Here is a 144,179-nt window from a genome sequence, read left to right on the forward strand (position 1 = left end):
CAGTATATCCCTAGCCCCTATCAAGATATAGAACATTATCGTCCCCTGGAAATCTCCCTAATGTCCTTTTCCAAATTATCCTCTACACCAGTCCTTAGAGGCAGTCACTGTTTTGACTTTTTCCAGCATAAATTAGTTTCCCCTGCTCTGAACCTTCATATCAATGGACTCATGGAACATACATTCTTTTCTGTGGGGTTTCTTTCACCCAGCATGACATTTTCAAGCTTTGTACATGTTGTTGTGCGTATCAATACTGTGTTCCTTTTTACTTTGGAGTAGAATTCCATTATATGAACATATGTGTGTTTACCCATTCTTTAAGGCTGTGGCTCCCTTTTGAATAAAGCTTGTATGAAGAAGTCGTGGTATGGCATAGTTTTTTATTTTTCCTTAATGAATGCCTAGGAGGGGAATTGTCAGGTCAGAGGCTAGGTGTATGTTTAGTTTTATAAGACAATGCCAAAACTTTTTCCAAAATGGATATGCCATTTTACCTTCCCATCAAAAATGCATACGAGTTCTGGTTGCTCCACACCCTTGCCGATATTCAACGGTGTCAGATTTAATCTTGGGCATTCTGGTAGGTAATCAGTGGTAACTCATTGCAGTTTTAAAATGCATTTCTTTAAAAGTAAGTAAGGTTGAGCGTGATTTCATGCATTTATTGACCACTGTTTGTCTTTTATGAGGTATCTGTTTAAATACTTAGTTCATTTTTAATTGGGTTTTTCATCCTTTTATTACTGAATTCTCCACACTAATCTTTTGTGAGATGTATGTTTTATATCTGTTCTTTTCCAGTCTGTGACTTGTCTTTGTTTTCTTAGTGGTTTCTCTTGATGATCAGAAATTTATCATTTTGATGACTGTAAATGCTCACAGTTTCCTTTTATGGTTATTGCTTGTGGTACTCTATCAAGGAAACTGCCTATCTTCAGTTTGTAAAAGACATTCTATGTTTCCCTCTAAAAGTTTTATGATTTCTGTTTGAATATTTAAGTCTATGATCCACTTTGAATCATTTTTGTGTATGGTGTGAGGTAGGAACTGAGGTTTTTTTATTTTTTCCATATGAATAGCCAGTTATTCAAGTGATATTTGTTGAGAAGACTTCCCTTTCCCCATCATATTGTTTTGACAGCAGTTCCAAAAATCAAATGACTGTATAAGTGTGAATCCATCTCTGAGTTTGCCCTCTTTTTCCAAAAAAGTGTTTATTTCCTTTTATTCCTATTCTCTGCACCCATTTCGTTCCCCTAGATATGAGATTTCATTGTAATGCATTCAAAGTATACATTTCATTTGTAAATGTTCTTGTAAAATATGTGCTTTTATTTTGTGTGTAGGCATTTTTAATTTATTCAAGTAGCATTGAGCTCTATATCATAATTGTGTTTACTGTTTCCCTTTTAAAATAAGATATGATATACATGTATTATATGTATATTTTTAATGAACTACTGACATTATTGTGAGTGCATCTAATTCCCAGCTTAAGTATAACACTTTATTTTGTGTATTATGGTCCTTCACCTCTCTCCTCTCTCAGTGATGGACATCTGCTCACCTCCAACTTTCTACCACCCAAATCCATGCTACAGTGACATTCCCAGGCAGCTTCTGTGGATGTGAATGAGAATTCCCTTGTGGCCAAGAAGATTGCGTTTTCTGAAAATGACCACCGCAATACATCCTATCCACACACTTTTCTACCATATCATATCATGTTGACACTCCTCCCATTGAGAGGTGAGGTCACTGTCTTCTTCCCTTGATCCTGGATAGACCTTTCTAACTTCTTCAAGCACCAGCACGGAGTGGAAATGAAGCTATGTGCCTGCTAAGGCTAAGCCAGAGAAGTGTCCTGCATTTCTTCTTGACCCTGCAGTCACTGGCTCTTGAGAACCAGCTACCATGCTAAGTCAGAGCCAAGTAACCTCATGGAGAGGTTGCATGTAGAAATTCTGCCCAACATCCTCAATGAGGATTCTAGCTGATGACCAGGAACAAGTGCCAGGGAAGGGAGTAGTTTAATGACAGTTCCAGCCCACAACTATCAAGTCACTCCCAGCCTTTGAGCCACCCCAGCTAATGCCACAAAATTCAGCTTTTTCCACCACGACCTGCCCAAATTGAAGACTGGCGAGCAAAATAATGATTGTGTTTTTTTTTTTTAAGTTACTAAGGTATGCAATGGCTTGTTATGCAGTCAAAGATAGCTGGAACATATGGACTCAGTTTATGTATCTTGAGTAAATCTTACAGATCACACTCACAGAGGACTGTGATGCTTACTCTCCCATTGTCAGTGCACAAGGCCCCTCTGTCCTCACATTCCAGCTCCTACATGGCATTGCTTGCAACTAATTTTTGCCTAATAGTTGCCGAGTGATAGCTCATTAATTTAATTTGTATTTATCTGATTACTGATGATTATGAGCATTTTTTCATATGCTGATTAGCTTTTGGGTTTCCCCTTCTATAAACTGCCTGTTCATATGCTTTCTTCATTTTTCTTTTAGGTTGCTATCTTTCTGTTTGATTTGTAGTCTTGATACAAGTCCTTTATCAACTTTAGACATTGCATTCAGTCATCTGTCTCTTAGATTTGACAGCAGTCTTCCAGATTTAGCAGACAGATGACAGAGAGAGAGAGTCCATGAAGGCGGAACCCCTTCTATGCCTTAATTTCCCTAAGCACCTTAAAGCAGTTCTCAGTAACACTTTCCTACATTTCTGCATAATGTTTTCCAGTTTGAAAAATAAGTGCATATGTATGTGTTTATTTAGATGTTAAAATCACCCTGAAAGGTCGTTATTATCACTCTCTTTTTCCATTGTATTGCTTGGTAAAGGAAGGTCTAGCTATTGTAAGTGACCTGTCCAAGGTCACACAGCTCTTACATGTCATTAGAAAACACATGGGTGCCATTTTCCAGGGGTCCAACGGAATAGGACTGAGGGCAGGGGAAGGAGTTCCACTGAGTCAGGTGCTGAGCTAGGACCCTAGGAGAGAAGGTGGCTGCTGGGTGCAGGGTGACTCAGCCTGACAGCCAGAGCATCTGGGGACAAGCCTTATCTTTATGACCAGCTCCATGCCTTGGGTTAGTAATATCTTCCCTTTAGGCTTCAATTTCCTCACCTGTAACATGAATTCAATAATAAAAATGAAGTTGACCTCTGAAATGAATCACGAAGGTTAAAAGAGGTAATTGATGTAAACTGGGAAGTATTCTTACCCTAAAACTGTAAGGATTCAATTCAACTGGGGAAAGATCTTGGTTATGTTAGGATTTCAAGCTCAGCTCAAGTCCGTGAAAGGCTGTGTGGCCTTAGGAAAACCCCTTCACCTCTCTGGGTCTCTGGTGGCTCTCTAAAGGCCCTTCCAGCTTAAGGATCATGTTGAACTTGAGAAAGGGCCAGAAATTGCTCAGGTGTGTGTTTGTGTGTGTGCACATGCGTGGACATACATCCATGAGTGCATGTGCTTGTGTGTGCATGTATGTTTTTGAACATGTACGTGTGTATGTGTGTGAAGAGGGTGTTACATGGGCGGCAAAATACTATTTCTGAGAATTAATACATGTATGTCCTTCCCCTGAATTTCCCTGTTTATACTCTAAAGCCCTTCCCTCCCAGCCTGGACGCCCTCCTTCACTGTGCTGGGAGTTGGAGGGAGGAGGGTGCAGAAAGCATTCAGTAGGGGCCAATGCAGTGGAAGCAGCATGGGCAGAATGGCAGGATTGGGCTACATTCTTGCAATCTTGTGCTTTTAAGCCCCTCGAATCAAAAATGAAGAACCTGAGGTTGTGCTTGCAGGAGAAGGAGGATCCAGGGCAACAGAAGCAAACAGAGACCAGAGCACAAGTGCCTGAACTTCGCGCATCAAGCTGAGGGCTGCCTGTGGTCTCTTGTCACCCCCTGGTGAGCACTGCCCTAGTGGTAGCTCTCAAGTCGCCCACTGCATGTCCAGCCTCAGAGGTCACCTAGGGGGTTGCTGGGGTTGTGTGCGTGTGCGCGCGCGCGCGCACGCGCGCGCGTGTGTGTGTGTGTTGCTAGGCATGCGGGGCTGGGCACAACTGTCTTTGCTGCACAGGAGAGAGTAAGGATGGAGAGCTGTTCCCCACCCTCCCCCACGCCCCGGTCTAGCCGAATCCAGGCTCTAATGGACAGGAGACCATCCCTCTGGCCTCCTCTGGCCCTCCCCACAGCCCAGGGCTCTGCCACTGGCCTATTCCTGCTGCAACACAACTTCCTGGGCAACCTGGGCCTGGCAGTTTGTCACCACTAAAAGCCTCCCATTCTGGCTCCCCCTGCACTATTAATCTCAGGAACACGAGTTGTCAAACCTAATGAAACAGGGGAAGCCACCAAGGAGAAGGTGTCCACACCTCAGGCTGACAGTCATCAGGCAGGCGGCCGCGGCCTCCTGCTGGGGACAGAGCTGGAGGAAGAGAGCGGTGGGAGGGGCCCGGGGAGGTGGGCAGCAGGAACTCAGGACCTGGGGCACCGGGTGAGCCCACACCTGCTGAGAGCAGGAGGCCCCGTTGTGTGGCAGAAAGGAGGACGGAGGACAGGAGCCTCCGGGCCTGGAGGGGACACTTTCAGGGACAGGAAGTGGCAGGACACTCCCAAGGTGAAGTGCCTCCTGACCAGGGTGTCTCCCTGTGCCTGAAACATCCTGGAAATGGAAGCCTCTGGCACCTGTCCAGTTGCACTTCTGAGCCTGCCCCCACCTCTGGTCCCTCTGAGATCATGCTGAGGGGACAGGACAGCTCTGATCAGGGACCACCCGCCGGCTGGCTTCAGGCCTCACCTACTCTGAAGCTTTCACTTGGTCTAGAGAATGTTGATTTTTTTTTTTTTGAATGAGTTATATAGTTTGAAATTGGGACAGACTACGTAAAGAGTCAGATTTGTAATTTCTCTCGAAAAGGTTAAGAACTCTGGCCATTTGGGGTAGATCCCCCCCTGGGGAGCCATCAGCCACAGCTGCAAGGGCCAGGCTGGTGGGCAGCAGGTCACCTATGACCCCGGGCCCCAGCACTTCCCGACACCCAACCACTGGCCACATTGGCTGCCACTCTCTGGTGCTGCCTGCAGCTTGGGTTTTGTTATCATGAAAATCTAATGGAATCTTCCCATCATAGCACTTTCTCCTGCCCCCTTCTCACCCTGGGGCTAGTTCTCTCGTCTTCAGCCCACATGGCTGTCCCCAGGCCTCCCTCTAAAGGTTCCAATGAGCCCAAAGATCACAAGTTAATCTCCTGCCCCCTCACCATCCCCCTTGTAAATTGCCCAGGCAGGAGACTAAGGGCTCAGAGCATGTAGAACAGTCAGTTGTTTAATCCCATTGGCAAATGAGTCTTGAATATCCCTCCCACACCCAGATATGTGCCCAGATGTGGCCACAAGGAGGAAGGGAGTACCCAAGGCCACCAATGAGGCAGGCCCAAGACCACAAGAGAGTGGTCAAGCCCAGAGAAGTACAGAGGAATGAGGGGGGAGGTGCAATCAGGAAGGCTTCCTGTAGGAGGAAGAGCTTGTGGTATAGAGTTTAAGAGCATAGGTGTTATGGATTTGATCTTTCAGTTGCCAGCTATATGACCTTGGGCATGTCATTTAGACTCTCTAGACCTCAGTGTCCTCATTGGAAAGGAGGCTAATGATAGTGTCTACACTCTTCCCAGCCCCTAGCCAGCCACACCCGCTACAGTTCACAACTGCTCCATCTTTCCTCCCTTTATAGTCCTGACTTGCTAAAATGATTCCTTCCCAGGACTTCTTAGGGCTGATCCTCTCTGCTCCACGTGCAGTTTTCAGCCTTTGGAATTCAACACGAGCCACATAGGCAGTGAGCAAGAAATACTTTTTGTTCAGCTGAAAACGAGGGAGGCACTGTAGGAATCAGTGTGGAGGCCAAGGCTATTTCTAAGCCAGTGAGATGAAGGAAGGAATCAACAAGTTATTAGCTGCAAGCTGAAAAGCAAAATGCTCAGTCTAAGGAGTTTTATAATATTCCTTGTACTTCTCTATGCCCCAAGGCTCTTCCCCTGTATTGGGAAGGGAGGCCTGCAATAGTTGGGAAATAAGAACTAGACAGAGGTTTTCCTAGCCATAAATCAAGCAAAAGAATACCCCAGACCAAGGGAAGCTGGGCAGCAGAAAGTGAGCTAAGGGTCCGAGTGGTCTCCAAGCTGAATAAGAAACATCAAAGCGGCTCCGTAATTCAAAAAGTATGTATATCATGTAAAAGTGTGTGTTCGCTTCATTGTTAGTCTCACATCTTTTTTGGCATCTGGAGAGGATGATGTCCTCCCCCTCCACTCCTGTGCCCTTCCCCATCACCAGGAGGAGTAGCTACAATAATGCGCAGAGAGGGCACCCCGTAGTGCATGGGGTCATGGCTGGGGTTGCTGTCTTTGGGTCTTCCTTATGGCTGGGTGGGGCCTTTTACCCACAGAGGAATGAGGGAAAAGACACTATTTAGTCCCTGGCTAGATTCTGTGACAGCATCAACCAGACAGCATCCTCTGAAGGTCTGAGCAGTCCTCGGGCACAGCACGTGCATTTTTACATCCAGAGGCGAACTCACTGGTGTCATTTCCCCAGCTTCTCTGAGTCTGCCCTTTCCACGGGCGCAGAGGAATTTTCCATTTCAGTGACCTTCTCCACCCATATTTCATGACTCGTGGGTGGAGTTTTGGGCTATGGCCACATCTCCACTCCCAACATCCAACCTCTACTCCAGGATCTTTGCACCTGTCAAGTGAGTGCAGGTGGCAGGGGTGGGGTTGATGGTCAGAAAGAAGAGGCTGTGATACAGTGAATCACTTTCTTTTCATCACTGGGAGGATGCTAAGGGAAGCCCCTCCCTGAGATCCCAGCTCTGTGAGATTTCTTCTACTGGGTGAATTTCCCCCAAGAGCCAGGAGCACCAACACTTCACTTCTCCCTCTTAAGGAATTTCTTGCAAAGCGCCTGGTGGTCTCATTGTTTGGTGCTGATCCACACTTGAGGCCTGGCCATGTCCTATCCACATGTACACCCCCCCCCAGAGCGCTGGGACAGCGCTGGCACAGAAAAGGGGTTCAGTGACTGCTTGCTAGAAGGATGCATGAGTTGGAGAAATACCCCTAGACCCATACGGCACGTGTGTATGGAGACTGTGCATTTGCACGGAGGTCATGGTTGGGAGCAGGTGGCAGTGTGACCCGCAGAGAATGCCCTTGAGTCTCCACACTGGATTCATCGGGGCTGTAATTTACCCACTTGAGTGCTTCAGTCCCTGTACCAGGGCCAGGAGGTATAAGGAGGAAAGGAAGGGAGGGAAAGAGGGAGGGAGGAAGAAATAAGATTTCTTTTTAATTAATTAATTTAATTTTTTTTTCTTGTTGAAATATAGTTGGTATACAACATTATGTCAGTTGCAGGTGTAAAGACTTCTTTTGAATAATAGAGAGCCAGGTGGAATGTAAAATCCAAATATGTATTTTAGAAAAACACAAGAAGGAAAACAATCACAGGTTTGCAGGCAAGTTGGCTGTTTCATTAGAATTCCATCCCTAATGAGCATCGCCCTGGAGTAGAGATGCCCCACCTGGGAGTGACATGGGGAAACCTACACCTGCATCAGTTACCATGAGAGCCTTGAGACGTGCATTGGCAGAAATCATACTTTCAAGCCCTGTTTTCTGCAGCAGAGGAGCATGGACCCCTCCGGCCAACCCTGGGATGTGAATTGTGCACCCAGCTCGCAGAATCTCTCGCTCTTCCTTGCCTATGTTGCCTCGCGGTTAACAATCCCTCTGGATGGCTCCACCGAAGTGGGATGTGACCGTCTGTCATTTTTATGGGTTTCACACTTTGTTGTCCTCAGCTGTTCTGGGGAGCCCCTTGTCTCATGAGCCCAACTCTGGAGAGTGGCATGTGGTGGGTGTAGACAAAGGCACAGAGTGATTTCCTTAGTAACCTGAGCCCGGGAGATGGTCAAGCCGGGAGGGCAGGGCTCTCATGGAGGGCCTGAGGATGCCTCTGCACCTTGGTGCTGGGCTGGGCACTGGCCTGATCATGCCCAGGAAAATCTCACAGAGCAGGGAATTCCAGTGACACCAACACCATCTCTGTGGAGAGCAGGACAGCTTCACCCTGCATCTGCAGCTACGCGGATTGTCGGGCTTTCCAGTCAATTCAGAGGAAAACAACCCATCAGTCTGTTCTCAACCCATCAGTCTGCTCAACCACTGACCACCGTTTAAACAACTCGAACCTCAAACACCATATCCTCTCAATGTGTGCCCCACACCTGCTCTATCCAAGGACACAGGCCCCCAGACCTTCATTAGACCCTGGTGTCTGCCCAGAGCAGTGGCTCTCAAACTGGAGGAGGGTGTATCAACATTCCTTGGAGGGCTGGCCCCTCCTCTAGGGCTTTAGATTTAAGAGGTCGAGGGGAAGCCTGAGAATTTGCATTTCTAGCATGGGCCCAAGTGATGCTGACGCTGATGGTCTGGGACCACAATCTCCAGGGTCTGAGATATCTGGCCTTGGGGAAAGCAGTGACTTCTGGGCCAGGCCAGACATTCCCATGCTCTTCCTTCTCCCCTTGCTTTCCCCTCTCCCAGAGTCCTTCTGGAAGGAAAGCCCTGCACACGCTTCCCTTGTTCTCTGTCTGCTCCTCCTCTCTCTTCCATGATCTCAGAGCTCACTCTCTGGCTCTTCCCTTCCCTTTGGGTCCTTTGTCTCTCTTTGAACCAATGCGCCCATTTTCAAGATGCCATGTACTTTCCACAAACATCTTCTACTGTCTCCCCTGTCTAAAGAAGTCCCGAAAAGGCTGAATGGAAAAGATTTGGATGATTCCAAAGAAGGCAATTGAGTGACTCATCCTGGTCACTTGGAGTGAGCGGGTAACAGGGAAAGACTGCGGGGAGGGACTCTAAGATGCAGAGCAACATGCAGGAACATGCAGGGCAAGAGAGAGGGGCGGATGTAGGAGCGAGAGCAAGAGACACAAGCAAAGGATGTAGACGGGGAGGAGGGTATAGCTCAAGCGGTAGAGCATATGCTTAGCATGCATGAGGTCATGGGTTCAGTCCTCAGTACCTCCTCTAAGAGTGAATAAATAGATAAACCAAATTACCTCCCCCTACCAAAGGAAAAAAAAGGGACGTAGAGTTCAAAGTTACATATGAAAGGAAACTCAACAAAGTCAAGATTACCACCCAGTCCTCTCTTAGGAACGTGGCCACTTTGAGATTTAAGGACACTTCACAATCACCATCTCCTCATCACAGGCATAGACCCCACCACCTGAACAGCGGGCAGTGCCAGCCACTCTGCTGAATTCTAAGTTCTTGCTTTTCATTTTTTTAAATTTATTTTCTTTCACGGAAGTTGGACGGACCGTTAAATTCTCCTAATTTCTTCTTGCACAGGATACAGCTCCACTAAATTCACCTTTGGGGAGATGATCAATCATATAATGTATCGTGCAAAGCTGGCACTTTCCAGAGTGAAAGGGAGAGCAGTTAGTAATTTATGCGACAACAGGCAAGACCAGGTCTGTGCCGGGTCAGCCAAGAATTTTGGTTACTCCACTCCAGGAGGTGACGGTGATCAGAGATGCTGTGGGAAATACCACCCAGGTCCTCCAAAAGGATGACAAAGAAGTGGGGGAAGAGGGGGTGCCCACCACTGGTGAGGGCCATCCTGGGTGGGTCACATGGTGCAGAGCAAGACCCCAGACCCCCAACCACCAGACTGAGAAGGTCCCAAGGCTACAGTGCATAGACCAATTTTGTAACTAAGGCAAGGAACGCTCCCAGAAAGGTGGGGTGCTCCTGGATTTCTTGCCATCTCTGCTAGGAGCTCTTCTATGACTTTGGGAACTCACTTCACCTCTCTGGGGTCCTTTCCTCATCCATAAAATGGGAGTGCTGGTTTTCTGGTATCCTGGAGGGGTTAGAGCCTTAAGCTTGTGTGCTGTAATCCAAGAGCATGGCATTGGTTTGGTTTAGTTTAGAAAGGGGTTGGCAAATTGCCCTGTGGTTAGTGTGGCTCACCACTTGCTTTTGTAAATAAAGTTTTATTGGAACACAGCCATGCTCATTAGTTTATGTATTGTCTATGGCTGCTTTGGGGCTTATAATGGTAGAGTTGAGTAGCTACGACAGAGACTTATGTCATGTAATGCCTAAAATATTTACTGTCTGGCCCTTCGCAGAAAAGGTCTGCCAACTCTTGCTGTAGAAGGACAGACAATGATAAATCAGGCTGCAAAGAATTTAAGACTCAAGAAGGTCCGTGTTGAAATGTGATTCTGACTCAGTCCTCATGACCCTATCTGGCATTTCCCAATGATTAAAAAAATACATTTTTTGGAAAAATTTTGAAACTTTCCCGTTAACTTTATTAGGGAAAAATAGAAGTATCTGCAAGTTTGCCATCCACAGGTTTCCACTTTCCACAATTTGAAATATTTTTATCCAGGCTTCATTCTATGGAATTTTTTTTTTTTTTTTTGCAAAATTGAAATCACAAAATTTTGTACCTTGCTTTTGACATGTTATATAACATAAAAGTCTTCCTTCTGATTGAAACACCTCCTTTACTGGCAAGGTTGATGCCTGTATAATATTTCATTTTAAGGATGTATCATGATTTATTTATTCATTCCCTTGTACAGCATTACGTTTTTTGTCTTTCTGCTTGTTGCTGTTGTTTTTATATATGGAGAACATTGTTGTGCTCATTAGGAGAATGTTTGTTTCCTTAGGAAATAGGTTGTTTCCTTAGGAGAAATTGCTGGAAAAGGCATCACTAGGTTAATGATACTAATGTCTTTTAACCCCAAAGAGGGTTAACTTTATTCCTCAACTCATCGAAGAAGAAAAATCAAGAATGATGATGAGACTGGGCCCCGCCGACTTCTCACCCTGGGAACCTCCAGCCAAGATCACAGCAAGTCCCAGGGGAGGGGGGCCCTGTCTCCTGTTCATCATGACGGCCTCTTCCCTGCGAGCTGGACAGAAAATGCTCAGTCCTCCAAAACAAAATCAAAAAACTGACCAGAAACCAACAACATCTATGCGTTCAAACAGCAAGGCAGCCTTCTGAGCCCACACGCTGAGAGGTCCGGGCGCCCACACCGACTCTGATGCCCCGTGGTAGAGGATGTGGGTCTCCTGCCTGCTTTCCGAGTCAGGAGGTACACATCCTTAAGCCTAACAGGGCAAGCGCTTATTACACTCCAAGCTCATTTGTAGCAGAAGGCACCTACTACAGTCCCACTCCTCATGCAAAATTGCCAATTTATGGCAATATTCCTTGTTTGGAAAACAAGACTATCCAAACACTATAATTACAATGTGCACCAGCAGCCGAGAGTTCCTGCATTAATGCCCAGGCTCCAGATACATTCGTCAAATAGAGTTTTTTTTGTTTTTTTTTTTTTTCCTCTTTGCCTTCTTCTCTGAGTACTTTTAAGTTCAGGGACAGAGAACATGTCTTCATTAGAAACATTAACATTCACAGGCTGTAGTAAATTTTGACAGTGAAAAGGTCTCTGTAACCTTTAGTTGTGCAGAAATTTACTTCCCAAGAAAATTACATCTGGCACTGTCTTAATTAATGCTAGCTTTCTTTTCTGAAAATTGTGGGCTTGTCAGTAAAAAAGGCAGAAAAACCTGAATTTAAAAGGCTGGACACAAAAGACGCCAAGAAATAAAGCTCTGTGAGATTTCATAATATTGCTCTGTTTTTGTTCTACAGTAAGGAGATGAAAAGATCTCATTTGATTTTGCCAAATGCAGCAACATACATGTAATGTAGAATTGATTTGCATTTTCTCTCTTTTGTCTCTGAGTTTTATCATGTAAAGCGTGCTTGGGGAGGTATTCTATTTTAAAAGCAATAGGTCAAATAAAATCTATACCGACGAGGAAGAAAAAATAATGTATGACTTCATTTTTTTTTTTTTTTTTTTGCCTTTCTCTAACTGCTCGTATTAATCGCAGCTAACAGGAAGAACTGAGGCTGTGTTTTCGCATGTGAATTTTGATTACCTGACATCCCCTTTTCCTGGTTTGAAGTGGGTTCTAAATAGGGCGGGAGAGTGTGGCTTCGTGTTTGGATATTTCTCTTTTTCGTGGCTCAGACTTCGATGTTGACAGCAAGATGCTTTTGCTTTCCTTGGAATTTGGGGATTTGCTTAGGTTCACGTCCCTCCCTCCCTTATCTGGCTTTGCATTTTGATAATCCAACATTTCCTTTCTCCAGTTCGAGGAAGCAGTCTCACACACACAGTCCCAGGTAGCTCTTTCCCACAACATATGCTTTGCATCACAGGGACATGAAAAGTACTTTTTATGTCTTAGTTTTGCTGCGTGCAGAGGTGGTAAGTGCAAAACTGGGAGAAGGCAGACAGCTCAGAGAAGCTCTGTCGCCATCCAGACCACTCTGGACTCTGACGACGGGAGAGAGGTGACTTGCCCCAGGTCGCACAGCACAGCCTGGCTCAGATCCCAGCCTCCTGGGCTGTGTCCTCACCACTGCACAAAACCCTCTTGGTCAACATTCCTGAAGGATTCTCACCTGCTCACCTGTGGTGCAAAGCCTCAGGGAATAATGATGTCATCACTATTGATTTTGGTCCCCTGCCTCCAAAAAGATGGTACAGAACCACTGTGGTAACGTGAGGAGGCGTCAGTGGTACCCAGCCGGCAACTGATCACGACGAATTGCCCGGGAAGGAAGGGGTTCTGTGGATGCTTTCAGTCCATCCCAGGTCAGGGAGGGAGGCTCTCTCTGGCTCCAGCACATCTTGCATGCCTCTGTGACACAGGAAAATCTCCCCTTTTAACAGAGAGAGCCGGCCTCAGGCTTCATCAAACCTTCATATTGAGCTGGAATTTAATTACATGGTTTTGTTTCCATTATAGGTTTTTTTTTTATGGTTATTTCATATTTATGGTAAGTGCTATTAGTTTTCTATTCATGGTAATGATATAAAGCTTTCTTTAAAAATTAAATCTATTTAAGTAAAAAAAAAAAAGAATGAATATAAATTAAATAAAAATATTACATAAAAATAGAGTCGCAGCAGTTCCCGGGTGTGGCCAAAAATGATGAGGGATGAGCGTCTGAAGTTCAAGTCCGGCTGAAGTTGCTTTGGTAGCCAGAGAGGAGCAGAACAGGCAGGTTTGAAGTTCTGCTCAGCTGTCCAGGACTCTTTACGTGAAGGTACCCATTATACACAACGTACTTGTGTTTATCAGATGATTAGCTGGCGCCTCTCCTTCCTTTAATAATTCACCGTAGAGTGGGTGGGAGAGCTGTCCCCCTCTCCACGCCGAACAGATTCCCCTGCTGCTCCGTGACAGCCTGATAGGAGGCAATATTTTAAGATAAAAGGAGTATTAAAATAGTGCCCGTGCTGGAGGAACACTCCAACGTGCTGCTTCATCTGAGCTGTTGTCGAGTGCCTTCTAATTTAATCAATTATCATGTATTTATAAATAACCCCTCGGGTTCATGTCCTCACACGTGTTTTGCAACTTAGCATCAGAGACTGAGTGAGTGGGCCAGTCAGGGGAGAAGCGGTCTGAACCACAGTGGAAGAAGGTTGGGTGTTCAGGAGTAGGGGAGTGGGGAGCGAGTTGTCCTGGGAGAGACAGCAGCTTCTCGGGAGCTGTCCTTGTGCAGTGGAGGAAGGTGGGGTGTGAGGTGGCTAGGGGACCCAGAAGGGGGTGGTGGGGGTATACGGGCACCATGGAGGAGCTCTGGAGGCTGTGGGCATCATGGAGTCCAGGTGGCCAATGAGGGGAGCAGGAGAGCTCCACGGTGCATCAGTGGGGCCAGCAGGCTCCATGGTGGCCAGTGGGGGTCCCTGTGGGGCCACAGAGTCGTAGGTCTGTGGGAAGCAGTGGGAGATTGTTAGGAACTGGAGGGGTATACAGGGGCCATGGGGGGCTATGGGCGGCCATCGGGGTCGTCATGGGGGCCCCCGGCTGAGGCCAAGGGTAGACTGTGTGGGGTTCTGGCAGACGCCATCCAAACTACCTGCAGCTGACCTGCCGAAAGCATCCAGAAGCCTCGTGTGCCCTCCAGGCTGCCAGTTTGCCGTCTGTCTCTTCATGCCCGACATGCCATGCTGGTAACCACAGAGGAAACAAAACACTGTCAGTTTGAAAAATTAGAGATCAAAGCAGAAGAGAGAAAATCTCAAGATCTGAGATGCACCAACAACTGATGTGAGACTTGGCTGTGAGCGTTCTGGAAGCGGGGAACTTGAGGCCAGCACTTCTCAGACTGGAGTGTGCCTGTGAGGTCTCCAGGGGCTTGTGGACAGACACAGCAGGGTTTGCGGGGGCTGGCAGGGCCCCGAGATGCTGCACTTTCTTTGTGAGAAGCAACCTTAGGCGTCTTGGTGCTCAGAGCTTGTCAGAGGGCGCTGGCAGCACACAGACAGAGACGAGCTTTGTCCTGGGAGTAAAGAAACTGAACCCCGGGCTGTGGACCTCAGCAGGACGGGACCTAAGTGCTGATCTCACTCAAGGTGGGGGCTCAGCAGGTGCCAGGCCACATGGAGAGATGCTACAAAACCCCATCCTCACCTCCTCCCCGACCCTGGGGCCTCAATTTCCCCAGATAGGCAAGAGGCTCATGATTCTGGTCTCCCATAATAGACATGACCTTTAGCAATTGGCTTTAATATGTTCAGATGTCTCAGGCTCAGTATGGACTGAAGGAATTCCTGTCCCCAGATACCTTCCTCACTTCCTGCCAAGTTGCCAGGAAAGCCACCGTTAGCATGGCATACCTCTGGAGACAAAGTGGCTCCCTAACAAAGTGAACCCCTGCAGCAGGCCTAAAGATCTCACCTCGGCCTGTCTGGGCTCACAGCAGGGCAGGTGGGGAGTGAGGCTGCGGGGAGAGCGGTCAGAGGCACATGCTGCCGTCTCACCCAGGCCATCGCAGCGAGCCTTGCCCTGAAAAGATGAAGGCTTCCAGCTCTCTGGGGTCCCTGACCACACTGCTCCTCCAGGTGAGGAAGACCTGTGTGCAGCCTCAGACTCAGATCCCTGCACTTGGAGTCTGAGGGATGTGAAGCCTTGTTGGGTGGTCAGAGCCACAGATCCGGGAGTCCCAGGGCCCACTGGCAGATGTCCCCTGGTTCCTTTGCAAATACTGCCATTTCTCTGTGGTGATGCAAAGAGTGCCGTCCAGTGGCTCCCTGGATCCTCTGAACCTTCCCAGCTTCTGCTCCGTCCAGCCACCGGGTGCAGAGAGGGTCCTAGGAGTCATGGGTACCCACCAAGGGGCCATGCCTGCAAGCCTTGATCAGGAGCACTCCCTCCTTCTCTGCATTCCCTGAGGGCTGCTGAGCCAGTGGCTCTACGGAACCCAGGCCAGGCACTGCATCGCACAAAGGGCTCAAAGGATGCTCCCGGCAGCTGGGGACGCCTGAGATCCAGGACCTGGAAAGCTCCCTTTAGATCACATGGACCAAAGGCTTTTAACTTGGGATCTGTGGACTTGCAGGGGCTGGTGGATGAATCTTGAGGGGCGTTGTGGGCCCACAACCCTGACATGAAATATTGTGAGCACCTGTGCGTGTCCACTTTTGACATTCTCAAAAGGGCTTTTGATGCTCAAACAAATAAAATCAAACCAAACCCCTCTATTTGCAGATGCCTAAGTTGAAGTCTCTTTGGAAACTTCCTCCACACCAGCCTCACCCTTAAACCCCTTTTCGGAGGCACACCGTTGTCTGGGAAGAGGGAAGTCAGCTCCCTCCTTGGGAATCAGAGCTCCGAGTGGGGCAGGAATCCCAGCACATGAAGCAGATCTGCCTTCCGGCTCCCCATCCTTACTCAGCAGCCGCTGATGAGAAGGGGACCAGGGGCTCCTCCAAACTCAGCCTGGCCCCACGCTGCCTTTCCCGCTCTGCTGCTCCGTCCATCCCGGGCTCCACTGCTTTCTGGGAGGCCAGTACTGGGGTGGCCCCCGGCCCCCACACCCTGCGCCAGCACGCTCCGGCTGCACGCCACACACAGAGCACATCATTTCTGCCCTGTGCTGAGCTGCTTGGAGGGCCGGAGGGGAACAATATATTACTGCGTTCTTTGCCTAACAATTGGTAACACATGACACTTGTATTTGCCCCAAGATAATGTACAAATATGTTTTACAGGGTTTCCTAATGATAATCATGATATTTCATTCTTCTTGCCCTTCTAATAACGATAACAGTCTAGCATTATTATTTTTTTTTTAACTGTTCTCGGCAAGTGTGACATTCAGTTCAGAGAATCGAATGTCAGCAAGAAATCCATATGCACTCCCCGAAGCTGGGAGAGGCCCCTTCCATTTATTTTTAGGTTGCAAGAGAATGAAGCGATCTCACCTTATTATTTTTTTTTTCTCCCCTCCTGAGAAAGGTGTTTGGCATTCCACGCTTCTCTGATGTTTATGTAATCGGGCCTGAGGTTTAGTCAATCAAGACCTTTTTGCAAGCCATCCTAATCAGAGGGTGGCAGCTTGCTAGAGGAAGGGCAGCTCGCCTATCTGGGTGGGGGCAGTGGAGTTGGGGATAGAATTTCCACCTTGGGAGAAAGGCTTATTTCAAAATGGACTTTATAGGCTGGATGAGGAATGGCCGGGACTCTCAGCAAAAGAATCAACCCATCAATTAAAGAGAACATTTTAAGTTTCTACATAGATACTAGGTAGAAACCCATCTTGTTTTGTTTTGTTTTGTTTTCCCCTCGTGCCAATGTGTTTGTTCATCTGTATCCTCCACCATTAGGGAGCCTTATCTTCAGGGATAAATACCCAAGAAACAGTGTATACATTCTGTTATAAGTAAATAGCCATTGCAGGCGTGTTAAATACTGCATTTGAGCTGTTCCCCAGAAACTATGCATAAGAAATGAGGATTGATCAAAACCCAGGAAAGGAAAATAGAGACACAACCATGATAAAACTGGACAGGAGAGAAGCTGAAGTTAGGAGAGCATTCCTTATCTCCATCCTTACATTTCTTAAACTAAAGCATAATTGTTCAAAATAAGCTATTTTGATATATTGATTTCTTTTTTTTTTTCTTTTTTTCTTTTCTTTTTGAGTGGCCAACTCTGGTGAGGTTCTAGCCCACACTGAGGTCTGCCACGGACGCCCGGCAGCCTGGCAGTGGTGGTTGTTGGCAGCTCTCCTGGCCCAGACCGAAGCCCGGGTTCCGATTATTTAGGGAGCCAGATATTTTTCTTGATGAGCAAAATGAAATCCTCCGAGAATGAAATCAGTCAATCTGGGGTTTTGCAGAGACTCCAGAGCATTGATCCTCGTGCACAATGACAGGCTCGGGCTGTTTAGCTCTTGGGAAGGACCGCACAAAATGAGCAAGTTGTTACAGTTTCAGAGTTTTGGTATTTATTGGCAACCCCTGCACTCCTATGATTAATCACACATTCGAAATGTGCGTGCCGTGGAAATTGACTGCAACGCAGCAGAAACAAAGTTTTCAGTTACACTCGTATAATAAATTGAAGCTATATCCCTAAGCAGAATTGTCTTCAGGATTCCAATTTGCCTTGTTAAAAGTGTTGTTTATACAGTAGTTAGCAAAAACGCAAGTAATTACGTACAGAATTCGTTCTAAGCAATTCTTTACCCCCCCCACCCCCCATTCTTTATTGGTTTTCCATCTTCATTACCCGATATTTTAGTCGATCTCAGCAGAAACCTGACTGGTGAGATGTGGCCAGGACATGAGGCTTGGTGACTTTCGAGATGCGCCGGGAGCATCTGGTCAAGGAGATGAGGCCAGCGGGACTCCCGCAGACCGGCTGGAGGCCTTCTGCCAGCTACGGGGCTGCGTTGACAAGGACGAGGCAGGAACAGCGTATGCGTGCTATTTCATTTCATAAAATAATATTTACCTCCGGAGAAGATATCCGTGTATTTATTTATTTATTTTCGAGCAGGAGCGCGGTTTTGTGTACACGTCGTGGGGTAGCCAGCCACATCTGTTTTGGTTGCTGTAACCAGCGGGACTTTCTTTCACAAATATCATCTGAGTCGGGAATTCAGCTATCGGAATGCAAATTGCATTTAAGTGAGTAAACATTTTAGTGGCTGTGAGCCCCGAGCACAGGAGGGACAGCCGGGATGTGGGTAGGGGGAGTGTGCAGCCCGTCCGCAGGAGGCTGACCCAGGTCCAGGTGGAGGGTGGGCCGGCTGGAAGGTTCCAGCTGGAGAAGAAACAGTATGAGAGTAGGGTCGAGGGGAAGCCCTCTCGGCAAAGCCCCAGCTTCCCAGAGGCTCCTGCTCACTCTCCCCAGAACAGAGCCCTCATCCATATCTATCAGGAGAGGCCTAATTATAGAGCTCGGAGATTTTAATGGCACAGGGAAATTTAAATGCAGTGGAAAATATGAATATTCCTAAGCCAGCAGTCAAAATACAAAATGATTGGCTTCAGAATCAATGAATTATAATTTCAGAGCGCGTCCTCAAAGGTAGGTCCTCTCCTTCCCAGGAAGAGTTTCGTGCATGCGGGCGTGTTTTAATGAACTCCACTTCTAGGCTTTTTGCTTCCCCTGGTGCTGCTGCCTCTGCCGGTGCCCAGGCGCTCTGAGCAGATCGCAGGGGACAATAGAGATGATCTCGGGGTCCTGATGGGTGAGCAGACGACCAGCACACGGCAGGTGTCTTTGGATCCCTGCCCCTGCTTCCCTGGGGACTGTGGGGGCATGGCATCAAATCCTGGGGTGCTGGGGGAGCAAGCTGCCTGCACCCTCCCCTCAAAAAGATTCCTCCTTCTCATGCATCTGAACCCACATCTCAAAGCCACACTGTCCTCTTAACTGACACCTTTTCCAGCAGGTGTGGCCACTGGGTCCTTTAGGGGACTTGCCCTCTCCAGCCTCAGGCACCCCACCCACTAGGCTTCTTCTGCTCCTGAGAGCATCCCTATATCTTTACCTGTGGAGGAGGTAAGGATGTGCCCCAGCTGCTGTCCATGCAGCCCTCAAACTGGAGAGTCATCTCATAAATCCTGTTTTATTTTATGGACAAATAAATGCTGAGGTAAAATATTCCAGGACCGTAGCTTGAATACTTGCCATAGCAGCGGTGCTGTAATAACCACTGTGACATTAATTTACTGCATTGTGCCGTGGGAAGAAGGAAGAAGGAGGGAGAGGGGCATTAAAAGAGAAAAATGACTTTCCTTCGAATTTATTGGGATTGGCCTCCCTCATTTTCAGCCATCATTAGTTGATTAGGCCCTGATGACAGTGTGGACAATTGTGCTGGAATAGTTGGCGGAGAGACGCCCTAAAGGTACACTGTTAATTGAGATGATGTTCATCTTGTAGTTACTGAACAGGATTGCAGATGGTGAAATTGGTGGTTAGTGTGGTGAAACAGAGCCAGGGCTGCTCGGTGGCCAGGGGCCATGGGCGGGGGCAGGAGGGCCTGTGTCACCCCGCCCACGAGACCACGGCAGCCGGAGCTCTGGTCACTTCCTCTTTCCTGAGCACTGCAGATGGAGCTGTCAAGAGGGGATAAAGTGAGCTTCCTTTTTATCCCAGGAGTGCTTTCCAGCTGCCGCCAAGCAGCCACCACCCGGAAGGTCCCTGCTAATCCTGGGCTTTGAAGATTGAGGCTTCTCCCTCCTCCTCCTTCTCCTCACCCCGGCCTCTGCTTCATCAGTGGATGAAGCCTGGAGGGTGTAATCCCAGAGGGCTCCCAAAGCAGGACCCCCAGGCTTCCCAGGCAGCCTGACCCTGCTACTGTCGATGCCGTGGGCAGTGTCTCCTTACTGAAACAGAGGGGAATTCCATCAGCATCCCTGTCCACCCAGTGGTCCCAGCCAGGGCAGTGAGAGCCTTTAAATCCCATGGTGGAGGCTGAACTTCATATTCAGAAGCTCCACTGGCAGCGGCCTTGGCCATTTCTAGCCAGCAGGAAGCACAGCTCCAGCTATTCAGCCTTTGCCTGAATGTTTTTAGAGACCCACAGTGCCTATCTCCAGGGCTGGAGAATTGCCTACCTAGGGTATATAGGAATGGATGAGATTCGACATTTTTTGAGTGATTTGGTAAGGGCCACATACTTTCCAATGCACTTGGCATCCATTATCACAGTTAATCTCCTTTATTCCTTAATTTAGCTCCATTTAGGGTAGAGGAAATGGAAGCTCAGAAAAATGAACCTGCCCAGTGCCCGGCAGCTTGTGGGAGGCAGTGGCTGCAGGGGTTTCTGGGTCAGATTGCCTGGCCTGGAATCTGGCCGTGCCTCTTAATTCCCGGTGATCATGGATGGTACCTCACGTGTCTCAGCGTCAGTTTATTCGTCAAAGACAGAAATCAGTACAGGAGACCATGCTGCGAGCTCAGGATTTGTTAGCAATTCTTAATTGCCATAGTTGGTGTGATTGCTAAGGAGCTGTCAGCTATCTTTCTTCAAGTCCAGGTCCCAAGGAGCAGGAGGGAACCTTAAGACCACTCCAGCTCCCGATCAGATGAAGAGGAAGTGCTTTCTCACTCACTCACCCCCACCCACCATGCCTGTCATGTCTGGACAACCAGACAGATGTTCAGGTCTGAAAGGTGACAAATCCACTCACAAGATACAGCTTGCTAAGTGGCAGTGGCCTTTTATTCCCTGACATCTTTCCAGACCCTTGAAGGGATTAGAACTGGATTAGTTTGAGATGAGCCTGGCTCTGCCGTTATCACCTGTTTATAGAATAATGACATTATCTGGTTTGGCCCATGAGGGCCTCCTTACATAGGAGCTTTGTTCTCTTTGATCTTGAGGGTTGCAGGCAACATATCTTTAAATCTAAACAAACCCACTGAAGCCTCAAGATAAGTGGTCAAAACATGCAGTGGGAAGAAAGGAGAGTCCCTCTTCCCATCCTGCCCAATGCCAACAGTAATTTTTAAATTGTATGCAATGACTTCAAACATGAAGTTCAACTTACCATCTTCAACGCTGACCTCCCATTTCTCCTTTCACACATGCACAGTATGTTAAAGTTTGCAGAGCTATTTTGCCACTTATTAACCCAGCTGATTGACACAACAGTTTGTGAGGTAGGCAGGGTGGGTCCAATGCCCATTGTGCAGGAGGAAGGATGCAAAACACAGGCTCAGAAAAGCCCAGGTGCTTGCCAGCACTCATGCCATTTCTAAGACCAGTGCCAAGGTCAAACCCAGCTCATCTTGAGGAATCCAGCATTCGTTCCATTGCCTGAAGCCATCGAAGACCTGCCCTCTCTGCCCGGACAGCTTTCCTTAAAGCTGATCTCTTCACAGCAAACATCTGTTTAGGTAGAGGTTCCAGGAAGTCCTTGGCCCATGTCTCCTTCTAAAGCTCTCTTAACATCTGCTATACTTAAAAAAAAAAAAAATCATCTTCATCGAGATGTAATTCACATGCAGTAAGACCAGTTTTAAGTGTGCTAACCATAGGTTGAGTTTTGGAAAATGCATGCAGTTGTGTAACCACCACCACAACCAGAATTTAGAACATTTCCATCACTCCCCAAGTTCCTTCATGCTCCCTTGCATTCAATTTCCTTATCCTGTCTGCAGCCTCTGACAACCACTGATCCTTCTGTCACCATAGTTTTGCCTTTTCTAGAATTTCATGTAAAAGGAATCACCCAGTGTGTAGTCTTTGATATCTGGCTCCCATTACTTAGCACAGAGATTTGAGATTTATTCACTGGTTATGTGTTTGATTTGTCTGTTCCTTCTGTTGCAGAGTGGTGTCCATGGTGGGGCTATATCACAGTTCTTCTATTCCCCAATTGTAGACAATGTAAGTCCTTTCTAGTCTGAGGCGATTATGAATCAAGCTGCTATAAACATTTAGGTACAAGTCTTTGTGTTACTTTATCTTTTCATTTAACTGGGGTAACTATCTAGTAATAGGATTGCTGGATCATCTGATCAGTGTATACTAACTTTATAAGAAAATGCCTGTTTTCCAAAATGACTGTATTCCCACCAGGAATGTATGAGACGTTGCAGTTCCTCCACATCCACACCGCCATTTGGCATTGCCAGTCTTTGTAATTTTGCCTTTCTTCTGTGTATATGGTAGTTTCTCATTGTGGTTGTATTTGCATTTCTCTGAAGAACAATGATGTTGCCCCTGTGTCAAATATTTGACATCCATATAACTTCTTTGGCGAGATGTCTGTTTGACTCTTTTGCCCATTTTTAAATTGAGTTGCTTGTCTTTTGATATTTGACTGATACCAGCTTTTTATGTAGTCTGGATACAAGTCCTTTTCCAGATATACTTGGCAAATATTTCCCCGTAGTCTATGTGGCTTGTCTTAAACTGTGTCTTTCATTTTCTTAAACTGTGTCTTCTGAGGAATTAAGTTTTTAATTTGGATAAATTCAGGCTTATCTGGCTTTTTCCCTCTTATGATTTGTGCTTTTTTGTGTTTTATCTAAGAACTTATAGTCTATCCCAAATTCACAGAGATTTTCTTCTCTGTTTTCTTCCAGAAGTGTTAACTCTTGTGTAGAGTTTGAGGTAAGAGATGAGATTTGTATTTTCCATATGGATATACAGTTTTTTTCCAGCAAGATTTATTGTAAAGATTCTTTTTCCCATTGAACAACCCTGGTAACTTTGTGAAAATGCAGTTGACTATATATGTATGATTCCATTTCTGAATTTTCTATTATATTCTACTGATATTTATGTACCAAAACTATCTTGTCTTGATTACTGTGGCTTTACAAGATTCTTAAAACATAGTAATTTATGTTCTCTAACTTCTTTTAGAGCTTTTTTTATTTTACAGAGTTTTTGCATTTCCATATAAATTTTAGACTCGTTAATTTTTTAAGCTTTAAATTAAACCTAAGGAATTGATTGGAATTCTATTGAATCTATAGATCAATTTGAGGAAGAATGGGTTATTAATAATATTGAATTTTCCAATCTGTAAACATGGTATATCCCTCAATTTATGTATGTCTTTTTTACTTTATCTCAGCAATAAATTGTAGTTTTCACTGTACGAATCTTGCACAGTGTTCATTTTATCCTGAATGAATATTGTTAATACTATTATAAGTGATATTCTAAAAATCTTACTTTACATTTGTTTTACATTTTTACATATGGGCCTTATTTCCTGCTTATTGCTAACCTCATTTATTAATTATATTTTATTTTGTTGATTCTTTGGATTTTCTTCATAGATTATCATGTTTTCTATATGCCTTTTATTTCTTTTTCTTAACTTAGTGTACTGGCACAAATCTGAATAAAATGGTGAAAGGAGACATCCTTGCTGTCTTCCTAATCTCCTAAATTTGATGTTAGTTGTAGACTTTTCATAGATGCCCTTAATCGAATTGAGGAAGTCATGCATGGATGCTGAATTGGGTGGAATACTTTTTTTTTTTTTTTTTTTTGCATCTGTTGAGATGATTGCAGTCAATTCTACTACCACACAAGTTTCTCTAAAAGGCTATTCAAAATCTTGCAAGGAAAACCACAGTAGCTATGGGAAAACTGGGGGGTAAACACTCAAATTTTATCAGAGATATACACAAAAAATAGGAACTTAATGAAAATGGTAGCAGTGTTTTCACCATGTTAAATGGTCAAGAAATGCATAGACACTCCAATAAATATAGCACTTTACCTTGGAACAGATGTAAGGTTTGCTTGTGGAGGTGGGCATCTTCTGAGTTACTGGGAAATGACTGAAGGCAGGATGACCCCAGTTGAACGGGGGAGGACGAGTGTGACTCACAACGCACGAGGTAAACGGCAGTAATTGGTAGATGTTTGAGGTGTGTGCCTGGTGCTTTTTGCGTATTCCCACAATGCTCACTTCCACTGGGTGCACTATTCTACAATCACCAGTTGTTCCTCATGAGCAAGATTATACATAGACAAACACAAAATTCACCTTATGCTCAAATTGTTCCCTGAAATATCAGTTGTGTTGAAATAAATTGAAATTTCAAAACAAGTGTTACCACAGAACTGACTATATTATTGCTTTTTCTTTTTTAGTTTTTTAAAAAGGTGAATTGTGTTCATTCATTTTTGAGTTTTAAACTAGTCTACAATTCCTTGGACAAACCCCACTTAATCATGATGCATTATTATATTCATATTTTGCTGGATTTAATTTGCTAAAATTTTGTTAAGGATTTCTGCATGCATATTTATTATGAGGTGTATTAATGTATAGTTCTCTTTTGTGGTAACGTCTTTGTCTGGGTTTGATATCAGATTAATGCTGGCCACATAAAACAAGTTCGAACATTGTTCCTTCTGTATTTTCTGGAGTGTTTGTGCAGAATTGATGTTGCTTATTCCGAAAATAGATGATAGAGTTCATCATTGAAGACACCTTTGGATCTAAGATTTTCTTTGTCACAAGTATTTAAATTAAGAATTCAAGTACTTTAATGGATATAAGGCTATTCAGGTTATCTATTTCTTCTTGAATGTGCTTTGGTAGTTTGAATCTTTCAAGGAATTTGTCAATTTCACACACGTTGTTGCATTTACTGACACAAAATTATTTATAATCTCTTTTGTCTTCCTTTAATGTCTGTAGGATATGTAGTAATGTCTCTTCCTTAACTCTTGATATTGGTAACTTATGTGTATCTTTTTTTTTTTTTTTTTTTTTGATCAGTCTGTCTAAGAGCTTTATCAATTTCATTGATCCTTTAAAACAGCAGATTTGTCTTCATAGATTTCCTCAATTGTTTGTCTATTTCTATTCTGTTATTGGCTAATCTTTTTTGTCTCCTTTATTTCTGCTTACTTTGGGTTTCAGTTGCTCTTCTTTTTCTAATTTCTTTAAATAAAGATTAAATTATCAATTTGAGTCCTTTCTTCTTTTCAAACACAAGCATTCAATGTCATAAATTTCCCTTAATCCCTGTCTTAGCTTTAACCCACCTATTTGAATATGCTTTCGTCAGTTCGTCAGTTTATAATATTTTCAGGTCATAATATTTTCTTATTCCTCTTGTGATTTCTTCTTTGATTCATGTGTTATTCAGAAATATGTTGTTTAATTTCCAAGTGTTTGTGGATTTTATGTTATTGATTTCTAGCTTAGTTCCACTGCAGTCAGAGAACACACTCCTTATGATTTTGATTCTTTTACATTTATTGAAACTCATTTTATGACCCAGAATATGGGGTATCTTGGTGACTCTCTCATAAGCACTTGGGAAAACGAGTGTATTCTACTATGTTGTTGGGTGTTCTCTAAATGGCTCTACCATTTAGTTTTGATTGATTGATGCTAGAAAATGTTTAACTGGATCCCTTGAGGGAAAAGGCCTTGGTCGGTTGCACTTGATGACTTCTGGTGGTTTACATATTCCCATCGTGGCCAATTTAATCTACCAATGTGGTGTCATTGATTGTGGACTTGGGAGGAGGTGCACACAGGTCACTTTCGCTAGTCAGCACAAGTTAGTGCAAGCGCTGTGATAACGTTGTTGTAATCTTCTACATTTTACTGATTTTCTCTCATTTACTGACAGATGAGTATTGAAGTCTTCAAAAATAATTGTCAGTCTTTTCGTTTCTCTTTTCAGTTCTCTCTGTTTTTGTTACGATATATTTTCAAACTTTATTAAGTTCACGCACGTTATAAAATGTACTCCTTTAACCCTGGTGATATTTCTTATTTTAAAATCTAGTTGGTCTGATATGAAATGTAGCTACTCAGCTTTTCTTTGGATTAGTGGTCACATGGTATAGCATTTTTCATCCTTTAATTTTTTTAAAAAAAAATCTTTAGAATAATTTTAGATTTACAAAAGAATTGGAAGGATAGTACTGAAATTTCCTGTACACACTTCCCTCATCTTTTCCTATGTTAATATCTCACAGAACTATGTTACATTTTTCAAAGTTAAGAAATTAACACTGACCTATTATCATTAAACTGCAGACTTTATTGACTTTTCCCAGATTTTCCACTCAGACACTTTTCTGTTCCAGGACCAAATCCAAGAGTTCACGTTTGTCTCCTTCGTTTCCTTTGATCTGTGATATTTTCTGTCTCTTTTTGTTTGTCATCACCTTCATACTTTTGAAGAGTACTGGTCAGATACTTTATAAACTGTTTCTCAGTTTTGGGTTTGTCTGATCCATGCTCATTATTATACTGGGATTAGAGAAGGTGATTTGCCTTTCTTATTGCATCATATCAGGGCTAAATGACATCAAGTGACATTACTGGTGATGTTAGCTTGGATCACTCTGTTAAGATAATTTCTGTCAGGTCTCTTCACTGTATCCTCCCCTTTCCACACTCTGTTCCTTGGAAGTGAGTCACCCAGTCCTCCCTTCCCAGGGGAGACAGACAAAGTCTGAAGCTTAGTTAATGTGTGTTTGTATATACATATGTGGATATACAATTTTATGTATATATAATTTTTAAACTTAGAATTTAGAACGTTTGTCCCTTCTCACCATCCACCCTCTTGCTCATTTGCAACTTCTTTCTCTGACAGTGAGAAACCTAGCTCCCATCATCCGTTGCAACACCAAGTAGTCTCACCCACCCTAAACATTTCCTGTGCATCCCTTGGGAGTCAGACCCTCCCCACCCCCCAGCCCCTGGCAGCCAGTGATCTGTTTTCTGTCCTCAAAGTTCTGTCCTTTCTATAATTTCATGAGAATGGATTCATGCAATATATATCCTTTAGGTCTGGCTTCTTTTATTTAGCAAAGTGCATTTAAGATTTATCTGTGTTGTGTAAATCAACATTTCATTCTCTCTTATTGTTGAGTAGGGTCCTTCCACTGTACAGCTGTACCACAGTTTTGTTTTATCCATTCATCTGAAAAGGCCACCTTGGCATCCTTTTACTTTTGCCCTCTCTGTGCCCTATATTTAATATGTAGTTCTTTGAGACAATACAAATAGATGGGTCTTGTTTTATATCTAATCTGACAATATTTGTTTTTAATTTAACTCAACTTAAATTAATTTAATTGCAATGCTTAGGCCATTTACATTTATTGTACTTATCAACATGGTTAAGCCAAAGTTTTTTATCTTGCTATTTGTGTTTTATTTGTCCCCTTTATTTTTTTCCCTCCTTCCCTATCTCCTTTTTGGGTTAGTTTTATTTTTTCCCTATCTCTGTTTTATCTCCACTACTTCTTTGTCTTATTTTTTGTGATGGTTCTATGATTTACAACATACATCTTTAACTTACCACTGTTAACGTTTACATAATTTCATGCCACTTCCCAGATTTTAGGACACTTAGAACAGTACACTTACATTTCTTCCTTTCTTTTTTGCTATTGTTGTCATACATTTTATTACCTTCATGATTAACTTTTTATGTGAAGGTTCTGGGCTAAGAAAATGCCTCTCTTCAGACAGTCCATGATTAAATCTTGGCTCTATTATTTACTCACTGTGAGGCCTTAGATAAATCATATATAACAGGTGTGATGTGAGGAATACATGAAATAAGACATGATGTACACGACCCACCACAGCTGGCATAAATGGTGCTGGTGGACATAGCTTCCCTTGGGGGCCAAACACAAAAAGGCCCTCAGAGCTGAAAGTGAACAGTTTCCCAGCTCTGGGCACATCCCATTGATTGGTCCTCAGGATCTGACCCTCTGTGACCCCAGGAGACAACAGCAGATGCCAAAATGAACCTTAGTGTCAAACAGAGGGAGCCCATCTGTGTTGGCACCAGCAGACATAGCTGATTTTTTTTTTCCCCAAGAAATAAATTAAATTAAAAATCAATCCTACTTCATGTGGACTCCTCGAATCACTTGGACTAGGTTACTTAGAAAACTTGCTTCTGCAAACCCCAGATGTTGAGCTTTGGGGAGCTTCTGTCTACAGACACCAAGTAGGATGCCTGCTAGAGAGTGGAGGCTATGAGCTTACCTGACTTTCCTTCCACCTGGCCCTGCTGGCTGCCTCTTTCCCTGAGCTGTTATGTTTCACCTGGACAGATGGGCTAATGCACTGTGAGAAGGTAAGTTCTAAGGTGAGACCGACCTAGGTGTGAATTATGGTCTCTTACTAACTGGGACCCTCAGGAGGTCATTTAGCCCCATTAATCCCCAGTTTCCTGATCTATAAAGATGAAACTTGTCTCAAGGCAATTTTTTTAAATTTATTTATTTTATTGAAGTCACTTTCACTAGTCAGCACAATGTGTCAGTTTCTGATGTACAGCACAATGTCCCAGTCATGCATATACATACATATATTCGTTTTCATATTCTTTTTCATTAAAGGTTATTATAAGATATTGAATATAGTTCCCTGGGCTATACAGAAGAATTTTTAAATCTATTTTTATATATAGTGGCTAGCATTTGCAAATCCAAACTCCCAGATTTATCCCTTCCTATTCCCTTTCCCCCAATAACTGTAAGATTGTTTACTATGTCTGCGAGTCTGTTTCTCTTTTGTAAATGATTTCATTAGTGTCCTCTTTTTTTCCTTTTTTTTAGATTCCACATATGAGTGATATCATATAGTATTTTTCTTTCTCTTTCTGGCTTACTTCACTTAGAATGAGGATCTTTAGGTCCATTCATGTTGCTGCAAATGGCATTTTATTCTTTTTTATGGCCAAGTAGTATTCCATTGCATAAATATACCATAGCTTCCTTATCCAGTCATTTGTCAACGGACATTTAGGTTGCCTCCATGTCTTGGCTATTGTATATAGTGCTGCTATGAACATTGAGGTGCATGTGTCTTTTGGAATTAGATTTCTCTCTGGATATATACCCAGAAGTGGGATTGCTGGATTATATGGTAAGTTTGTTTTTAGTTTTTTGAGGAATCTCCATATTGTTTTCCGTAATAGCTCTACCAAACTACATTCCCACCAACAGTGTAGGAGGGTTCCCTTTTCTCCACACCCTCTCTAGCATTTATCGTTTGTGGTGGCCATTCTGACTGGTGTGAGGTGATACATCATTGTAGTTTTGATTTGCATTTTTCTGATAATTAGCAATATTGAGTATTTTTTCATGTACCTATTGGCCATTTGTTAGTCTTCATTGGAGAATTGCTTGTTTAAGTCTTCTGCCCATTTTTGGACTGGGTTTGTTTTTTTTTTTTTTTTTTGTCATTAAGTTGTATGAATTGTTTATATATTCTGGAAATTAAACTTTTGTCAGTTGCATCATTTGCAAATATTTTCTCCCATTCCGTAGGTTGTCTCAAGGCAGTTTTGAGCAACTAAACAAGACTGTATCTTAGCTAAGGAGAATAGTGGGATAATATTCTGAAATGTTACCTAATAATCTTCCTCTCTCTCCCTCTCTTTCATATTATCCCTCTGTCCAACTCGCTCTTGTCAGTCAGGCCCAGGGCAGAAATAAAATAGCAGAAAGCAGACAAAGGAATTTTTTTCTGACCTCAGATTCCCAGAAATCTAGGCCAGAAGGTATGGGCAAGACTCAAAGTATAGATCTGGGAGAGGATGGGAGGCCAAAGAGCAAGGTGTGCTGCCAGAGTGGAAAGCACTCTCTGAGCTAGAACAGTGAGGAGCGAAGGACGGGGAACCAGAGTGTGAGGGCTCCCAAGGACCCTGAGAAATGGGTCCTCTTTCCAGCCACCCAAGGGCTTTTGGGATCCATCAATGGCAGGGGACTGAGCCCCATGACCTGGGGCAAACTCGGAGGAGGGCTGGTGCTGCTGTGTCCATGGAGACAGGCTCTGGGCTGCCTCAGGATGTCCAGGAGGGTCAGGACCACCAGCATGGTCCTCACACACCTAGAAGTTCAGAGTGTCAAGCTGGAAGGAGCTTGTGGACAGGAAGGGAGCCAGCCCACCCTGTGTGGACCAACCTCCAGGGACCAGACAGGGCATGTGGCATTTAGCAGGGCGTGCCAGCAGTGGAGGAAAGGTGGGATGTGAAAGTTTCTCTCTGCCCTCTTCCCTCTGCACCTGCATTTTTTGAATGTGTGCAGGTTAGATGAGCCTCTAATTCTACCATGTCATTTGACTGTAATAATGACACCATAACGGTGCACACCCAAGGCCCCAGGTTTGCACAGTGATTTAAGCTGCCCAGAGCTCTGTCATGCTCATGGCTGCATTTAACTCCCTGACAGTGCACCAGGCGCTCAGGACCTGGCTATTGAGGACCAGCCCCTGCAAATCAAAGCCCTTTCCTGTACTCAGCATCCTCCTAAGACCTATGGAAAGGAGGCATCATCTTTTAAAAACAGTGAGACTTATGCCCCAAGAGCGTGTTGAGCCTCTGCTGTGTGTGTACCGAGACCTGGGGAGGTGAACAAGGCACAGAGGGGGCCGTACTCCCAGAGCCAACAGTCCAGAGGAGTTAGCGGTTAAACATGATTAACATTTATAGCAGTCAGTTCTAGTGAGTGAGCAGAGACTTAGACTCAGGACTTACTCAAAAGGCCTGTTTCTCCCCAGTGCCTCTTGCAACTGTTTATAATTAATCAGTCAGTCAGTCAGTCAGTCAGTCCATTCATAGCTGTTCACTGTGCACAGCTTGGGTGCCCAGGGATCCTCCGGCCAATACGATCCCTTAGGGAGATGCGGACCCCGAGACCCAATCCCAACACCGCAAGAGGAGTGAGAACAGTTGACAAACACTAAAGGGCTGCGACCGGGCACAGTCATCTCTGCTGTCACGGTCATGAGTGTTGCTCAGCTGTTGCTGTCATCACCATCAGTCACAAAAGCCACCCCTGCTTTGGAGGAGGTTGCTGCCTGATTGTAATTCAGGACCCCGATGCACACAGGAATCAGGGGTTGGTGACCCCGCCCCCATCTCGGGCCCCTGAGCAGGACCCACAGGCAGAGTGCAGGGTCCTGGGTCCTGCCTCTGGCATCCCTGGGTCTCCTTCACGACATCCGCCACCTCCCTGGCCTTCCCTTCCACTCTTCACTCACATTTTCATTACATCCACTTAACCTCTTTCACATAAACAAGGGGTTTTTGGAAGAAACTTTCTATGATTGTCATCAGTGGGAAACTCATATCATTTGACATAAATAGGGGATAACAGTACACAAAAAACAATGACACAGAGCAATATTTGTACACCATGGCTTAATCCAGTTCCCTGCCCCAGCTCCAGCCCGAGGCGGCTCTCAGCTGACAGAGAGCCCCAGGACTAAATGAAGGACATAAAGGAAATAGAGTTCCCATCGTGGGAATTTGATGCCGTCTGCCAGCTCGCTGGTGCCTCACCCTCACCCCTCTGGCCCACCCTCACTCCAGCTTCAAGCAGGTTGATCTAAAAGTCCCACCTGGACCACCCCTCACATTCCTGCTTCCTGTCCGGGGCATCTCGCCACACTTCTGGATGGGAACGGCGTCCCCCCTCTCTGCTGTTTTACCTTCCCCTGGTCCCCTCCCCCTGGTCCCTGGGATCACTTCCCAGGTAAAGCACCTGCACACAAGCCCTGGTCCCAGGCTCTGCTTTCAGGAAAGCCCAGGGTGAAAGGGAGTGTCATTGGGGCCCCTAAAGTCACCCCGTGCACCCCCAAAGGCACAAGTTCCAGAACACTGGCTCCATTACCTGTTGGCTGTGACACCTGCAGCCGGCCAATGAGCACTTCCTGGCTGTTTCCTCACGTAAAACGGTGGCAACTGTGCTTACCTTCCCAGGTGGGTAGGAGGATTAAACGGCTCAATGGCTGAAGGAAAAGGCGGTGGTTGCTATAAGTTTGAACCCCAGTAGCCCACCCAGATGCCTGGAGACTGGCCTTTGTCCCAAGGCAGTGGCGGGGTGTGCAAGGGTGAGACTCCACTCACATTTGCAGGTGTATAAGCCTTGAGCAGGTGCTCAGCTGGTGTGTCCAGGGTGCTGGTCCTGCTGTCTGTGCTGTTAGAGATGTTGGACTGGCCTGTCTCTGGGTGGAAGGTCCAGCCCCAGGGGGTCTGTATCCAGCTGTCTTGTCTGATGAAGTCTCCTGGGGGCACCCTGCCTGGCTGCCCCTAAAACCGCTGGCTCTTCTCACGCAGAGTTCAGTGGCTCTGGCTTGAGTCCTCCCACTTTTCCCTTTCTCTGTCTTACGGATACGACCCCCTCCTGGCCTCTTCTCCCACCTGCAGCCCCTCCACGCGTGTCCAGTTTGTGGTCCAGCCACACCCGACAGCCCTCTGTCTGTAAAAATGCAGTCCTCACCCTCTGCTCCTTATGGCAAAGTCCACTTCTTCTTTAAAGACCCAACTTAAACCCCATGTCCACAAAGCCTCCCCTGGCTCCCTGTGGGAGGTGTCTCTCCTAAGAGACCCTATCCTGTGCACTGCCCTGCAGGCTTGTACAGGCAGCTGCATGTGTGGGGACCTCTCTAGCTCCCTGTCTAGCTGGCCTGCTGTGCTCTGGGTGGGGAGGGGTTGGAGGGGCCTCAAGTTTTCCTTCAAATGGATGAGGCTCATCTCTAGACACACTGGACAAATCGATGTTCCCCAACTGTGTTAGACTCATTCTGGCCTCAGGACCTTTGCACTTGCTCTTTATCCTCCCAGGAATGCCCTCCGTCAGGCCCTTGTGGTCCTCTTGCCATTCAGGTCTCAGCTCGCATGTCACCTCTTTAGAGAACTTCCCTGATCACCCACTCTAATAATGTTCCTCTCCCTCCATCTGAAGTTATTTGATGTATTTTACTCTTAACACTACGTCCTCTGCCCCGACTCCAGAATATAAGCTTCATGAGGGCAAGGACCTTGCTTATCCCCAGACCCCCAGGTGCTGGCACAGAGTTTGGCCCCTGGGAGATGTCTGTATGTACATTGTTGAATGAATTAATGAAACAATCAGTGGCCTCACTTACCAGCCAACAGCCTCAGAACAGAGTAAGGCAGGGGAGGACAGGGCAGTTTCCTGTAATAGACGAAGCATAGAATCAAAGAGGGACAGCCTGGAAGGAGGGAGAGAATGACAGCCTGGAGCCAATAACAGTGGACGCCTCACTCTGGGCTACTTCCCTGGCACTCTGTACTCACCCCACCCACCAGACTGGGACCCACGGGGCACCCAGGAAATGGTGTCCCCTCCCCACTGCTACCATCATTCTCATCAGGATGCTGCCGGTCTTGCTCTCTGAGTCATAATTCAGCCATTCGCTCCTCTAATCCTTCACCATGTCCCAGGGCACCTGCTGCCCAGTCCTAGGATGCAGCACAGGGCTTGGTACAAAGACGAGTGAGCCACAGATCCTGCACTTCATAGTCTGGATTTCTGCGTGTATAGACAAACTATTAGAGAACTAGAATTTATCAGGAAGAAAACAAGTCAGCTCACTGTTTCATGATTTTTTTTCTTTCTTCTTTCTCCAAGATCTGAGGCTGAGGGTCTTCTGGGAAAACAATAGGTACTATAGATGGACCTCACCACAAAACCAACTTGGCAGGAAAATACCAAGTGAACCAATATGACATTTTCAGACCGATTATTTCAAACAACAACTCGTTCAAGGATTGATAAAGGCCCTCGTGTGATTTTGAGGGATTTTTTTTTTAATATGGTGACTAGATAACTATTTCTTCCTTATTCCGAACCCAGAGCTTCTAATTTGGGGTTCTTGGCCTTGGAATTGAAACTGACCTCCTGTCCATGCTGGAATCCACAAAAAATCCACTTCTCTTATTGCAGCTCAGGGAAGAACAGTGCTTTCCGAAATGTTCCACAATTTGCAGCAAGCTCCCTCCAGAAGGAGGGAGCCTGGGTCTCAGTGGACCGTGTAGTTTAGGTGCAGTGGTGAATAGTTACATCACAGTCCAGCCAGCGCCTGGCTCTGGCTTTCTATTTGGGTCATGTTCTTTCCATTATTCCTGTGTTTAACGATATAGATTTCTTATTGTTTTACATCAGAACCTTATATTTATGTTTGAAAGTTAGGACATGGGGCGTGCTGGGATCTATTGTTTCCAATGGGAGCTGAACAGTGCTGTTCCCCCGACATGGATTTCCAAGTCGCGCTTCCTCCAGTCCCCACCTGCCCTGCTTTGCCAAGAGGCACCTGAGTCTATGACCCTTGTTTACAGCAACCATGCTTCTCCAACTTTCTTCCAGAAATACCCACTACCCCTTCACAGTCTAGCAGCTCTGGGACACGGTCAAGTTTCTTTCATCAGCATTTTTATTCAAAGGCTTAAATCTTACCTTGAACAAACTGTGCATTTTCCATTTGACTATATAATATGTCCATGTGTGTTTTAAATAAACTGTGGTTTTTCTTCCCAAAATGTGGACTCGACGAGTCCCTCCAGGATGATGCACGGGGCTGTCCTGAGGCTTTGCCTGTCCTGAAAACTCTCCCAGGTGGGCTCTCCAGTTTGAGACATGCAGGACTTGCTCAATCTTGTTGTCCGTCAGAACTTTTGTTCCTTTTCTGGAATCTTCCAGCTTAATAACTCATGATCACTTTTTATCATCAGAAATTAAATACCCTTCTTTCAAGTGCCATTAATTTTGGTGTGTTGGTCTGGCCCTTGGGGGCACAAGGCCCGTTGAGCTTTTCCATAGTGTGTGCAGGAAGGGGCCGTGCCCCCTGCCCACATGGGGCCTGGCTGGCCAGCGGCAGGAGCTCCGGGCATCCCACACTTGGCTGGTACAGCGCTGCCCTCAGAAACTTTCATGGGTTACGGCTCATGAAGGGTTCCGGAGAGTTCAGGCACAATCAATAGCGTGCATTATAGGAGAGCGTGAGCTAACAAAGGTGCCGGTGGGTCATGCATCTTAAAACCGCTTCTTGGGGACTTTAATTGTCGGGATGTTCAGGAGAAGAATATGACCTTCTGGGGCATTTTCCAGAACAGAATGGTCTATATATTAAAAGGCAGCAAATGATTCATAACTGGTTGGCGGCTGGGCCTATGGGCCCCTGTTTCCCATGTGGATTTTTTTCCTCTGCATTGCAAACTCTTACATTAAATTGTGATAAATGAAGAGTGGGGGCTACTCATACAAATCAATGACTCTAGTGTGTGTGTCATTAGCCTGAGAGATGCAGGCAGCGGTCAGTCCCATAAATCATGTGATGATCTGCTGTCTGCAACACGATGCGAGCAAGCAGGCGCATTAGGGAGGTTAAGGAATGAAATTAATCTGCGCGTTTTCCTCTCCCCCTTCCGCCTTCCCCATCACCTGGTCACACGGAAAGAATTAAAATCACATGATCCGAACTAAACCCGCTCCAGAACAGTAAATTGGTTAAGTTTGACTTCACCTTTCAACTTCGAGTTAATTATGTATTAGGGGATTAATTTATTCACAGACACTGGGAAGGCAAATGGAGAATGGGGGGAACTTGCCAGGGCCTCTCATCCAGGTGCCAAGGTTATTAATTGCTCTGGCTGTGCCACGGGCTCTACATGGGCAGACCCCGGGGTGGGGGCGGCAGGACCTGCCACGTTCGCGTTTGCATCTGTCCTGCTCTGGGGCTGCAGCCGCAGAGAGTCCGCCAGCCCACGGGGGACGCTGCTGCCTGTTTGGGTCTCAGAGGAAGCCCAGCCCTTGAGATACACAGGGCTGCCTGTCACACTTGGTCACTGGAGCATCCTAGATGCCTGGACTGGGAGAAGCCTTTACACAGGACACATAGTACGATCTCGCCCCTGATGGGAAGTCACATTCCTCCAAGAGCCACCAGCCTTGGTGTGAGCACCTCGAAGGAGCAGAAGCTCCCTGTTTGCAAAGCTGCCCATTTCACATGGCAGAAGTCTGATTTGGATTACTCAAGGGTCATCCCCCTCCACCCATGTGCTCTCCAGACACCTGAGGTCAGTGACGGTTTTCTCCCCGGAAGTTCTCCGGCATGCCTCTCCAGGAACATCATTTCCAGACCCCTCACGGTGGCAGGCTCTTTCTGCCTTGTACGTCAGCCAGGCGAGAGCAGCTGTAAGCAGAGCACTGGTAGGTGGAACAGGGCTACTGGAAAGGAGAACCGGGGCAGAGAGCAGGGTGGCAGGGGAGCTCCTTTCTCAGTGCAGCTGCCTGTTGACGGCCCTGGAGCAAGACCAGAATTGTGGTTCCCATCTGCACGAGGGCCATGTCTGATCGCACACAGAAGCAGCCTCTCAGAAGAGTCCATTGCCTGCACTGAGCCATGTGAAAGGAATTCCTAGGAACATTCATCTGTTTGGTGTTAAAACATGAGGATGCTGAATGGATTCAACACTGACCTTTTGCTTATAAAAACTCAATGCCCAACGTGGACAGTAGCACTGATGTTTTGTGTGTGTCCAGCACTTCGCAGCTTCCTGAATGTGCCTTCCCATGCTTATGTGATGTTGTTTAATCTTCCCAGCTGCCCAGGAGTGGGGGCCAAGGACTCCCATTCAACTCCTAAGGAAACTGCGACTCGGAGCGTTTGGAGGACTTGGCCGAGCTCAGGTGGCTGGCCAGTGAGTGGCTCAGGGCAGGAAGGATGGGGCTGTCTAGGGGTTCTCTTGAGGCATTTCATGCTCAAAACCACCGGTGGAAGGTTCTCCAAGTCTGAGTCTCCTTGCCCGTCTCTGGAGGCCTGATGCAACCCACGGATGTATGCACTGAGTTCCAAATATAGTTTAAAAAAACAGAAGTTAAGCAAACATCTGAAAACTAAGAGGTTTCATACAAAGAAGGAACTGCAGTTTCTCCTGATACCTGGGAGAACCTGGTCACCGGCTGCCATCCCATTGTGGTGGTGTTGGGCTGGAGACAGTCAGTGGCTCCTGCGCAGAGGGACAGAAGCTCTCAGAGGTGCGTGAGACTTATCCTCGTGGGTAGACAACGTGGAGATCGTGACCAAGTAATGAATGCCTCGTCTTGCTGTCCGATAACCTGCTGACCCACTGCTGACCCTGTCAGACTCTCCCCATACCCGGTCTTACGCTGCTTCCTCTTCCAGGAAGCACACTCACCATTGCCATACACACCCACCCCCCTCTACCCTGTCCAAGTCCCTCTTGGCCTTCAAGCCCAGCTCAGGGTGAACCACCTGGTCAGCCCTCTTTGGCCTTCTTCTTCCTAAGCTCAGACAAAACTTCTCAGGTGATTGACACAGGGAACACGTCAGAGCCAGAGGGGCCCCAGCTGGTATTTGAATGCACCCTCCCCCCTCCGTCTACAGGAATAAGATCAAAGCCAGCCGGGACCCTGGCCTGACCACGTCGACAACGCCACACCCACCCCTCCCCCCGGCCGGTGAGGCCTCTCCCTGATGACACTGCTACCCAAGTGCTCTCCTCATTTGCCCTTCATTTTTGGTTCTTCTGGAAAAACAATTTTTTTTTAAAGTACAGAGACTAACCAAAGGCCTAATTCCTCAACATCCAGAATTAGCAACTATTAACACTTGTCATATTTGTTTCATATATTAAGAACAGCGACAATTCTGGGCCCTGTCCCGCGGGTCTCTGCTGCTTGGCACCATCCCAATCCCATCCCATTGTCTCTTCCCGGAGGGAGCGTCTTGGCTGCGCATCTTTCCCATCCATGTTTATATGTGTGCTCTTACACACGCATGCACACGCAACACAGAGCACCTGTCACGCACACGCACCTGCGCAGACACATACCCCTCACACGCACGTGCGCACGTGTGGATGTGCACACAGTCTAAAGTTTTATATATGGTGTGGTTACATGCAAGTAACTAAATCTACATGAATCTCCTTTGCTTTTTATCCGTCAATCGTTGCATTTTTGAGGTCCGCGCACCCAACCCGGGAATCTAGCCTGGCCGCGAGGCATTCTGGGAGGGATGTACCAACTCTCTCGCGTCCCTACTCCCCTTTGGATGGGCGTTTACATTGTTTCCGATTTCTAGCTGTCACCAAGGATGAAGCTCGGCAGCCCTGCGCATCTCTTCCGGGACTCATTAAGGAGGCTTGTTCTAGAGTTTCATCTGTTTTCCGCTGTGTCCTGGGTCTCTCTCCCTAGGGGGGGCTGAGGCGTTCGGGGGCCTGCAGGGACTGTGTGAAGGTGCCCAGCAGAGCCCTCAGCCTGTGCCGGGCATTTTTCGTGAATGCGCTCCCATCTGCCCCAGTTCCCCAGTGAGGCTGGCACAGCCTGGGCACACCGTGCGCCCCCAGCTGGTGGGGTCTGCACTTGCAAGCCCCAGGCAGCCCCAGCCCACGGCCCGCTCCTCCCAGGCCCATTAAACCTCTCACTTCGCATTTCCTAATTCCTTTAAGAAATCCCAAACCTGTCTCCTTGGATAGAAATAAAAATAAATGCAATATCTATTGCTATCGCTTAAACACAAATTATAGTATTTTTTATTAAATACTGTGTTGTCAAATGCTTGACATTCCTCATAATAGATAAAAAAGCAACTAAAACTAGTTATTTTCTGTTACCTTAGAGGCTTGCAACATAGTTTGTAGTGTATTTACTTGTTATGTTCTGCTTGTCGCATTTCATTATAAGCATGTGAATTATTTTCCCTATTAAATTAAAATGCCATCTCCCCTCCCCCAGCTACCCTTGAGCTTTTATAAAAGGTGAGGGTCTGGAGAAGGGGGAGCTGGGAGGCGCCACCTGGAGATCAGGGCAGAGCTGACCCTGGAAGAGGCCGGCCCCACCCCTGTGCTTGGAGCTGGGGCCCTGGGAACCTCCCCTCTCCCCATGGACCCCTGGCTGTGGGCAAAGGCCACTTGCGTCACCACTCTGGCCTTACGTTCACCAAAGCCCATTTCCACACACTGTCTCTTGCCACCTTCATAGCAGCCTTGTAAGGCAGGCAGGCTGGTTCCGCTGTACCCATTTTACAGATAAAGAAATAGTTCTGAGAGAAGGAGCTTGCAAGCTGAGGTCAAGTTCGGCTACAGCCCTGTCTCTCACCCCTCCCCCACCAGTGCCACACTCTCACATTGACTGGGGGTCTCTGGGCACCAGGTACCTGGCTAGTCGTTCCACAGGCAATGTCTTGTTCCATCCAAAGCGTTCCATCCCTCTTTCCGTTTGTATGATGCTGCGGTTCGCAGAACAGAGAGAACTCACCCGTGGTTGTGTCACCAGTAAGTGCAAGGCCAGGGTTCGAGCTGAGTCTGTCTGACTTCAGAGCCCAGTTCAGACACAATAGTGGGGAGACCCCGAACCTCTTTGGGCTCACAGCCCCATTTTAGAATTTGATGAAACCTATCACGGGGGAGGGTGTGCATAGTTCTCATATAAACATTTTACATATAATTTCACGGGCTTCCCAGATTCTCTGTAGCTATCTCCGGAGGGCCCACACAGGTCCCCGCGTAGCAGGTCAGAAAGCGCCCTCTTGAGAGGAGGGAAGTCCGCCCTTTGGTGGTGTCCAGCCTAAACAAACCAAAACCTAACGAGATGCTGGACTCCCCGCCCCTGCCCTTCCTACATCCACTCTTCCCAGCAGCTGGGTGTCACTAGAATTTGAAATGGGCCCACATGGAACTCGAGAGAGTGGCATTTCTCCCAGTGCTGGGACAGGACCTGGTTTCCTCTGTGTCCGCGAGGGCTGGGAGGGCAGCTCAGTTACTACTGCCCCCCACCCACCCACCTGGCCGCTCCCCTCCCGCCCACCATGGCACTTCTTGAGAAGAGTTAAAGCCTTCAGGTCACCCGCAAGCCTCCAGGCCTATCCCTTCAAGAGCCCAGGTGGGTGCAGAACCTGGTGGAAATGTGTGGACACCTGGTTTGCTCACCTGTAAAATGAGAAGACCCTTTCTGAGGACTGCCATACCAACGATAGGGCTCTGACTCCTTGATAACTAAGGACGTCACCTGTTGCTACTCCTCTACCTACAGGTTTAGCTTGTGGGTCCCTGGCTTGACCTGTTCTTGCTGTTTAATCATACTGAGAACATCCTCAGGATTCCTGCTATCTTGATGTGTCTTTCGGCACCAGCCCCTCCATCATCTGAAAGCTTTGTAACAACACAGCACCTCTCATCTGAGGCTGCTCCCTTAACACAAATGCTTCCTAGAGCTGTGCTGATAACACTCAGCCATGCAGGGAGAGAGGGAGCTGATAAGGCTACCGGAACATCAGAAAATTATGCTTCTTGCATGCCACAGTAAAATCAAAGCACTAGGAACCATCTACAGGTGCCTACGGAGGGGAGATAAAAGAAAAAGGACCTGGAAAGTCTTTGGATGGAAAAGAGGGACTTAGATGAGAAGAATGTGGGCTTCGTGCATGGACTTTGTTGGGGTCCCAACATTGCTGCCAAGGTCATAGTGATGGAAGCAGTACCTTATTCATAGGCCAACGTTTGGAGTGGGTGTGCGTGGGGAAAGATGAGGCCAAGGGGAGGGATCAGCCTTGGGGGTGGGCAGACTCCACACTTGACATCTGCCTTGCTCATTTGGATACACTGTTAGCTTAGGTTTTGCTTGTTTCCTTTGGGGCTTCCCTCACCACCACTCCTCAAATCTCCTACAGCCCTTGAGAGGTAATTAAAAATCCACCAGAAATGAAAATGATCAGGACTGGTCATGGCACAAGAGCGATGAAGCAGTGAGGAGGTGACAAGGAGGGAAGACAAAGGCAGAGGGAAGAATATATGAAGAAGCCGAGATGGGGATGGAGGACAGGAGGGAGGCAGGGGTCCAGGAAACAGGGCATCCTTCCAAGTCCTTCTTGAAGACACTGGGAGAGTTTTGGACCCACAAGAGGGAGAAAGTGTGTCCCAGCCCCAGACAGAGGGATGGAGTGTTGGGCAAATGTTCTAACTTATCCAGGGGCCAAGCCATACATGCTGGAATCTCATATCTCATCTCCTCCCTCATTCTTAGCAACCCCAGTCCCAGATTTTTCAGTCTGAAAAGGCATTATGGCTTTCCTCAAAGCCAGCATCCCCATGATAGATATTTTGGTCAAACGTCATTGCCATCCTCCTAGATTTTTCATGACTTTTCTGTTTCAACCCCAGGTCTATCTCCCACATGCTCATCCTTCACTGGAATTATCCAGAGCCCCTCTCAAGACTACAGCTGGTTGGCAGCTCCTGCCAGTGCACTGGGGAGCTCAGCCCCGTTCAAGTTCTCCTTCTCATGCAAGAAACCCTAGCCAGCTGGCAAGGTCTCCCACACAGAAGATGAAGTCGAGACCGCTCACTCCAGAGGTGCCCTCTTCTCCCCACGGCCGGCTCCGTTCTCCCCTGGGATGTGGTGCTCTCTTGGAGAACATCTTGATGTAGATGAAGGGTGCTCCACAAATCAATATATCATAAGTCAGCTGGACAGCACTCAGGTAGGTAAATGCATGTGTGTTATTCACTCAGCGAACCCTCCTAAAAAAGATAATACACTCAGTATCTCACCGCGCTGACATATTTCAACTCAATTGATAATGGGCCAGGATTGAGCACAGCTTAGAGAGTGAATTACCTTTTAGCCATCCCTTCAAGTTTAGGGTTGCAGTCACCAACAAAATCAATGTCGAAGGATTCTTGTTGTCTCGGGCAATACCTACAGTGACTCCTAATGAAATAAACCATCGAAGGCTTTTAATCAGAGCACCTGCCTGAAAGGAGGAAGCCATCCGGGAGGAGGCTGGGGCTCTAGGGACCTGTTTTCCCCTCACCGGTCAACGCATGAGTGATTCTTTAATTGTAGTAATGATGCGCTTACCCTGGACCCAGACGCTCAGGCAGCAGGAGGCAGCAATTCTCTGGGGCACAGAGCTGGCGTGACCTCAGCTGGGGCTACCCAGGTCCCCAAGCAGGGCTGTATCACCAGGGGCCATGGCAGCGCCTCCAGGTTAAGGGCCTGTTTTACTCCCAGACATGTGATAAATCTCTATCGAAAGAAAGCCCTGCAATAAAGGGGGCCTTGCTCTGTGTCTGAATCCCAGGGTCAGTGGGATGAAAGTCGGAGGCACTGCTGCCCGGCTTCTACCCCCCCCTCCACCGCCCCCGCTCTTCCCCTCCCTGCATCCCTCTCAAAAGTCAGTTAACATCACTGTTAATAAATTAAAATATTAGGAAGCTCAGAGAAATTCAGAAACAATCACGGTTGATCTAGAAGCTGTCTGCAAAGGCTTGCTTTCGTGGCCACTTGTCCCCTCCCGGGCATGTGTGTGGCTTGCGTCTCTAACACATTCATTCCTCCTTCTCTCAGGCTCCTTCCCCAATTTTCTTTGGAAATCCATCTTCTCTCACTCCTGTGGCTGAGAGCGCTCTCCCTGCAGCCCGTCCATCTGTCTGTCCTTCCTTCCCTTTCCTTCCTTCCTTCCTTCCTTCCTTTCCGTTTTCTTTCTTTCTGTTACAGGCGACCAAGGAATCCTCATGGAATTCTCCCACCTACAAGGACATAAGCCATGAAGTTTGGGAGACACGACTTCTGCTATCTGGGGAGGAAGCCCTTCCAGGGAATCCAACGGGAGAGGCCCCAGAGTGACCGTGACATCAGTCCAAGAGGCTGCTGGCTTCTGAGCACTCAAACATAAATTTTACCAAGAGCCTTTAAACAAGCCCTAGGAAAGTGTGATGGGCACAGATGGGGAAGGAGACTGCTTTTCTTGGAAGGCAGTATGGAAAGAGAGTCACCGGTGGAGCTGGTCATACTTAGAGGCCCCTGGTCTCTTGAAGTCCCGTTTTCCTGATCTTTGGTGATGGTGGATACAAAGAGGAGTTTCCGCTATGGATAGCTTTGCTGAAGCCCTGGTGTGCCTAGAATGGCCAAGGACGAGTCTCCGACCAGCCGGTAACCCCTAACTCTTCCCGTGAGAGGCTCTTCAAGTCCCCAGAGCAAAAGTGCTCATATTCACCCAGGATTGGACCGATAGAGATGACAAATAAGGTAAGGCAGGCAAGACAGTAGGCTGCACTGAGCCAAAGTCAGCCCAACAGTGTCCAAATTCTCTCTCTTCCCTTGGGTCTGTGTGGAGGTCCCCTCGATGTCTAAGGACCCAGACCCTGGGAACCCCCACCCAGGCCCTCTCTTTTGGGGCCAATGCCAACAGGAACATTGAGTGAAACGGACGCACAGCCGCAGACCACATGCTTCCCACACGGTCCCCGAGCAGGATGCTGGTAGAGCGCCCACCGCCCTTTGTCTACCCTGGTGATGAACGGTTGTTGACACGACTAAGCAAAGGCATTATTAGTAGATTACATCTGAGAGGCTGGACTCGTGCAGAAAGAGGCCAGCAAGAGCCCTGGGCCTCACTCGACTCCCAATTACGCCACAAAAGCCTAAACCACCAGGTCAGGGATAAAAGTGAATAAATGTTTCTAAATTCTTATCTTAAACACACTTAGGCTTAAAGCTATTTAACTGGGGCTTTAAAAGCATGTGAGCCTGGCGGAGCCCAGCTACCTGCCTCATTCTCTCGCTCTTATTTTTGCTTTTATCCTTTTAGTCTTGAAGAAGCCTAATTAGAAGCTTGAACAGGGCTCTCTCTCCCTGCCCTTAAATCAGTAATTGGCTTCAGTGCAGAGACTGTCAGGAAATTAACACATCACAACATGACAGCTGTTAATTTTTTCTCCTTATTTGTCATATGAATCACCGCTGATTTGCCGGAGTGCATAACAAATTAGTGGGCTGTAATCAGCGGCCTCTCTTCTGTGAGCTGTACCTTCTCTCTTTTTTTTTCCTTTTCTTCTCCCCCCTCTCTTTTTCTCTCTCCCCCTAAAGTCCATTACTTCACTGCCTCAGCCGAGACGACTGTTCCTAGGTGTGTCATTGTCAATAAATCAGAATAAGCAAATGCTAAAAGCGCAAGAAGCTCTTTAAACTTTGATGAAGGCTTTTAGTTACATTTTTAAACTTACACTCATAACTGGAATCTTTTTTTTTTTTTAAATTGTCACTCCCTGGTAGTGATAGACTGTCAGGTTTCCAGTCATTTCCTCATCCAACGTGCCAGGGAAGGTGCAACTCCAAGTGTCACTGGTGCAGGTTCTGGCTGCTGATGGAGAGAGGGTGTGGGGGAGGTGTTAGGAAAGGTGGGAGCTGGGGACGGTATCAGAGATTCCGACAGGGTCAGACCAGAGGTCTTTCCTTTCTGAGTGAGGGATTTGGAGGAGAGAGACAAATTGGAGGAAGGGGAGGTGAGCAGACAGGGCAGGAGGAAGAGAAATGGACATGGAAACTTATCATCCCTGACTCTTGTAACTTGACTCATGGTCCACCAGGAATTGGACACCTGAGAAGGTATGTGAGCTTCGTTGTACACCTCTGTAATGGCGGCCAGGACCACTGAACAGGGTCACAGGATCCGGGACGTTATTCTTCGCTCAGCCCCTTTGGTACACCTTACACCTGATATTTGTGGCATCCAGGGAAGAAAAAAGGGGTGATAGGAAGGGTGATAGCTACGAGGTGGCTTCACAACATGGGATTCTGCTCCAGGCTCCGAGATTTGGCAAACACGTCTGTGTTCTTTGCATCTACACTGTGGATGGGGAAGGAAGAGGAGCTTCTCTCTTCTCGGCCTGGACTTTTCTGGACTGAAGAGTCCTTGTCTTTCTAACCAGAATCCATCAGGTAGTTAGTGGGAGCTTCATGTGGGGGCTCAGCTTCTCAGGGCTCTGTCAGCATGTTCTCTTGGATACTGTAGACTGATGATGGACCTGAGGTGAGAAGATTTTAGAGATGAATTTCTCCTTTTTTTCTTTTCTCACTTATCCATCCACCAATCCATCCATCCATCCATCTGTCCATCCATCCATCCATCCATTCACCCATCCATCAGCCCATCCATCTATCCATCCATCCACCCACCCATCCATCCATTTATCCATCCATCCATCCATTCACTCATCCATCCATCCACCCATCCATCCATCATCCAACCTTCTTTCCTTCTAGCCTGCTTTCCTTCCTTCTTTTCTTCTTTTATTTTCCTTCCCTCCTTCATTTATTCCTCCCTTCCATCCATCCATCCATCCATCCATCCATCCAGGGTGCTTTGCATGGAGCCGCAGGGCATGAGCCCAGCAGGTGAACAAGTGGAAAAGAGGGAGGGAGTAGAGGATGGGTCTATCTCAAGACAGAACACAGGGAGGAAAATCATAGCCTTAGAGAAACAAAACCATTAGACCCAAACCCCCGTCTGCTATCTCAGGATGCCTTCTCAGGTGGGATGTGGCGGAAGACTGGAAGGGCTTCGCGCCCTCAGTCATCACCATCAGCAGATGGGCTATTCTGTCTACCATATTGGTCTTGCTTACGTTTTTCCCAGGAATTAGTCTAAAGACTTTCTTGTGTTGAATTCTAATTTTCCCACTTGAAAATTGGCTTTAGTTCAGTTTATCAAACACTTGTCCAAGACTCTCAGGCACTAAACTCTAGTTTAGGAACCAGGAATTCAATAAATGAGGATCTATTATCTTGGAATATCTGCACTTCTTAGCAAAACTGTAGAAATTTTAAAAGCATTAAGAAAAACTCAACACCTGGGACTTGGAACATACATCCTACCCACTGTTCTTTTCCTGTCCTGAGGGCTAAGATGCCCTATTCTGAGAGACACAAAGCTGCCCTCCAAACATCAGCCATTGGAGGTGATGGGCCATGAGGTCTGGCTGGGTGAATGCCATCGAAATTTTTTGGAAATAAAACAATTGTCCTTTTCCCCCATGTTTTACTAGTGATACCTGATACACATTCAACATGTTTAAACACAGTTTAAGATGCTACATCTTATAAAAATCTCTGCTGAGAAAGTTTCTCTCTAATGTCATTATATAAGCTCAAAGAAAGGGTTTTTAAGTAAAATGCCAATTTGACAATTACTCTGTCATATACCAATTTAAGGGAAAAAAATCACTTATCCATTATACGATGTGGAACGAGTTTCCTGATAGAGACTTGGATTGACAGTCGGAAAGTAGGAGCTTCACAGAAGCAGCAGTTGGGGGAGTTTGGAGATTCCATGACAAAGCAGTCCACCTGCTTTGGGGCACAGAGTTCCTGGCTGGTCAGAAGCCCTGAAGGAGTAGGACTCCTGGGCACTGGGCTCCACTGGGTGGATGCCTCTGGAAACAATGGACCCTGATCCACTGTTTCCAACACTCAGTGAGAATCCAAAATAGAGATGAATCTTTCTGCTCACTGACTGGCTCTCTAGGACTCAATAGAGGAGGAAGCGTTCTCTTCCCTGGCTCATGGATATCTCGGCCACATGCTGACGTCACTGCATCTCCATCCCTGACCTCCAGTCATCCAGCCTCCAGGTTCCTTCCAAATTGCTATATGGAGGGTCTGTTCCTTGATGAACAAACCTCCTTTCATCTCCCTTCTATCTTCAATTCCTTGTTCTACTGTGGGTGAAGCTCTGGTCTTGGCAATGCGCTCTAGGGACAGGCTTCCCCTGCAGTCCTCTGTGGTGGCAACTTTCCCTTCTTCCACACCCAGGGTACATCAGGAGAAAGAGCTGGGAACCATTCCTACTTCTACCCCTGGAGATAAGCACCATCTGCCTGTGCTATCCTTCACCTCTTGCAACCCCTAGCATTTACCAGGCTCCTGGGCACCTTTCTCATTCATCAGACACCATGGAAACTGGGTCAGCATCTCTCCCTACTCCCAACCCCTTGTCATCATTGAAGGGGACCTGAGCCTTAACCCACCACCCATCACTGTTGCCTTACAGATGGCTCGTCCACCTGTTAATTTCCAGAGACCTGCATCCATGCCACATTAGCCATCTAGGTCACTGGTCACCCCCAGGTGGACTATACCCTCTCCTGGAAACTATGACTCTCAAGTCTTAAAGGCCAGAGGCATCACATTCTCAGCCCAGGGTCCTGTCCTGGTTCCCTCAGAGATTTCCTTATTTTATACATTTTCTTCTATTTTACTGGGATTTCCAGGCCCTTGGTACCAATACTACCTTCCTGCCTAGCAATGCCTTCTGCGTTTGATTCTTCATCTTGTCTCTATGTCCTTTCGTTTCAACCATTCTCACATGAGGTTTCTCCACACCACCACTCTTTTCATTTTCCGTGCTCCGCCCTGGCAAACTCCCAGTCCCGAGTCAATCCTTTTTCCTCCTTTCTTTATACCCACTCTGAATGTACAAGCCACGCTGGAGGAAAAAAAAAAAAACACTCTTCTACAAATTGGTGACCCTAGAAACCCAAGGTCTCCAGGCTCAGCTGAGCCTTCTGCACTGTGTATCACTCCTCTGAGACTTCCCCATCCAACTCTCTCTCCAGAATTTCTCCAGAATAAGAAATCATCCCAAGAGATGCTTTCAGAACTTCTCTATGGTTTTTCATCTCCTACCCTTCTTCCATCCCTCCTCGTATGGGAGGTTAATCGTCTCACTTTGCCTCTGCTCCAAATTTCTTCCACTTCTGCTCCCTGCATGTCGTGGCTTATAAGATTCACTTTTCTCTCCTATATTTTCAAACATCTCCCACTGTCTTCTCTTTCTGTTCCTTCCTTAATAAAAAGTTAATAAAACTTAATTTTTAAAAATCCCCTACAGCCCTAAGCAGCTTCTTGCCATCACAACGAGCCAAGTTTCTGAAAGAGTGGTCTACAGTCGCTGTCCCCACACCCCCTGCAATGAACTCATCACAGATTGGCAGCTTCTCCTTCCATCTCATGGAAACTCATCGTACCAAGATTGCCGGTGTGCTTGTAGATAAGGATGCTTTTCAGTTCTCGGTTAACCTGATTTTTTCTGCAAGCATGAGGGAATAACTACTTCTTAAAAGTTTGACTTCCAAGATACAACATCCTGGATTTTTGCTACCTTTCTGAACATCCTTTTCTGGGCTCCTTAATAGATTTCTCATGATCTTTCCATTACAGATGCCATTTCCTTGGGATTTCTTTTTTCTCTCTTTTCACTTTACATACTCTGTGGGTGAATTCGACCTCTCCCTTTGGCTTCAAATATGACTTCAGATCTAAATTTTCTGGGCATCTACCCTTGGATATCTCACAAGTCCCTGCAAGGTGAACCTGCCACCTGTCTCCCTGTCCTCCTCTGCCTTGGATTCTTTGTCTAAAGATGAAGGACCAGAGGCCACCCTAGATTCTTCCTTCCCTAAACCATTGTCTACTCAGCCACCAAACTGTGTCCATTATCGCCATTACCACTGCCATGGCCGGGTCCTCACCACCACTCTCTCTCACTCGATCAATTCAACGGCCTCCATATTGCCTGCCTCCAATATGTCTAATATATCTTTCACACTGTAGCCAGAGTCGTCTTTCTCAATGCAAATCTGACCTTGCAACTTGCATGCTTAGTCTCTGTTGCAGACTCCCTCCATCTTTGACATGTTTTCAAAGACCTTCCTGATGGGACTCACCTGCCTTCCTAGGGTGGGTCATCGTTGGCCACCGAGACCACGTGTCCTACTCTGGAAACACTGAACTCACTCAGTTTCCTCAAAGTGCTCAGTTTTATCCTGTCCCCCAACCACACACCCCAGAGCCTGGGACTGCATTCCTTTCTCAAGCTAGCATAGCAGCCTGATGTGGTAGTTCCTGTCACATGGCCTTGCCGGGGTGTCTGTTGCCACACCAGGCCCCACTTCCGGGTAGACAGGATACCATGTCAGGGCAGAAAACCACATGCTCATTGCTGGATCCTGTCCCAAGCACAGTGCCCTGCACAGGCACGATCTGTGGGCACAGTGCCAGGCTTGGGTGGACCTTTCTATCCCCTGAAAGTCAGTCTATATCGTGGGCTCCATAGTTTGGAATTAAATTGATCATCTGAACATCTTTCAGTTTTTATCAAATTTTCTAAGACATCAGGGTAAATAGAAGCATTCCAAAGTAACAACTTGTAAGTACCTAGGGTTATTTCTCTCTGCCTGGAGCTAACCAGCTGGTGACTGCCATCTCTGAGCAGATGTCTGGCCCCGCCTCGACCCTGCAGGGCCCTGCCCAGGGCTACAGCCCTCACATATTTCTGAACCCACTCTGCGGTTCTGGAGGGGGCCGCTCAGTTAGGATTCTTTTCAGTTCAGCTGTTCCTGAAACCTCAGAGTCCACAGAGGGGGGGGGGGGGAAACCAACTGAGAAATGATTTCCAGACCCAGAGTGGAGCACAGTGAGCTGAGGCTGGGAGGAAGAAGAAAGAAAGTCAGTCTGGGGGCAGCATCCAAAGTCGGTCTGTGCTGTTAAGGCAAAAATAAACAGAGGCACGTAAAAACCAAACAAGGCAAAAATGCTCCTTAGCCAGGCCAACCCGGCCCAGGCCACCCACTTTGCCGGATTCACTAGGTCAGGGCAGATTCACTCCCCCTGGGGCCCCACCCTTCCCTGCGCTCCCTGCAGGGCAGGCAGGGCTACAAGGTGGAGGAGGAGAGACCAGCCCAGCCCAGTAGGCCCCTTCACAAGAGGCTCAGTGAGGGGCTTCGGCAGCAAATCCAGCCAGAGGGTGGGAGTGGGCGAGTTCTCTACCTGCTGCCTCAGTTTCCCCGTTGATAAGAGCAGCACCGTTTTCCTGGGTCCATTTACCCTAATGAATCTCAAATGGAGGTTAGGGTGGATCAGGAACTAGCAGAAGGGCCGAACTTTGGAAAAGGCGAATCCAGAGTCTATTATCCCTTTATAACGAAAAACAAATATTGCTTTCCCATGAAACTTTAGAGAAAGTGAAGTCCAATCAAGGCAGCTGGCCTCCTCGGGGAACATGGAGACGGAGTCCTCAGCAGCCCCTGCAGCCACTCCGAGGGCCAGCGATGGAGGACAGGGGAACTTCACTGTTGACTGACTTTTCTGTCTCTCCCACCAGAAGGGAAGGGGAGATTTCACCACTGTGCCCCCAGCACCTGGGCCTGGGCCTGGCACACAGAGGATCTTTGTTGAAAGCACTGATGAATGGGAGAGAGAATGAATGAGCATAAACCCCCCAGGGACAGGGACCATGACTGGACTTGACACAGGGTTCACGGACACTGAATATTGGTTGTGCTTTGTTTATCAGAACAGAGCATAAGTGAAAAGAAAAATAAGAACTTTATAAGGAAGCTTTTCTAGAGGGAGGTTTGTGTTCTCAAATCGAGACACCCAGGGAGGCAGGGAGGTTGGCCTGGAGCCTCTGAGCCTGACAGACACCAGGCTGTGGCCAAGCCGAGGTCTCTGAGCCGCAAGTACAGGCCCTGCCCAGGGTCTCCCCTGCGGTGGGCCTCAGGAAGGCTGCCCCCTGCCTCGGGAAGCTGGCCCGGAGTTCGAGTCCTAGGACCAGGCCTTCTGGGCCTCCCACCAGGAGGGCAGGGACCTTTCCTCTTGAAGGCCCTCCACCCTGCTGCTCCCTCTGCTCTCAGCGGCCACCCCACATTCACTCTCCTCTCTGGCTCCCAGAGTCCCCCTGTTCACATGTTTCTGGATTGTGGGCAAAATGGAGGGATAGGTGTCACGTGAATAATGGGGGTGCAGGCACCCAGTGAGATGCCTTGGTTTTCAGCCCTTGGAGGAGCCAAGGAAGCTTTTGGTAACTCAGGAAAGTAGTGAACTCCCAGAAAGTCAGCCTCTCCTTTCAAGACCCAGCTCAAGTGTCTCCTCTTCCAGGAAGCCTTCGCTGCTCCCCAGCATTTGTGAGGTACACCCCTCCCCCTGTCTCCAGACCTCGGTTCCGTCCCTCTGCAGTGCATTCATGTAGTCCCTCTGGGTGGGACCACACAGGCTTCCCCAAAAGGATGATGTCTGTTCTTCTTTGAAGTACACACGGTGCCTGGCTCTGAGAACCCAGGTCCTTGGGAAATTCTCAGGACAAGGGGGCAAGCTTCTCAGCACCTTTAGGACCAGAGATGCAAAAAGAGACCAAAGAGATGCTTTCCGTGAGGCTCAGGGCCCAGAGCATGAAGACAAGGACAAGGCCCCCTACAGGACTGAAGAATGCGGCCTTCCCCTTTCTGGGCCTCTGGACCTGGAGGCCCTTGCTCTGCCCTGCATCGTGTCCCCCTGAGGTCAGACCACATGTCCTGTGTTAGATAAAGAGGAGCTAAAGGAGCAGGTGCAAATAAGGTAAGAGGAACGCAAACCTTTGTTAAAAGTGCCCACCCCTGATACAGGGAATGTCTATTTAATCAATGCCCTGTTTGACCCAGAGTGCAGGACTTGTTCGTCTGGACCCAAGTGTGTAGACACGCCTGAAAAGCAGAACTCATGCCCAAAGGGCTGGCCTGAGTCAGTCAGGAGGGAGGGGTAGGGAGATAGGGCGAGGTTGTGGGCCTGCCTCAGGGTGTCTCTTCACATCTCCTCCCTCCTCTTCCCCATCTCTTCTCATCACAGGCCTTTTGGGGGGCGGTGGGGCACAGGTTGGGTTTCCTGGGGAGAGGGCTCTCTTGTTCATGAGCACACTTGGGATTGCCATGGAAGGCAAGGAAGGGGAGCAAGGGATGGGACTGGACAGAAGAGGATGCTGAGTGGTGAGGCCATCCCAGTGGAAGGCCTCCCAACATGGTGGAGGGTTCTGAGGATGGGAGGACCCTTCAGAGCTGTCCAGCAACAGGGCGACAGTACAAGGCCTTCACACTCCCACCCCCGGCTCAAGCAAGCCTGGGATAGCACTGAACCTTGGACAGGGCTGTGGTCTTCAGCCAAGGAAATCCTGTGTGGGGTCTACTCCAGCAACCGGGGAAATATGACCTCTCCTTATGAAGGGGGTCTGGGCAGTTCATCCGGGCATCCCCCACATAATGATTAAAGGGCATCAACCCACTCATCATGCCTGGCTTAGGGAGCAGGGGAGTCAGGTATCAAATTTAAGACTATTGAACTTGAATGAGTCACACCTGACAAACAAAGACTTCTGATCTGGAAGCTCTACCCCTTCATTGATCAGAAGGGAATCGAGGCCTGGACAGGGGAAGGGGGTGGCTCAGGTTCACATGTAAGTCACTGTGGGTCCAGGAGGAGAGCCCAGTGGTTCTGTCTCCTGTGCTAAGGTTGAGTTACTGTCTTTCTGATCTAAGCCTTGCAGAGGACGACGTCCCTCTGCACCCAACACCACACGTGAAGACCAAAGCTTCAGATCTTTTTGCACTTCCACAAAACAATGCAAACCAGTGAGGCTTCATGGAGTTCACAGTGGATGTTCAGTACTGTCCTCAGCCACAGGGAAGCAAGAGAAAGAGGACTCAGGTTGGTTGCCTTCAGTCTAGGAGACAAGAGGCGTGGTCAGCAAGCAATGCAACTGGCAAATCAGAAGAAAATTCCCAAGGGAATACACTCATACCCCAGGGTCAAGTCCAAGCAGCTCAGGGTGGGTCTGAAGCAGGGTTATGGATGAAGCTCGGGTATAGGCTTTTTGGCCCCAAAGTACTGGAAAGGTCTCAAGAAAGATGAACAGGACAGAAGTATCAGTCAGGGCAAGTGGTCCAGACACCTCGGCCCCTCACCTCTCCGCCGAGCTCGAGGTGGGCAGGGAAATCACGGTGAGTGGGGACAGAATTTGGCCAGATGGTCACTGGGGAGAAGCCCTTCCCTGCGAGTCCAATCAATGAGTGGTCAAACCGGAGGGCAGAGATTCCTTGATGCTCCCGTGGTACCCAGAGGCCTGCAGGGGCGCTCAGAGGTGGAGGTTGTGGTCCAGGAGGAAGCCATTCACCCAAGGGCAGGCCATGGTTGCAGGAAGGGACATCAGGGAGCCAGAGGGAAGCCCAGCTGGAGGGACGTCCACTCTGTAAATATCACCGGCTGAAGCCTGTGACTCCTGGGGAGTAGGAGCTACCCGTCTGTACTCAGGGATTTCCTCTGACTACTATCCAAAGAAGCCCAGTCATTCTCTGTCATATTTGCCTCTTTGTATTTTCTTCTGAGCATTTATTACTTTCTGAAATTACTTTGTCACCGTCTATGTTTGTCTTCCCTCCTGGAATATAAGACAGGAATGTTATCTGACGACGGTACCCAGCACAGGGCCTGGTACACAGCAAAAGTTCAGTAAAGATTTCATGAGTGAGTGAATGAACAGGCAAACCAGTGAAATTCATTGCCTTGTGGCTAAGGCCCAAGAGAGAAGCTAAATGAATAACATTCATTTTTACAAACGGATAACCACTCAGCCCAGAAATCCAGCAGAGCTAGCCCTACTCGGTTCCTGGCAGGGAGACTCAGATCCAATTTGGAGCAATGACTGTTTCCTCCCAGTTTCAGGCACTGGATTCACTGTGATGAATGGCCCAAGCTCCTCGCTGCATTTCATGGCAGACCCTGGTCCAGGTGGAACTGCAGCCAGGTGGCTCGTGGGAGCCCTGGAATATGACTTCTGGATAGACCACAAAACCTGGAGAAGCCAGCGCCGTTCCAGATACATTAACTTGGAATCCCCAGGAAGAGCACACTTCTGGTGAGGGAAGGGGAGGCTCTCCCCTCTCCACCAGCACGAATCGCCATGGTTAATCCTCATCCCAATGAAAGAGTCTTGCCTGTGCATCCAGAGAAGCTCCATCAAGGTTGGGGCCAGGGCCCAGTGCAGAGAGAGACAGCTCCCCAGAGCAGCTGTCTCAGGTTATGGATTGTGTGGGGTTGTCCTGGAGCCGCTGGGGGCTCGTGCAGCCCCTGTGGCCACCCAGCTTGGCTCACCTGCATCTCCAGCTCCAGTCTTTACTCTCAGTACAGACACAGGAGGCTGTGTCTCTGCCCCCAAAACAAATAGGATGGGGCTCCAGACAGTCCAAGATGCCCATTGAGCCAATGGACTTTTTACCTTTTCAAATGCATCCTCCCTCCCTCGAGCGCCTGTGTCCCCTCTCCACCGCCACCCTCCCTGCTCCTTTTGTCTCCTGCTCTCTTTATTCCTCAAGCCTTTGACTGAGAAAGTCCTCCGGGTCCTAGAAAAGTCTCTGCTTTTTTTTTTTTTTTTTTGCCTCTCTCTGTCTTAGCAGTGCTGGGGGTTTCCTCTGGACTCGCAAACTCACCATCTCCCTTCCTGTGACTGCTTCTAAATTCCCGTCTGAGTCTTTCCCTCTCTGCTACGTCTGAAGGGTCAGAGCAGTGGTCCTCAAACAGCAATCCATGGACTAGTGTCCATTCAGAGTAAAAAAGTTAAATAAATAAAAGCTAACAAATAACTTTTTTTTTAATTAAGCTACATTTATTGACTCTAACGGACTATCAAGACATAGGTTCCTATTTGGGAAGATTTTCTTTTTTTTTTTTCCTCAACAAAATTGAGATGGTTGCTGTTTACTTCCAGGCACTCACCCAACCAAATACAAAGCTGGGGACCTCAAAGTGGAGACAAATAGGTCTCACCATTTTTTATAATGTTTATGGTCCTGTGAAGCCCAAGAAACCCACAAACCTGCAGGCTACAGGGAATCCCTCCCTGACTGTTTCCCTTCTACCTGGAGTTCCTGATGCAGAAACCCTCATTGTCAACTTCCCCAGGTCCGACATCCCATAAATGAGTTCTCTCAGCAATCCTGTCCTCATCAAAGGCACCACTATCATCTTGAACCTGGAATCTCCAGCCTGGACACCTTGGGTTCGCCCCTCATTCGATGGACCACGTTCTTTTTCCTCTGCCTCTCTTGGCTCCATCTCTCAGACTGGAGGCAGTGGGGTGGTGCCCAACAAGACACAAACTGGGAATAGAAGAGTGGGGTTTTTTTCTTCTTTCTTAGGCCAACATTCACATAAGTGTGTCTCAAAAGATTTGACCACACTGATGCTGGATTTGCAGTCTTACATGCCAACGCTTCTCCAGAGCCAGGGAAGGCATCCCCTTCTGGCTGGCTGGTCCACTTGGGCTTTTCCTGGCCCCGCCCCTCCCTGCTGTGCACACCTGGCTGGCTCCACTCATGAGTGTTGCCTATCATTGTACCTACCTGTGTTGCAGCCCCTACATTAGTCCCATCACCCTTTTTTTCAAAGAATTTCAGCTCATGCATTCTGCACAGAACTGCAGGTAGACTAATAGCGAGAAAGTCGCAGCTCAGCTTCCTCTGGGCTTTAGGTCTTGCCTTCCCCGTCTGTGGAATGGGGCTATGATCTTTATCTCTGGAGCACGATGAAATAAAATGGAGACGTGCTTTTTTTTTTTTTTTTTAATGCTTTGAGCTCCTTGGAGAGCAGGTAACATCAAAATTCAAGGTGTCATTATTAGAGAGTAAGAAATTTCGTTCTGTGCTAATTAAACTCACACCTTACCACTTTACACACAGGGGAGAGGCAGCATGACAGGGTGACTTGCTACCGAGCAGGAAGGGTTCTGCCTGTGAGCACAAGACAGGCTGAGTCCTCCACCGCCGCTGCGCCCGGGCCGTGATGTGCGTGTGCATCTGCCTCCCGCTCCCCGCCTCGCATCCAGCCCGGACTCCGACATTTGCGGGAGAGGCTGATGGAGCGCTGGGCTCCACACAGAGCACTGACTGTTCTCTGCACGTGTGAGGAAGTTGTCAAGCTGAGGTCAGGCAGGTGAAGATTTAGGAAGGCAGGCAACAAAGTTTCCCCGCCACTGGGTTGCCACCGCGTACGGAAACGCCTGCAGGACGCAAGCGAGAAAACAGGTTATTTCTTTTGCGATGGCTTTAGCATCCCTCTGGGACGCAGACGCGGTCTTCCTCCAACACCCGGAGGCTGCCGGCAGGGCTGGCTCCGAGGACCCGGAGGGCCACCGAGGGAAAGTGGGCGCCAGCGCTATTGATCTGGTTGCCCTAGCGGAAGGGATGATTGCGGGAGAAACACTTTTTTTTTTTTTTTCCTGCTTTTTCCAGGGCCAAAGAAGAGCCTATCCATGGAAGGTAATGGAGCTGTCACCGAGGAGAGAGAAGTGGAAATTCACGGTTCTCTTGTGAGGCAAAGACATCTGTGTTATTGCGCCCTAAGCCAATAGTTTTTAAAACAAAGTCATAAAACAAGCTACTGTATGTAAGAGAGGTGCAGGCTAGGCAGGCTTCCCTCACTCTGTGTGGGCTTCTGAAAAGAAACAAACCTTAATGGGGGGGAAGGTGGTACAGGACACAGACCCCTGGAATGGAGGTTGGAGCTGAGAGACGGGGTCCCCTAGTGCCACGCTGCCCTCCGGAAGGAAGGGGCCTGTCTGCACCGCAGGGGAGAGAGGCACAGCCATGCCTGAGAGAAGGCACTAGGTGGCAGGGACAATGAGGGACAGGAAAGATGCAAGGCCTTGGGCCACCTTCGCCGCAAGCCCAGGAGAGGTCGCTCCTAGACGTACGTCATGAAGCCGTCACCGTGGCGCACACCTGTGCCGATCACCGACGCCCACAAACATCCCCCTGATCAATTTTCAAACCAGCATCCTTGTTTTCAGATGAAGAGAGAGTAGCTTGGAGGGACCCTTTGGTTGGCCAATGTCAGTGTGAGTCTTCTGACCTCAAATCCCATGTCATTTTTAAAATTTTTTTAAAACACCTTCTTTCTTCATCTTCTTTATCAAGATGAGTCTGTCTGCACATCCCTAAGGCCCACCCCACTCCAGTGCACAGCGAGGTACCCATGCCATGGAAAACATCAGATAACTGATGTGTGTTGTCTGTTAGCAGGGCCTGCTCAGATCCTGTCTACAGCCTGTGGCTTGACTAGGAAGACATGAGCAAATGGACCAACCAACCAGCTGGTGAGTTGTCCTCCTTATCTGTTTCTAAGGGATAAAATGTGGGCCTTAGGGTCACTGAATTCAGAGTTGGAAGGAGCCTTAATGCAACCACACATGAGCCTGAGGACCTGCCCCCCATGCAGGTGACAGGTGAGAGGTGACAGTCCAGGTTCTGTGCACTAGAGAGGGTGTGGACCCCGCCCTCACAGTTGCTGTGAAGGGCACTAGCTACCTTTTTGTACCAGGTTGTCCCTCCACGTGACCTGGGTCTGGATGAACATCAGAAGTGCAAAGATCCATAGACTGGCCAGTGACCCCTGACCCTGCATCAAAAGATGAGCTGAGCCAACATCCTTTCAGGAATGGGAGGAAGAAAACTATTGGTGGGCAGAGGCAGGAACTGGTTTTAGGTAGGTCTGATCAAAGCCAGAGCCATAGGGACAAGCCAGAAACCATTGCCAGCTGAAGTTTTGAGGAGTAGAAACTTTAAGAAGGAAAAGAAGCCAGTGGGATGCAGAGTGGAATGCAGTAGACCAAGGAGGTGGGCTGACCCAGGCTACAGGGGAGTTCCACCCCAGGGTCACTAAGGTGGTCAGATCCCAGCTCAGACCAGTATGAGTGGGGCCAGGATGGCTTCAGACAGTTGCTCAGACAATGATATGGGCTCCTTCACTGCTGGTGGTACCGAGGGATCCCTGCCTGATTCCCAGGACCTAGGGCTTCACGTAGGAATGCTGTGTTTGAGCCTCACCACTGCCTCTATAGCTGGGTAACTTTTGGGGAAGCCTGGCCTCTCTTATGGCTCAGTGTTCCCCATCTATGAAATGGAAGCACGATGCCAACCCCACCTACTTCAATGTGGTCGGGAAAGAAAGAGCAGATTGCAGGTGAGAAAAGGCTCTCAAAAAAATTTTTTAAACATGTAAATATAAGAGTTAGCATCCATTTTCTTAAAAAAAAAAATGATCTGTGATGATAGTTTAGACATGAAATGAGTCAAATGGGTCCCCTGGGACCAAGTGGACACAGTTCAGTGGAGACAAGCTTCTTCCATGGCATGAGGACAAGTGGTACGACAGACACCGTGGTGGCCCATCTGTTCCCCAGGAGCAGTGAGTGTGGGTAGCAGCTCTTAGTTGCCCCTTCTCTGGAGAACTGCTCTTTGCCATGGGAGCTACCCCTGAGAAACTGTGCCCCCGTCTCCCACCACTATGGCAACCACAACCAATGACTGACTGACAGAAAAGGCCAGGCATTGGTCTCCAGTTGTGGTTGGCCTCTCCCCACAGACCCAAGACTAGTCCACCCCTGAGACCCTGTCTTGTTGGGATCTTCCTCCTGCCCTGCCCTGCTCCCTCCATCTCCTCAGGCTCTGCTTCTGAAGAGCCCAGCTCAGAGCAGCAGTGGGCTGAGAACCGAATATGCGAACACAAAATCAAATCCTCGCACCATGAGCATATTTCTCACGGCTCAGCCACCATCCAGGGCTGGAGGGGAGGGGAGCCGGAAAGAAACTCTGGGCCCTAAATTTTCAGGCAGGAGGCTTATTCAACAGTATTCTCGGAGTCAACCAGTACTGCAGGGAGGAAAGCAGGACCGAGCAGAAGGAGAAGGTGAGCTGGGATGCCGTGACACCCAAGCCTTGGCCGACCCCACAGGGAGGCCTGGAGCTGGGATGGACCTTCGGAATTCCCTATCTTTGTACACCCACCTGACTTATCATTGGATGTGGGTTTCCCCCTGGGATGCTGTATGCCCTTGAGGAGGCAGCTCTTCATGGCAGAGGGCAATTCTTGGAGAGGAATTCAGCAGAGAGCCTGTCTACTGCTAACATTCCCAGCAGCTAGGGGAATGGGTTCCTCAGATCTGAAAGACTTGCATGCATCTCCACCATGTCCCCATCCTGGGGTGAGCACAGCCTTCCCCCAGAGTCAGGTTCTGCCAAGTATAAAGGATTCAGAGGGTTTTCAACAGTAGTTCCAGAGCATGGCTCAGGACCTAGTGTCACACAGGTGAATCAGGCGTGGAAAGGCTGCCTGCCACACGGGAGAGGGGCTGGCAGGGCAGGACCCATACCTTGGCCAAGCCGGCTGTAAGTCTGCACAATGTCCCGGTCATTCTGCACAGCCCCCACTCCAGCTCTGTGGACCCACCTGCCTGTACAGATGCAGAGGGGATATCAAGCAGTGAGTGACAACTTCCTCAGCTTCATGGCAGTAGACTTTTTTCCCCCAGTATTTTCCTCAGTTTCCACGTGCAGGATCTTCTCCTGTACACGCTCTTCAAGGGTATTCTGAAAAGAGTGTGAGAAAAAAAAAAAAGAAGAATCTTTGTAATGTATATTAGTAACATTTAATTAGCTTCGGATTACTTATTAAGTGACGATTATTCCTATTATGTCTGTCACAGATGAACGACTACATACTGTCTATGGTTTATGAGCTTAAAGTTCTCCACCGAGTGTCACAAATTCCCATTATGTCCCCAGCACTGGGCTTTGGATCTGGAGTTTGAGCAGAGGCAAAAGGTCCCCTCCACACAGCCGGATGCTTCCCTGTTGACCTGGCAAGGAAGCAGGGTTGGATGAGCCTTACTCCTGGCAACACAGAGAACTCACGAGTGACACCCTCTTGATGGGGTGCCCTGCCTGGTGGGAGGGATTCAATCCGATGAAGCATACAGAACCAGGCATCTTGTGAGTGTAGTCATTCCAGGTCTTGTGGGTGTCCCACTAGAAGGTCCGTCGAGATCACAGTCTTCAAATGTATCACTTGTTGCTGGGAAAATGGACTTCAGAGAGGAAATGGACGTGGCAACAGACCAGGGTTATAGCCTTGAAACCTCCCATCATGCAGGAGGCATGCCCTAGGTACAGAAGCCGGGAAAGGTCCTTCTCCCCAAACGCCCCTGAGGCCTCTTCCCCTCTTCCCACCCCTCTCCATAACGCCCTTTACACAAAAGCTGCAGAGCTCAGAAATCTCTTGCCTGCCCACTGTGCTGGGCTCAGCCCACCTCACTCATCACCATCCAAAGGTAAATGTGAGACACAGATAGGTGGGCGCCATATTCCTTAAGTTTTATGATGCCTGAAATGCCATTTTTAGACTTTTTTCTATTGAATTCATGATGTCATGATGCCCTTTTAAAAATGCATACCACCCCAACATAGGCCATGAACTGTTTAGCATAAAAAAGCTTTCCAATTCCCTTCATATAATGTGTTTTAAAACGCAAGGTCTACTAAAGGTCTGACATGAGTTGGGCAGTGGGATCCCAAGACTGTCCTGGAGGAGCAACTGGTCTCAGGAGAGAACTTGCAGACCACCAAGGAGGGAAGAGGGCAGGCAAGGAGAGGATGGGGAATGGGTGTCCCTGGAGGATGTGGCCAAGGACAAAGAGGAAGGTGACTGGAGGCTGGAGAAGCATCGTGGGCTGTTTCTATCGCTCTCATCATTTTGTGCAACTGAAACTCAGAGCTTTTGTACAGCTGAAAGACAAGCAAGACGGCAAATTAAATGTAAACAAAGCCACAACCAGAAAACTCATTATATGTAAATCGAAAATATTAAAAACCAACCAGAGATAAATCAACAATATGGATTTAGCATGATTGATTTGTCCTGCTTTAAAGCATAAGGCTACCCGTGGTGTCCAGGTGGCAGGAAGCGCCACTGAGTGTGCTGTATTGTGTTGGCAGGTCCACCCTGTGGGCCCTGGGATGGCTCCCCACCACCTGACACAGTGAAACTTTCACATGTACGGTGCCCTGTGTATCATATGACCTATCTCTGGAGAGAACAGATCCTTACAAATCAAGTCTGTCTCAGCTCTTGTGAGTCTGCCACAACTGAGATTGTACTCCTTTCTCAAGTTGATCAAACCATAAAATCAAACACGGGCTCTGACATCACAAGGTGGCACTCAGAACGGGCTTGCATGGTTTGGGTGAGCATGACTTACTACACAGTTCACAAATAATAGACGCTCATATTCGAGCAATTAACGGCTAAGACATAAGAGATCAGTCAGAAGCTTTCTTTGATCACCATCCTTAGCCTTAGCCCACCAGAACACCACATCTTCAGGACAGGAGGCAGAGGGTGGAGGGTTATATGCGTGGATCCCAGAGCCCAGTGATCTGGGGTTGAGCCCACACTCTGCTGTTTCTGCTGTGTGAGTTTGGGCCGGTGGCTTCACCTCTTTGTGCTTTAAAGTCCCCTTCTGTCAAATAAAGATCATAACGGTAACTGCCCCATGGAATTGTGAGTATTGTAGGCATGTTAGTATACGTAAACAATTTAAAACAGTGCCTGGCATGATGTTAGCACTGTATAATATTAACGAGCATATTCTTGGGTTGATGTGGCTCTTTCTAGATCATTTGTACACATTTATTCACGTGTAAATATATTCAGTATGTTTTGTTGGGTTAAAAAATTAAGACAAAAACATACTCTATGAATCATTTTGCAACTAGCTTTTACTCTAAATCATCCATGAGCTTCCATATTTCCTCCCCTGCACATCCCCTACACAGCAGCCAGCAGAATCCTAAGTGGCATTTACAGACCTTCTGAATCGAGGGTAACAGCATCACCTGCTCCCAGATGCTCTGTTGGTCCCCTCCAGTCCAGCCTCAGAGCATGATGCTGGGGATGTCCTGTATGCTGATACAGCCCTGCTCGGGCCGCCAGATGCCCATTACAGCACAAAATGGCCCTGGTGCCACAGGCAGTGAACTTTCCTAAACCGAAGTTCATTTCAAACGCACTAAGGCACAGAACAATTCGGAGGAGACATAGCCCATCACTCTGTGTGTGTGTGCACATATATGTCCACGTGTGTGTGTGCACACAGGGGTGCAAAGAACCACACTAGAGCTGCTCTACCTCCTGCATCAGGGCACGTGTGGACTGCGGATGTGGGAGCAGGGCCACCTACCGTGGTGAGCGCTCAATGTTTTGATGTAAAAATAACCCTAGCTATTGGGAAACAGCCACCATCTCCGCCATTTCCCGCCTCTTGCCCTCGAGTCCTCACCTTACCTGATGACGTGGCAAGTCCACAGACGAAATGTTTGGGGAACGGCAGGATGGAAGAGATCTCGGATGGAGCACCGGTCAGTGGCTCAGCGCTGCGCCAAAGAAGATGGAGCGGAAAAGGAAGGCGGCCAGCATTTAGCGCTGCACTTAGCTGCTTCTCATTAGCGAGCTCGCTAGTGCAAGTCTTCGCAGCAACTCTGGCTCCCAGGCTTTGTCATCCCACCCACGGCAAACTCTGTACGTCAATAATAATAACAGCTTATTTAAAAATAGTAGCATCAACTTGTTTGCACAGTTCTTGTCAGTGCCTGGCTTCTATCCCCAGAAGACTTGGGAAAGGTGTGCGACCTGCTTCCTCCGGAGCTCCTCTCGCTGAACCTGCTTCCAGATCTGGGGGAAAGACAGTCTTCAGCAAACACTCGCCGTGTAATTGCCAGGCAGTTATGGTCGACGACGGTAAAATACAGCAGTTGGCGGCACGGTGGGTTCATTAGTCAATAAAGCATTGCCACGCGTCTTATTTATTGAATTGTAACCCTATTTTGCCCCGATGCGGACCCCATAGAGCTTCCACCTCCATATAAATCTGAGTGATTCATTTAGCATTCAGAGTCGGGTAAAAGGAGGATTTTGGGCCAATTCCAATGCAGCCCTGCTCCATTAGCTCTCTATTATTATCTGCCTTTGCCCCCTCTTGTCGGTGGGGACATTTTGATAAAGGCTTGCGTCGGAAATAAATCAGGGAGTGAATGGCAGGACATGCACAAGACAGCTTTCCCATCGGCCACCCCACCCATTTATGTATCAGCGGATTCTGCTCCCTCGACGTCCCCGGAAGGCCCAAGCCCAAGGAGGAGGCCGAGGGGGCCATCTCCCAGCTGCCCTGTGTTCAGCCAGCCAACTAACAAATTGATAGAAAGGTCTCATTTTCCCAACATCTGATTCAAAATAAATTCGGCATGATCTAAGTAATGTTAGAACACTCTGAAAAGCATTGCATTGTTGGGGAACTGAAATTTAGCCCCATCACTAACATTTCTGCCCCAAAAGTCAGCTGGAGACTAAAAGTTAAAGTAACAATCGGGTGTAAGTTGCTCACACAGGCATCTCTTGTCTATGTGGCCCAACGTTGTCTATGACAACCTAATAAGCTCTTTCCGTTAAAAAAAAAAAAGGGCGTAAATCAATTTTATCCATCCCATATCTGTTAAAGAAGTGTCACAAATCATTTGCTAATTTAAAAAATTCATATTCTGTTTATAAGCAACATTCTCATATGGCTGAGTCTGGGATAACCTAAGCAAGAAGGTGGACTTAAAAATTGAGGAGCAAAAAATAGAAAAAACATTTAGCAAATATTTTGAAAATGTGGAAACTGATGAAAAACATCACTTTGCTTTTAGGAAATGTTCAAGGGTAGGAAACGTGAAACTTACTACCGAGATCTGGGGTCCATGTTCTACACTTTTTTTAAAAAAAAGTTATTAAATAGGAGGAAAAAACTAAAAGCGAAGGCACATCGAAAATAGAGTAAGACAGGAAGACTAAGGAATTTCAGAAACTCAGCATCGAGCACAGGCTTTGGCCTGCCTGGTCAAGGAGGTGACATTGAACTTGCCTTTTTAACCATTCCTGGTCAGAGAGTCCCAGAGCGCCTGGTTACTTCCAGGACCTTGACACAGAGCCCCACAACTGCATTTTGGGCGTGCTGTTTGGCTTTCCGGCTGTGTTAATCACGTGTTTGCCTCCACGGAGTGGCCTTTCAGGCCAGTGCTCCTGCTCTGTGTCGTGATCTCTGTAGAAACAGCCACATCAGTGTCAGTGGGAAGGCACCCGCTAAGAGCGCCAGAGATGCACTGTGTGTTTCAGACGGTTCTCCTGCTCCCCAGACAGCTGACAGTTCAGCAGAGTGAATTAGGAGCACACATGGGCAAAGGACGGAGGAGATTTTTTTCTAGCCAGTGAGTGCCGAAAGGAAGTGGGTCAGTGGCAGGAGATCGGTGTCCTCTCCTCCCAGGGCCCGCCAGGGTGAGGCTGTGGATTTTAAGAGGTCCAAACAAAGCTGGCATGGCCGTGCAGACCCCAGACACTGGGATACAAGGAAGTGTGGACTTTACAGCAGTTTCAGGCATCAATTTCCAGAAAGTGGTGTCTGTTGCCCTCCCAGCCAGACCTTTAGAAGCAAGCCTGGTGTGCAGACAGCCTTTTTCCTCTGCTGTCTTCCTAAGCCTCTTTCTTTCTGCTTCTGCCACACGCAGCCCTGATGCCCATAACTAAAAAAAAAAAAAAAAAAGTTCATAATTTAATTTGAGGGGATCGGTTGGGAAATGCTCATTAAACAAGTGGGTCTTTGGAAACGCTATCTTTAGATTTTTTTTAATTGACCTATTATTTTGCTTGCTGTGGCTGCCAGAACCCCCACCGCACACAAGGAGATGCTCGCTACCTGGACTTTCTTTGATGAATAGTTTTAATTAAAAAATTCTGTACCATAAGTATTTTAATGTTACAAACATACCAAAGGTAGGCAGCCATAAATTTAAAAACACATTTAAATTAATCTATAAATATGCCGCAAAATTGACAGGGTATATTTAAGCAGGGGGATGTGGCATAGATAGCCAAATGATGACAATTAAGAATGGTGTAAAATAAATGAAAATCAATACTCAGAACAGTTTGGGGAGAAGAAAAGGGAAAAAGACAGGAACTAAAACAACATGTACTTTGTCTATTAGGGGAAAAATTAACTGCTGTTCGTATCCTGAAATGCCTGCTCAGTGAAGGAGGGGCAGTGGAGAGAAGTCTTTTCTCATTGTCATGGACTTAATATTTACCAAGGGCCCTGCTGCAGTGCCAAGAGGGACCTGCCTGGACCCAGTGGGTCTGTTTCAATCCTCTGAACAAAATCCGCACCTTGCCAGTTACCCATCTGAAATGAAACCATCCAAATTTCCTAGATGCTGACACAAGGACACTCAGATTTTTTTTGTGCTTAATGATCTGTTTTCTGCATTTTAAGCTCCATGGCAAGTCGTGAGGATGCTCCTGTCCTAGGAGGCAGGAGGCTTCGGGGCCCAAGACCACCAGCTAGCTGCCTGTGCTGTGGGCACCTCAGACCTTCCACTCCATGCGGCAAAAAAAACCCACTCGGGGCCTCTGTGAGCCTCACTGTAGAAAAAGCGCCATCAGCAAAGAGATGCGTGCTCCGCTCCCACTCATTCTCTGAGCCCTTTTGCTCAGGCGAACCAGGAGATCTACACTAACCTTCATTACCACGTTCATATTAAAAGACAAGTCTGAGTCTTTCAATCATGTATTTCCCTCTAATTAAGGCATATTCACTTTTTTCCCCCTAATTAGGTATTCTTTGTTGCACAATGTTTGCTCTAATCTTTTAGAATCTTTCTCAATATCCAGTCATTACAGGCTCCCCTCGAATTCAACCAAAGCATGTTATTTTTTTCTGCTAATTATATCCTCGTTTACAGATTGGCGCCTCTTCGGATTGGCTCTGCGGACCAGTTGCTATGACTTCATTAGTTGCGTCTCCTGACCCTGCTCTTTCTTGTGACAGGACTTGCTTCTCGTGTCCTGTGGCTCCAGATCCCTGGGCCACTTCTCGCCGAGGTTGAAATAGTGTCGGACACACGGGGGCTTGGGGTGCGGGCATCTCGGCGGCAGTCGCTAATTACTACACACAGCCACCGTACAAATTACCGCTGCTGCTGGGCCTTCTTTTCCTCCTCTTTTTTTTTTTTTTTTAAATGAATGTTTTAAAGGTGTCATTAACAGGTTAGTTTCATTAAAAAAAAAAATGTGCCTGATTAAAAAAAAAAGCTAAGTGTGTCTCCCTGCTCTGGCTCCCAAATCCTTCAAGCACCAAACATCACAACTTTCAGTTTTTTTTTTGTTTTTTTTTTTGACGTTTAGTCAGTTACAATGTGTCGATTTCTGGTGTACAGAATAATGTCCCAGTCTTGCGTATATATACATATATTTGTTTTCATATTCTTTTTCATTAAAGGTTATTGCAAGATATTGAATATAGTTAGTTCCCTGGGCTATACGGAAGAAATTTGTTTTTTACAACCTTCAGTTTTGTATGTATGGTGCTGCTGCTGCTGTGTGAGCCAGGAACTCAGGCTTCAATTCAATTATTGCCAATCTCAAAAGAAAAAATTGGATTTCAAAATCTCGAAAGTGGTGCTGGTAGACTTTTCTAATTCCAGGCAGACACAAATAAAATAACCAAAAACCAAGCAAATTTTTAAAAATAATAATTATAGAAAACTACAACACACTAACACAAATGGTAGTTTTTTAAAAATAGCAAGATGAAGCCCTCTGGGCAACCAAATTAAAAACAAAAAAAAAGAGTTTAACTGATTAGACAAATATGTATATTAAGAGATCATTAATATGAATGAATTACACTTGCGTACCAATGCTGTCTTTTTAATAAGCAGAGCAGGGTAATGGGACGTAGAAATCTGGGGTTACCCAAGGCAGACAGTGTGTTGTGATCCCCACTTTCAAATTCTAGGCCATCGGAATAACCCAGTTTCCTGGAATCAGAGACCCAGGAAGAATCAAGCCTGCAGAGTTTAAATGCAAGTTAGTTAATATGAAAAATGCTGTATCTAGTTGTTTGCAAAATTACTTTTGTTGATTAAAAGGCTCTTCAGAACTTCCGGCTGGTGAAAGGGTTTTAAATTGTCTAATGCTGATTGTGATTGCTATGCAGAAAAAAGGCAGTGCAAAGCAAACCATTATATCACTGAATCTTTGTTAAGCAGGCCTTGAAAGTGTCTGACAGCATAATTAATCTTGTGATATGAACAAAGAAACCAACTCAATAGTATTGAAGATGCTTATTAAAAATACTAAATACCTTTTTCCACTTAAAACCCTTTTGAAACAGTGTGGGAAGTGGCATTACCTTTTTGTTTTTGCAGCATTTTCAACTAAAATTCATACTGAGGTCTACAGCGCAGCAGTAAAACTGGGAAGTGGACAACAATAAGAATTAGTTTAAAAAAAAAAAAAAGCTGCGATCCCTGAACAAGGATGCTGGCTGGGCTCACCAACCTGGCAGCTGCGGGTTCTGACAACATCCCTCTGCAGCAAAGGCACTTGCCAAAGTTGAAATAGAAGGAAGGGTTGGCAAATCCCTCTTCAGTGACAAAAACCTACCAAGTCTGGGGCCTTTCTCGAAATTGCACTTTTTTCCCTCGGGGAAATCTCAAGTGAGGGTTGTGCATACAACCATTTATGGGTCCAAAGAGCTTTGGAGGCACAGGACATCTTTAGAGTATCTGGGGTTCCTTTTTGTTAGGGCAGAGTTTGGGGTCCAGTTTTCAGGGCTCCCTGGGTCCCCTGGGGAACTCAGTCATGTCTACATCCCAGGGAAATGACCCAAGGTGGACCCAGGGAGCTACCAGCACTATTTCTTTTTTTCTTCTTTTTTTTTTAATTGAAATAAAGTTGACTTACAATGTTGTGTTAATTTCTGATGTACAGCATAGTGATTCAGTTATACGTATATATTTCTTTTCATAGTCTTTTTCATTATAGGCTATTATAAGGTATTGAATAGAATTCCCTGTGTTAGACAGTAGGACCTTGTTGTTTATCTGTTTCATATGTAGTAGTTGGTATCTGCGAATCCCGAACTCCCAATTTCTCCCTCCCCCAACCCCCTTCCCCCTTGGCAACCATAAGTTTGTTTTCTATGTCTGTTAGTCTATTTATGTTTTGTAAACAAGTGCACTGTGTCATGTTTTTAGATTCCACATATAAGTGATTTTATGTGGTATTTTCCTTTCTCTTCCTGGCTTACTTGACTTAGTATGACTATCTTCAGGTTCATCCATGTCGCTGCAAATGGCATTATTGTATTATTTTTTATGGCTGAGTAGTATTCCATTATATATATATCAAGTAGTATTTCATTGTGTGTGTGTGTGTATATATACATATATACATATTGTGTATTTATATATACATAGTGCTTGTGTGTGTGTGTGTGTGTGTGTGTGTGTGTATACACCACATCTTTATCCATTCATCTGTCAATGGACATTTAGGTTGCTTCCATGTCTTTGTTGTTGTAAATACTGCTGCTATGAAAATAATGCATGTATCTTTTCTAATTAGAGTTTCCTCCAGATATATGCCCAGGAGTGGGATTGCACCCATACTGTTTCTAAGCTGTGCTGGCAGTGTGTGGCTGAAAAGGTGGTGCACTCACCAGCCTGCAGGCTGGGAAAGTGTGGGGGAAAGGGAGGTGCCTCAGTGAACAGAGGGTTGAGGGGAGGGCTTCCTCTTATTGGCTGAAATTTGTACCTGGGATAACAAAGAGAGCACTGATATGTGACCCTTTCCAGTCAGCAATTGCTGTGTAACTAAAAGCCACAAATTTTCAGTGCAGGCAGCCATAAGCATTTACTGGGCTCATACATCTGTGGACTGACCCAGAGTTGTCTGATCTTGACAGGGCAGCTCCTCTGACCTTGGCTGAGCTGGTTTCACTCCTGCATCTGCAAGTCAGCTGGACTCAACTGACCTGGGCCGGACCTAACTGGGGCAACTTGGCTCCAAGAGTGTCTCATCCTCCTTGGTCCAGGCACGTTCTTCTTATGGTGATGACAGAAGTGCATGAGTGTGCGTGGAAACATGGGAGGGCTCCTAAGGCCGAGGCTTGTAACTAGAGTTCCAGGAAATAGTCATTGGAACAGAAACCTTTGCAAAGGGGGTCAGGGAAGGGACTGAAAGAGACATGTTAGTGCATCTGTAGTTAGCATGCTTATATCCTCCACTTTTTGGTTAAAGAAAATATTAACATCTACTTATAGCTTAAACTCTTTTGCAAACTGAGAACAAAAGGCCATTTCTTTTCCTTAAGATAGAGGAAAATAAATTGGAAAGTACAATCAGTTGTCCACAATGCCAGTAATTGGAAGAGATAAGTGAGAAGACCATAGACTGGAAGGAGATGGTTTCAACCATCATCATTTACAGTTGATATGTTCATCTCCCAAACAAACACTTAAAAAGAAAAATCCATAATCAACAGAAGAGCTGTTTTCATTAATAAGAAAGTTCAGCAAGATAGCAGGATAGAACATCAAACTACAAAAATCAATAGTATTTCATTTTACCAACTGTAACCAATGAGGAAATAAAATTAAAAAAAAAAATATCACTCACAATGGCAACAACATGTAAAAAGTTACAGAAATAATACTTGAAAAACTCTGATGATAACAGTGTAATATTATAAACATGGTCACATTATAAACCTGCCAATTCTCCTGTACTTAATCTGTAAATTTCATTCAATCCAAATATAAATTCCAGTTGGATTGTTGAGAAAATTAACAAATTTGCTCTAAAATTTAAATGTGCTTTAAAATGGCTCTGAAATTAAGTGAAATTATGATACAAAATAGCTAATTCAATAATTTTAAAAGGAGATTAAAGGCTTAAGAGCTGTTGTATCAAATATAAAGTCATATTGCAAAGTCACAGCAGGATTAACAATGAGGTATTGGCAAAGAATAAACAGACCAGTAGAGAGATGGTATCACAGATTGAAAGAGAGGTTAATTTTATTCGCAGGTGTTTTTGAGAAAACCAGATCACTCCACAGAGAAATGCAAAGGAAGATGTCTCCTTAACATCACGTTCTAGTGGTCTCTGAATGGACTGAAATGTGAAAAGGCAAGGTGTAAATATGGAAATAATTATTAAAAGGAAATATAATATTGCTGTGACTTAGGGAGAGGGGATATTTTCTAAACATAATTTTTTTAAAAACTCCAAAGACAGGCAGTGGTGTCTGATAGATTTGCTCACTTCAACAGGAAGGCTTCTGGTTCACCGAAGGACACCTCAGATGCATTCATAAGCCAATGAAAACATGGGAGATTTTGCAATATTTTAAACTGAGAAGGGATGAATACGCAGACAGTAACCCCAAGAGAAAATGATCAAATTGTGTGTTCAGACAATTTACAGAAGAGCAAACTTCAAAAGCTGGTAAGTATAAAAAGAGAGGCTGAAAATCATGAGTAATCAGAGATGTGCAAATTAAAACAAAAAGATACTGCTTGATACCTAACGCATTTACAAAAATGGGGCTGCTAGCACATCCCCAGTGTGCGCAGGGGTGAGGGAAAACAGGACGATTATGCTGTGCTGGTGTGTCCATGACTGCTTCGCTGTCTTAAAGGCACAGGCTGCTCACGACACGGCTGAGTTCCCTGGCAAACAGGTGGTAAGAGTGAGCAGTGTGTGCCGGGAGTTTACTGGGGAGCATGCTCAGAATCAACGTCCCAGGGAGTGAAACTGGTAGAGGCTGAACTGGAATGCAGTCATCCCAGGGCCTCACCTGTCACTTTACTCTACAGGGAGCTCGTGAGTTGGGATGGCCTTGGACCTCAAGTGACACAGCTCCCTCAGTCCCTTGGGGAGGGACTCAGTTGAGAGCCACTGGCAGCCAACACTGCCAGCGTCCGGGGCTCCGTTGGTCCTGAATAGACTGTCAGGGTGGCCTACTGTAGCAAGCACTATATCCTACAACCCAGGCCCCCTAGCACTGGACGCTCCCAAAGTACTCATAAACAGTTATAAGGGGCACATGGATGTTGGTCACAGCATTCATTGCGGGGGCCAGAGTTGGGAGCCTGTTGGTCTGGACCTGGGGAGATAGGTAATATATAGAAATGTGAGGTAATTCAAAGCCATGGGTTATATGTACCCAGGGCAATATGGATCTTAACATTTATATAAATTAAAATACATTCACACTGGTAACAATATGCACTTGCCAAGAACCAAGAACGTAGACGAAAGACAGCATTAAACACCCTGCAGTGGTTGTCCATGGGGGTAAGGAAGTGACGTTAAAAGAATAAATAAACAGGCAAATCAAAAGATAGGTTTGGCAAAGATGAATGGTGAATATAGGCTGTAAATCGAAGATTATGCTGATCTCAACCCTCTGCTCCAGAGTCCCAGAAGGAAAACAGAAGTCAGTGTAGGGTCTGAAATTGCTGACCATTATTTAGATCAACCTCCAGATCATTCCACGTGCCATTTCCCCCCACCCCATCTCACCCACATAAGGCCCTCATGGAGGGTGGTCCAGCTGCTATATCTATTTTCCAGGACAGCAGGATGAAGGATTCATTTTCAGATGTTTGGGACTTCTGTTTTCATACTTGCGTCTAGTTGAGGGCTGGCAAAGGGCATGAAGAAAGAAGTCGAAGTTCTTCCTGCATACACTGGAGTTCATTTGAAGAGAATAAATTCAAACATGGACTCTGAAAAGAGGCAGAGGAGGCAGGGAGACAATCAGGGGTTAGGAGTGGGAGGCTGAAAGTGTCAAAAGGGCTCCGGCAGGAGGGGGAGGCATTCCTGGAGCAAACACGAGGGAAACGTGCCCTTTTACGATGAGGAGGAGAAACAACATTCAAGAGACACTCAAGTATTTTTAAACTGTGAAACTGCCAAAGAGAATTTGAGGCAGAATGTACACAGTCCACATGGAGAAAAAAAAATTTTTTTATAGAAAAATCCAGTTTCTAAGATATTCTTATCACCGGCTTGGGAAACAGGAGATAAATTCAGAACAATGGCTTTGTGGAATTCTTGATGCCAAGAGAGTCCAGCCTCCTACCTGCAAAATCTGCACTCTTGAAAGTAAGAAAGTATATACAAGAAGATGTGTGAGTTAGCAGCCTGGGCTCGAGTACTGGCCACAGCCGTGTTCTGTTACCTTAGACAGAGTCTGTTCTCTCTTTGGCTCTCAGCTTGCCCATCTGTAAAAGGAAAAGGCCAACTTTTTTTTTTTTTCCCCTGAGATTGATGTAAGAGAAGGATCTAAGAAAGTGTTCATGAACCCTCTGCTTCAGCTGTCAGGGAGATGGAACAACAGCCAATTCGCATCATGTAAGCAACTGATCGGATTCTTTGCAGAAGAAAGGAAGAGAGAGCAGAAGAGAAGGAGGAAAATGTGGGAGCGGAGGAGGAGGAAAGGGGTGGGGCTGGGAGGTGCTGCAGAAGGATAAAATGAAGGAAAAAGGAAAATAATAATCTAAGTAGAGTGTCTGGTCACATTTGCCATTCCCTCAGTCTGCTGCAGTGTGAGCGTTTCACTACTCTGGTGTCAGTGTAAGGTTTTCATATAAATAAATATATGTGGAAAACCTTCTATGGCTTCAGTGCAATGCAGTTACATCATCTACTGCTCAAGAAATATAGCAACAAATTCTTCCAACACTGGTGAAAAAAACAGCCCTCTTGGATGTATTGAAAACAGGTATGTTTGTTCATGGGTGTAAACTGAGTGATTTAAAGGATTTTGAAGGGCTATTTAGATAAGACATTTTTCTTTTTACGTGCATGCATGATTGAGCATACGATATTACACTTGCCCCAACATCTGACATCCCTTTCTGTATTTGAGCTCAGTCTCACCTTTATGAGACTGCCTCCACAGAGGCTGAAATGACGAGATATTTTCCTAACTTCCCTTGCAAATAGGGCACAGGGACATGAGTCTTTGGATTAAACCTTGATGAAACAATGAAGGGGGCGCTGGGTGAAATCATTTTAGAGACGGTGGGGGCGGCGAGTGTCCACATCTTATTTCCTGAAGCATCAATAGCATAGTGACAACACAAGGGGTGGATGTGTACGGTCTGTGGTGTTGGCGGTGTTGGCCATAAAGGCTGGGCTTCCATGGAGTGATGGGGGCATCATTTCCAGTCACACAATTCCTAAAGTTGTCTCTACAGTCCTGCTGGATAGAAAGGTGTCTCAGAATCCTTTCAGTAATTTTTTGGTTTTGATCTTGAATTAGTTTGATGTCACTTCTGATGCTTGGAGTTAAGAATCCTGATGGGGACGTTAAAACTGAACTCCCACACAAGATGCAATACCACTTCTTTAAATACTTGATTCAATTCCCCAGTGAAGCCATCTGGACTTGCAGTTTTCATTGTGAGAAATTAATTCCTTTTTTTTTTTTTTTTTTTTGGCTGTGGTTCATCTATATAGAGCTATTTAAATGTTCTGTTTCTTCTTGTGTCAATTTTGGCAGTTCGTATTTTTTTAAAGTCTTCATTTCTTCTAAATTGCTGAAATTATTTACATTAAATTGGTCACAGTATTTATTTCCTTTACTATTTTCTAAATGTCTGTAGGATTTGTGTAATGCCCCTGCTTTCATTCCTATTATTGTCCATCCATGTCTTCTCTTTTACCTTGATCATTCTATCTAGAAGATTGATGATTTTATTCATCTGATCAAAGAATAACTCTTGGTTTCATTGATTTTTTTTCCCCCAAAGTTTGTAAATTTCTATTTTTACTGACTTCTGCTCTTTATTATTTCTTTCCTTCTAGCTGTTTGGGTTGCATCTGCTTTCTTTTTTAATGTAGCTTCTTTCTTTTATTTTAGACCTTTTTTCCCCCCTAAAATAAGAAATTGATTCCTATACATTTTCCTCTAAGGAACTGCTTTAGCCACATCTGATAAATATGGTATGTTGTGTTTTCAACTCTAGTCCATTCAAACTATTTTGGATTTTCTCTTGTGATTTCTTTTTTGATCCATGAATTTCCAAGACCCATTTTTTTCCAAGTATTTGGAAATTTTTCAGATATCTTCTTATTGATTTCTATTATATTTGAGATTTATATTGCATTATTCCAGTCCTTTAAAATATATTCACATTTTTTAAATCACTCAGCATATCATCTATCTCGGTGAATGTTCTATGCACAACTGAAAAAAACGTATTTTGCTGCTATTGGGTGAAGTATTCAATAAATGTCAATTAAGTTCCATTGATTGACAGCATTATTAAAGATTTCTGTAGCCTTATAAGTTTTAAACTTGTTCTACCAATTACAGAGAGAGGAGTGTTTTGTTTTGTTTTGTTTTGTTTTGTTTTGTTTTGAAGTATAGTTGATTTACAATGTTGTGCTAGTTTCTGGTGTATAGCAAAGGGATTCAGTCATACATATATATTATTTTTCCATTATGATTTATTACAGAATATTGAATACAGTTCCCTGTGCTATACAGTAGGACCTTGCTGAGTATCTACTTTATATGTAGTAGTTTGTATCTGCTAATCCTAAACTCCTAATTTATCCCTCCTCACCCCCTTTCCCCTTTGGTAACCATAAGTTTGTATTTCTATGTCTGTGAAACTGTTTCTGTTTTGTGAATAAGTTCATTTGTATCATATTTTAGTTTCGGCATATAAGTGATATCATATGATACTTGTCTTTCCCTTTCTGACTTACTTCACTTAGTATGATAACCTCTACATCCATCCATGTTGATACAAATGGCAATATTTTATTCTTTTTTATGGATGAGTAGTATTCCTATATACATATATCAATGTATCTATATCTATCTATATATAGAGATCTATCTATATATAGATACATAGATATAGATATATAGACCTTCTTTCTCCTGTCATCTGTCAATGGACATTTAGGTTGTTTCCATGTCTTGGCTATTGTATATAGTGCTGCTATGAACATTGGGGTGCATGTATCTTTTCAAATTAGAGTTTCCTCTGGATATATGCCCAGCAGTGGGATTGCTGGACCATATGGCAACTCTATTTTCAATTTTTTAAGGAACTTTCATACTGTTTTCCACAGTGGCTGCATCAATTGACATTCCCACCAACAATGTAGGAGGGCTTCTTTTGAGAGAGGAGTGTTGAAATCTTCAACTGTATTTTGTATTTGTCTTTTTGTCTTTTAATTCAATCATTATTTGCTTTATGTACTTTAAGGATATATTTTTAGGTACATACATGTTTGTTTGTCATGGTTTTTTTGAAGATTTGAGCACTATATCCTTAAGAAATGTCTCCGTCTCTGGTAATACTCTTTGTACTGAAGTCCACTTTGTCTTTTAATTTAGTCCTATGTCAGTCTCTTTATAATTAGTTTTTGCATGATACACTTTTTTTATCTCTTTCTTTTAAGCCATTTGTGTCTTTATTTTAAAGCTAGGTTTCTTATAGATAGATATTAATCCTTGATATTCAGGAACAAAAAATAGGATTCCAAGGAATTCTTCAGAATTTCTTAAATCATGCTTGCCAATATTTTTCATAACATTGTTTTTTGCTGAAGTACATATTTCTACTTATATTTGTCAATGTATTTCAACATGTAGAAATAGTCTCCATCTGAAAAGAGAATATTAACACAAAATGAATGACATAGAAAATTTATAAATTTGAAAAATAAAAAAGAAAAATAATACCATAAAATTTAGTATCTGCAAAGTATCATTCTTTAAAACTTGTCATTCAAATCTATTTAAAGAATTAATAGAATACTATTTACTTTTATATTTACCAATTGATGTACAGGAAAAATGTTTTAAAAATTCACAAATCCAATACCTACTATTATAACTAACAAAATATAATTATTTAATGTCATTTTTCAGTACCTTCCTTTGCATTTCTGCTTCCATCAAAAAGTAATAAAGTTAATCGCTATGTTCAATAAAAAAGATACCATTCTTAAAAAAAAGTTTTAAACACACAAAGCATTAGTTCTCCTGTGCACTAGTATTTACCAATTTTCATGACAATGTTACAACGTAGAAATTTTTCTTTCATTTTTGCATTCTGTCAGTTGAATTGTTAAGCGTGCATCTAAAAACAGCTGCAAATTGGGCTTTAGGGGGCATGTTCCTTCATATAAGAGTATTTGAGGTATGAACAAGGGATAGAGTGGGTGTTTGTGTGGAGGTGACCAGTGGGATTGTTGGGGGAGGCTTTCCAGAGGAGGGGACAAGTAAACTGGGTTTTGATAAAAATAAAATAGATATGTATCTATATGCGAGTCCATATCTAAAGTGGAATTGTTTGATAGTTAAAAAAATAAGAAGAAACAAAACTATGCGGTCTCGGGTTAAGGCTCTCTTGGCCAGAAGCCTGGTTCAGAGCTTTCCAGTGACTGTGAAGTTTAGCCAGCCACTCTGGACACCATCTCATGCTCTGCTTAAACACAGGTCCTGGAACCAGAGGCATTTCTGCAGCTCTAGGACCTGTCCTCATTCTACAGGTGGCACCATAAGCCCCTGAGAGGAGAACTCTTCCCCACAGGTGAAGGGAGCTCCCCTGCAGAGGGTGAGCAGTTCAGAGCAAGCATCACAAACTCCCTTAGACAACACCTGATTTCCAACAGCTGTAGGACTTCTGAGGCTCTGTGCTCTCAACACAGCCTCCACCAACATGACATGCTCAGGGTTCGCATGTTGGGTACCAGAGCTCCTCTCACCAGGAGCTCTTGATATAATCAAGATGAGGCTGTCAAGGACTTGCCTGACTCTAGGATCTGGGAAAAGAAGCCTCACTCAGCTCCACTCTGGGGCTGGCCCTCTCGCTTGCAGTGAAATAGTACTACACTTGACTTTGAAGCCAGATTCCTGGATAAGTTCTGACATTTGTGTGTTCCAGGCAACTCCCACAAACTTTTCTCTCCTCTGCCCGTCTCTCTAGACATGTACCCTTAATTCCCTTAACTTGTCCCTAATTCAGGAAACAAAGAATCAGTAACACGTAAACATGATTTAGGAAAATAAATCCCCCCCTCCCCAATCTGCTTCAAAAAGCCATGTCACATAGCTGTAAGCAAAGATGAAAGCCCATGATTAACAGGACTTACATCTGCAACAAGGGAGGACACAGCTTGGGTCTCTGCCAGCTTCTAAGTCAATGTGTGCACTAGATCAATAAGGAAGCTAATGGCCAGTCTGTACAGAGTGCTTCCCATGGACTACATCTCACCGATGTTCACAGCCATCCAAAGGGCTATTTTCATCTACATGTTGTAGATGAGGACACTGAGGTTTAGAAAGAGTGAGTTGCTTACACAAGGTCACAGAGTTAGTGCATGGAAGAGCTGGGACAAGGTCAGCAGTAGGAAAGAGAAAAACACTTACTAGCAGAACTGCCTAGTCAAGCCTATTCTAGGTCAGCCAGAGCCCAGCTAACCCACATACATGGCTAGTTATACATAACTGTTGTTTAAGTCCAAGTTTTGGAGTTGTTTGTTACACAGCAATAGCTAACTGATATACTTACCTTCTTGATTTATTCTGAATCCCTAGGGCCTGTCAAAGCTCTTGGAATGGTGTCAATGCTCCATAAGTGTTTGCGGTCTGAATTAATGTTTTAAAAATCAACTTTAAAAAAACTCATCATGATGTCTCACAAAGAACTGGTACACACTGTGACATTTTTTCCATGTGACTTTGGAGGGATAAAAACAAACAAGTGACGACAGTGCTCTCTTGATATGGGTCACTAAGGATCCTAGTTCCTAAGAGTCAGGGCCTGGGACCACCCAGCTACCTTTGGCATCACCTAGAGGCAGCTGATATATCCCACACCCCCATGATGAAGCAAGCATCCTTCATCTCCCACTGCACCACAGTGGCATGAAGTGAACCAACGTGACAAGGCATTTATTGGCATTCAATGCTGATTCTGAATGCATGGCCACCTCTACACTGAGACGCATGAGTCCAGCTAGAGGTTGCCAGTGTGACGGCAGATTCCCCTTTCTGCCTAGTTTTTCAAAAACAGTTTCCCAACACCTCTGAGGGAACACCTGCCTTCGCAGGCTGGCTGAATGCTGTTTCCCAGGAGCAGCGTTCTGGAAGGTGGACCACCAGGTGGAAGAAAGATTCTTCAGAGAGCTGCATTCCCATGGGAATGGTGACAGCTTGAGCCTGCCGGGGAGTCCTGTTGTATTCCGAGGTGCGAAAGAAGGCATGAACTGTGCATATGCTGTACCATACAGTTTTGCCTACCGCTGCTGGTAGCTTCCTTGAAGCTGTGAACACTCCGTTCCTCTCCTTTTCACCCTTAAAGATTTGTGAACATACAGGACTGGGCTGTGGGAGGCAAAGTCTTCCCCACATGGTTGGCAAAGGAGGAGGTGGGGTCTGATGGTTCCATCCACTGGTGGACATGTGTTAGGGAATCTTTGAGCTTGTGGCTTAAGAGCTTACCCTTCCTCAGGCAGCCTTCCCACCACAGCACAGTGGAGAATTTCGGTTTCACTGAAGGTTTTTGAAAAGGCAAAATTCCTTCTCAAGGAAGCAGACGTGAAGGTTCTCTAATCAGAGGCTGCATAAATGGAGAGACCATCAATTACACAAAAGGGAACTCAGATTGATGGTCTGCGTACATCCTACATGGTCTGGGGGCTGCCCCTCAGTTGGCTTAAAGTCTACAGTCTAAAAACCACGAATATGTGTCTGTCTTTGCCAGATGGGACCAGGGAGCCTGAGAGACTCTCTTCTGACTGTGAGAGGAGGGGAGAAAAGCAGGAGGAGGGAGTGGGGAGAGAGGAGGAGAAGAGAAGAAAGGGAGGAGGAAGGGGAGAGGGAAGAGGAGGAGAAACTCTTGTCAAAATCTTTTTAGTGTGTGAAACTAATTCTGCTCATCTCGGATCTGGTGAGCTGGATGATATTCTGTGCACGGCTCCTAAATGAATTATTAAATGTCAAGTCAAGATGGCTTAACTAAAATATCCGATTTCATAACCAAAAAGTATCTGAGGTAACAATAACAATTTTGCAGGTGAATGTAGAGTTGTCAAGTCAAACCATTATAGACAAGCTTTGAGGGTTTTCACATAAACTCCCTCCACATCTCATCTTCTGTCGCTAAATACCGAACTCTGGAGAGCGAGTTCTGTTTCAATAAAGATCATCCCTCCGGTACAGGCTTTGCTATTCAGATCAAGCCAGCAAATCTTTTTTTCTTTTTTTTCTTTCCCCTAAAATATAAAGCTAAACAAGATCTCAGTCACAACCACCAAATCTTTATTAATGCATTCCTTGTGCTACTTCTGAATATTAATAAAAATTAATAATTAATTTTGCCTTTGGCATTGCAAGATATACTAGTTTTAATTAGTGTACTGTACTCCTATACAATTAAAAAATAATTGATGTCCACGCTTATTGGCGGTGTCTGTGATCTTCTTTTCTGTTGTTGTCAACAAATGCCTTAAAAAACAAGTTCAAGAATGTTGTGCTGTCTGCTTGATTTACACACCCCAAGTAACAGGCAAATCTTTTATGATGAAACAGAACAGTTTTCTGTTTAAATTATACACAAGTATATTAACTAGAAAGAGAAAATTAAAAGCTGATGGCTACAAGGAATAATGGAAAGTCTATAAAAATGTTTTATCTATCAACAGATTTGCCTGGAAAATATCAGTGGTTGGTACCATCTCTCAACTGAAACGCAGAGAGGCCATCTTGGATTTGTTATGTCAATTCCATCAAGCATTTAATTCTGATGTCCTCCTTAATCAGCTTTAGTTATTTAAATTCAGCATATCATGTTACTGTCCTACTACGTCATTTTAATTGTGCCATGAACTACTTTATTATAAGATGCTGAAGGATCTCCCTGGGCCTCCCTCTTCTTTCTTCTTTAACAGTGCAGACTGAAGAACTCAAGACAGAACGCCTGTGGATAAAGGCAAGAGCGGCTTCCTTTGAAAACACTTGCATCGGGAATCTTGAGCCGAGAGAGGGTGGCTGCTGTTTTAGAAGGTTACAATTCCAACCCTATACCACACATGTCCCTCGGCTTTATTCCTTAGAATCAGGATTCCCACTTTTAGGAAATCTCTATTGAACAACTCCAAACATACCTGGGATACCAAGAAAGTGATCCACTAAGAGGAAATAGTAAAGTGAGGGGCAAAGAGGAAAGGGCAGCCCAAGGTCTGGATTTCAGCCTTTACCACTGACGCACTGGTTAGCAGGTATTTTTTAAAGCAGAAAATCGCAGATTTGATGCAAAGGTTTCTTTTATCATGTTAATGATCTTAATAGCAATTTTAAGCATTAAAAAAACCCAAAAAAACAAAACTATGCCGCAGGGAACTATGCTCAGTGTTTTGTAAAACTTATAATGGAAAAGAATATGAAAAAGAATATATACATATATATGTCTGAATCACTTTGCTTGTACACCAGAAACCAACACGACATTCTAAATCAATTATACTTCTATTTTTAAAAAGTAACTATGCCAAAGTATCTAAAAATATAGTCTTTGGTTTATTTTCCGTAACAGTTTTGCCTTCATAGAACTTACCACATAATCTAAAGGTTATCTTAGTCATGCATCTGATTACCAGTTCACTGTCCACATCTCGGGCTAGAATCTCAGTGCTGTGAGGGCAGGCAGCTCTATCCTTCTGTCCACAGCTGCATTCACCGTGCCTGGCATTTAGCCAAGCCAACATTTAGCAAACATCTGTGGAATGCATTTATTAATTCTGACTTAAAATGCAGTGCTCTGCACTTCCTTTTTCCACACCCATCAGAAGGTGACTGGATAAACAAGCTATAGTAGAACCATATAATGGTCTATTACTCAGCAATAAAAAAAAAAATGAACTACTAAGACACACAGTGCCATGAATGAGTCTCAAACAATAGATTGAGCAATGCATGCCAGTTACAAAGAGGAAACACTGCGTGATTCAGAGCATACGGAGTCTGGAGCAGAGAGAGCTTTGCTGGTGGTGGAGAGAGAAATCGGGACAGAACTCTGGTCGCCTCCGGAGGGGAGTCAGTGGAAAGGGGGCATCAGGGGATGTCCTGGGGGCATGGAAATGTGGACTTTGATCAGGCTGGTGGTTCCACGGATGTGCACATTTGTCAAAACTCATCAAACTCGAAGATCTGTGCATTTATGGTATGTAAACTGTGCCTTCATTTTTAAAAATCTTGGGAACACACATTTTCTAATATATTGGCAAATGAAGGAGGTGACTCAGAAAACGTGTACAGATGAGAGGGTCTGGAATTCTCCCCACATCATCACCTCCCGCCACGGGTCCCTGGGCAGGGCAACCAGGCAGCAGAGGTGACAGACATTACAGCCCCTCCTTGGTGCTGGTGCATTTTCCTAGCTGGCTCCCTGCCTGCCCTGGGGGATGCTCCCTGTCTCTCTGGTCCAAGGCATAGGTCAGGAAGGCAGCGGTGTCTTCATCACAAGCACGCAGTTTGGGATGCAGAGACGTGCTGGGCTCCTCCACCAGAAACTGTGAATAACACTCTTAACAGCCCATGCAAATGCTGTGGTCTGTGTCTGCACACCCAGCTGGTCTGCTGATCAATTTTTACTTCTCAAATTGGGTCAGTGAAAAAGGCTGGAGCTTTCCCTCCCTGTGATCTAAATTCTCCATGCGATCTAAATTCTATTAACACTGGGAAACCTGGAAACGCCAAGGCAGGCCTTTGGCATCACTGGGACCACCTTTCAGAAAGACCCATTGACCTATTTTCTTTTTAGACTTTCTTTCTTTTAATCAAAAGGGCCCAAATTTCCTGGGTGTTAATGGAGGATTAGCTTGAAAATGAGGAGCCTATGCGTGGAACAGAGAACAAGCCAGTGGAAAAAGGTGAGTGGTCCCCTCCTCCTCCAATCGGTGCTTAACCACATCTGGAGGGTCCTCTTCACCAAGAAATCTCTATGTGGACTCCTCGTGTCTGGAGGAAGCACCAAGATAAGAATTGCATCTTTCAGGGGGAGGGTATAGGTCAGTGGTAGACTGCGTGTTTAGCATGCACAAGGTCCTGGGTTCAATCTCCATTAAAATAAAAAATTTTAAAAATAAATAAACCTAATTAACCCCCCCCCCAAATTTTTTAAAAGACCTGCATCTTTCCCTCTTCTACTCGAGAGGCTCTGACGTTCTCATCTTGACTTTACTTTTCTGTTTTCTTTCAGCCATGGGTGAGGAGTGCAGATTTGAGGCTGGGTGCCGCAGCCTGCTTTGTGTTCCCTCCTCCACTATTGTTGGTTGGCCTTTGGGGTGCCCAGGGACTCATGGGTGTCTGAGCTGCGCCCAATGGCCTGGGCTCCCCACTGTGAGTTCTGCACCTGATCAGAAGCTCTGGCTTGTCTAGAACTGTCTCTTAGACAAATTTTGGTTCGGTGTCTCGCATGTTCCCAACCTAGGTCTTGCCCAAAGGGTGTCGAAGGGCACGCAGCAGCATCCATCCCGCAGTGCAGGCACCTGAGGGTGACTTGTCATGCACGCGGCATGTGGACAGCATCTAAGGAGGAAGCAGGATGCCGTGTGGGACCAGAGCAAGAGGGCAGCTCAGAGTGCTAGGATGATCAGGGCATCTGGGCGGAGTGAAACTCATGCTTCGTCTTCAGGGAGGGACAAATTCAGGTCAAAAAGGCTGTTCCAGGCTCAAGGAGCAAAGAAATATTGTCTGGTGAGAGCATGGGCACTGTTTTTGTCAAAAGCAGCATTTTCCCTGAAATTCGTATATTCCCATCCTCGTTTCACAAGTGTTGCCATGTCACATACCACCTGACCACACGTGGACACCCAGCAGGGACTAAGGGACAAAGGGAGGGCTGTGGGTGAAAACGGCTGCCTCACAGGCCGGGGAGAGGCACCAGGTAGCTCCAGTTCGAATCCTGGGTCTGCTGAAATCGTCTCCTCTGTGTGCTCCCCCTTGTAATGTGGGGTCTGTGGTGTCAGGACTGTCAGGAATATTAACGGAGCACTTTGCATGCAATCCTTCAATCCAGGAGAGCTATTATTAATGTTTTCCTAGGTTGGGATCAAGGGTCTATTTACCCTAAGTAATAGGGCCCCCAGAAGGTGGATTTTAAAGCATAAAAACAACAAAAAGTCACAAAACACATCCTGACCACCCCGGTCCTCACCCACCTCGCAGGGTCCAGCCCTGGCTCCCAAGAGCCCTTCTCCTGACCCCTGAGCTCCACCTGCCGTTCCTTGGTGTTCAGCGGCATCTTCTGAGCCCATTTTGGCAACATCTGCCTTTAAAGGTGTGGACATTTATGTTTACAAGCCGACTTGAGCGCGGAAGCCCCGGCTGCAGCAGCACAGCCAGCTAAGCGCTGCTTCGGGACTCACAGGGTCCGAGGACTGAGGGGCAGCACCTTAACTTCGTGTCCAGGATCTCTTGGCCACCCTGAGGTCCCAGCCTTTCTCTGCATCTTGTGTTCCTGTGTCATCAGGGGTGTGGTGGGCTGGCTGGTGTCTGCAGATGCACCTGTAAACGAGAGTGAGACGAGGGAGGGGGTGAGGGGAGGCTTACCCAGTGGTGGCATCCCCTGGGGACCCTGAGGAGCGCAGACTGCTGTGACCACACACTGTGCTAAAGGCTTGCAAGCGCTGATCACACGCAGCCCACCTCACTACCTTCTAAGTGGAGACTGTTAACAGTTACTTGTGTGACAGTTTGCTTAACTTCCCAGTCCCCTAGTAGATGGCAAATGCTGGGATGTCAAGGACTAGGTGAGCCTCGGGTTTACTGTGCCCCTGGCCCCAGCACAGTGCCTGGCATGCAGCTAGTGCTCAGTAAGCATTAACTGGAAAAATAAACAGTTTCATTCAATAGGTATGCAAGTTAAGTTCCCTTTTGAATCCAAAAACCAAGTACAGCTTTCATAACCCAGGGCACTGAAGCCCTCTTGATTTCTGCCCCCAACCCCTGCCCCTCCACAGCCCCATCGCCTGGCAAAGCTAAGATTCCTGCCCCTCTCTGGATCCTCCCAACCTCTTGTGCGTAGCTCAGCATCACACTTCCCACGTGGACTGTGGGTGTTCATGGAGGATCTGTCCGTCTGCTAGGGCAGGAACCCCTTGCTGGAGGACAGCGGGTGGCACTGGCAGCTATCCATGAGTGCTTGTAGAAAATCGGGCTTGTCATTTTCCAAACCCAGCACCTGACAGAGTTGACCTACAGGTGGGTTTGAACTCTGGTTTGCCACCACAGTCACGAAGGACCTGAACTCTGTTTGCCAAGCTGTTCCTGAATGGTGCCCTTGGAGAAAGCAGGTGGGTATCCAACTCTCCAAAGGACACCCTCTGTCAGCCCTACAAAGAACACCCTCCAGTGGGGGGAACTGAGGCTTCTGGGGCTGCTCTGCTCTCTGATGGGCTCACGTCCAGTCTAGTCCGTGCCGTGCCTTTAGGCAGCCAACACAGTCAGCTGGCAGACCGGCCCGAAAATACTTGAATATTGCAATGTGCTCGACTTTTTATGTAACTGGCCAACGTGACGTCGAACTGTACAAATGGAAGTTTTATGATGATAAGATCAGTTGTTCCTGAGATATTTATGTGATAGGCTGACGGATATAAAACTACAAAGCCTGCTTTTTATGCCTCCCATCCTTTCAGAGGGAAAAAAATAAATACCGAGATGATGGGTCACTTTGAAGAGAATTTATGATCTAAATTACCTAATACCTGGTAAACTTCTAATATGCGAGATGAAGTCTCTCTGTGCTATTAAAAAGATAAACTTCATTTCCCAAGATTGCAGGGAAGGGATTCTTCCTGTCTTCCCCTGCCCCAAATAAGATCCTGCCTCTGCCCGGAGACAGAGGCTTCCACGCAGCTGAATCACACAGGCATCTCCCCTGCCTGTCACGAAACATCAGTCCATCCTGGAGAGGAAAACCTGAATCCTGAAATGAGTATGTGTTGAAAGCCTTGGTGATAAAACACAGCCTTCCCTTGTTGCTGCAGAGTCCATGGCATCAAACTGGAAAAGAACAGAGGGAAGTTTCAGGACAGTCCTGGGTAATGGGACAGTGGCCACTGCCCACATCACATCTTTCCTTCAGTCCGGGTGATGATGGAGAACACAGTACCTCACCTGGTCCCAGCTGGACCACTTTTCCTGCTCAGATGGGTGTGGAAGTAGGTACCAGGCTGATGCTGGACTGTCTGCTATTAGATGTCAGCATCCTGACAACTTGACCTGGCCTGTTGGCTCACATGCCCCTAGTTACCTACTTCCGGGGGGCACAGCCAAACCCCAGGGCACATCTCTTATGCCACGTGGTGGGCGGGGCATTCTGGGCCCGGCCTCCTTACATGCTCTCATTATAATAGGGAAGAACAAATCTGACTCCATATAAGATCCGTTTCTTTTACTTTAAGGTTTGTAGTCCATTGCTTTTGCTACAAGTTCATCACTAAAGGGATGTTGTCTATAAGCTTAAATTATATATAAAGGCCCATCTCTGGGAACCCTGCTTCCCAGGTAAGGAATATTAAACTAAAATACCTTTATTTAGCTCACAGGAAACATCCTGACCAGGCCCACCTGACTGCAAGGAGGAAGAAATTAGCACATACTTTTGGGAGGCTGGCTGGAACCAGGAAATGTTTGACTTTACTGCCTCTCCTTTTAGTATAAAGGAAGCTTGAATTCTAACTCAGGCAAGATGGTTCTTTGGGACACAAGTCCACCATCCTCTCGGTCAGCTGGCTTTCTGAACAAAATCACTATTCCTTGCCCCAACAACTCGTCCCTCAATGTATTGGCCTGTCATGTGGCCAGCAGTATGAGCTTGGACTTGGTAATAGCATCTACTCTGCAGGTAGACTCATCACTGTCCTCACCTGTAGAGGCTAAACCAGAGGCCCAGGAGGAAGGTAGCAAGCTTATCGCCCCCACCCCCTTATGCTTGGGAAGGCTCAACATGGAGTCTTTATTGGAAGGCTCCAAATAAATGTCTCCTTCCCATCCTCCTTGCTCAAGGTGGTAGTCATGGTGGGGTTGGTGTTGAAAACCTCACTTCCCTGTGTCTGAAATGTCCTCCGATCCTGGTTGTCCAGAGAATAGGAATTGGGGAGGGACAAGGCAGCAAAACATGTTTCTTTTAATGTGGTGGTTCCTTTACAGTGATGTCCCTTCTGGGGAACCATGTAGGGTCAGAGTTGAATGGGCTCATTTCTACACAGACAGGTGGAATTCCAGAGAGGAGATGTGCGTGCTTCTCCATGGCCACAAGACACAGTGGTCACAGAGGGGACGGACCACAGCTGGGGTCCTCTGAGCCCCAGGCCGCCCCCTTGCCCCTGTTTCCTGCTTTCTCCTCTCTTCTTCCCTAGCAACCTGCCTGCTCCAGCACATCCTCAGGGTCTGATTACCCGAGGGGTATTTGCAGGCTTCTGACCTTGCTCCACACCGTGTTTGTATCTCAGGAAAGCACAGAGGTGGGGGTCAACCTGTGTGTGTGTGTGCGCGCGCGCGCGCCCGCACGCAAATGAGCACGCATGCGTACGCCTGCTGGGTATCAAACCCAAATTAAGCTCTTTTACTGTATTTTATCAGATCGATCTTCTGTGGACTCCTCAGCATTGTCTCATTTAAATAAAACTTCCATTTGTAACAATCCTATAAATAGAAAGCTGTATTGATCAGGGCCCCACCGGCAGCTGCACTTTGGTTATCACTGAAGCCTGACCGGTTAATGCGAGGGTGACAATTTATTATGCGGGCAGATACAAAGCAAGGCCGTGCCATTCAGGGCTCTTAACATCAATGTGCTTCGCTAGGGCCAGCAAGTTCAGTGGAGCCACCCTTAGGATCACAGTTTGCTCTTGATTTGACATATCACAACCCCAGATGCTCAACGAACAGGACTTTAATGGAGACCCCTGTGCCCTGGCCGTGCCCGGTTAAGTCATCTCACCACAGCAGCGAAGACGGTAGTTGGAGAGCACAAAAGCTGAGTTGTTTTATACTTGGAGGAAAAGCTGGGGGAATGTGAATGGGTACGCTGTCTGCCGGGGATGCTGAACTGACCACATCGCAGCATCACCACCCCCCACATCCATGAAGTGCCTACTGTGCGCTCAGCATGGTTGTCTGTGAGTGGAATTTATTTCTGTCAGAAGCTGTTGACTGAGAACGTGCATCCGTTGCTTCATGGATTCAGCCACTAATCATCTCTTTGCTCGGTCTGCATCACTGATAGTGGCTTATTTTCAAATGGTTTCCCCCAAATTCCTGGAAACCAGGGGTCAGTGGGATGTGGTTCTCCTAATAGAAGATCACATGGATACTGATGCACAGAGACATTTGGCTCAGAGCCCCTCTCGGCCTCACAGGCAGAAACCCCGCTCACTTTCATGGGCTCTGCATCCAAACTGTGCCAGAATTCCTTGCAGGACTTGCCCAGAACTGAGAATTCATCCTGGGTCCTCAGAGAGCTGTACCCATGGCCACTGGACACCTTAACCAAGAACCTAAAGTCAGATGTGCGGGAAATTTGTTGCCACCTCAATGTCACAGGGACCCACCCACCTGGGAGTTGATGAAGCTAGCTTCTCACTTCTGATTCTGATGCCCCCAGGACCGCCAACCTCCCCTCTGTGGCCTTCCTGCCAACACCAGACGTGGAGCCACCATTCAAGTTCATGTGGTGCAGCAGGGTCTAGGTTGTGACTTTCCTTGGCTTTTGTCCTCGTCCTCGGCTATCAGTCACATTTACCACAGAGGGTGGGTGAGGATTTTAAGGAGCCAATCTGGGTCTCACTTGCCACTGGGCACTTTTGCTTCCTGCCAGATGTCTCCCCTGAAGAGAAGGACTGTGGACATCTCTGAACACATCAGGGTAGGGGCTTATCTACCCGCTTGATCACTTTGGGGCAAGTGGAAAACACCTTGCCACCAGGCCTAGGAACCCTGGGTACCACAGCGAGGAGGGAAGACACCAGCTCCTTAGATCATACAGCAGCCCAGGTTCTGGGGGTTTAAGCAGAGTTCTGGGGAGCTCTCAGATCAGTGTGGCAAGGGGAGAGGCTGGGTCGAGGTTGGGGGGCTCTGCCCCACTGGCTCTGGGCTTCCCCCAGGCAGATGTGCTGGCAGCCCCTCGAAGCCCCTGTCCTGCACATTTCAAGCTGGAGCTGCTTCCGTTCCCTTGTACCCATCCACGGTACCTGTCATCTCCTGCTCCCACAGGTCTGCGGGCACTGTGTGCTCCTCTGGTCAGCTCCCTCCTTCAAGTGTGTTCAGACACTTCACAGAAACTTGGGAGGCAGCAGAGATGAAGGTCTGCTCTCTGCCATCTTCTATCAAAAACTCAAAGATGCCACTTTAGAAATTCCTGGACCTTCCCACATGCTAAAAAGAAATCAAAAGGCCATCACACTCAGGAGGGAGTCTAGCCTGCACCATCTCCCAGAATGCATTTGCACAGCCAATCCATCCTCACAGCATTGCTGCAGGGGCCAACGTGCCCTTTTGTGCTGCACCCCCTCCCCCAGGCAAAGACACAAGGTGAATAAGCCCTCCTTAGAGTCCCCGTCCACGTGGACAGGAGCCCAAGATGGATGAGAAAGGTCGCCCTGACCTCTCTACCAAGTCCCCAATTCCTGCCCCCAGGGGAATGGCCTCGCCCCCCCCCAGGCCCCCCCAAAACCACCTAGAACACAATAGTGTATTCCCCAAAGCCGGGATTATCCTTTTATAAATCACACAGTTTGTAGGACACCAACTATATTGTGTAGTTGAACAAGCTCATTTCTCTTTTAGTGTGGTTCCTCCAACCTGAGATGAAACATGTGCTCCCGTGTCTCTCCTGCAAGTCTGGTTCCTGACCACCTGTGAGATCACACACGTGCGCACGCGCACACACACACACGCACGCACGAATGGCCGTAGCAGGAACCTCATTTTTCATGCACTGGGATAACACTGTATCTGGGGAAAAAAGCACCACCGGACTTCTCTCCACAGCATCAGTGAGACCTGTGGGACCCTAGGCTGTGTGAACACTTGACCTAAAACATCTGCATTGCGGGCTTTCTCCAGGAACAAAGGCTGAAACCTCAGGACATCCTTGTTCTATATCCAAGTAATTCACATGATGTGGTTGTCCCAGGAAAAAGAAACCAGATACCAAAGGAGTAATCCCTTCTCATTTGGAGCTGTTTGTTGGCCGAAATCATGATTTTCCAGTTTCCACCAGTTCCATGGAAGTTGAAAACCTCACCAGGTGCAAGCTTGGGCCAGGGTAGTCGGTGCTGAAGGAGCCATGTCCACGTGGCCTCCGAGCTGTCACTAACACACGTCGTGTCCGCTGTCTCGTTAAGAGCCATGTTGAACTTGCTTATCTGTTGTGCTGTAACACAGGTCTTCGTGAAGTCCTTTTTACTGTTACATTTTAATAACTTGGGTTATAGGTAGGATAGAAACAATATCTAAGTGACATTTAAAAGCAAATCTATTAAATTTTAGGGTACCTGTGTTACATGGTTAGAAACATTATCATTTAGATCCTGCGGGGGGATACGGGCATGGTATGAAAGAAGGAAAATTGTGTACTTTAGAAAACACAATCTAAGTCTAATATCATCTGTGAGAAGAAAATTCTCTGCTCATTACCAGGAAGATTGTTTTTATTCTACCCATAACTAAAGTTATTAAAGTTTGAGAACTGTAAAATGCTTAATGAGAAACTGCAGAATAAATGGTAACAGCTAGGGTCTGGATTGGTATTTGCTGATGATAAACGTTAAATCTCAATTGTGAGAAAGCACCATGACCTACCCGGGTACCCCCCCTGTGAGTGTGAAATGACTAAACGATAAAAGAGTCAGCGGGGAACCACGGTAACCACGATGCTGTCCAACAGGGAGGGGGAGGCATTTCTTATTGGATTCAAGGGAAGAGTCGACATTCCGGCCAAAAGCCTGAGCAGCTGGGCCCCCCTTCCTCCATATCTCTATACCATCCTCCGCCCATGCCCTCCATACGGTGGGGACCAGGATGCTCAGGACAGAAAGAACGTTGCACAGGACAGAAGACAGTTGAGACACCAGCAAAACATAGCAAGCACATTGCCAACTAGGGGAGTGGACCACCCCAGCCACACAGCTGATGAGGGTCCCATCAGATCTCTGGACATCTGCAAACTGAGACCAGAATGCCAACATGACCAGCCAAGTATGCACTGGCTCTCTGCTTCTTTAGTGGAGGGGTAATGGAGTGGCTCATCAAGCCCTCTGCCCTGGGTCAGGTATGTTTCTTCAGGCTGCAGCCTGGTGGGACTATGAACTAAGTGTTCATCGTGCCATTATAGGGGTGGGTCACCTTCTACTAAGACGTTCATTGTGTTCTTGGAGCCCCACTTAAAGAACCTCCTGGACACTGCTGTGGTTTGACTCATTTGCGAGCTCTTTAACAACACTAGTGGCCAAGAGCCACACTTGGAGATTCTCATTTTATTACTTAGGAGTGAGATCTGAGCATTTGTGTGTTTTAAAGACTCCCAAGGCTGTGAGAGGAACCCCAGGTGGAGAATCACAAGCTTGGAGTGGTGGTTCTCAATCTTGGCTGCACACCGGGGGCTCACTCGGGAGCTCTGAACTTACACCCATGTCAGGAATTCTAATCTGATTGTTCTGGGGTGTGGCCTGGCCACTGAGATATTTGAGGCTCCCAGGTGAGTCTAAGGTGGAGTCAGGACTGAGACCCACCCCTGCCTCGGAGGATGCTCCTGGGCCAGTCTCAGCAGGTGGAGAGGAAACCACAGGTGCCTTGGTGTGTCTCTTGGTGGAACTGCAGAGACCGAATGGCGGCTGGCTGGAGGTGGCGGCTGGATGTGAGAGAGTTGCTCAGAGTTCCTTGGGACCCTGGCATAGTTCAGAGAGAGGGAGAATGGTTTCCCAAGCATGCAGGAAGAGTGTAAACATGCTGAGTGGTCTCAGTGCTCCCTACTTCATTTCCTAAAGTCCCAGAGGCAGACAATGGAGCAGCCAAGTGCTTTCTGCACTCCCTAAGGACCCAGGAACTGAGGGAGGGCTGGCATCCTGCTGAGGCTTGGGGAGGGATGGTGTTATGATTGGAAAAGGATGCTGGGACCAGGTGTGAAGGGTGTTGGGAACTGTGAAGGGTCCTGAACGCTGACCAAAAGGATCTGGTAGTCATCTGCAGGCAACTGGCTTCTCTGAAGGGTTTGAGACACAGCTGGGGAGCCTTCGGAGAACTAACTTTGGGAGGATCCCTTTGCTGGGTGTGTTTTGAGGAGCAGTAGACTAGGAGTGGTTGCAACAGTTCAAGAAGGAGGTAAAGTTTGTTGTTGTTTTTTTCTTGAAGATCAAGAAGATACACTCAGAATTGTTTCAAGTTCTGTGATCTGTCAGAATTCTCACTTGGTCTGAAGGATACAAATGTGCTCAGACAAAGGGGTTGCAAAGGCCAGGGACCAGACTGGTGATGTAAGTGTGCAATCAGGCTGCAGAGGAGATGTTGGTCAATGGTGGGTCCCATGGTGAACTGGAGAACGCATGTGGCAAGAGATATTTCAATGTAAAAATATTAAAATATGGTGTCAGCCAGTTACTACCTCTTTCTGGGTGTTATTTGAGCTCTGACTTAAAGGGTGGGCACTGGATGGAGTGGCCCCGATTCTCCTGCAGCCCCTTCTTCTCCTTGACAGTAGACAGCATCCTCCCACTCTTTGATCACTTCCATCTTGTGCTCACCACTCCTCACGGTGTACGGGAATACCTGTGGAAGGTGGTGGTGCGTGGATGGGGGAGAGGTACCTGGAAAGGCTCAGGATCTCATGGATAGTCAACCTCCTCAATGTGCCGATGACCATGGTTGTTCCTCACACCAGCCAGCTTAGGACCAGCCTGGTGAGACTGCCCTGTATCCTCCACCAGGCAGAAAGCTCTCATCACCCACCACCACCAACCCAACCCCCCTGCATTCCCCTTTCCGCTTTGTTATAAGCATACAATTACCCAGCGCTCCAAGCCTGAGAGGGGCTGGGGAAGGGAAACGGCTCTATTAAGTGAAGTACCGTAGACTGACTTGCGTTACTTTCCTTTAACTCTGCAAGAATGTTGCACAAATCATTAGGCAAAATTTTGCTGTAACTCTTCTTTCAATTAAACACAATGATGGAGGCAGAGTCTGCATTAGTGTGCAAATTCCCCGGAGAACATCCTCTCTGCAGAGTGGAATGTCTATTAGCTTTCCGCCAAAATAAAGGTCACCAGACAGGAGCTTTCCTCATGTAACTCTTACTTTCTTGAACAGGCAGGGTAATCAGGGAAGATGTGTCACACTCGGGAAACCAATGGTGCAATTATATTGAATATGCCCAGTGCACTGCAACCCGGTCCCTTGTTCTCCCAAGGTACTCAGAAGGTCATGGAGTCTAGGGCCTGGCCAGGGAAGGGAAGGACAGATGTCTGGTTCAAAGGCCTCCTGCTCACAGAATTTATCTTTCCTGTTGTCCTGATTTAGGGAAGAAGTAAATAATCCCAGGGCCTCATCTGAGCCACCCCAAGTTTCAGAAGCTTCCTGTGGATGGTGTAATCTGCCAGGGACACATCGAGAAGATGCACCCTGGTCCACAAACTCGTGTGTGCAGGAATGCCAATTGTCTCCATTTTTCTACAGCTTGATGTATAATGTGAGTCTTCAGTCTCTTGTGTGGTAAATTAATCTCAGATAATTCCAGGTGCTTGGCTGGGATTGGTTTGAATTCCAGGAAATGATGCAGGGTTGAGTGCCTGGGGGGCAGAAAGAAAAGGCTAGTCCTTGGTCCTTGGTCTGTGCTGTCCTCCATCACAAAAAAGCATGGTCCTGACTGATCCTTGGTTATCCATCTAGGCTGGTCACAGCTAACAGCATCTAGCTCACCTGAACAGGAAATAGGATCTGGGATGTGTTGGGAGATGAGGGTCTCTGAATGTAGGATGGTGAGCTCCATCCTGCATCTTTTAACTTCGCCAGCCCAGCATCCATTGTCCTTACTTCTAGGAACACCACCCTGATTTTCTTTTGGGGAACCACTCCTTCTCACCTCTCAGTCTGACACTGAGCAGGACCCTGTGGAACCTTCCCAGTGTCAGACCCTTCTGTGTCCCTGAGTTCCAAGCAGCAGAGTCAAGCATAATTAGAACAACAGAGCCACAAGACTCCTAGTTCCTCTTGAAGGGATGCAGATAGTAATTTGATGCATACCTTGGAGTTGTTCTGCAGAAACTAACCACCCCAGCCACTGGAGGGTGGTGATTACATGATGAATTCAAGCCTGTGGACCCCAGACTGGTTGGAACCAGAGGTTGATGATTAAGATTCCTGAAATATCACCCTGTTATCTCACTGTCAACCAATCAGAAAAATGTCCACGAGCTGATCGCATTCCCTATGACCCTCACCCATAAAGTTGCCTTTTAGAAATTTTTCCTGAAAGCGATCAGGGAGATTGAGTCTTTTGAGTATGAGCTACCCGTTCTCCTTGCTTGGAGCCCTGTGATAAACACTGTACTTTCCTTCACCACTCTGTGTCAATAGATCAACTTTGTGTCAATAGATGCAACTCTGTCAATAGATCATCTTTGCTACACATTGGGAAGCAGACCCTAGTTCAGTTTGGTAACAAGTCCAGATGATTTGGATGGATCTGAATCCACATCCCAGCTTTAGAAGGGAGACGTGACTTAGCCAAGCAGCCTATTTCATCACCCTGACCAAGCTGATGGGTTCAGCCACGAGCCCTTTAGGGTTGTCCACTGAGGATCTTCTCCCGTGTACCTAGCTGGAATTACACAGAAAGAAGCACTATGTTCTGGGGAGCTTACTTAACTGGAAGGCTGAAGCTAGGAATTGCTGAGGGCAATCTGGCACTATCTGGAGAGAACTGGCCTGAGCAAGAACGCAATAGACAAGCCTGAAGAATTGAAGGGCTCTGATAGCATTGTTGAGCTCCTGGTCCAGCTACACCTCAAGTCATCTACACCTGAAGTCATCTACACCCTATACTTTTCAATTACATGAATTTCAATTTCTGTTCAAGCTAGTTTGAGTGGATCCAGAAAAACATCTCAGTAGAACACTAACAATTTACAACTCAAAATCATTTGGACTCAAGAGACCTAAGGGCAGGCAGATTCAGGTATAGTGGGGTCTGAAGCTTGTGAAATTTTATCAGCTCTCTTTAAGAAAAAGAACATTACATTATTAACACAGAAATAGGCACAGGAACTTGGGAGAGACTCATACAAATAGGGGACTTGGAAGTGAAGCTTCTAGCTTCTTTAGTTCCATTGTAATGGGGAGGCCTGGGGACTGGCCTCCCTTCCCTCAAAAAGCTTTTGGTAAAATCATTTTCATCCCTTCAGGTCTCAATTTCATCATCAAAGCAAGATGGATGATCTAAGTTAAATCTTAACCAGCTTAAAAACACCATGTCTTTGCAATCTTCATCGAAGAAATGACATCATTTAAAACTGGTTTTTTCATGGTTTGCTGAGATGAAGATCTCTTTGTCCCGCACTTGCCTGGGTATTCGAATGGGTCTGGACGTCTACATCACTCTTTCCTACCTCTCTTCTGAAGGCCACTCCATCAATACTGGCCCAAGAGATGGGCCAGAAGATTCAGGATAGCCATTCCTTTCCGCCACCTTGGTAGGCATAGGGCCGACCAGGGAAGGGAGGAGGCTGATCTTGGGAGAATAATGCCAGGCTATTGGACTCTCTTAGGGAGTGTTTCTTCCTCAGCTGTCTCGACAGAGAAGCTTTCTTAAAGAATGTTTTCATACAAAATTTCTAAAATGCTGAAAATACAATAAGATTAACGGCCCCTGGAGGCTATGGCTTAAATATTTTATCTTCTTAGATATCAGTTACACTGCACTTTCCTCCGAGGATCTAAAGTCTTTTAAATATAGCATCTAATTAATCCTCCTGTCATCTGTGGATGGAGCAGCATCATTACCCTGATTTCACAGGTGAGGACACAGAAACCATGGGGAGGGGTGTCCACGGGTAGCAGCAGCCTGACTCCAATCAATGGAGACCCCAGCCACAACCCTGGTGGCCAACCCAATGGGTAAAACACATTTCAGAGCTGCCACTCCCAGCTTGCACACTACAGGGCATTCAGACTACAGATGACAGTCACCAAAAAGATACTGAGGGGGCTGAGGACATCTCTGCCTCAGATACACAGACGACAAGGCCTCAGGGAGCAAGGGACTCACCTCACCCAGAGGTGAGTGGTTCAGGATCCAGATAGCCTCATCTCTAACAGATCTCCTGATTTTTGGCATCTTTACAAACAGGTTATTTTAAAAACAACCACTTAATTAATACAGTCATTAGATTAAAATTGTGTTCCTCCCAATAACCAGATAATGAGGCAGCTGATCATTAACTTCTGTTGACTATGCTCCTCCCGGGTACCGGACGATGGCCACAGGATCTCTGACCCTCCCCTTGAAATGTAGCCATCACTAGTCTCACTTCATAAAGAGCCTCAATGAGCTTGACTAATTGGCTCCAGCAAGAGAGCTGGTGGATAGGATAACGGGCCAGGGTGCTTTCCCAGGACAGCTTTCCTTGGTTTCATTTTTCAAACCATTTGATTGTTTAGATCCAGCATTAAGCAATATGGCCCCATCACTTCTGGTGACGTCTGCTGGATAAACACAGGCAGTAGGAGCTCAGGGAAGAGACGCTTGTGCTGAAGATAACTGTCACTCTTACCACTGCAAGTTGGGAGGGTTGGAGCGTGGGGTTTTAAGTAGAAGCCTTTTAAACACAGAAACCACCCAGAGGCTGTCTCAAAGACAAGTGGTTCACTCGTTGTCAAAACTCAAAATTGCTCGGCCTTAATACTTCTATCCCTGCCTCGTCCCCCAATCCAGAGCATCAACCCCATAGTAGAAGCCCCAAAGATGACCGAAGACATCAAATCCAAAAGAGTCTCCCTCTTGGCGTATATAGCAGTGCTTCCAGGGAGACAGAGATAATGGAGATGAAGGGGAGGAAAGGGCTTAAAAAGGGAAAGAGGGAGACAGGAGGGAGGAAGACATATTTATACACACACACACACACACACACACATACATAGGGAGAGACAGAGAGATTGTGAATGAGCAGTGTCACAGACAGAACAGGAGTAACAAACAAAGAAATGTAAGTCCATCCAGCAGTGGAAAGAGAAACAGAGAGAGAGAGAGAGAGAGAGAGAGAGGTGAAGAGGAAAAGAAAAAGGAAAAGAGGAGACTGGAAGAGGAAACCCAGCCTGGGTTTCCTGGAGATGGGAGCCTCTGACCCGCGTTATAAAATGACAAGGATTGAGTGAGCAGTTTTTAATACAGATAATGTTGTCCGTGTAGTCTATAAATATAAAATTAAATGCTGACCTCTCTGGTCCATGTCAAAGTCCAAGCCAGTGTCAGCACATATTGTTTTTATTTGTTTCAAGAGAAAATAGATCAACAACATTAACCTCGCAATGAACAGAGAATTGAATGAATTAAAAAGCAGAGTCATAAATCGCACCGGTTTTATTGGCACCGTGATAAACATGCCCGAGGCTGCTCGGGGAGTGGGGTCTGGGGTATTCCCAGCCTCTTGCCACCAAGAAAGGAAAAGAGATATTAAGACGGGGCGCCGTTCTCCCATTCGCACTGCCTCTATCCATCACCATATGACAAAGGCTCCAGCACATGTTTTGAGCAATATTAAGAAGGAGGAGGACCCGGGAACCAGGCAATTTGGAGAGGCCCCTGGGGATTCAGGAGTGCCCCTGTGGCCTACTCACCAGCTGCATTTGAAGAGAGGAGTTTTAAAGAGTGAGGTGGTAGAGCTGGGAGCTGGGCTGGGATTTCCAGAACACAACTGGATGGTCCTGCAGCCAGAGCACCCTGGAGGCTCCCGGCCGGTCCCCCTCCCACTCTCCCGGCTCCAGCTCTCCTTGGCCAGTTGGTTATTCACAAGAGGAGCGGCTTGCCAATGGAGGAAGTGCATTTTATTTCCAGTTTAGGAATTCACACCATCACTGGGGCAGTTGCTAAATAAAGCTTTATTGCTTCCACAAAGCCAGTTTCCTGTGGACCTTACGGCACTGCCTCTGTGATGAGTCTGAACAGTTCTTAGTGAGGGAGACAGGGCTGAGCATCACATTTACGGAGAGGAGACGAGACATTCACAAGCGTCACGCTTTCAGCCTGGCCAGTTTGGCCCCCGGAAGCCATGCAGAGGGGAATTCACAGAGACTCTGAGCTTTCCTTCCATCCACACCCCACTTCCTTCATTAACTTTCTCTCACGGGGCTGTAATTCTGGAGGTGAGAGGTAGGCAGAGCGGAGATGGAATAAACTCTTTAAACTCTCTGCTAGACTTTTCCACAATCCCTGAGCTACCACCACCAGTTGAAATGGGGAGAACCCAGTGATTTGGAGAAAAGAATCTCATGTGAAAATTGTGCGTCCAAGACAACATAAATTGGACTGAAAATAACCTCCATTTATAAACAAAAGAAATGTTGATATATTTATAAACCGACTGTAAACAAATTGACTGGATCATTAAAACTCAAAAGTAATTCCTCTTTGGAACGAATTCACAAAGCAATAAAGATTCTTTAGCTATTGATTTCTTTTCAGATAAGTGATTATTTTACAAAGCTATTATTCGCTATACAGTTTCTACCAATTTAGGTACAGATATTTTAAGTCTGCCACTGATTGTGACAAAACACGGTCAGGATGACCACAGAGTTAGCTGGGCTCACGGACAGATGTTTTAAGTAGTTAAGTTTACATGAACTGAATTAGATGAGAGAGGCGTTCTATCTGACCGTGTGAGGGTGTGCGGGCGTGTGCTTTGGCACACTGCCCCCAGCCTCTCAAATTAGGATTTCATTCTTTATAATAAAAATAATCATAATAGCAGCCAGCACACACAGTGCTCAACACGGGCACCCTTATAAATGCATCTCACTCCCACAACACTCCTGCCAGACCAAGCTTCAGTGTGATGTCCAGGAAACTGAGGCACAGAAAGGGTGGAAAGTTTGCTCAGAATCACCTGATAAATAACAGAGGTAGGACTGCAGCTACAGAGAGTCTGTGCTCAGCCACTACACAGTACTGCTACTTCTTCCCTAGGTCCTGCCTTCTGGCAAAGCCAGTCTCACGTCATGTCATTTAAAGGCCACCTTTGATCTCAAAAAGATAGCTGTACCTCCAGGTGTACTGCACTTTACTCATGATATTCAAGATATGGAAACCATCTGAGCATCTGTCCACGGATGAATGGATAAAGGAAATCTGGCATATATACACAAATGGAATATTATTCAGCCATAAGAAAGAAGGAAAGCCTGCCATTTGCAACAACATAGATGAATCTGGAGAGCATTATGCTTCATGAAATAAGTCGCATAGAGAAAGATGCATACTGCATGGAATCTGAAAAAAAAAAAAGGTGATTTATTAGAAATAGAATAGTAGAATCGTGGCTGCCAGGGGCTGGAGGTGGGAGAAAGAGGGAAATGATCAGAGGATACAAGCTTTGGGTTATAAGATAGTAAGTTCTGAGGCTCTGGTGTACAGTGTGGTGACTGTAGTTATTAACACCATACTGTATACTTGAACTTGCTGTAAGAGTAGATCTTAAGTGTTCTCACCACACACACACACAGGAACTATGTGAGGTGATGGACATGTTAATTAACTTGATTGTGGTAATCATTTCACAACGTATACGTGTATCAAAGCATCTCATCGTACACTGTAAATCTGTACATTTTACTTGTCAGTTACACCTCAATAAAGCTGGAAAACAAGACAGTTTTGTCCTTTGCAGCTCACGTGCAGTGTGGATGTCCCAGCCCCAAACAAGGCGACAGCGTGGATCGTGAGATGAATAAGCAGAGCTTTGTGGACACTGGTGACTCAGGACTCCAGTCCCCTGAGACGGCCCTTGGGCCTCTGGGTGAACTCTGGTGGGGTCTCGGGGGAGCTGACAAACACGCCAGATGGGTGCCCGCAGGGTGAGAGCAGGGCCAGGCTCTGGGGCCAATGCGGAGAAGCCCCGCCCTCCATCTCAGGATGCTCTTTCTCAGCCAGTCCTGGCAGGAGGGCAGCCGCACTCCTCAGTCCTTCACGAACGTCTCCTTGGGTTTCCCCCCTGCAGCCTTGCTGCCTCTGGGCAGTAGGTAGGATGAGGAACACTCCTCTGCCCTAAGGAGTCTCTTCTCCGGGTCCCAGCATCCGCCGGCAGATCAGACAGAAGAGCCTTAGTGTAAACTAAGTCATGAGTTTTAAACAAGCACATTCCTTTGGTCTGTCCATCCGTTTGCAGGACCTGCTCAAGCAGGAGCAATACCCACCATTGAAACACAAAGCAGGCTTACACAAGGAAACACGATTTTCATTTTACTATCACCAGGAACAAAATCAACTGCAAATCTGTAGTCTTGATACTCTGATTTTTCTCTTTCCATGAGTCCAGTGACCTGAGACACGTTGGACAGCCTGGCTCTGGTCAACTGGCCAGAATTTATCATCCACCATGTCCCAGGGCTCCTAAGGCTAGCTGTCAATTCCTCTGCCACACGCACCTGTTGCTGTGGGACCTAGGGAACAGGGCTCAGCCTCTCTGAGCCTATCTACTCTTCTATAAAAATAGGAATTCATAAAGCATCTTCCTCAAAGGGTTTGTAAATACCTACATAAAGCACATAGCAGATGCTCAATAAAAAGTTAGCTCGTGAAAGGGGCTCTTCTTTCCATTAACAAAAAAAAAAAAGGAGACATGATCTGGGTAGTCCTGGATCCCCCAGCCAGGGGTCAGGATGAGCAAACCCCCTGATGACTACCGCCCCTGGGCAGTAGGTGGTCTATCCTTCAGGAAACATCTCAGAGCCACCTCTGGCCCAGATGCTGTAAAATGTGATTCTGGGGTCCTCCCTTCTTGACAGTCACCTGAGGAATTCAGATCTGGTTCTCCCAGGTCCAGTAGTCAAGTTACCTTCTGAGGACATGGCTAGCTAGGGACAGAGCTCTGCCATGTGCCCCGTGTTTTCCAAGCCTGAGCACAGGTGGACAATCAGAGCTCCAAGCTGTAAAAATTCACCCTTGTCTCACCTGGTGCCCAACCCCACCTCCTCACCTTTGAAGGAGGCCTTTCAGTGATGGCTTGAAAAAATGTCCAGAATGATGACGGGCACTTCAAATGAAAATGCGTGCCATGCAGGACCTCAAGCAATATTCACTTGATCCCATAACAGATCCAGAAATAATTTCTTTTAATTTCTCTGCCTCTTAGAAAGAGACATTACCATTTCAGATAAGGTATTGCAGAGCTAAATCCCAAGCAATGGACTCAGATCTTTGAGATCCAGATTTGCTGCTCAGGGAAACACAAATTATTCCCTTTGGGGGTAAATGTTGCAAAGAATTTCAGGAAAGTGGCTGCCCACCTCCTGAGCTTTCAAGGCAGTGAATGTCTTTATCGGTCTGTGTGGTAGATTTTCTATTTAGGAAGCAGAGGTCTTGTCTATGACGATTTGGATGGATTGGTGAGTCGACAATGATGAGGTTAATTAATTCAGGTGGTGTAGACACTCCAACTGGGTAATTCCAGAGGAGAAGATGGAGTTCAGCACGTGTGAGAAATAAAAGTATTAATATCCTTTATCACTCTGTTTTATATAGAACTTTTATTAACATGAGCTGGAGAAGGAGGGGCAGAGGATAAAACACCCACATGTCAGCCATGTTCTGAGGGAGACTGGCAGGGGGCTGGTCCATAGATCTTCAGAGAATGATGTTGAGTTATTACCCACCATTAGGAGGGAGTGTTCATTTCTCATGTGTCTGGGATAGAAAAGCTCCTTCCATAATATTGAGAGCTGATAGCACCGCAAAGAGTAGAGTTTGGGTTCCTAAATTACCAGGATTGGCTATGGACCAAGTGTAAGCTCATACAGCTCTCCATTGCTCACTCCTCCTTGGGGCACAAGAGATCCCGAACCCAGATCAGATCTCCTTAAAGAACAAGGAGCAAGCAGCCAAACACGCAACTGGCTGATAAATACCACATAGCCCTCAAATGGATCAAGTCTGCTGAATTCTAAGGTTCTATCTGGAGAACTGACATCATGTGAATTAAGCCTAACTCATTTGAATTCATCCCTGTTTTTAAAATGTTTCTAGCCCATTTTCAACCTAACAAAAGGCTGCATGCCCCCCAAATGAAGGGGCTCATTTTGAAATGGATGGCTTCCCTCCCGCTTTACAGGGGGCTGAGGCAGGTGCATTTCTTTCTGCCCTGCAGGCATCTGTCTTCTTCCAGGTCTTGCGGGCAACCGACCCCCGCCCCCACCAGTGGAGACAAAGCTCCCAAAGGCAGACAGAAGGTGACTGGTTCAGGTATTGATCAACTCTTACTCACATAAAACCTTTCACCTCCCTCAGAGCATGACGGCCGAGCCAATGTCTGATACTCACATGTGGAAATAAACTGGAATATAAAAAATCTGCATCCATGACAACATGGGCTATGATCTCATTTGGTGCTCCACGCCAGGCAGAGGGCAGCTCCGGGCAAGCTGGAGAAATTGTGTACCGGGGAAACTTGGAGCACTGGACAGTCCTGGGGACAGGAGGCTGTATCACCAGTGCCCAGACCCACTAACAGTATTCACTACTTGGGACTGGCTGAGAACCTGATGCAAAGAAGGTCAAGGCAGGAGGAACCTTGGCCCTAACAGTCATCACTGTTTGCTACGCTCGTGCAAGCTCTGGGCTGTGGGCTGTGCACCTGTCTTCCCACTCAGACCTCCTGGTTATACAGGTGACTCAGGGCCAGGGACCTAGAGCCACTGGCTCAGGAGGAACCCCTAATGGGAACCAGAGCTCCATGCTGGAGCAGGGCACTTAATATCCTCAAAGCACCTTTCTCCTCCATGCTACAATTCCTCCATGCAGCAGCCCTGAGAAGGTGGCAGTAAAAGATTAACCCTGTATCCAATGACACAGTGGAGGCCCAAAGGCTATGTCATCCATGAAAGCCTCAGCTAAGACACCCAGAGTGTTTTAGACTTCAAACAGAGACAAAAAGTGAAAGAAAAAAAAAAAAGGAAAGATACGATTTATAAATTACAGTATATGTTAAATACTTACTTTTCAACAAGTAAGCAACTTTAATACACACCAAAAAATCAATGTAATATTATCATGACAATTACAGGGTTTATTATACCATTAATTCAGAATATATCATAGATAGCGTGGGTCGGTGATGGACCACCCAATTAAAATCAGTGTGATGACCCCCTCAGCATCCAGCCAGGTGTAGCTAGGCTCAGGCTCAACTGGAGGTCGAGCCAGGCTCTTTGTGTCAGGCTTGGGTTCAAAGTTGCAATGAGTCTGGCTCCCCTGACTCTCAGGACTGTGAATTTTCTGCCATTCCAGGGGCCAGTAAGTGATCAAATGTCCAAATGGACAACTGTAATCCTGGGCAGTGTCCATGGAGCAAGGCTATGTCTCCACCCACAGATGGTCCTGTCCAGCAAGGCCATCCCACATAGTTAAACAGTTGCTCTTTTTTCCCAAAAATGCAAGCATGGCTTGTCAGACATATGACTAACAGTTTACAAGGCATCCTGGACGCATCAAGCCCAAAGGCACCTGTAAACACAAGCTAATCCCATCAATTTCCACTGCTCTGTGTGTGGGAGCACTCTTGAAAGAAGGATACATTCCAAACCGGGTCACTGCGCTTCACACACTGGAAGGTGACCCACAGGACAGCTGTGCGCAGAACGTTCCCTGTGGTCTCAGCAGGAGACCCTCAAGGAGCCCCAGAGAGCATGAACAAGAGGAAGACCAAGGTCTCCGGCCTGGGCAGCTTTGCCGAGGACTTCTCTACGACATCCTGGGTGGGACGAGGGAGAGGTTGGTGGGACAACATGTGTGGTCTGGCCTGTCCCACACTCATTTCCATCTTTCTTGGCCACACAGCACATATGCAGTCCTCGGGAAAACACCTCTCCCCTTCTCTTCTCTTGTCCTGTGGTTTGGGAGGGCTGCCTCCACTCCAGGCTTGAGGGGCGCCACTGACAGCATTAAAGTGCACCCCCAAGTCATGGATGCAGGGAGCATTTCCATCTCCAAGAGCTTTCCTTTAGCGCCCTGTTCTTAATCAATAGTCCTAGAGGACTGAGACGTGCTACTTTATACTAAGGTGTTAATGACTGAAGACCAAAGACCAGGTTACATTCCTCAGAGCAGTTGATAGCCATGGAGTATTAGAGAATCATGAGCTTTGTTGTCAATCCTGTTCCCGCTTCCCTTCTTAGTGGCTGTGTGACCTGGAAGAAAATCCCTTAATCTCTTTTGACCACAGTCCACTCCTTTGCAAAATGAGGTTGGTAACATCTACCTCTTCGGTCTTTCTGTGACTTAGATGATATTTGTAAAAGCTCAGCACGGGGACCCAGCAAGTGGCCAGTGTACCATCGGGTTGGAGTGGGTGGGGAGGAGGCCTTCATAAATTCCCGAGCACTCGGGGATCTGCAGCAGTCCCTCCAGACCCTGCACCCACCAGGATCAGCCAGGACCCTGACCAGGGTCAAGCCCCCAGGTTCCTTCTCTGCCTGATGGTTAGATGTGTCTCTCCTCTGAAAGTCTCTTGAACTTTCTGACCTGTGGAGAGAACCAGCCCTTGAGCCAGCACCTGGGGACTGTGGAAACCCTGAAGGCAGGTGGCAGTGAAGACATTCAAGGCAGTAGAAAGAAGACTAAAGCGGGTATCTTGTGCCCTGGCTGGCCGCATGCCTCCGGCCCCCGTATCCTGGTTGACCCGGATCATGGCTTCCTCTTCCTGGTTCACCTTCCCCTCACGTGGCTGTAATGAGGACCCTGGAGTCATCCCACTAATTTCTTACCAGTTGAGTCAGGCTGGCTGCAGATCCAGACCTCAGCTGCCCCCTGTGGAGACCCACCCACCAGAGCCATACCTGGCTTCCCAGGGTATTCCTGAGTGATTCACTCCTGAGCACTTGATGTTAACCCAGGAGTCTGCTGACATGTGGAGGCTGGGGAAAGAGGTAATTCACTCAGGTACACGTGGTGAAATTCTCAGGGCAACAGGAAACTGTTTCAGTCTGACCGATGGCCAGGTCATGAGTCTGAGGCAGACTGAGGAAGCAGGGGGAGAACACCTTTGGGTTTCACATGGGACAGTTATTGCACATTATCAGGGCCACATATAAATATGCAGGAGCACACTCCCATGCATGTACATAAACATACATATATTTTCACATATGGATATCTGTATGCATGTGTGTACAAACACACACGTTCTCCCAGGCTACTGTAAAGCCTGCTACAAAGATACAACAACCTGAGTGTTTCCATTTATTCCTTGATTCTCTCTCCTACCCAGACTCTGGACATCTCACACTAAGCCTATCTTTCCCTTCCGACATCCTTCTGCAGCTTCAGGCTGCTCAGAAATAGCGGATGTGTATCAGTTAGTTCTGGCTGCATAACAAACTTCTCCAAAATCTTGTGGCATCAGTGACAACCTAGCTCAACATTCTAAGTCAGCAATCTGTGCTGGGCTCAGCTGGGCTGTTCTTCTAGACTTGGCTAGGTTCATTCGTGAGTCTGCAGTCAGCTGCTGGGTCACTAGGAGGCTGGCTGGTCTACAATAACCTTAACCAGGATGATATGTACTGGACATGGTCTCTCATACTCCAGCAGGCTGGCCTGGGCTTGCTAACATGGAGTTCACAGGGTTCTCAGAGAAGTAGCACAGAGGCATTCAAGGCCTCTTGAGGCCTAGACTCAGAAATGCACATTGCTTTTTGGCTTTTGCTGCATTATGCTGCCAAAGCGAGTCACATGACCAGCTCAGCTACATGAGGTGGAGAAAGAGACTCCAATTCCTATGGAAAGTAGACTTGGCAACACCTTGTTGCAGAAACAGAAGGAAGGCAATAGTTATAGCCATTTTTGCAAAAAAAAAAAAAAAATTATTCAGAGGGTAAATAGTAAAGAGCCCTAGAAAAGAATGGGTCTGGAGAATTATCTAGAGTCCCAACCGAGCAGCGCAGGCCTGGCTTTCCCAAGGCTCAGTCCTACGTCCTCCACCCCTTTGTTGCTGCAGTAACCCTGCTGTTTTCCCCCAAACATGAGAAAATCATTTTGCTCTGTTACGTTTCTCACTGACAGTTGTGAATACTTTTTTACCCATTTATGGGTGCAAATTAATGAGATGACAACAGACTGAAACCAATGACAACTGCTAATCTGTAAGCAAAAACAAGGGATGAGGAGCCGAGAGCAGTGCAGCTGTTTTATTTTAATTGAGGAATGATTTTATGTTAGAAACACTCAATATTCACAGCAAATTAAAAATAATGAAGTGAATTGATACCAATGATATTCTTTTTTCTTTTTTTTTTTTTTTTTTTTTTTTTTTGCTTACTATCCCTTTGTAAATCTATTTCTTCACACAAATTGACAGGCCTAATTGATACATATGCTATTAGTCCTCATTAGTAGGCTGAATAAAATAATTCTTGATTAAATTTATTGCAATTTACCAATCCAGCATAATGTTTGCAAGCTATAAAAGTCAATCAGCAGGAAACCAGGGGAAAGCAGTGACATTATTACATTTTATGTCACACAAGTGGTCTCCCCGCCCTGGTGAAGGGAAGGCCATCAGAAGACCCCCAAGTGGGCAACATACCATGAAGAGTGTACCCCAACCTCAGGCCAGTTTTCATAGACATCAGCAAGAGCTCTGAGACCTCCTGTCCCTGTGTAGTTGGCCTGGGCTCGAGCCATCCCTGCTCTCCTGGCCGTGCCTGTCTTCAGGCCAGTCTTCAGCTTTAATGACCATGAGCTGCAGGGACCTCCAGGGGCCTGAGGATGGTGATGGAACTTGCCATCCATACTCATTGCACCCCAACAAGATATCAGAAGGGCAGCTGCCTAGGGAATGGATGAGAAAACAAAGCTACAACATGTCCCCCAAGTGCTTGTGTGCCCCAGGCCACCTAAGTCAGAAGAGGTCCTGAGTCCAACTGTTCTCCAATGAAGTAAGTCCTCCATGGATTGTCTGCCTCCCTAATGTCTCAGAATCACATACTGGCAGCATTAAATGCTATATCCAGCCCCATGGTTCAACAGGATTAAAAAAATAATAAAAATTAATTGCCAATCTTTAAAAATTTTGAGATTGCACGTAAGTCCCTGGTGTCCAGGCTTCTCTTGAAGAATAAGAACATCTGGCCACATTGGACCCCTTTCTGTATGGAACTGGGTCAAAGCTGTCCCTTCAGTTGGATGAGTTCTTTGCTCCTCATGATCTGGCATTCTGCCCCTTCGTTGTTGTCTGTTACCTGCCCGCCCCTGCAGGCCCATATTTGTGAATTTTGCATGTTCAAGACTCCACCCTTTGTAGTTCTGGGCTGTCGCAAGGTGGCTGTGCACTCCGGCCTGAGTTGTAATAAGGAGGCACTTGACTCTTAACCTTGCAAACCCGTAGCAACACCCTAGACGGGGAGGTTTGCCCAAAGCATCACCCCACTGGTTCTGCTCTGTCTCATTCTTGATGCAAATATCCTGTGTTGGACTGTTACCCTCTTTCTCTGCTTCCCTATCCACATTATTGAGCATTTCACCCTTCATAACCCCCACCACCCTCTGTAAACACATCCAAGTATGTCCCATTCCCCAGGGTCCTGCTCCAAGGCTATGAGCTATGAATATCCACTCTTTCCCGAAATCATGATGATGGAGAAGTCTTCTGGACTCCTGACTCCCCAATGTCTCTGCCTAGAGCAGAGCTCTGATAAGAAGAGTGACAGGAATAGTTATTTTGACCAGACAGACCTTCACTGAACCTTTCATTATACCCATGGCATCAAGAAGATCTCCTGAACGAGGGGTGGGTGATAAATTAGGAGTTTGGAATTAACAAATGTACCCTACTATATATAAAATAGATAAACAACATGGACCTACTGTATAGCACAGGGAACTTTATTCAATATCTTGTATAACCTATAATGGAAGATAATCTGAAAAAAATATATATGCATGTATATGTATAAGTGAATCACTTTGCTGTGTACCTGAAACTAACATTGTAAGTCAACTACATTTCAATTTAAAAAATTTAATTTAATTTTAAAAAGATCTCCTGGAACATAGTAGCTGCTCAGTAAATGGTTTTGGACTTGGTTCCTATGACTACCCTCCTGACCACCCCGTTAGTTCCTTAACACTTTCAGTAACAAAAAGGTGTCATCTGGAAGGTTACACAGAGATTCATATCTGTCCTTCTCCTCTGTCTTGGGATGCTGGGGTTCTACAAGGCATAGGAGAATAAGAAAATGTCTCACTGGGGGAACAATGAATGTATGGCAGGACCGGTAAGGAAATATCCCTGGGGACAGAAAGGAGTTCCCAGATACAAGACACCACATGGACAACCAAATGCAGTGGAAGAATGAGACAAGGTCTCAAAGCAAGGAGGCCTGCTTCTCTAGGGAATCCTGGGATGGGCCTGGAGGCATGCCAACTTCTCTGCAAGGGAATTGGATGCTGCTAGGTCTGCAAATGTGCACCCACTAGCCCCAGTGCAAATCTCTATTTATGCTCCAATACTAGGTATCTGACTTCTGACGGACACTTTCACCTGCAAATTCCCCAACAACATATACAAAGCACAGTCCATCACTTCTTCCCCTAAATCTTTCCACCTCCTCCTCTTCCTCCTCCCCCTCCTCTTCCTAGTTTCCAGTCCCAGGAGAAGGTGCAATCATAGGTACTCAAACTGCAAACCTGAGACACCTCCAACTTCCTCTTGTACATTAGTACTGTCCCTGCCCTTGTCCCATCTTTCATGTACCCTTAGTATTTCTCTGAGTTAGTCTTCTCTTATCCCCATGCCACTGATGTGGTCCAGACCACCATTGTCTCTCACTCATATGCCCCACGTATGCAGGCAACTACATTTCTCTTATTCACCACTGTTTTCTTTTCTTTTATTGAAGTATAGTTGATTTACAATGTTGTATTAGTTTCAGTTGTACAGCAAAGTGATTCAGTTGTATACATATATATTCCTTTGCAGAATCTTTTCCATTATAAGTTATTATAAGATACTGAGTGTAGTTTCTTGTTCTATACAGTAGGTCCTCTTTATTTATCTATTTTATATACAGTAGTGTGTATATGTTAGTCCCAAACTCCTAATTTATCCCTCCCCCACTTCCCCTTTGGTAACTGTAAGTTTGTTTTCTATGTCTGTGAGTCTCTTCCTGTTTTGTAACTAAGTTCATTTGTATCATTTTTTTTAGATTCTGCATATAAGTGATATCATATGATGTTCGTCTTTCTCTGTCTTATTTACATCACTTAATATGATAATCTCTAGGTCCATCCATGGCATTATTTCATCCTTTTTTATGGCTGAGTCATATTCCATTGAATATATATATATACCACATCTTCCTTATCCATTCATTTGTTGATAGACATTCAGGTTGTTTCTATGTCTTGGCTACTGTAAATAGTGCTGCTGTGAACACTGGGATGCATGTATTTTTTTGAATTAAGAGTTTTCTCTGGTAATATGCCCAGGAGTGGGATTGCTGGATTATATGGTAAATCTATTTTTAGTTTTTTAAGAAATCTCCATACTGTTTTCCATTGTGGCTGCATCAATTTACAATCCCACCAACAGTGTAGGAGGGCACCTTTTTCGCCACACCATCTCTAGCATTTATTATTTGTGGACTTTTTGATAATGGCCATTCTGTGCGGTGTGAGGTGATACCACATTGTTTTGATTTTACATTTCTCTAATAATTAGTGATGTTGAGCACCTTTTCATGTACCCGTTGGCCATCTGGATGTCTTCTTTGGAGAAATATCTATTCAATCTTCTGCCCATTTTTGATTGGGTTTATTTTTTTCAATTGAGCTGTATGAGCTGTTTGTATATTTTGGAAATTAATCCCTTGTTGGTCGCATTGCTTGCAAATATTTTCTCCCATTCCATAGTTTGTCTTTGCATGTTGTTTATGGTTTTCTTTGCTGTGAAAAAGCTTTTAAGTTTAATTAGGTCCCATTTGTTTATTTTTGTTTTTATTTCCATCACTCTAGGAGACGGATCCAAAAAAATATTCTGTGATTTATGTCAAAGAGTGTTCTGCCTATATTTTCCTCTAGGAGTTTCATAGTATCTGGTCTTACATTTAGGTCTTTAATCCATTTGGAGTTTATTTTTGTATATGGTGTTAGAGAATGTTCTAATTTCATTCTTTTACATGTCGCTGTCCAGTTTTCCCAGCACCACTTATTGAAAAGACTGTCTTTTCTCCATTGTATATTCTTGCCTCCTTTGTCATAGATTAATTGACAATAAGTATGTGGGTTTATTTCTCGGTTTTCTATCTTGTTTCATCGGTCTATGTGTCTATTTTTGTGCCAGTACCACACTGTTTTGATTTCTGTAGCTCAGGGAGCATGATTCCCCCAGCTCCGTTCTTCCTTCTCAAGATTGCTTTGGCTATTCAGGGTCTTTTGTGTTTCCACACAAATTTTAAGGTTTTTTTCTAGTTCCATGAAAAATGCCATCGGTAATTTGATAGGGATTGCACTGAATCTTTATATTGCCTTGGGTACTATGGTCCTTTTAACAGTATTGATTCTTACCATCCAAGAACACAGTATATCTTTCCATCTGTTTGTGTCATCTTCAATTTCTTTCTTCAGCTTCTCACAGTTTTTGCAGTACAAGTCATTTGCCTCCTTAGGTGGGTTTATTCCTGGATATTTATTCTTTTTTGATGCAATGGTAAATGTTTCCTTAATTTCTCTCTCTGATATTTCATTGTTAGTGTTTAGAAATGCGTTTCTGCGTGTTAATTTTGTACCCTGCAACTTGACCAAATTCACTGATGAGTTCTGGTGGTTTTCTTTCCCACTATTGCCTCAGCACCCAACTAAATCCTGACACAACAATAGTAACAATAATAAAAATAGTATGGCTTCTTAGATTGGATACTTATGTGCTGGCATTTGCGTAAATAGTTCATGCACATACTCACATAACAATTCTCTGGGGTGAATATCATTATGATCGTTATTTACACATGAAGAGAAGGAGGCTCAGAGGAACTGTGCCGAAGGTAAGTCCCACAGCTAGTAAATCCCAGAGCCAGGATTGCAAGCTAGGTCTGCTCCGTCTGATGCCAGAGCCAGGTTTCTGCATCCGTAGGCTGCATTGCCTCTATGGGAGCTCAGTGATATTTGTTAATTAAATAGATGGATCACAGCAACTTCAGTCAATCTCTATGTGCTGTACTCCTTCCAAATCTTTCTCCATGTTGTAGCCACCATGGCTCTAGCTTAAAATCATTGGTGGTCCCACCTCCTGAGCCTGGCTTGAAAGATCTAGCCCCTTCCTCCTATTCCATCCTCACCTCTCTTCACTCTTTGGTCCTCCAGACCCATTTACTTCAATGTTACCAGAATGGTACACCACATTATTTCTGGTCTCAGGCCCTTGCACACAATGCCTCTCTCCTCTGCAGCCCCCAGACCTGAAGCTGCTAGACCGTGCTTCCTCCTGCCCTATCCTGTCTGCCTAGACAAGGTGCCCATCCTCCATGTCCCCACGGTACCCTGCCCTACCCTGCAGGACAGTAACGGCCAGGTACTGCTGCCTCTGCTCCATTCGTCTATCAGTTCCTTCAGGTCCAGTGGGCATGCGTGCACTCTGGGCTCCCCGCTGGCAAACACAGTGGCCAGCCCATAAATGTCAGTAACTGACAGCAATGCCTCTTTGTTTTAATGAGTTGATTCAATAAAGTTATTAGTGAACAAAGACAGGCAACATACAACTTAAGTGGGCTGCAGGACGCAATCATCAGGAAAAACTCATATGTGGCTGACGATCTTAAGGAGTGATTTCCATCCTTGGTGTGTGTCAGAATCACCCGGTGGGCTTCTTAAAACACAGATGGCTGGGCCCCACCCCCAGAGTCTCTGATTCAGTAGATCTGGGTAGAAGTGGGTGGACTGAAAATGTCTAAGAAGTTTCCAGGTGATGGTGCGTTGCTATGAGAGCCACTGTTCTAGGAGTTTCTGCAAAGGCTCACCAGAGAACCTGGTAAGACTAGGAGGAAATGCAAAAAAGAGAAACAAAATACAAGCTTCTGTCTCAAGTTTATAACTCACTAAACTCTCATGTAAATTTTGCACTCTGCACAAAAATGGTGTCGGGGCAGCCCTAGCCGGCCCCAGTGTCAACATGCATGTGAATTCCCACCTCTTGCTACAGAAATCCGGGCCTCCCACTGACATACTGGTACTGAGTAGCCACATGCGACACCTGGCTCTGGACACCAGGCATCCGAGCCCAGAGCACAGACAGTGCTGAGATGCCCTGTGCATCTTGCTGGCCATCAAACAAGGCCTGACCCCGCCTCTCTATCGGGAGCTGCTCCAGGCAAACCAGTGGCATCCTGCAGACATCGTAAGCGGGGAAGAAACAAACAGATTAATCTCTGAAATCTGATACCCGTTCCAGACACAAGTAGCAACAAACTTAGCGACAAAGCTGTCAAAATATGTTCCACAGCCTCATTGGCAAGGGATCTGGACACACGAAAGAAATTCAGCAAAACCAAATCAGTTGCCAAACTGGGAGGTTTGACAGCGTGTTCGGGAATACATTTAGATCAAAACAGGAACCCGTCCAAAGGAGCGAGTGTCTCCATAAATTATTATGGAATGATTAGAAATAATTAGTCAGTGATTTCAAAATATTACATATATTTTTCAGTGGTATTGAGGGGACGTGTTATATAACGTGGGATTTTGTTTTTACATTGGGTTTTTCTGTTTTTTTCTTACTGCTCTCCAGCAGTTAAAAAAAAAGAATGGGGGCCACAGATTAATAAACCACCATGCAAATCACAATGGTTCAAAAAAATATGTTTTTAGGCAACAGGAAGTCCTTTGCAAAGCTTCTAATGGAAGGGAAATGGCAGAGAGAGATTCTTGTTTCTTTCTGGGCCTTGTTGGTAGAGGTTAGTCTCTAGTCACTTTTCCTGAGTTAGACTTGGGTGTCAGAGGAGTTGTAAGATTTGCATTTCCAAAGGCCTCTGTGGGTGGTTGGACCAGCCCCTGACTCCACTGGGGTTCACCCAAGCTCATGGGGATTGTGACCAGAACCAAGGCAGGAACCCAGGCCTCTTGACTTTCAGGCTGGTTTTTGTGGGGCAGGAGAGATCTGAAATCAAAAGTTTCTCCTATGTCCTTTCTGAAGAAATTTCATTCTAGAGACAGGCCTTTGGAACAAATCTGTTCCCAATGCTCCCACCTTGCATGAGAGGAACCCTTGGCCAGACAACAGAGGGAGACCCTGTGGGCTCTTCATCTTCAGTGGGCCCTGGACTCTCCAGCCAGGCAGGAAACAGCCACCCCAGACCTGGGAACCCCAGGAGTTGGCAATGATCCTTCAAGCCTTACGATCCTGGGAAGGCACACCAGGAAAGACCTATCCTCCTCACATCTCAGAGGGACAGGGAGACCCAGCTCTGCCTTCCTCACCGAGCACAGAGAAAATTCTACCACCCAAGCGTCAGGAGTTCCACTAGCCCTGTGGAACAGACTAGAACGCCAGCCACCACCCATCACTGCCCCCGCCGGCCTCTCCGGCCGCGGCCTTCTCCACTTTCTCATCGAGAGTTAAGACTTAACATCCTGCTCAGGGTATTAACTTTGAAGTTGCCATAAAACCAAATAATTATATTTATCAATTTGTTTTAATTACAGAGCCCGGCTAAGCATATGTATGAGTTAGCCGAAAAAGCCAGCAGGCACACCTGCTGTGAGCAGCGCTTTCCAAAACGAGACGTGAGGAAAATATTTGAATTCCATCTCCCTGTTCTAAAGTCCCATTTGGAAAAAAAAAAAGAAAAAAAAGAAGAAGAAGAAGAAGAAAAGAAAAGAAGGAAGAAGAGGGAAGAAAAGGCAAGACTTCCAACACAGAAGCAGGCCTTCCCAGTTATGGCCCTTTTACAAGATGATCCTGAGCTATGTTCTCTGTCTCTGAGGAAGGCACCAGCATATAAAATGGTAGTGAATTTGCATTACTTCCAATCCATCATTCTCCGGGTGTGCAGGGAAAACCAGGGGACCCACTGCAACAAAGCGCAGCCTTCGTGTTGACAGATTCTTATTTAAGTGACTATGAATACAACAATTCCACAAATAATTTGTCAAGTGTGTGGCTGAACTGGCTCTGAACCCTGATAAATACCAACTCTCCTCCCGCTACAAAAGCAAGCGTGCTTGGTGTGCGGACGGCGCGGAGCACGCGCAGGGGTTTAACAATCGATGCTGCTATATTTCTCTTCTTAACGAAACGAAACAAACAAACCAAAAAAAAAAAAAAAATACAACTTTGCAGGTGGCTTTCTTCCTCAGTGTTGAGTACCCAGGGTGGAGATGCCCTTTGATTCCAGGAACGGCGTCCTGAGCCACAAAGGGATCACTTTGCAGACCATGTTGATGACCCTCTGCCTCCAGGATCTTCTAGCTTCTCTCTTGGAGGCTCCAGGCGAGTCACCTTCAGCCTGGGTTCCCCTGGCTGCCGTCCTAAATGGTGCACCTGGCAGCTGGGGCCTTCGTGGCTGCACCCACACAGGGCAGCCTGGCAGCGTGTGGGCTGTGCCTGCAGACTTGCACAGTTCAAGATGCGCCTGGAAGATGGGGTGACAAGTCCCCTTGAACAAAACGTAAATCTAATCATCTTTGAAGACCGCAATATACACCTAAATGTCTCTTGCAGATGTAATTTGGTATGCATTATTAATTTATTTTTCATAAAGCTCCCCAGCTCCTGAGAGGGTGAGTGAGAACACGGAGCCGCCCGGATGATAAGGCTCGTTTGTCAGGGGAAGGCGGGCACGGGCATACAATTTCCCTGCCTAAAACCCCATCCAGGAGAACGCACAGACTCTTCTTAGGGAAAGGAGGCTCCTGCAAACGAGATTATTCCAGACATTTTAATAAAGTGCCCACCTCTAATGGGACATGAACACTCCCGCACCGTTTGCAAAGAGAGTGGTAACTTACAGTGCTGGATGGCCAGGCATATGAGGGGCTGTCTCATGTCAATTACGCTGAAACTTTTGACGTGGGGGCCGTTAACGCTTATAGAAATAATTAAGAAATAATTAACTCATTCTAACATAAAATGCTAATTATTTATTGTTTATAAAACAATTTTAAATCATGCAAAAGCCCAAGCAGTTGGGGCCATCATGATTTTCCAGTCATTAACTTAACCAGAATTTGCATTTTGGGACTCTAGCCAGTGACTTACATGCAGTCCTTAAGTCATTTTTCAAACACCCTGTTCTATCTTAATCTATTCATCATTAATCACATTTGGTCACTTTACATAGAGAACACTATTCAGATGAAAGATAAAAGAAATACATTAATAAAACTAAAGCAAGTTGGAATACTTCAAAACATAAGGGAGGGGGTGAATATGGTTATCACAGCCATTTATACATTGTGCACTTATTGTTAAAGTAGGGCTGGTGAGGCTGGTGCTTATTATTTAAGAGGGGTTGTAAGGAGGAGCTGGCTTCTATCACATCAGACGCCCGTCCTCACTGTTTTGAAAGGAGAGCATGCATCTAAGCTGGTCCCGGGAGCAGCCCTGTCCTCCGGGAGCTGGGGCAGGTCAGCGAGCCTGGGAAGTCCAGACACTTCTCTAACCCACATGACCATGGGCTGGTCTAGGGAAGACGCACTCAGGGCTCCACTCCAAGGACCTGGTTCCTCCTCATCCAGAGCTGTGGCTCCCGTCTCCTCGGGGGTCACACGGAGGTCACACAGTACCTCTTTGCCCAGTAACGCCCAGGCTCTGGGTCATAGGTTCTGGTCCTCTGTGGGCTCTTGGACATTTTGTGCAATGTCTTCTTTCTGGGGCATCAGCAGAGCAGAATCGTGAGCCTGTTTTTCTTATCAAGAGGAAAAGTGAAAAGAATGAGGGAAGAAAAGCCGGAGAAAAGGGAGGAAGCGGGTGGGGAGGGACACTGCTTCTGCGATCCCCATTGCTCCCACCCACAATGCCCACAGCCACCACCAGCAAACGATGCTCTAAGCTGGCTGGGCCAAGGCCTCATCCCCACACCCTCAGGCTGCCCACGCTCCCCTGGGCAGCTCCTTCATCAGCACCGACTTGGGGCAGGCACTAGGGCTGCTGACCTGCTGGGATCCCATGAAAACTGGTCCCTGTGTCCTTCAAGGGTTTCCACTGATTAGGTGGTAATGGGCTGGGGGGACTGGACTGCGGTCAGGCCATGGGCTTTTTGGTGAGCTGAGGGTCAAACTGACACCTTCAGAGGAGGACAGCTGAGTCCCCACCCAGCCAGAAAGCCGACAGGGGAGACAGTCACCCCCAAACCAGGGGACACTAGTGCAGGGGTCAGCTACGCTTTGGTAGGAATGCATGACGTTTGGTTTGGAGGCACCACAGGGCCCAAGGGAACCAGTATATTCTGTATATTGGTATCTTTGTTATAGATTTAGCCATTTGGGCCATTGTAACAAGATACCACACACTAGGAGGCTTACAAACAACAGAAATTTCTCTCTGACAGTTCTGGAGACTGGGAAGTTCAAGATCAAGGTTTTGGCAGATTCAGTGCCGAGTGAGGATCCACTTCCAGGTTTGCAGACAGCTGACTTTTCTCTGTATCTTCACAATGACAGAAAGGGTGAGGGTGTCCTCTGGGGTCTCCTCTAAGGGTGCTAACCCCATTCATGAGGGCCCCACCCACAGGACCTCAGCACCTCCCAGAGGCCCCACCTCCTAGTACCAGCCCACTGGAGATGGTTTTGCCATTTCAGATTGGGGAGGACACACACATGCAGTGTACAGCAGTCAGACACAGACCCATACAGTAGACAGGAGTCAAGTGCAGAGAACTCTGGAAATCTGACTAAAATGCTTTAAATGGACTTCGCAAGATGCGGAAGAAAAGTAGGGGGAACAAAAAGTGATCTGCAGAACACGGGTGTTCCCAGCTTCTTGATCAGCTCCCTAGAAGGTGGTGCCTGGACTGTGACCCCCGATGTAGGGTGAGCTCTGTGAGGACAGGAGACCACATCCGCCTGAGTCACCTCTGCATTTCCAGCTCCTGCAGGTGGCCTGGCACATGCCAGGTCCCTTTTCTGATCAACTACTAACAAGATGTTAAATAAAACCAAACACAGCTGAGTGCTTTTAATGATGCTAAGTACATTCGGCTGACCCATACTGAAGGGCCTGAGTCCAGCCATCTCCGACAGGCAGAAGAATCTGGAATAAATGGCTTGGACTGCTGTCTAGTGCCTGTTGGGCCATAATCTTTGATATTTTACTCGTATCATGTGTTGGAGCTCTCCCACGTGCCAGGGGCTCGATGGGATGAAACCACGGCCAGGCTCTGCTGGAGGGGGAAGGGTCGCCCGCCAATCACAGCAGAGGCAGTCAAGGGATGTCCCTCCAGACCGCTCCAGAGTGGCCAAGGGGACCGTTGCTCAGACACAGAAGGGGGTGAGGGAGGACACAGGCCGGCAATCAGAGCATGTGGGGGTGAAGGTCAGTGTCACTGTTATACTGGCCCTGCCTACGCTCCAGAATATTGAGCTGCTGATAAGTTTAACGCTTTAGAACCGGACTCTTATCATGGTTGTGAGATGGGATGGGGAGAGGACAGAGCTGGGGGAAGAGGTGATGGGATGGGGGAAGACCAGGATGGTGTCGATGAACAGGCAGGACAGACAGGCCCTCCAAGGTCTGGCCTTTGGGACCAGTGTGTGCCTGTCAGTTCAGCTCCTCTGTCCTTCAGGGGACGCTGGAGGCCAATGCCCCAAGCTCTGGGCCTCCCAGGCACCAGCAGGACTGGGGCTGGGAGCCAGCTGATTAGCAAGAGCACCCAGGGCACCACCTGAACACAGGGACAAAGAGATAGAGGAATTAAAGATTCACTACCGAGGCACGTTTCATCTACCATGCCACCGAGAGGGAATGTGACACAATACTGCCCCATCCTCCGTTGTGGAAATGGTGGCCTGTGTAGTTCTGAGCCACACTCACAACCGGGGAGATGCTTTGCACATTCACCCTCATCAGTTACCAGTTTGGACTCAGGCCAAATAACTGAGTCATTTTATGGGTGCTTTTCAAGTATCCTCTCAAGTCTTTTTTTTTTTTTTTTTTTTTCTTTTTCAATGTAACAGGATTCCTGCCAAAAGAAGCTGGTTTCTAAAGTCCCAGTCAAAAAGTAGTAACATTCTACCCACACATTAATGATTCCAAAATTCTCCATTATGAACAATATTTATCAAAAACAGCCCACTATCGGATGAAAGATGTGCCTTATCTTTTCTTGTCAACTAAAACATTATTCACCGAAAGTTTCTTTCATATCTGTTTCAGGGGTTTCAGTGTCATTTTAAATTGCAAATCAATCATCTATCTCCCAGCCCTCGTTCTGTAGGGGAGATTAACGCTCTGGCTAAAATTGTTTACAAAGCCATTTGTAAACCTTCTGCAGATGCAGATGAGGAAAGTTTACCAGTTTAACATTGTTGATCCCAGAGAAAGCCTTAAGCAATGACTTCAGAGGGCAAAAAAATTTGTTCATTTATCATTATTGTCATGGGCTTTCGCAAATGATAACAATTTGTCTTCATCCTATTTTTAGACAATGAGCCACAATAGAGTCCAGAAAGCCATTTTGCCAGATGGGAGAAGGGGCTTTCATTGCAAAATGTTGTCTTTTCTTTCTCTGCCCTACAAAATTGGCTTAAGTGAGAACCAAGGATATGTTTTAATGTCAGGATTCCCAGAAGACATAATGACATACAATAAAGGCATGGCCAGCCCTGGGAAGGATGTGGTTCAAATAAATGTGTTGAATGCTATTTTCAATCAAAAATCATGACTTCTGGTATAGATAGAAGCGTGGTAAAGGCCGGGAAGATAGTTACGGATTTTAGCATACTTTCATTCTGTATTAATATTCCCCTTTTTTAAATGAAACACTGCAATCGGAAGGCCAATTACTTCTCATTAAGATGAATAAAAATGTTAGGATAAGCTGGACATAAAACAAACATTTAAAATGATATATGGTTAATTCCACTGAGCTCTGAATGACTAATCAGGAACTCTCCATGGAAGAGAAGAGAAGAAAATCCACTTTTCATTAGAAATGTTCCAGATTCTGGTGAATTTTATCAAGCTCCCTGCTTGTTCCCCTCAGCTGGCTTCTGGCAGCATCCAGGGGAAGAAAGGACCCTTGTTTTCCTGTCTCTGATGAGTCCAGGGGTCTAGAAGCCCCCCCCCCCATTCTGCAAATAGCCCTAAACCACCCCTCGCTTCAGCAGGCTGGCTCCCTCGCCTCCTCTGGCTTTGTGAGCCTGTCATTGGTAATCACTGTACGGTTAGTCCATCTTAACACAAAGGAATACTTCACCTGTGATTTCCCTCTATTGAGAACAATGATCAGACAGGCCTTGAAGAGCTTCCATAGTAAAAACTCAGCACCAACATCATCATAGGTGGTCATTCTGATTTGGGTCCGGGTGCAGGGAGAGCCGGAAACCTCATATTATAGAAGCCTTTATCCTTGAGCTGACATTTGAGCAAACAGTACTATTGACTCACTGGACACACGTTGGAAACGTGAGAGCATTACGGAGCATTAATCAGCCTGGAAACACATAACATGCTCTGAAATAGGCTGGACACACACACACTCACATGCGTGCACAGACATGCACACACACGCCTTGGAGGAGAAAGGATCTTGGGGAGCCCAGAGAGGCTGGAGCCACAGATTGGGTTGTCGCCTTGCACACAACAGGCTTTCAAAGAAGGCTGCTGCTGGGCGGGATCAGCATAGGATGGGCAGTGGGGTGAGGAGCTGACAGCCCCCCATGGCTGGTGCCTGCTTAACTTTAGCAAACTGGGTACTGGTCCAGTTTTTACTCCTCTACCTGCTGTCACATTTTGCAGAATTGCAGATCCCACCTGGAACAAAGCTGCCTCTCCACTGGCCATTTTCCTAAAAGCAAAGAGACACATTTGCAGTGTGGCCGCCATGCTGCTTCTGCACTTTGGATCCTCATCACAATTCCATTCATCAACCACCACGTGCCCCCTGCCCTTTCTCCTCTTCTCCTTCCCCTTCCTCACATGTGCCCCATTCCCCCTTCCAGCCCAGCCCTGTGCCTCCATGGACTTTCCCAAATGGTCCAGCCCTAGGGACCCCTTGTCCAAGTTTGCTTCCCAGAGTGTTAGCCCAATCTGAACACGGGCAGTTTTATTTCCCAATCACAACTGTTTGTTTTTGGTTTTCTTTCTTTCTTTTTCGGTCAGTAGGAGTGTATTTATTGGCTGGGGATTTTATCACTCAATAATTTTAAGACAGCTTAGGACAAGACATAATCCTCTAAGTAAATTTACTTTTTTTTTTTTTTGCCTTCTTATTTTTAACTGTGATAAAATACACATGGCATAAAATTTACCACCTTTATCATATTAAAGTGTGCAGTTCAACCAATCTCCAGAACTCTTTCCAAATCACAAAACTGAAACTCTGTACGCACTAAATGACTCACCATCCCACCTTCCCCTCCAGGCCCTGGCAACCGAACCAGCAAACATTTTTGGTCCTGTAACCAATGTTTCTATCCTCCTGAACTTTCTATTACTCCTTGACCATCCCTCCTATTCAAGTCACCAGAGGCTCACTGCATCAGGGAAGCGATGGATAACTGAAAATGGACAAAGATGATTCTCTGATGAATTGAAGTCTCAAAAATCTCAGCCTGGAGGAGAAGAGGACAAAAATGGCCCCAAGGCATGAGCAATCGGTGAGACAGAACAGGTGATGACTCAGCAGAAGGTTTCCTGCCCCGAGAGAATACATAAATGTTCCGGAAGAAAGAAGAGGAAAAGAAGAGAGAGCACTTAGGTGCTGGTATGGTCTGGTCCTTGGCCATCCTGGGGTTGAGCCCTCAGAAGATGGTAAGTGCGTCCGGAGGCACCCTGGACCGGACTGAGTAAGCATGGCCCAGCTCTGGATGGAGGGATGGCCCCAGGGGCACCACAGCCACCTCCACCCCAAAGACACCTTGTCACTATATAGGATTCCCTGGAAACCCGGAAAGACCCCACCTTGGCTAAGATTTTTCTCATTGACCTGACAATGCGTTAAAATTTCAGCTGAATGATAAGAAATTTATTTTTCTTGAATTTCGGAGCTGCTCTAGTCCACCCCTCAGCCCTACACCTTACACTGCCTTAAATGTCTCACTGCCTTGCTCAGAATTTATGCCATGTTAGGAGGATGCCCACATGGGGAAGACCCAAGACCACCCTCCCACCAATAATCAACACCAATCTGCCTCTCATGTGAATGAGCCACCTTAGAAGCATATCCTCCTGGTCCAATCAAGCTTTCAGACGACTCCACAACCCATGGACTTCTTCAGTGCAACCCCATGAGATATTCGGAGACAGAACTGCCTACCTAAACTGCTCCTGAACTCTTAACCCACAGCAACTGTGACATAACATATAGTTTTGGTTGTTATAAACCACAAAGTTTTTAGGTAATTTGTTACATAGTGCTAGATACCTACTATAGGAGCCCATATCAAGACAATAGCATTAAGTTGCTGGATCAACCCCCACCTGAAGCTAAATACCTATAGACTTTTCAATTAAGTGGATCAAAAGAGTCTTTTTTTTTTTCCACAGTATTTCTTTTATTCTTTTTTTTAATATTTTTTATTGATTTATAATCATTTTACAATGTTGTATCAAATTCCAGTGTACAGCACAATTCTTCAGTTATACATGAACATGTATATATTCATTGTCACCTTTTTTTCTCCATAAGCTACCATAAGATCTTGTATATATTTCCCTGTGCTATACAGTATAATCTTGTTTATCTATTCTACAATTTTGAAATCCCAGTCTATCCCTTCCCACCCTCCGACCCCTTGGAACCACAAGTTTGTATTCTATGTCTATGAGTCTATTTCTGTTTTGTATTTATGCTTTGTTTGTGGGGTTTTTTTTTTTGTTTTTTTGGTTTTTTTTTTAGATTCCACATATGAGCAATCTCATATGGTATTTTTCTTTCTCTTTCTGGCTTACTTCACTTAGAATGGCATTCTCCAGGAGCATCCATGTTGCTGCAAATGGCATTATGTTGTTGGTTTTTATGGCTGAGTAGTATTCCATTGTATAAATATACCACATCTTCTTTATCCAGTCATCCGTTGATGGACATTTAGGCTGTCTCCATGTCTTGAATAAAGACAAGCTCTTCAGCAAATGGTGTTGGGAAAACTGGACAGCAGCATGTAAAGCAATGAAGCTAGAGCACTCCCTTGCACCATAAACAAAAATCAACTCAAAATGGATCAAAGACTTAAACATAAGACAAGATACAATAAACCTCCTTGAAGAAAATATAGGCAAAACATTATCTGACATACATCTCAAAAATGCTCTTCTAGGGCAGTCTACTCAAGCAATAGAAATAAAAGCAAGAATAAACAAATGGGACCTAATGAAACTTACAAGCTTCTGCACAGCAAAGGAAACCATAAGTAAAACAAAAAGACAACCTACAGAATGGGAGAAAATTTTTGCAAATGAAACCGACAAAGGCTTGATCTCCAGAATATATAAGCAGCTCATACAACTTAATAAGAAACAACCAAACAACCCAATCCAAAAATGGGCAAAAGACCTAAACAAGCAATTCTCCAAGGAAAACATACAAATGACTAATAGGCACATGAAAAAAATGCTCAATATCACTAATTATCAGAGAAATGCAAATCAAAACTATAATGAGGTATCACCTCACACCAGTCAGAATGGCCATCATTCAAAAATCCACAAATGACAAATGCTGGAGAGGCTGTGGAGAAAGGGGAACCCTCCTACACTGCTGGTGGGAATACAGTTTGGTGCAGCCACTGTGGAAAACAGTATGGAGTTTCCTCAGAAGACTAGGAATAGACTTACCATATGACCCAGGAATCCCGCTCCTGGGCATATATCCAGAAGGAATCCTACTTCAGGATGACACCTGCACCCCAATGTTCATAGCAGCACTATTTACAAAAGAGTCTCTTAATGGTTTAAGCCCATTTGAGTTGAATTTTCTATTATTTTCTATTCAAGGCATCTTGGCAGATACCTTCCCAATCCATCTCCTTAGTCTCAGACTTCTGATTTGGCAGAAATGAAAAATGTGGGTTAACTGACCCTACTTAACTGAAGAATCTTCATTCCAGCTACTCCTGCTTATAACTGTGGCATTAACATGAATGGAAGCAGATACTGCTGCAATCTCCATGCAAATAATTCATTCTCTTGCTTAATAAATGGAATAAATGGAGATGGAAAGTGGTTTACACCTGAATACATAGTCTATGAGTAATCACCCTTAAGCGTAACATCACTGTAGATATTCCTTGTTACTTGCCTGTCCCAAGCCACCAAAGACAAGGGGCGAGGTAATTTTTACTTGACAGTGGGACTTTTAGCATTCTTGAAGCCAAATTGAGAAAGAGGAAACCTATGTCATGGTGACAGCACTTTGGTGGCTGAAAACACAGTTGCCACCTTTCTGCTTTCTTTTGGAAGCAGCCTCTTGTAATTCACAAAAATAGGGAACAGGCCTTTTTTTTTTTTAATAGAGGAGTTAAAAATACTATTGAGGTGTTGTATTTGTGTGTAACAAAGGGGAATGATCACAACAAGAAAGCATGTAGCTCACCCTGCTTGACAATGCTCAGAATGATCTGGAAAGAATAAGGTTGACAGTGGGTTCTGAAAGGCAAGAAATCAAAGTTAAAGGTTGATGCTGGATAAAATACATCTCCAAGAGCCTTTGGCGTTCTCTCCCCTCTGGATAAAACTAAAATTGGCCAATAATGATCATTGCACATCATGTGTCAACTGTGAATATGGATTTACTGCTTAGGTGAACATGGTCACGGGAAGTCTACAGATCTACGGTCTATGGATAGCTGATAAAAATTATCAGTAAATTGTATCTTTATTAGTGCCTTTATGCTCACTTCCTGCTTTTCTTTTCTTTTTCCTTTCTCTCTCTCTCTCTCTCTTTTTTTTTTTTTTTTTTTTTTTTTGAATGAGACTGTCTTGATTATTGGCTCCTCATTCAGGAAAAAACTTGAAATTCACTTCTGTGATGAATCACAGAAATTCATCACATTAAGCCTCACGGAATATTTCATAGAAACTTTTTGGGGGAGAGACAGAGTTCATGTTTGACTGTGGAGTCATAAGAACTCAATTTGGGTCCCATTTTCCTCTTAAATCCTGTGTCACCCTGAGCAGGTTACCAAATCTGTCCAAATATCAGCCTTGTAATCTGTAGAATTAATTATTTTGTTTGTAATCATAAAAATAGCATGTACTCTTATAGAACTTACTACGTTTCAGACCCTGTATCAGCACTTTCTGTTTCTTAACTCATGGAATCCCCAGAATTGCATCACTTAATGTGATTCTCTTATCCCAAAGCTTGGCACATGTTAGACTCTGCAATGGCAATAGCTCCTTCCATTTGGAAATTAAATATTAAAAAGCATAATTAATAGTGTAAAAAATGATCTATTGTTACATTTCTCACACGTCTAGGTGACACAAATCTAAAAATATTTTTACATTTTTACGCCATGACCAAGTACACGCACACACATGCACTGCAGAAGAGCGTGAGCTCTAAAAATCAATGTATCATTGCCTTTCCTATAACATCCATTTCTATCCAGTCCACCTGGTATCACTGGGGACATCAGAGGGACACTGTACTTCAAAGACAAATGCCATCTTAATTGGACAGATCTTCTTTTAACATTTACCATTTCCTGTTAGGTCTAGCTCAAAGCAGTCAATATTTTTTTTTATAAACAGGGGAAGGAAAAAATGTCATCTGAAACCCACATCTCTAAGTTATTGGTGTGTGTTTGGTGCAGCCATGTTGATCCCGGCATCCACACTGGTGCAGTGCCATACACGTGTATTAGCTGTTTTAGGCACAGGGCTGAGATCAGGGACCACATCATGCCACCTGAATCAGGATGCAGGACAACCCAGTGCAGGGCTTTTCAGCCACAAGCTCATGTCATCAACCACAGTGGTAGGACCTCAAATTACTGGGGTTGACCCAGGTTCTGCCCTCTATGCCCAAGTTCTCAGTTGAGACACAGAGAGATGTCTCACTCCCGCTAACTCAGTTCATAGGAAAACGCTGAGGAAACACACTGGAATCCGCTGCTTTATCTTCAAATCCAGACCAGGCACCAAAGCAATGTGGTGAATCCACTGTAGAGGCATCACAACTCAGGAGGGAGCATGTTTATGGATCTTGGTACCAGAGAGACCTGGGTTCAAATAACAGCTCTGCCACCTGCTAGTGGTGGTATGTCTTCACTTCTCTGAGCTTGTTTTCTCATGACATGACATGACATTTATATACTCCCTGAAGCATAGCGAGCTCTCAACAAATAGCAGAAAGAGCAATAAAGTAATAATGATTTTTGCCTCCCATTCCTTACCTCTTTCCCTAAGCTCCAAATTTGGAAAGAAGACTAAGGACTTGCCATCTCCACCTGGGTGTCCACGGAACCCAGCATGATAAATCAGACTCGCCATATAGCCCTTAAACTTGCACAACTAAAAATGTGCATCCTCACCACATCTTCCCCTCACTTTCCATTCACACAGATTCAATAACTCTCTTAAGGCATCCACTTGGACTTCAGGTTTGAACTTCCCCTCACAAGTCAGAATTTTCTTCCTCCTCCTCCTGGAAATATACAAAAGATGGAGAACCAAAAACAAAAATGCTTACACATTTTCAGGGAAATTCAAAGACAAAAGTAATGCAAGACTCCAAAATATGTGAAAGGCTATCAAAAGCAGAAGCCACAATAAGAGGAAGTGGAAAGAAACTCCATGAGTAACTGAAAGGATTGAGTGATGGGATAGCTCAGGAAGGACCAACTAGAAGACATTTATTAAAAGAAAAAGACTCAAGCTGAAGGACAAAACTATCCGTGTTTTCAACAATGGATACAGAAGATAGAGCAGGTGGTGTTACCAAACACGGGTCTGGCAGCTCGCTTCTCAAAAAATCGATACTCAAGAGAGACAAACATTGGTAGAAAGGAAAGTTGCTTTTAATCAGGATGCTGGCAATCTGGGGAGATGGTGGATTCAGTATCTGCAAAAAAACCAACTCTGAAGATTCTGCTCAGCCATGACTGTTTTAAAGGGAAAAGGGGGAGGTAATCTCAGTTAGTCACTGAGATGGAGGTCAGAGTTGCCACCATCCCCCACCATGTGCAGGCTTGTCGACTTCCTGTGATCTTTTCTTTTGATGCTTTCTTGTTCACACAGTTTTTTCATGAGATTATGGAAGGGGAAGCTAGGGAAGAGATCTGCTATCTATTAGTTACTTATTCTTCATGCCTCCTTCTTTGATCTAGGAAGAAAACCAACAGGTTAGGCAAGGTATCATGTGATCAAAAGATATGAAAAATGCACTTGGGCCAGAGTAGAACATGGTGGTGCCTGCTTTAAACGTTAGTTACAATGTAGTTTTGCTAAAGTGACCAGGCAGAAGGGGTTTCCTGCTGAGGGGGGTTTCCTGCAAAGAGCTGCTTACAGCAGGGCTTATACTAGGAGCCCACTCAGCCTGTCCAAGACAGAGCATCAGAGAGAGGAGCCATAGTTGTAGGAAGCAGTCTGTCTTTGAGGCAGCAGAGAAGGGAAAAACTTTGGCTTGTGAAATCTGAAGGGTTACTGTACCCCCTCCTACCCCTTAACCTTCTCCATTGCTACCTGTTACCCCTACCCTTGAACTTATGCTAATATCTAACAGAGGAAAACCAAACACATTCAATTGTAAGTAATAACAAGGAGCAGCCATGGCTTCTATAAAAAATAAATACTGAGGGAAAAATTGGAAATAGCTAAACTTAACAAAATGAAAAACCTTCTCTAGTAGTTGTGTTCTCACAGAGCAGGTAAAGAGTAGGATGAAACATTTTGTCATAACTTAAAAAAAATGGGAAGCACTTATACCTCTGAAGAAATATTAGAGAGAGGGAACAATTGTCTCCTGTAGGCTAGCTTGGTGTCAAAGGAGATCATTCCAAGATGAAAAATCTCATGATAAAAATCATATGCATATGTGTAATCACTGAGGTCTACACTAACCTAAGATTACAAACTGAAATTGGGTGGTAGAAAAGAAAGGAAGAGAAGGAAAGGAAAAGGAAATCTGCTAGTTGTATCATTAATCATGGCTGAGAATGAAGAAGACGGTGTCCAAAAAAATAAGAATGAAAGATGTCATGTAAAGTTAAAATTATAGGAGTTATGGCTAGAGCAAAATGTAAACCCTCTCAAATATCAGAAGAGTCAAAATGGATCACCTGAGTGAGGACTTTAACAATGAAAAAAACTAAATAAATCTATTATATGACAATATGACAGAACGAAGACCAACTACATGTCATGGAAGTGTAAATGGTCTCAGCTGATTTATCAAAAATCGTTTAAGGTTGGTCCACTGAGCAAAGCCAATGCCAAGGCATATTCAAGAGACGTGCAAACCAAGTCATTTTGCAAAATCAAAAACAGAAGGATATTCAAAGGCACACCAGACAGAGGTAAACAAAAGGAAGCAGAGGCCACGCTCTTTATATCTAAGAAGGTAGGATTCAGAGTAAAAGCATAAAATGAGACGTTTATAATGCCAAAGGGAGAAACCCACCGTGATTATGTAACAGTTCTGAGTACCTACATCAGATGACATAGTGGCAACAGAAACGAAGCAGAAATTACAGGGGATGCAAGGAGAACCCAACAGTAACACCACTCAGCACTGTCTCCATGACAGACCAGTGGACAAAAACTCAGAACCTAGGAGCCCCAGAAAACATAATTAATAAGGCAGATGGTACTGAGTCACACAGATTACATACCTTGACAACAGATCATTTATTTTCCTTTCAAATGCCCATGAAATATTAATAAAAGAATTGATCACATTGTAGGTCACAAAGGGACCCTGATAAACTCCCCAAAATCAGAAATAGCAGAGATGGTATTCACCAATCATCATGGAGTAAAAATAGAAGTAAATAACAAAATTAGAAGAGAAAAGGTCCTTGCCACCTGAAAATTAAAAATAAATGAAAATTACTCTTAGACATACTCTTAAGGGGAAGCACAATCCTAACATGAAGAATTTCTAAAAAACAAAAATGAAAATACTGCACATTAGAGCCTATGGATACAGTTAAAATGGACTCAGGAAAAAAGTCATAAACTCAGAATCATAGGTCAATAAAAAAGAATAAAAGCAAATGAAGTAGGCATCTGACTAAAAAAGTTAGGAATAAAACAAAGAGAAGACACACAGAGCTAATAAAGATAAAAGCAAACATTAGTCAGGGACGGTATAGCTCAGTGGTAGAGCACATGCTTAGCACACACGAGGTCCTGGGTTCAAGCCCCAGTACCTCCATTGAAAAGCAAACATTAGTAAGTTAGAACAACGGAAATCCACAGAACTACAGAATAAGCTGTGTCTTTAGAAGAGGAAAAGGAACAATACGATAGCCCACTCATCAATCAAATGATAAGAAAGGAAGAAGAAAATATAAGAAAAACGTAAACAGACCAAGTTCCATTGAAAAAAATATAAAAAGCCATCTAAACCTTTTGATAAAAAAAAGGACCTAAAACAGGTCTACGCCTGGGGAAGTCTCATCAAGTCTTTTAGAAAATAAGATGATTTAATAATGCCTAACCATTCTAGGGCATGTTAAAAAAAAAAAGAACGAAAACCCCCAAGATCTTTTATTGAAGTCAGTATGACATTATGGCTAAACCTGGTGGAGACTGGGCAAAAACAAAAACAAACAAAAATCATACCTTAACCTTATTAGGCGTATTGGTACAAAAATCAGATATAAAATATTAGCAAACAGAATCCATTAGACCAGTAAAAAGGATACACTATAAAAAGTGGTTTTATTTCACAAGATTGCACGTTAAGTTCAACAATAATTTTTGATTAAAACAAATAATAAAAGCTTACTACAATGTGACTGACATATAAAGGTTTCCTAAAACTTTATAAGGAAAAGACAAAGACTCAATTGAAAGTGGGAGCCAAGAAAGTTCACAGAGAAGGAAATATAAACAATTCAACATAAGATGAGAAACTCAACTTCACTTTTAATGAGAGAGTCCTCCAATTGAAGCTGCTTCCAGGTGCCATTTTTCGCCTGGTGGACTGGCTAAATTCCAGAAGTTTGGTAACACTCTGTCAGGAATGCTATGGGGAAACAGGCATCAAATATTGCTGGTGGGAATATGAATTGGTATAACCCCTGCGGAGGGCAAATCAGCACCATCTATCAAAATTACATATGTATACACCCTTTGACCTATCAATTTCACACTTGGGAATTTATCCTCCAGTTACACTTGCATGTGTTTGAAATGATATCTGTGCATGGTTATTCATTAGCATCGCTGGTAAGAGCAAACATGCAGACAACCTAAATGTCCATCTAGTGGGACCTAGTTAAATAAATTATGGTACATCCATACAGTACAATACATGAAGCCACAAAAATGTAGTGACACTTTCTATATATGGATATAGAAAGATTGGCCAATATATGTCAAGCAAAAAAAAAAAAACCCACAATGTGCCTTTTGTGTTAAAAGAGAAAAAAATAATATATATTTGTGTTAAGTTGTAATCAATTCCCTATATCCGTAGGAAGTAGTCTTTCAAATGTTGGTCCCCATCTATTTCTCCAAGTCGATCAACCAGGCCTGCTCCCTCCAATACGCAGCCCACTCTGACCACACAATGTACACTTTAGTTGTACTGAGCCACTTAGCAGTCTGTGGTCATCTATGTGTATATATTGTTCCCTCTGCCTAAAGCACCAAGATGTCCCGTCTGCCAGAGGAGCTACTCACCCTTCAAGAAGATCCAGCTCCAATAAGGTGCCTACATGCTAGGTCGAGAGAGAGTGGCTCCCTTGTTCCCTCCCATGGCCTCACGTGCCCACCCTTCTTTGCCAGATTGCACTGAATTTCTTTGCTCAGTTCTGTAACTTCCCAAGGACTCTAGGAGAAATTCAGGAGCAGAAGTCATGTGTTATATTTACTTTTATATCACTGTGACCAATCTTGCCCAGATTATGCACGCAACAAATATACCTTAGAATGAGAGGTGGAAACAATGCACCCTGTCCATCAATGAATGATTAGGTTAACAAAACGTGGCATACACACACACACACACACACACACACACACACACACACACACAATGGAATATTACTCAGCCTTAAAAAGGAAGGGAAATCTGATACAGGCTACAACATAGATGAACCTCAAAAATAATATTATTAACTGAAATAAGTCAGACCCAGAAGGAAACAAATATTGGAAACTTAGATGAGTTTTCTAGAGTCATCAGATTCATAAACACAGAAAATAGAATGGCAGTTGCCAGGGGTTGCGGGGAAGAAGGAATGGGGAGTTATGGTTTAATGGGCACAGAGTTTCAGTTTTGGAAGATGAAGAAGTTCTGGAGGTGGATGGTGGTGATGGTCGCACAACAGTGTGAATGTACGTAATGCCACTGAAATGTATACCAAAAAAGTGGCTGAAATGTTACATTTAATATTATATACATTTTGCCACCATAAAAAATATGCTTTGAATGGGGGATCCAAGGAATCCTTAAGATAGAAAGTCATTATCCTCAAGAATGCTTTTATATCTTATTACCGAAGACGGTAAATATTGTACATTGTGTCCCTGCCCAATCTGTCAAAATCAACTCTACCCTTAGAAAACTTACTCTTGGGACTTAACTGAAAGCTGTAAGTGAATGGTGACTAAGATCTTGATAAATCTGCTACACCATTCATTTGCTGATAAATATCAATGACCCAGTTGGTGGTGGGGACCAGGATCTGGGGGTGTAGAGGTGAGAAAGACAGACAGCTTGTCCTCACCTCAAGGACTGTACACATGACACTGAATTTGCAGTGTCCTTGGCCCTTACTGTTGCCGGTGGATGCAACCGATGTTCCAGATTCTTGTCCCTTCCCAGAAAGAATTCAGAGACAAGACGTAGTGTTAAAAAAAGTAAAGTGAGGATTTATTAAAGGATGGATAGTACACTCTGAAGGGGAGAGCGGGCAGGCTCAGGTGAGCGGCTGCCCTCAGTTTCTTTGGCAAATTAGTTACACAGGGTGTAAAAATGAGTGGGTGGAATACTCATTGAGGAGGGAAGGGCTTGGGGTTGTATTTCCTGATTATCATCCCAATGCCACCTTCCCAAAGGAAGGAGGGATTTTTGTCCTTATTTAGTCTGAATCGGAAGTGTCATGGCGTCGGTGCATGATGGGTACTTCTGATCTGCAAGGCTAATTTTATTGAAATGAAGGCACAATGAGCAAAAGGTTACACTCAGACACTGGAAATTCCTGCCTTTTTTCACCTTTCTTTGTTGGTCTCCAAGCCAAAAAGTGTGGCCCCTTATCAGCCCAGAGATTCCTGCTTTTCTTTCTCTGCGCAGGGACCCCTGGTGCTTATGTGATGTATGTTTTCCTGCATTTGGCCTGTGCCCCTCCTTTCTGCCCAGTTCCTGCCATTTGTCTGTGTCCCCCTTTCTCTGCTCATCTCTAGCTGTCTGCCTGCTCTCGCACTACTTCCTTGCAGTCTGTGGGGTCACCTTCCCACTGGTCCCCTGTACTTCTCTCTACTCTGCAGTAGGTTTTACTTAGGATACCAGGTGTCTTTTAATATTCCACAGTAGAGAACCAATGCCCTTAAATAAACAAAACACAGAAACTTTATGAAATACACTGTCTGGGTAGAAATGCATGGCTCATTTTTATGTTTTATTTTTGACTCGGTTATTGCTGGGGTAGAGAAATACTATTGATTTTTTTATGTTGATCCTGAGTTTAGCAATCTCACTGAACTCTATTATTAGTTCTAATAGTGTGTGTTGATTCCTTTGGTTATCCTGGGGAGATGATCATATCATTTGCAGATAATATCCCTTTTATCTCTTCCCTCCCAGTCCTTACAACCCTGATTTCTTTCAGTTTCCTCAGTAACACTGGTCACGACCTTTTAAATAAAATTCCAAAAACAAACACCGTAAGGGCAGCTAAGAAGTAGATCAATTTTAGTATATTGAAATAAAAGATCTTTGTTCAAAGAAACTACGAACAAAGTTATTAAATGATAGAACAGAAGATATTTTGCAATATCTAACACAACAAGGGATTCCTGTTTCTAGACATGGAAGGAATTTCTGCATCTCAACAAGGAGAAAAAGGTGGACCTAGTGGGAAAAAATGGTCAAAGGATTTGAATAGCAATTTACAGGTGAGAAAATTCTAAAGCTACTAAGCACATTGAAGAGATGCTTAAAATCATTTATAATCAGAGAAGTATAAATTAAAGCAATAATGAGGTATTACTTTATGCATTAGACTGGCCGAGTCAGAAAGCTGGATAATGCCAAATGTTGGAGGCAACGCGGGGATGTAAGAATGTATTCCACTGCTGGAGGTCATGTGACTGATGCAGCAATTCTGAATAGCAACTGGGTAGCTTAAATCAAATTTTAAAATGCACCTGCTACAGGGCACATATCCCCAGCTCCCACATGTGTTCCTAAGCAGGCATATGCAAGGAAGTTTACGGTAGCCTTGTCTGACATGTTGAGGAGTTGAAGGCAGTTGGGTTGCCCATTGTGAGGTGCGTGGATGGGTAAAATATGGTGGATGCAGATCATGGAGTCCAATGCATCAACTGGGAAAAACAGGCTAGATATGTGCACGGGTCTTCAAAACCTACTGCTGGGAGAGAGAAATTCAAAAAAGACCACGATGTCTCAATCAATACCATTTACATAAACCTAAGTTGCTCACATTCAGATCAAGAGTACCTGTTTTGCAAGAACACATATGAACACAAAAAGTGAGGACATGTTAAGGACATCAAAAGAGTTGCCTGTAGGGGGTGGGGGTGGGGTGGGAAATGGAGATAAAGAGAATGACTGAATAAAACAAGAGCTGGCCCTTGCACAGACCAACAGCAGCAAAGCTCCATGAAGGAAGAGTGGGATTACATTTTTTTAAAAAGAAAAATAAATTAAAGCAATGCTGTGGGACCAAAAGGTTCCAGAGATGACAGGAGCCTGGCTGGTGTCTCGAAAGGGTCATGTGGGGCTTCAAGCTCAGCCAAAGCATCATCTGAAAGTTAAAGATGCCCACAGGAAGCGGCCCCACCCCACTTCACATCATGAGATAACCGTGAACTCCGAGAAAAGGCGAGATAAGGAAGCAAGACTTGTAAAAGGAGCGAGGGGTGGTAATCAAGCCGGAAGGGAGGAGGGCGGGACCATCTCTTCCTTCTCCCCACCTCCCAGGCCTTCCCCTTTGTTGTCTTGTGCACAAAGAGCTGGGGACTCAGAGAAAGGCAGCCTTGTCTCCTCCGTATCTGGCCAGGCTCCAAGATATTAAGTGGCAAGTTAGAGGCACGAGGGAGATGGTCTGGGGAGCACAGAACTCAACCCTGTGTTCACTACACATGGAGGGGTACCTGGTTCTCAAAGACCCGATTTATAGAAAATAAATAATTGGCCTCAGAAGCTCATTAGTCAGGCAATGAACACACTCAGCATTCCCCCTGTCACTTTTCTCAGCCACATCATTTGACACCGTGACATGTTGGGGATGCACCCTTCCTGTCAACCGAGGCTCTCCAGAAAGCCTGGGCAGCCAGACCCCGGCCACGATGGAAATGGCGTTTTGATTCCCGTCTGTCAAGACCATATGATCTCACTCACTCATATGTGGAATCCAAAAAAAAAAGGACAGTACAAACTCACCTACAAAACAGAAACAGACTCGCAGACTTAGTAAACAATCTTATGGTTACCAGGGAAAGGGAGTGGGACGGGATAAAGTTGGGAGTTGGAGATTTACAAATATTAGCCACTATGTATAAAAACAGATTTTAAAAAAGTTTCTTCTGTATAGCACAGGGAACTATGTTCAATATCTTGTAACAACCTTTAATGAAAAAAATATGAAAATGAATCCATGTATGTACATGCATGACTGGGACATCGTGCTGTACACCAGAAATGGACACATTGTAACTGACTATACTTCAGTTAAAAAAAAAAAAAAGAGAAAGAGAGCAGCCAGTATTATGAGCTGCCTGTTAGAGATTATGTATTGACCTAGCTTCCTGAATTTATCCTCGGCTGGTCATGGATTGTTACCTACAAGTTCGCTGGAAAGTTAGCCAGCCTGCCGCTCTCAAAACACTCTTTAGAGTTGGAGGGGGAAGGGGCGGGGAGGGAGGTGAGTCCTGTCTCTGGGCAATTTGGAAAGCAGGAGCTGGAAAGAAAAATAAATGTGGTGAAAATGGACCCACCACAGGGCGTAGGTCTGGGCTCAGGGGCTGGTCATGAATCTGGAATCAGGCCTGGGCAACGGTGGAGAGCCTGCAGGCCATAACATCCTGGTTTAGGGCAGTTCTTTTGCTCAGATTTCCAGGCAAGTCCTGGGAGGATCAAAAGTGAGTTCTAGATGAGCAGGTCTGGCGCCCACAGCCAAGTGATTAGCTGTCATCCAAGGACAAGGGCGAGGGCCCTGGCACCTCCCACCTGTCACCATCTGGAAGGAGGTGCAGGCAGGCAGGGGTCGGGGGGTGGAGGGCTCTGTCAAGTAGAGGCCCGCATGCATCTGTGGGCAGAGTGGGAGCCCTGACTACAGGAGGGGACGTGCCAGGAACCAAGCCAAGGGACAAATCACCAGTCTGGGTGGATGCTGACATCGCTGACCTCCTGAAATAGACACCTTAGAAAGAATTTAGAAGGAAACTCATGTACAAGCTTGGAAAGCCACCCAAGTTCAAACCCACTCAAGTCCAAACCCACTCACAAGCACTGAGTGGCAGGAACATCTGTTTCAGATGTCGTAGGCCCAGAACCGTCACCCTTGTGTAGCAGCTACCAATTTTTCCAAAAGCCCAAGAGGACTAGGGCGTGGTTCTCCTGGGCTCCCGGGATGGGGAGAGTTGGTCCACTAGCACCTCCTGATTCCCACGGGTCTCCAGAGGGACGTCTCTTTTGCTGATCCCCGAAATGCCCTTGGGCCACCACCACGGTTTCACACAGAAAGGAACCAAAGAGCTTGTCCACAGATGGATGAAAGAAAACTCAGTCCTGCACATCGGCCCGGCCGTGTATCTGCAGCCACTGGCTGCAGTTGGAAACCAGGTCTGCTCTGTGGCATCCTTGATGGGGGAGGATCCCTCTGGGACACAGCCGACTATCCTACAACTGTCCACCCCTACTGCAATCCCACAGTCCCCATGGGTTGGGTACAACTCAGAGTCCCTGAATATCAAACACTCCAAGCACCAGGGCAACAGTCGGCAAGATGTGGCCCCAGTGGCCTGAAAGGCATGGTGACACCCCCGAAATGCCAAGCTTGCACCCAAGGCTTGGCTTTGACTCCCAAAGAATTAAAGTCAACATGTGTCTGGGCATCAAATCAGAGAGAACTGTCAACTCTGGCAATGTGTCAGTTCTGTGGTACTAAGATTTCTTTCTTAAAACAGTATCCAATTTCAAGTATAAAGGAAGAGAACGTATAATACAGATGTTTCATGGAGTTTGAAGGATCAAGAGTCTAAAACTATCACTTTTACTTTATCAGCCACCTCTGAAGAGTGCAACGCATTTTTCAGGAACGTTTTCATGCAAACTTTCATGACAGCAGACAGGGCAGACATGATCCTCATTTTACAGACAGAAATGAAAGGGCAGTTAGCAGTCTCTTTTCTCTTCATGTTATTCCTAAAACCCAATGGTCATGGCTATAGCTTAAAGTAGTGCCCAAGGATCCCAAGGCTGTTTTGGATTTTCCAGGACTGGAGAGGCAAACACAAAAGTCAGGCGGTGAGAGGGAGGGTGGCCTTATGCCCGGTGGGGGCAGTGACAAGCCCAGAATGGTTGTCAGTGGTGTAGGGGCAGATGAACCAGCTCTGGCCAATCCCTGCCATGAGGACTGCAGACCTCCGTGGAGCCAGATAATCTTATTTTTAAAGAGAAGATGTAAATCTAATAATTTTTGAATGAAATCTACTGATTTTTAAATGTTAGCTTATTTTGAGGGAAAGAAAATTCTCTGCCAGCCAAACATACCACATCTGTGAGCCAGACACTGCCCAAGGCAGCCGGTTTGCAACCCCAGACCCAAGATGTCACCACGGATGGCAATTTTTATCCATGTTTAGGGGAGGAAAAAAAGAAAGAACTCCTATTTAAAAACCACAAATGACTGCAACCACATCTGCCTGCTAGGGGACCTACATCCTCTCTCTCCAGTCTGGAATATTTCCTAAGAAACACACTGTGATAGGCTTCGGCTCTGAGCCTCTCCTGTCCCAATCCCCAGACACGGTCAGAAAGGGGTGAGTAGATTTTATCTGCTTAGGAAAAAAAAAAAAGGAGCAGAATGGAGGGTTTGAAGGACTGAACTCTGCTGTGAATAAAGCCCCTTCGTCACTCCCTCCCAGACTTGAGTGAAAGTTTACCATCTTCGACTGCTGTTTGCTAGGATGAAGGAAAGGCTAGGGGAGGGGGATGCCTGTGTCGATGGGGAGGAAGCAGCCACGGGACAAAACTCCAGCTGCATCAATAATTCTGTGAGAGAAGGAAATGGGGGATGCAGGTCACGCAGGACTCCTCAGAGATATGGGGAAGGGGGTTTCTTGGCTTCCCACAGTAGCTGGGACAGAATCTGGGGGTCTTTTCCTTTTTTTTTTTTTTAAAGATGAGCATGACTCCTGCTGCCTGGAGGCTTTGGAGATGTGTTTAGTCAAGTTTTGAATGGCCAAGATCAGGGCACACATCACAAGCTGCTTCTTCATGGATGAATGAGGGTGCACATCCTGCCAGGAATCCCAGGGTTACCAGGCCCAGAGGTGTAGATGTGGGATTCATAGCCCAAGTTTGTATTCCAGAAGGTATGGCCTCACTGTACTCAGCCAAGTGGCAGGGCTGGGACGCCCCATCCTGGAGGCGTCATGTTGGACATCACCTCATGACCCCAGGACAAGGCCTGGGGCAGGTGTGGACAGGGCATTGACTTCTTCCCTGGACCTTGGAGGGAGCTCCCTGAACAGCCAACTTGGGTGGCAGCGAAGATGACCTTGAGTAGATAGAAATGTCCTTGGACCCTTATTGGAGTGTCCCTAAGGAAGCTAACATGTGTGTCCAACAGGAGAGTGGAACGGAAGACCCCTATAGCTTCCCTTGGAAATAGCTCTTTCTGCTCAAGACACTAGAAGGATCCCAACTACACACAGCCCCCATCACCTCTCCATCCCTTAACCTACAGAGATCCAGCCTGAGGTCCTGTAGTTCAGGCCGGAGGGAAGTGACGTCTCCCAGGTGGCCTGGGAGCCCTTCCTTCTTGCTACTGCCAGTGGACTTCAGAACCGCTTCTCATGAGTCACAGTGGAGAGGTGAGGTTTCCTTACATCTGCTTGGCTATGATCAATGTATGAATTGTTGGCATTGTCTTTTTTAAGAAAAAAATGTTAAAAAAAAAAAAAAAAAAAAGAACCCAGCTGCCAAGGGAGTGTGCTGAACCCGCCTACGGTCTGACTACCATCATCGCCCATAACCAGATCAGCGTATTTGGTTAAAGCAATGTGAAATGCAACCCTGAATAATTTATTGAACTATTGGACCCCTTGCAAAATAATTGAAGCCTGAGCCTAGTTTCACAGAACAGATTTCAACTGGAGAGAAATGTATTCGCCAGATCTCAACCTCTAGAAATAGAAAAGGCAGTCAGGGAGCCGACAGTCCTGATCATGACAAACATGTGGATAAGGCAATTCTAACCGACCACTGTCCTTGGCAATGACTCAGTAGCATCTCCCATCCCACCCCAGCTGGGCCCTACCAGGAAGGGAGCTGGAAGGGCGGAGGAAGACCGGAAATGGCCAAAGTGAAATGAGAGATGATTTAGTTTGAGGAGATGCGGGCTCAGGCAAGCTCTCTCATCCACAGCATAGGCCATCTTGACAATGACCTATAGCCTAAGGGTCTGCTGAAGACGGTCTAGAGGAGGTTAGCTGTGCACAGACAAGAAGGGCTCCCTGTACAGGGAAAGGAGGTGTCAGCTCCACCTGGCTCTGGTCCTGACGAGACAGCAGCTGGAGAACCATCTGCACATCTGGGCCCGCACGACTGGAGAGGCATCATCGACAAACTAAGGAATCCGAAGATTAGTATTCAGGGTGGAGAAGGAATTTCAACCACGTCCAGCGGGAGTCAGTTGAGAAACACACTCTTTCCGTTTTAAAACTTTCTTTCTTATGCAAGTATTTTGACACATATGCTGTAGTAACAAAGTATGGAAAAATACAGATGAGCAAAAGAGAAAGAGGAAAAATCAGAAATCACAATTTCAACAGCCAGAGGTGCATATCCCTTCAAGGTTTTACATATGTATTCTGCGATAAATGGTTTATAAAATGGGGATCATATGATTCCATAACCTGCTTTTTTTTTCAATTAATACATATTGTGATTATATAAGACAGTACATGCTTTGAATATGCAACTCCATCTTGTCTGGAAAGCGTATGTACAAAATTATTTTGAATGGCCACATGGACTTCCTGTGACTATCATTTACTAATGAGTGTAGGTTGATTCTGATTTTCTTATTTATAAGCAATGATACAAGGATGCTGGCCTCCTAAAAAGCAGAAAGACTTTGTACTCAAGAAGCATTCTCTATGTCTTATCTTTTAATCCTCCAACTCTAGAAGGGAGATACTTGCTAATTTCTCTATTTTATAGATGAGAAAAATGAAGTTAGAGATTTGCAGTAACTAACTAGGCGTGACATCCTGGGCAAGGAGCAGAGTTGGACTTTAAACCTCAATCTGTCTGATGCCACAGCCAAGATTCATAATGACCACAGTCTATCTACTGCTGTTTCCACACATCTATCACAATTTTTCTGATTACTTCTTTAGGTGAAATGCCTGAATGTATACTTCCTGGGATGACCAAAAAAAAAAAATCAGAACTTTTAAATTTAGGACAGAAAAAAATGGTCCCTGCTCTCAGAGATCTTCAGGCTCAGGGTGGGGAGTTGCATGGTTGATTCACTCTGGGCTCATCCACCTGGACCAATGAGAACAGAGGAGCTAAGGGTGGGTCACACATGCTCTGAAATGGAAGGGTGTCCCTTGTGAGGCAGGGAACGCCCTCTCCAAAAGCATCCCAGCAGAGTGTGCGGGGGTCCCTGGTTAGAGATGCCAGCCCTGGGAGTCAGCCTGAAGGAGAAAAGTCGTCATCCTCTCTCATCCTCCCGTTCTGTGATCCCCCAGCCCATCACTCGGCTGGTACTACAATTACGATAAAAAACTGAGCAAGTCTTTGTTTATATGCCATAGTTACTAAATCAGTGTTCCAAAACTATTTATGTAAAAGTCATCTTTGATCTCTAAAAATGTATGGGGCATAGATGGTGGAGAGGGAAGGCATGAACCCATATATGGAAACGTGTTCAGTTGGAGCAAAATGCAAAACCAGCTTCTGCTTCCAATTACGAGCCTTTGTTCCCTGGTAGTGGCCGTCCTTCACCTTGTTTGCTGCCCTGCTTGGCTTTACTTGCGGGAGGCACACATTATTCTAACTTAAGATGTGTATTCACCTGAAGAAAGCTGTGATGTGGGCACCGAAAGAGACACAGCATGCTTAGCCTAAGTTGGCCTTTTCTCCCTTCTATTTGAATAAATCTTTTTTTTCTTTTTGTCACTCAAAATGAGTGTCTGATGTACTAGCATAAATTGTTAAAAGCAGTTTTAGGTAAAGGAAGAGAGAGTAAAGTGGAGTTTTTTTTTTTTCTCACAAAAGCCAACCTCAATTTATGTCAAAGAGGGTTAAAAGACCTTGGGATTAAAGCAATAAACTTGCTGCTGTCAAAGCTAAAACCCGCTAACAATTTAGTGCCAAACGCATGTTGTTCAATATCATTTCATATTATATTATGTCACAAAGCGCTGACGGTTCTGCATCACCCTGACAAGGCTGATTTACTCTGAAGAATTCATCGACATTTTGCACAGTCAAAGCTGACTTCATTTTGTTTGGATGGACGGTGGGAAATGTCTCTGTGCTTGAGTTCGAATATTAGTCTGAAATTCATTCTCAGATTAAAAATTCAGGAGACCACGAGTCCACAGCTTTGCAAAGTCAGGTCTTTGAAAGTCAGGAACAGACTTTTCATTGCTCTCATTGACAAAGTACTTAGACCAAAGATTTTAATAAAAATCAACAGAGGTTAAATTAGATTGTTTTGGCAATGCCTAATGTATATGAAATGTTAACCAACTCTTCAGAATAAAGAAAATCACACAAGAAGATCTCCCCTGACCCAGACATACATCACTTATAAATTCCTTATGAGATGTTGATGACCTTATTTCCTTAGTGATGGGTATCCACCATTCCCTTTGCCCGTTTTCTGTTACCCATTAAAAAGGCACAGGGGCGTTTAGTGACAGGTCAGGACATCTCCTAGTTCAGAGGTCATGGGACAATGGACATGTAGGGCTCAAAGTCAGTGAGACAGAAGGTTCTTCTTGGGATGATCACAGAGGAAAATGATGGATCTGAAACTATATGACTGTGCCTTGAAGACTATCAATCAGGCTAGTTTTAAAATCAAATAAATAAATACACTGCATAAAGTGACCTGATGAGCGTCTACCACATATGAAATATGCATCTCTATACACTTTGGTCTAAAAGATTATGCAACAAAATATTGAGAGTGGTTATCTCTGGGTGGTGATACTCTGGGTAACAGGTGATTCTTTTTTCAACTTTCTGGGTATTTTCAAATTTTCTTAAAATGCACATGACTTTTGTTTAAAAAGGAAACCCAAAAAGTTATAAGACTATTCTAAAGGAATTTATTGTCCAAAGCTATCCCATAGTTAATGTTTTTGTAAAGTATGGTCTTATTCTTTAAATCAGAACAAGATATCCCTGATTGAACAGATTCTAAAACTGGAGTTTTCAAAAACATTGCTTTCTGAAATGTCTGCCTGTACAGTGGTCAACTCGATAACCTGCAGGAGGAGGAGGATAGAAATGCTTTCCAATTACGTGTCTGGGATTCTGTGCACGACGTCCCCGGGGCTGCTGTGTGTGTTCCAACCGACGCGTGACTGACATGCTCTAAGAAGGCCCACCTCCGCCACCAAAGGATGCTGAAAGGCCTTGACAGGTGGTCAGAACAATTCCAGGTGACAGTCAGAACTGAAGGGTCCCAGAAAAGGGAGGGGTGTGTGTGTGTGTGCATGTACGTGTGCGTGTGTGTGTATTGTCTCTTCTACATCTAGGAGAGAAGACTCAGCTCAGCCTTGCCCAGTTCCCCTCTCCCAGATCTCAGATGCACCATCTCGTCCTCCTGCCCTCTGGCGGGATCTCAGTGTCGCCCACCTCTCACCTGAGCCTCACCACAGCTTCCCCCGTAGCCCGAGGGGGCACACTGCCAAGGCCACTTTCTTAAGTGGAGTATTTTTATCTTCCCAAACATTAAGCGGACAAAAGATGCTATGCGTGCCAAGCACCAGGGCACCCGGAGAGGAGGAAACTGCTCGACCTGACACAGCCTTGTGGACTCGGTTTCCCCCTCTGTGTGATTGGCACCGGGGCACGTGTGGGGTCTGTCTTGCAGGGTCAGCGTGGAATCTGATGGTGGAAGTGTGTACTGGGAACCTGCTGTGCCAGGTGGGGGTGGCGCAGTAGAATGAGATGTTACCCCAAACCCTAGGAGCTCCTAATCCAGGGATGAACTATAACCAAGGTCCAGATGTGGAAGGGCTGAGAGAGCGTCAGAAGTAAGCAGGGGTGTAGACCCATTACTTTTCTGGGGGTAACACCAAGGACAGCTCATGGAGTAGAACCACGTTTTGGAGGCTGAGAAGGCAATGCCTGTGGAACACGTTGATGTGCAAGGCAGTTCTGAATAGGAGATGAACAGCGACAGTAACCCCTAATGAAGCGGGGTGCCTGGAGAGCTTGGTTTTTCTGCTTTTCTCTCATGCAGCCCTCAAATGAGGCAGAATAATCTCCCACCCTGTCATGATTCCACATGGCTGTGGAACTTGCTGTTAAACTGTCCCCAGCCCTTTCTCTCCTGGGAGAGGCAATCCCTCAGGCTCAAAGTCAGCTCTCTTTTGCACATCAGCTCCTGTTCCTGTGACTGTGCTTCTGTTCTAGGTCCCTCAGTTTCCAAAAAGCCTAACACTGGCTTGCATCTGTCCCCCGTGGCTTCTCCATTTGACCTCCAGGAAGTGTCCTGCCCACACTCTGGCCAGTCCCACCTCTGGCAGCCCCTGAGGCTCTTGGCTGCCTATTGAGGAGACGTGAGAATGAGGGACAGGAGTTCTGAAGGATGTGGACTCAGCCATCCCCACTGACCACTTGCTTCTGCTAGGCCCTCTGTGAAGAACGCAGCTACAGGACCAGAACCTGCCCTCCAGGTGTTCCCGGGCTGGTGTGAGAGGCAGAAAAGAAATAGCAACAAATCTACAGCTCAGAGCACAACAGTGCTGGGATGCACAGAAGGGGAGCATCAAGCCAGGGCCAGAGAAAAGTGCTTAGGTGAGGGGACACCTGGCCCAGGTCTCTACAATGGACACACAAAGCCAAGTTCAGAGGGGAAAGTTGTCAGAGAGTTCTAAAGAAGAATCCATGGCATGGTGTTGTGGGGGAGGGAGGGAAGACAGAACTGGAAAGGTTGGGGGCGGGGTCCACATAGCCCAAGATGTTTCAGAGAGTCTTGACCTCACCCTCTCAGCACCCTGAGTCATTGAGGGGTTCTGGGCAGAGTTAAGTGTACAGTCGACTTGTTAGGTTGGAAAGGAATATCTCACTGTAGGTATGATTTGCGTTCCCCTGGTGACAAATGGTGTTGAACATCTTTTTATGTGCTTATCACTTGTATATCTTCTTTGGAGAAATGTTTATTTAGATCCTTTACTTATTTTTAATTGGATCATCTTTGTATTATTGAATTATGGTTCTTTATATATTTTGGATACAAGTCCCTTCAAAATCGAGCAGGATTCTGTGGGACCTTCTTGGGGACAGAAACCCTCATGTCCCCTGCTTCTTATTTATAGGAAAACTTCAGCCTCCTAGGTCTTCCCTGAGTTCTAAAGAGAAAATTTAATTAGTTAATAATTAGAGAAGTGAGAAAATGCAGAAACAAAAGAAAGCAGTTGAGCAAGACAAAATAATAATAGCTGAGCCATGAAATAAAGTCAGGATCCTTAGTTCCTCCTCAAGGGCTATAGATAATATCCTGAGACCACCAGGTGGAGGAAGCTGACTGCATGCTGACCACCAATACATAGGCCACAGGCCACTTGGAATCAGAAAATTGATGACTGGGATTCCCAAATACCACCCTGTTACCTCCCCACCAACCAATCAGAAGAATGCCCAGGAGCTGTTCACACACCCCATATAGCTTACCCCTAATGTTACCTTGAAAATCCCTTCCCTGCAAGCCATCAGGGAGTTTGGGTCTTTTGAGCATTAGCTGCCCATTCTCCTTGTTTGGCACCCTGCAATAAATGCTGTACCTTCCTTCACCACAATCCAGTGTTAGTAGATCAGCTTTGCTGCTTGTTAGGCAAGCAGATCCAAGTTTGGTTCAGTAACACATTATCAGATATATGATTTACAAATATTCTCTTATATTCACATTTCATCCCCATGATTGATGCAGCCTCTCACTGGTCTCCTTCCTTCTTCTCTTGGCCCCCTACAACCCAGAAGCCAGAGCAATCTTTTAAAACATAAATCAGGTTATATTTCTCCATGGAATATGATCTTTTTAAAATGCCACTGTAACCAAATTATGTTAAAATGGCATTAAAAATAGGTGTCAAAAATAAACTACTTCTCTGGCTTCCCATCACTGTTGGGATAAACTGCAGGGTCCTTTCCATGGTCTGTAATTATTCTGCCTCTGGCTCCATCTCCACTTCCCTTCCCATCACTCTCTGTACCCTCATCACTTCCAACCACATAAGCTTGGGTTCAAAATCCCCAAGCTCCTTCTCTCCCTATCCCCATTGTAGTCCAGACAGCTTCCTCTCTCCTCTTCCCCTGGCCACTCCTTTTCCACCTGTATCAGGCTAAATGCTGCTTCCCTGAGGAGAACATCGCTGATCCTCCAGTCTGAACTAAGTCCCTATGACACAAGAAGAAGACACAAGACTCATCAAACTCATCACACTTTCATTAGAGGAATTACTGATTGATGGCCACCAGACTAAACACTGCAGAAGGACAGAGCTTGTTTGTTTTGTCTAGCACCCAACTGAGTGTCTACAGAGGAAAGTGATGGGATTCAGGTCCTTTCCAGGCATCAGGGGCCCAATGGAGGAGCTGAGGCCACTCTCAGAGTACCATCTCCCAGATGAAGGCAAACTGGAGAAAGCTTATTTTCAAAGAGCTCTTATTATATGTCTGCTCAGTATGATCCACACGCCTTTATTCTCAATAGATCTGGAAATCACAAATTTACAGTTTCATCCAAAGTCCTTGCTGACTTTTTGTGTTGGAGAAAGTGGCATCACACTCACCCCACACTTCATTAGTAATCCACCAGCGTTTTTTTCACCCTTAAAGAACAAAGGACCATGTTTCCTAGTGTTTGGGACAGATTTGTTGCCTTTGTATTTTTTTTTTTAAGTTTTATTTTAAGAATGACTTTCTAAGAGGCCTTTAAAGTATAAAGTAGCCACCTTTGCTAAACCTAATGTTCTTATGAATTTTCCCCTTGGATCTGACAGGAATCAGGGACAGAGCTGAAAGGGACTTCAGTGGTCATCCTGGATTGGAAACAAGTCCAGAAGGTCACCAAGGCTCACACAGACACGTGATGGGGCTGGGATGACAGTCAGGTCCCCAGATACCCACTCCACGCTCCACCTTTGTATCCATTCTGTCTTCACTTAAATTGGCTTAGAATTAGACACAGACACATAACCAAGTTAGAGCCAATGAGATGTAAGCAGATTGTCTATGGGAATGCTGGTCAGAGGGTGGGCGCAGATGCCGGAGCTGCTGCAGCCATTCTGTTAACAGAGCTGAGATATGGCCAGGGCATGGTTTGAGAACCCCGTCCCAGCCCTAAGGCAGCTGGGCCTTCAGGCAGCACTGCTGCTATCCTTCTAGTTATGAATGTTGGGGAATTCCCTTTATTCCAGGTTCCCATCACCTGCCCAGAAAGCATCCTGCTGAATGTGATCTGCCCATTCCCATCCTTTTTTCCAGGTCCCCCTCTGGAACTGAGACTCAGCTGTAGGTGATGTGGTCATGTGCCCCTAAAGGGTTCCTCTACCCAAAAGGCCTGAGCCCCACTGCTGCCTGCTGTGGGCTCACTGCCCCACCTTGTCCATGACAGTCTTCAGCTCCTTCAGCTCCCTCGGCCACCTGCTTCTCAGCTAGAGTGCTCTTGCTTTGGGGGGATTGATTCTTCCTCTTGGGTGCACTCCCGTGTGTGACAATGTGTTCAGCAGTCTGCCCCCTCTGCCTCATCACTGCAGCAACCTGCACCCTCCCAGCCCATGCAGATTTGCTGGGACCACCGGAACTTGGGGCCTGCACCCTCCCTCCCTCATGTGGAAGAGGAGAGCAGCTG

The sequence above is a fragment of the Camelus dromedarius genome, chromosome 9, assembly GCF_036321535.1.
Source record: "Camelus dromedarius isolate mCamDro1 chromosome 9, mCamDro1.pat, whole genome shotgun sequence".
Classification (NCBI taxonomy): Eukaryota; Metazoa; Chordata; class Mammalia; order Artiodactyla; family Camelidae; genus Camelus; species Camelus dromedarius.